The sequence below is a fragment of the Manis javanica genome, chromosome 16 (assembly GCF_040802235.1).
Source record: "Manis javanica isolate MJ-LG chromosome 16, MJ_LKY, whole genome shotgun sequence".
Lineage (NCBI taxonomy): Eukaryota > Metazoa > Chordata > Mammalia > Pholidota > Manidae > Manis > Manis javanica.
Window position 1 is genome coordinate 6341443 of NC_133171.1, and position 144179 is coordinate 6485621.

The 144179-nt window shown below is 37.9% G+C and overlaps 2 protein-coding genes across 5 annotated transcripts; both read left to right on the forward strand.

Moving 5' to 3' along the window:
- The first annotated feature begins 33753 nt into the window (after positions 1-33753).
- EEF1E1 (eukaryotic translation elongation factor 1 epsilon 1) lies at positions 33754-55686 on the forward strand. 4 transcript variants are annotated; one of them, XR_005055980.2, is made up of 6 exons: positions 33754-33913; positions 41551-41751; positions 46694-46789; positions 51890-52105; positions 54870-55108; positions 55451-55686. XR_005055980.2 is itself a non-coding variant. In XM_017671837.3 (4 exons), exons 1-4 carry the CDS (start codon positions 33827-33829, stop codon positions 52028-52030), a joined length of 525 nt encoding a protein of 174 aa, XP_017527326.2. In that variant the 5' UTR covers positions 33754-33826; the 3' UTR covers positions 52031-53010. The 4 variants fall into 4 exon arrangements, 1 of the variants encoding a protein (XP_017527326.2); XR_012126004.1 differs by having other exon boundaries at positions 54870-54974; XR_001854904.3 differs by lacking the exon at positions 54870-55108.
- Positions 55687-64797: 9111 nt separating this feature from the next.
- On the forward strand, positions 64798-111722 carry BLOC1S5 (biogenesis of lysosomal organelles complex 1 subunit 5). The gene is made up of 5 exons (XM_073224448.1): positions 64798-64977; positions 71417-71499; positions 82637-82766; positions 94745-94803; positions 107445-111722. The coding sequence occupies exons 1-5, from the start codon at positions 64863-64865 to the stop codon at positions 107622-107624; spliced, it is 567 nt and encodes a 188-aa protein (XP_073080549.1). The 5' UTR covers positions 64798-64862; the 3' UTR covers positions 107625-111722.
- The last annotated feature ends 32457 nt before the right edge of the window (positions 111723-144179 follow it).

Sequence of the window (144179 nt, forward strand, 5' to 3'; positions counted from 1 at the left end):
CTCCGCTGCCTGTGTCGGTTACCTGCACTCCTGGAGCAGCCAACAGTTAGTCCCCTAAGCTGCTGTGGGCGGGGTGTCCGTCAGAGCAGTGTGGAGCCCTGCAGGGAGTGGCAGGCACACCAGGTGCGCTCCTCCACGATAGTGGAGCCCCTGCCAGGCAGCTGTGTGCCAGCAGCAGCCTTTGGGTCTGGCCCAGGCAGCTGTGCGTCAGGCTGGGATTCCGGTTGGTTGCTGGGAGTGCGGCTGCTCCCTCTGGCACCGCTGCAGGTGTGCGCAGGCCTCTCCCACGCAGACCTCTTTCGGGTACCTCTGGCGCCGCTGCCACCAGCGTGTGCAAGCTGCACCTGGGCTGTTCGGTTGCCACTGCTGCAGGCTCACGTGAGCCTCTCCTGGTCCCCCGTGGTGCTGCCAGTGCACGTGATCTGCTCCCGGTCCCTTCCGGCACCGCCGCCACCGGTGCGCGCTGCCACTCATCCACTACTGGGCCAGTGTGTTGGGGTCCGCGCCAGTTGGAGGAATGACTGGCAGGCTGCTTAGTGCCATCAGGGGCTTCAGAGCTGCACTGCCTCCCCAGGGTTTAGGGCACCTAAAGTTCCCCGGGATTCCCATCTGCTGGCTAAGTGTGCCGGGACGACTTCGTCCAGCTGTGGGGTCCCTGTCTCTTTAAGACTTGCAGAAAGCACTCGCTTTTCTTTTGTCTCAGAGGCGCCAGTTGCGGTGACCGGCTCACAGGTTTTGCTTTTCCATTTCTCTAATATCCAGCACCCCATGCACCTTGTGTCTGCACTCCGGGCGCAGATTTCTAGAGCTGGTTGTTTAGCAGTCCTGGGCTTTCACTGCCTCCCCGTTCCAACTCCTTTCTTCCCACTGGGTTCTGGGATGGGGGAGCTTTCGGTCCCACCTGGCTGCAGCTTCTATCTTACCCCCTTCGTGTGATGTTGTTCTCGCAGATGTAAATGTATCCTGACTGTTGTACTGCATCCACTGGTGTCTCTTTTAGGAATAGTTGTATTTATTGTATTTTCATAAATATATACGTTTTGGGGAGGAGATTTCCACTGAACTACTTACGCCACCATCTTCCCATGATCTCCGTTTGTGTAATTTAGATTACATCTATCAGCACCCTGGAAAAACAACAGTGGTCTATGTTTACAGGTAGCAGGTCAACAGTCTTACCTTTATGTACTAAATAAAATGAATTTCAGTGCACTTAAAATGGATGGGTGGAGGTCCTTTTAAGGTAGGGCTGTATTGGCATTTGGTTGGTCTCAGCCTGGCCTATGCAGACTGAGCCTAGCATCTGGCCTGGTCAGCAGTGACAATTCCTATGTATCATTATAAAAGACTCCTTTATAAGCAGCCGGACAGATCAAGCTCAGAAGTTACCCCATGATTACATAGTTTGGATGTTTGAATTTTTGAAATAAGGTCAATTTCAGCCCACCTGTTGGAGGGGCAAAACTAAGTGGCGAAGGATTGTGGGAGAGGGGACACCAAGTTGCCTGGGTATATTTGCAGTGTCTAATGTTTAACCCAGAACATTTCTCTCCAGGGAATTTCTGACGGCAGCCTAGGTGGCTTTTTGTTTTCCTCTCACCTTCTAGCAGTAAATGAGAACTTTCTGAGTTTCAGAGATTTATGAGCCTCCTTGTCCATCTTTGCTATTTCAAATATATACCCTAATGTAACTGAGCTGCCAACTCTTAGAAATTTTTATAAAACAAGCCATTAATATTTTCCAAGTTGCACTTTATAAACTTAATGTTAATTGATAAAATTCTGTATTCACAGAGTTTTCCTAGAAGTGAAAAAATTAACTCCATTTCCAGCACTACAAGTTTTGCATTAGCTAATATGGAATCTTCCACAGCTGGTTTTTAAAAGCTGGATTTTAAAAAGCGGTTTGAAATATCAATCTTTAAGTCATAGATGTAGCAAAAAGATTCTTTTAGTATGTCTTTTGCAAATATATGCAAATATATAGCTTATTTCTCACAAATGCTCAGTTGGCTAATATTTAATTTAGTCAAATAGTGTACAGAAATTGGATTAAATTACCTTTCTTCTAGCTGGCACTTCTACTAATCAGATTGCTATTCCCTTGTGTTATTCCTGTTTCAATTATTTTATCAATTATATTGATTAACTTGGTTCTTCTCACCTATCAGTCCATCTAAACGCATTTGCATAGGTGTATATGTATGTGATGACGTATGGGCAATATGATCTGCCCTTCAGGATTTTCAGCATTATTACTTAGTGACTCTTACTTATTTCTAAACTCCCTTCCCTTCTTCCAGTCCACTAATTCAAATGCTTATATACAACCATGTTCAAATTGTGGTTCCCCATCAGTTTGGGAATTCCCTGTGCTCTGTGTCACGCGAGTCAAGTCAGCGGAGTGGTGTGCACTGGACTGGGTGTCAGGAGTTCCTGTCCAGTGGTTATTGTAAATATGTTCATTCCTGGAAATAACAGCCTTCATTAGAGTATAGCTTGTGTGTCCTAGGCACCATGTGATTACTCTGAGCATATGGACAGAATTAGAAATCACAATGGCATTCTCTCTCTACCATTTAGGTGCTCCTAAAGGATTACAGTAGATGGCTTTGTTTGCGGTATCTGGGAAAGGGGAGTCTGGAGGTGAATTGTTCTGTCTCTGCTCTTATTTTAGGCATATTTTCATGTGGGAGGGTTTGGAGCTCAGGAAATGTTACTAATCACAAATTTATGGCTCTTTTTGGTAAGAAAATATTAATATCACGCATTTTTTCATCAAAAAAAGTTTTGAGCTCGAATTTATGTGCCAGGCTTCACCCTAATTGGGTTTACAGTGGTGAGGAAGCCAGACAAGGTCACAGCCTTTGTGAAGCTTGTGGTCTAGTGGGAAGGCAGGTGAACAAACAAGCCATCATAATGAAGCACACTGTATAGGGGCAGTACAGTAGCACAGGTGCCCAAGGGGCAGCTCCCACAGCCTAGGGGAATCCCCAGAAGCTTCCTGGAAGAAGTGGCATTTGAGTGGAGACCTAGCGGGGATGAGTAGATTTCAGCCAGGCAGATGGGGAGGAAGAGGGTTCCAGGCAAAGGCAGCAGCATGTGTGCATGTCTGCAGATGAGGGAGCGCATGGCACATTCACAGCCTTGCACAGATCCTGTTTGGCTGAAGCGTGGGAAAGCATTGGGATGCAAGGGTGGGGATGGAGGCATCAGAAAGGGACCAAGGCTTTTAGGCGTTTTGACTTTCTCTGAAACCGATTGGAAGTTATGGAAGGGGTTTCAGCAGGGAATTGATATTATCACTCTTGCTGCTGCAGCAAGTTTGGTGGCCAGAAGACCACGCGATGCGCATGAATGTGGTACTTGTGATGGGAGAGGCTGTGGAAATGGTAGAAGGATCAGCTTTGAGAGGCAGGACTTAGTGACCAGTGGATGTGGGAATAATAATGAAGTGAGATTCACTGGACGATTCTTGAATTTCTGTCTTGGGCAGCTGGATTCACTGAGACAGGGAAAATGTTTGTTCTTAGGTAACAGCGGCAGAAAAATTTGAAGTTTTAACTGAACATCGAGTCAATCCAAATACTGGAAGATGTCTGAAACCAAACCTCACCGTGAATGTGTGACTGTGAGTGTGTGAGTGTGCATGAGTGTGTATTTCTTTACTGTGTGCTTAGTAGGGTTTAGGCACTTTACAAATACTACCTGATTTAATCTTCCCAACAACCTTATGAAGTAGGGATTGTTTTTATCCCATTTTACAGAAGAGGAAATTGGTGACTAAGTCATGGTCTTGCAAACCTCAGTCAGAAGGGACTGTGTGTTAGTATATTGTGAGTTAGTGCAGAGAGAAGCAGTTTCTACTGAGCTGACAGAATTAAATGGAGATGATCATTGGATGTCTTCTTGTTCTTAAAAGGGCATTTTGAGGGTGAAGGGTTTTATTTATTTATGCTTTGATTTAATGATGATAGGAAGGAGAAGATATATAAACAAAGACTAAAATTAGGAATTGAATCCAAAAAAGGGGCACAGTTTTCTTTCATTTTTCTTAATGTTCTTCTTTAACAAGCCGTCCTTGTCTACAGTTATTTTAGTTGTATTTTCTATTGACCTTCTTTTTGCCTTTGCTAATATTCCCCATAGGACAGGCTGTTTCTGTTGAATGTTTCCAATACAGGACTTGAAGTGGCTTTTACATGTCTGTTTATAAAAGGACTCTCACAGGAAACTAAAGATATTTTTACATGGAAATTTACTACAGAGTGCAAAGAGATTAAAGAAATAGATATTGAGCCAAGAATCATGAATTATTTATTTTTGTTTTCATGATGTTTACTGTCAAAAGGCCATTTTGTTTCTTTAGCATTTCTGACCAGATGGCTTGAGTAACATCTACCAAGCTACTAGGCAAACAAAGCAACTTTGTAGGATTGGAGGAAGGGAAGAGGGCATGCACCGTGTGTTGGAGACCAACTGCAAACTGCATTGCCCCTCCCACCCCCCCAGTATCTCAGGGTATAAGTCACTTGATCTCTATGGACTTCACATTCTTCATCTGCAATATGAAAATAATAATACCTTCTTAGAAGAACTGTTGTGAAGATTAAAGACATGTAGATGTATACTAAGTTCCTGGCACTGTGCCACTTATATTGGTGGAACTCAATGAATGGAAGTTGTACCACATTGCTTCTGTTGGTAATAAGGCTCATATGAATCGAGTAGCTGGTAAATGGATTAAGACATCATACTGGCTGCTTTTGCAGACTGTGGCCGAAAGGAGAGGATGCACACATTTAAGTGCCCGATTACTGTAAAGCCCTCTGCAGACGCTAGGTGATACTTATCAATCCTTCCTGCTGGAGTGACCGTAGAGTAGGTGTTTTATAAATGGTTGAGATCATCATTACATAAATACATGGAAAAGGAAATATATCAGTAAGTAAAATAGCATAACATGAACTTTTTTGTGTTATTAAATCTTTGAGTTGTTCTTCAAATATTAAGGTTTTAAAATCTTCAGTGACTTCCTATTTTTCTTGACATAGAGATAAATGCCTTAACATAGCCCATAATGCCATAGGTTGGTGTTTTCCAAACATCAGGTCATGATGCTTTAATTTAGTATGCTGAAAGTCAATTTAGTTGTGACAAATATATACAAAAATAAAATAGACAATATTAGATTGCCATTTGGTAGCAAGGGCTATGTCCTGTTTTGTGAAATGGTGATTTTGAATAAGTGTGTGTGTGTATGTGTGCATGAATCAGGTTGCAGCGTAAGATGTAGTCCTTGCTTTGGTGGTGGTCAGTAAAATCTGAATGGTGCCATCCTGTGCCTCATACCCTTCCACACCCACTCTTCCACCGCCTCCTTTGCTTTATGTTCTCTGCCATTACCGCTCCCGCAGTAAGAGGTGGAGTCTGTTTTTCTCTCACCTGAACCTGGAGAAGACTTTGGATTGCCTGGAAGAAAAGAATGCAGCGGACGCGGTGCTGTGGGACTGCCGGCCTTTGGCTCACGGTGCACCTCTTGGAGCTCTTATCTTGGGGCTTTTGCCTTTGGCTGTTCACTGCATTTGGCCCATCCTTCCCCATTCCTCCCTCTGCCTCTTTCGCTCACACTTACCCCAGCCAAACGCCACTTCCGCAGGCACGCCCTCTCTGACCGTCCTGACTGGACCTCGTCCCCAACTGTTGGTGCACATGGGGCCTTTCTCTTTTTTAGCACTTGTTATGAATGAACTCACCTTTGTGAGGTGAAGCAGTGGATTGAAATGTATCTCTCCCCTTAGACTGTGAACTCTAGGATGTCAGGTGTCGTGCCTGCTTATACTCCTCTGGGAACCACGCCAGGCATCAAACACAGTGCCTGGCACACAGAATTATTTATTTAGTGAATAGTAATCATGCTACTTTCTTGGTATATGAAAATGGCTGTAGTCAGTTTTTGCTTTAAATACTTCTGTTTCCTTCATGTTTAACTTCTTATGATTGTTTTTTAAACAAGGCATTCCAGTTATTCAGGGTGCACAATAAATTACCCCAAATCTAGTAGCATAAGGCAATGATTTATTTTGCTTATGGACGCTGTGTGTCAGGAATTCAGGGAGGGCGTAGCAGGGATGGTTTTTCTCTGCTCCGTGATGCCTGGAGCCCGAGATGCAGCTTTGAGAGCTGTAGGCTGGGATCTCTTGAGGGCTTGTTCGCTCATGTGGGTGCTGGTGGCTGACGCGTGCTGTCAGCTGTGCCTCAGTTCCTCCTCCGCTTCCCTGTCCCGTGGGGTCTCTCCCTGTGGGGAGCCAGATTTGGCTTCTTCACAGAATGGTGGTGGCTCCCCAGGATGAGTGCTGAGTGAGTGAAAGAGAGGGTGTGAGAGGAGGAAGGGGGGCAGGTGGCAAGACTCGGGAGAAGGAAGTGGGTCAGAAATACTGCTGTGGCCATTTTTAGGAAATGCAGTCTTCTACACCAAGAATTTGTTTCACTTCCAGCGTTTAGACACGGTTTTGCACAACTTCAGGTGTGGGTGTGTTTGATGATGACTTTTTGGTTTAGCACAGAGGCTCTCCTTCTTTCCGTATCTTATCCTGTAGCATCCCAAAATGAAGAATGGATTTTTCACTTAATTGCTTTCAAATTTAACTACACTATATAATTAATTGGTTCATTCTAATTCATAAACACTTTCTCATTCTTGGTTTTCTGGTTGCTAAGAAAGCACCACTCTGCTCTGGGAAGTTTTTTCTGCCCTGTAGAATATTGCCAATACAAGGAAAAGAACAAGAAGGGGCCATTTAATTGATATTCTGCAATATAATTTGTTGCTTGGACTCAATAAACGCATTACTAACATGTAACACTTAGTCTTGATAAAATTGAACATTCAAGATGCATATAATCTAAAAGAAACACTTCATATAATTATGACAAAAATACTGAAAAGCATTTAAATATGTCCAGATATGGCTAAAAATTTTACAATTAGATATTTCTAGATATGTCTAAATATTATGTACAAATATATGTATTTAGATTTAATATAGAAGTTAATTCTAAATACAATTGTTTAATAACTTACATGCTTAATTTTTTTGTATCATAATATACAATTACATGAGCAGCATTATTGTTACTAGACTCCCCCCATTATCAAGTCCCCACCACATACCCCATTACAGTCACTGTCCATCAGCGCAGTAAGATGCTATAGAATCACCACTTGTCTTCTCTGTGCTATACTGCCTTCCCCATGCCCCCCCCACCAACATTATGTGCACTAATCATAATGCCCCTTTTCCCCCCCTTACCCCTCCCTTCCCACTCATCCTCCCCAATCTCTTTCCCTTTGGTAACTGTTAGTCCCTTCTTGGGTACTGTGATTCTGCTGCTATTTTGTCCCTTCAGTTTTTACTTTGTTCTTATACTCCACAGATGAGTGAAATCATTTGATACTTGTCTTCCTCCGCCTTGCTTATTTCACTGAGCATAATACCCTCTAGCTCCATCCATGTTGTGGCAAATGGCCGGATTTGTTTTCTTCTTATGGCTGAATAATATTCCATTGTGTATACGTACCACATCTTCTTTATCCATTCACCTACTGATGGACACTTATGTTGCTTCCATTTCTTGGCTATTGTAAATAGTGCAGCAATAAACATAGGGGTGCATATGTCTCTTTCAAACTGGGCTCCTGCATTTAGGGTAAATTACTAGGAGTGGAATTCCTGGGTCAAATGGTATTTCTATTTTGAGTTTTTTGAGGAACCTCCATACTGCTTTCCACAATAGTTGAATTTACATTCCCACCAACAGTGTAGGAGGGTTCCCCTTTCTCCACACCCTGGCTGACATTTGTTGTTGTTTGTCTTTTGAATATTGGCCATCCTAACTGGTATGAGGTGGTATCTCATTGTGCTTTTAATTTGCATTTCGCTGATGATTAGCAATGTAGAGCATCTTTTCATGTGCCTATTGGCCATCTGAATTTCTTCTTTGGAAAACTGTTCAGATCCTCTGCCCACTTTTTAATTGGATTATTTGCTTTTTGTTTGTTGAGGTGCATGAGCTCTTCATATATTTTGGATGTCAACCCCTTATCAGATATGTCATTTATGAATATATTCTCCCATACTGAAGGATGACTTTTTGTTCTACTGATGCTGTCCTTTGCTGTACAGAAGCTTTTTAGCTTGATACAGTCCCACTTGTTCATTTTTGCTTTTGTTTCCCTTGTCCTGGGAGATACGTTCATGAAGAAGTTGCTCGTGTATATGTCCAAGAAAGTTTTGCCTATGTTTTCTTCTAAGAGTTTTATGGTTTCATGACTTACATTCAGATCTTTGATCCACTCTGAGTTTATTTTTGTGTATGGGATTAGACAATAATCCAGTTTCATTCTCTTACATGTAGTTGTCCAGTTTTGCCAACACCACTTGTTGAAGAGGCTGTCATTCCCCCATTGTATATCCATGGCTCCTTTATCATATATCAATTGACCATATATTCTTGGGTTAATGTCTAGACTCTCTGTTCTGTTCCACTGGTCTGTGGCTCTGTTCTTATGCCAGCACCAAACTGTCTTGATTACAGTGGCTTTGTAGTAGAGCTTGAAGTTGGGAAGCAAGATCCCCCTGCTTTACTCTTCCTTCTCAGGATTGCTTTGGCTATTCAGGGTCTTTTGTGGTTCCATATGAATTTTAGAACTATTTGTTCCAGTTCATTGAAGAATGCTGTTGGTATTTTGATAGGGATTACACTGAACCTACAGATTGCTTTAAACAGGATGGCCATTTTTCCAATATTAATTCTTCCTACCCAAGAGCATGGGATATATTTCCATTTATTAGTGTCCTCTTTAATTTCTCTTAAGAGTGTCTTGTAGTTTTCAGGGTATAGGACTTTCACTTTCTTGGTTAGGTTTATTCCTAGGTGTTTTATTCTTTTTGATGCAGTTGTGAATGGAATTGTTTTCCTGATTTCTCTTTCTGCTAGTTCATCATAAGTGTATAAGAATGCAACAGATTTCTGTGTATTAATTTCGTATCCCGCAACTTTGCTGAATTCAGATATTTGTTCTAGCAGTTTTGGAGTGGATTCTTTAGGGTTTGTTATGTACAATATCATGTCATCTGCAAACAGTGACAGTTTGACTGCTTCCTTACTCATCTTGATGCCTTTAATTTCTTTGTGTTGTCCAACTGCAGTGGCTAAGACTATGTTTAATAAAAGCGTGGAGAGTGGGCATCCTTGTCTTGTTCCCGATCTTAACGGAAAAGCTTTCAGCTTCTCCGTGTTAGGTATAATGTTGGCTGTGGGTTTGTCATATATGGCCATTATTATGTTGAGGCCTTTGCCCTCTATGCCCATTTTGTTGAGAGTTTTTATCATGAATGGATGTTGAATTTTATCAAAAGCTTTTTCAGCATCTATGGAGATGATCACGTGATTTTTGTCCTTCTTTTGTTGATGTCGTGGATGATGTTGATGGATTTTCGAATGTTGTACCATCCTTGCATCCCTGAGATGAATCCCACTTGATCATGGATAAAACTCTTGATGTATTTTTGAATTTGGTTTGCTAACATTTTGTTGAGTATTTTTGCATCTATGTTCATCAGGGATATTGGTCTGGAATTTTCTTATTTGGTGGTGTCTTTACCTGGCTTTGGTATTAGAGTGATGCTGGCTTCATAAAATGAGTTTGGGAGTATTCCCTCCTCTTCTATTTTTTGGAAAACTTTTAGGAGAATGGGTATTATGTCTTCTCAAAATATCTGATAAAACTCAGTAGTGAATCCTTCTGGTCCAGGGGTTTTCTTCTTGGGTAGTTTTTTGATTATTGATTCAATTTCATTGCTGGTAATTGGTCTGTTTAGATTTTCCTTTTATTGCTTGGTCAGCCTTGGGAGGTTGTATTTTTCTAGAAAATTTTCCATTTCTTCTAGGCTATCCAGTTTACTAGCACATAGATTTTCATAGTATTCTCTAATAATTCTTTGTATTTCTGTGGTGTCCGTAGTGATTTTTCCTTTCTCATTTCTGATTCTGTTTATGTATGTAGATTCACTTTTTCTCTTAATAATTCTGGCTAGAGGTTTTTTCAAATCCCAATTGTTTATTACTGATAGGAAAGCAATTGACTTTTGTATAATAATCTTGTATAATGTGGCTTTGCTATTATTGCTTATTCTAATAGTTTTGTTGATCCTTTAGGATTTTCTGCATACACAGTCACGTCATCTTCAAACAAGGTGAATTTTGTTTCTTCCTTCCCAATCTGTATACACTTTTTCTTTTTCTTGTACTATTCACTAGCTAGGATTTCTAATACAATGTTGAATATAAAAGGTGCAAGGGGGATACCCATGCCTTGTTCCTGATCTTTGTAGGGAAGTCTACAGCTTCTCACCATTACATATGATGTTAGCGGCAGGGTTTTTGTAGATATACTTTTTCAAAGTTAGGAAGTTCCCCTCTGTTCCTAATCTGATGAGAGTTTTTATCATGAATGGGTGCTGGATACTTTTTCTGAATCTATTAATATCATATGATTTTTATTCTTTAGTTTGTTGAGGTGATTGATTAGGTTAATTGATTTTCAAATGGTTAATAAGACTTGTATGTCTGGAATAACTCCCACTGGATTGTGATGCATACACACACAAACTTTGATACATGTCTGAATTTGATTTGCTAATATTTTCGGGAAGACTCTTGCATCTATGTTCATGAGAGATACTGGTCTGTAGTTTTCTTTTCTTGTAATTTCTTTGTTTGGTTTAAATATTAGTATCATCCTGGCCTCACAGAATGAATTAGGAAGTATTTATTCTGCTTCTAATTCCCAGAAGAGATTGCAGAGAACCAGCATAATTTCTTCCTTAAGTGTTTGTTAGAATTCACTGTGGACCCATCTCAGTCTGGTATTTTCTGTTTTGGAAGGTTATTGATTACTGTTTCAATATCTTTAATAAATACTGGCCTGGACAGATTATCTATCTCTTGTATAATTTTGGTAGATTTTGTCTTTCAAGGAGTTGGCCCATTTCATCTGGGTTATCAAATGTGTGGGCACAGAGTTGCTCATAATGTTCCTTTGTTAATCATTTTTTATTAAGGCTTTTTTTTTTATCATAGTTCTAGGTTCACAGCCTCCCCTACTATCAACATCCCTCCACCAGAGTAGTACATTTGTTGCAATACATGAACCTACATTAACAAATCATAATCACCGAAGTCCCTAGTTTATATAGCATTCATCTGTGTCGTATATTCTGTAGGTTTGGACAAATGGTATGATGATGTGTGCCCATCATTATTGTATCATATGATGTGTTTTTACTGCCCTAAAAATCCACTATGTACCACCTATTCATCTTCCTCCCTACACCCGCCCCTGTCAACCACTGATCTTTTTATTGTCCATAGTTTCTCCTTTCAGAGAATGTCATGCAGTTGGCGCCATAGCCCTTAGGATGCAGCCCTTTCAGATCAGCTCTTTTCAATAATATATATTTAAAGTTCCCCCATGTTTTTTCAAGCTTGGTACTTCATTTATTTTTAGCACTGAACAATATTCCATTGTCTGGATGTATCAGTTTATTTATCCATTCGCCTACTGAAGGATATCTTTGTTGGTTGCAAGTTTAGTCAATTAAGAATAAAGCTGCTGTAAGCATTCATGCATAGGCTTCTGTGTGGACATAAGTTTTCAACTCCTTTGGTAAACCATTGCGGGATCATATGGTAAAAGTATGTTTAGTTTTGTTAGAAAATGTCAAACTGTCTTCCAAAGTGGCAATACCATTTTACATTCTCATCAGCAATGAGTAAGAGTTTCTGTTGCTCCACATCTCACCAGAACTTGGTGTCAGTGTTTTGGACTTGGGCTATTCTAATAGCTCTGTAGTGGTATCTCTCTGTTGTTTTCATTTGCACTTCTCTGATGGCATATAACTTGAACCATCTTTTCATGTGCTCATTGGCCATTTGTAAATTTCATTGGTGAGGATTCTGCCAAGATCTTTGGCCTATTTTTTAACTGGGTTATTTTTCTTATATTGTTGAAGTTTAAGAGTTCTTTGTATATTTTGGGTAATAGTCATTCTTAGATGTGTTGTTTGCAAGTTTCTTTTCCAAGTCTGTAACTTGTCTTCTTATTCCCTTGACATTGTCTTTTGCAGAATGGAAATTTTTTATTTTAATGAAACCCAGGGTCTCAATTATTTTTTTCATGAATCATGCATTTGGTGCTATTTCTAAAGTCATCACCATACCCAAAGTAATCTAATTGAATAATACTATATTATCTTGTAGGAGTTGCATCGTTTTGTATTTTATTTATGTGTATGATCAATTTTTAATTTTGAAGGGGTTATAAGGTCAGTATCTAGATTCATTTCTTTGCATGTGTATGCTCAGTTGTACAAGCAATATTTGTTGAAAAGACTGTCTTTGCTTCATTATATTTCCTTTGTTCCTTGTGAAAGATCACATGACTATATTTATGTATCTCCCGCTTTGGGCTCTCTGTTGTGTTCCATTGATCTATATCTATATTCTTTCACTATCACACTGTCTTGATTACTGTAGCTTTATATTAAGTCTTCAGATTGGGTACTGTTAGTCCTCCTATTTTCTTCTCCTTCAGTGTTGTGTTGGCTTTATTATCCTTTTAATGTCCATGGGATCAGTAATGATTGGCCCATCTTTTATTTCTGATACTAGTATTTGTGTCTTCTTTTTTCTTAGTTATCCTGGCTAGAGGTTAATAAATTTCACTGATATTTTCAAAGAAGCAGCAGGTTTGGTTGATTTCCTCTATTGCCCTTTATATTTTCAATTTCATTGATTTATGCTCTAGTTTTTATTTTTTGTATGTTTAGTTTAGATTTAACTTTTTCTTCTTTATCTAGTTTCCTTCAGTATATTTTAGATTATTGGTTTTAGATTCTTTTTCTTTTCTAACATATGCATTAAGTGCTATGAGCTGTCCTCCAAGCACTGCTTTCACAGTATCCCACAAATTTTAAGCTGTTGTATTTTCATTTCCATTTAGTTCAAAATTTTTGACTTTGCCTTATATCTCTTCTTTGACCCATGTATTATTTTTCAAGTATGATTTTTAATCTCCATATTTTCAGATATCCTAGCAATCTTTCTGTTTTTTCTTTCTACTATATTTCCATTGTGATATAAGCAAACATTGTATGACTTCTATTATTTTAACTTAAGATATGTTTTATAGCCCAGGATGTGGAATATCTTTTTTAATCCTTTTTGTCAGTTTAAGTAGAACAGGTACTAAAGAAAACAAGGTCACTGATTCAAACAGACATATGCACCCCTGTGATTATCACTGCACTATTTATGATAGCAAAGATATGGAAGCAACCTAAGTGTGCATCAATAGATGAATAGATAAAAAAGATGTGGTACATATAGACAGTGGAGTATTATTCAGCTATAAAAAGAAAAGAAATCCTACCATTTGCAACATGGATGGATCTAGAGGGTATTATGCTCAGTGACAGAAGCCAGGCAGAGAAAGACAAATATCAAATGCCTTCACTCATTTGTGGAGTATAAAAATAAAGCAAAGCTGAAGGAACAAAACAGCAGCATACTCACAGACTCCAAGAAGGGACTAGTTGGGGGAGAGGTTGGGGAGGGTGAGTGAGGAGGGAGAAGGGGATTAAGAGGCACTATAATTCACAATCACCATATAGGTAGGTCACAGGGAAGGCAGGTCACACAGCACAAGTAGTGACTCTATAGCATCTTACTACGCTGATAGATAATGACTGTAATTAAGTGGGTGAGGACTTGAAAATATGGGTGAATGATGAAACCACAGTGTTGTTTATATGAAACCATCTTAAGATTGTGTATCAATGATACTTAAATTAAAAAAATTTTTAAAGAAGAATGGATACTCTGCTGTTGTTAGATGAATTATTTTATAATATCAGTGAGATCCAGTTGGTTACTCATGCTGTTCAGTACAACTACATCCTTACTAATATTTGTCCTTCTGGATTTGTCAATTACTGATAGAGGGTTGTTGACAAGGATTCCAAATATAATAGTGGATTCATCTGTTTCTCCATGCAGTTCTGTTATTTTTTGCATCACATATTTTAATGCTTTGTTGTCAGGGGCATATACATTAAGGATTGTGTGTCTTCTTGGAGAACTGACTCCTTTATTACTTTATGAGATCACCTGTAAGCCAGCTTGAGAAACATTGCTTCTTTTCTGGACACATAACATTAAGCCAAATGGGGCTGCCAATGAAGTGGCATAAGATACATCTCCCATCCTCATGTGACTTGAAAGGTATTTCAAGACATGAAACTAAAAAACAAACTTAATGGAGGAAGGAAGTACCTAATCAAGAAGGTCCCAGAGACATTCAAAGAAAGGAAATCACAAAAGGAAAGGGAGATCTTTCGTGGACCGTAGAGAACATAATAACACATCAACCATGACAGGGCAATAAGCAAAGTCTGCTTAGAGACATTAGTGAATTCATTCTGGTTTCACTAACATTCATAATTTTAAAACATAACTTTAATCTTGAGAGAAACTGAATTTCTGTGTCCCTTTATCCCCCTCACCCTCCCCACCCACCCATCCCAACACCTCCCCCATGGTAACCACCAATCACTTCTCAGTGTCTATGAGTCTATTGGAATACAAAGGGAAAATCTTAAATAGCAATTACCCAAAAAACTCCCAGGAGAAAACCTGCAGTCTTCCTCTGTCCCTTGAGGGTGTAAATCTTTCATGTCTTTGAAATGTAAACACCCCAGGAGATGCCCAAAACACTGCCCACAGAGATTGAAGGAAAAAAAAGAGGGAGGGAAAGTTTGAAATTCCAATTTCTGTAGACAACTCTAGCCTTTTTCAGATACTATTCAGGTTGTATAGGAAACAGGAGGGAAGGGAGTGTGGCTCGGTGACAGGGAGGCAGGGCAGGAGTTTGTAAACCAATCCCAAAAGCGGGATCCAATGCGACGTCATTTCCAGTGATCCCCCACCACACCCCGAGGGGAGACGTGTTCAAAATTCCAGATGTGAGACTTCAGGCTCCTACATGTTTGTGGGATCTTGCAGCACCTGGAGATAGTTCCTTTTGCATAATTGTTAGAGTTTTACGTTAATTCTATTTTCTTTTAGTTTCAAAACTTCAGAAGAACAGACTGGAAGAAAATTGTTAGAAAATGCTTCATGTAAATGTCAAGCTTTGACAGGTGTTACTGGGTTTCTGAGGTAAGCTTCCAAAAGAGGACACAAGAGTTGTACTCATCTATGAAACACATTATTGTTAACACTCATGTTAATTCCAAGGAATTATTGGCTAAGCATGACTCATAACAATCGCCGGGTATCTAAATAAATTGCTTCACAACTTCTCCTTCAAAGAAAACCACAAAACTAACAAATCCCAAATGCAGGAAAGCACACACAAGTGCAGGCAGTTGCAAGATCTTTCCCAGGAACTGCTGCAGAAGTGAGCAGTGCACCTCACTGATGCAATTTGAAGATCAACAACAGGCATATTAAACTGACCACTAGAGTCCTGGAATATATTCTGAGAAAATGCAAAATTTTTCAGCACTAAACTAGAAGAAAATGGATAAGATTTGTCAAAATGAAAAGAAATGAAAAGAGCAGTTATTCTATAGCTCTTGAAATGTTGAAATGTAAACACCCCAGGAGATGCCCAAAACACTGCCCACAGAGATTGAAGGAAAAAAAAGAGGAAGGGAAAGTTTGAAATTCCAATTTCTGTAGACAACTCTAGCCTTTTTCAGATACTATTCAGGTTGTATGGGAAACAGGAGGGAAGGGAGTGTGGCTCGGTGACAGGGAGGCAGTTCTATAAACTAGAACACAAATAGGGCTAAAAAGTTAGTCGGACCCTCCCCATGGCCTAACGAGCTCCCTAATGAGCATGCCAGGCATTTAAGGATACAGAGGGAAGCAAAAGCATCTCGCAGCCTAGGGACCAGGCCAGTGGTGAACTGTCTGCTCTTAGCATCTATCTGTGAAGACAAAGTAGAAATAAAGGAGAAAATGGTAAAAATTACTTGTAAAGTGCTGCGTGAACAACACAGTGGCAATCTATGTCGTACCTTAAGCAAACTCTTTTTCCAGATTACGTGGACTACTTTTTGCTTTTGTACCCTGCATTTCTAAAACCTACAGTGGTTAGTTAAGAATAAGTTAATATCTGTAAACCCCCAACCTTCATCTGTTGAATCAGAATAGTGAGCAAAAGGCATTATAAATGGTAATTGCCTTAAGAATCCCCATTCTTTTGGAGGTTTGAACTTCTTATATTGGATTTTGCCGCCTTCTCCCGTGTGTCCCCTCTACATGTCTGAAAGTAACACACAGCAGCACATGTCCAACTTTAGTGTGTATCATCACCTGGGGATCTTGTCTGATTCTGATCAATAGCTCTGGTCTGTTTCTAACAAGTTCCCCTGAGCGAGGATTCCAGCCAAGGGGACAATCCAGCTCTGAAACTGGCTCAGCTCTTCTTCTCAGACCTGAGCCCTGTCTTCCAGGAAGGGGAGCCCTCCAGGGCAGGGATATATCTTCTCACAGAAGGGTCATGTTTCTTTAATTTACACAAAGGCACAGTGTGGGTTATTTGTGGCTATTATGGCAATTTCACTTTAGAGAGAAGAAAGTAAAAATTTATCTCTTTTGAAAAGAAAAACTTGACCTTTTTAAGAATGAAATTATTTGTATTTATTTAAACCTTAATTTATGATTTGCATTTTTGAACAATAAACATATTTTAATTTACTTCTATTTTACTCCTCTAGCTTTTGCAAAGTTTTCAAAGAACAGCATTAGTAAACTCAAACTCTCAGGGGAGTAGAAAAACAAAAAGTTGTACCTTTCTAACTACCAGCATATTAGATTGTATTTTCATCCCCCAAAAGCAGCTTATTTGCCTAAACATAAATGATATCTTAAAACATTTCTATATTTCACTGTGTTCCTTGATAAGAAATTTAATTAGAAACAGGCTCAATTTGTTTTCTCACCCTGTAACTATATGTGTGTGTGTAGGTTAATGGGGTTTGGGGCACACTACACCAAAGTATGGCATGTTAGAATATTGAGTATTTTAAGCGGGTAGGTCACACTGACCTCTACCACCTTACTGTTTTCCTTGAAACAGGTCATAAAATCCTCGTGTGAGAGTGACCTTCCTATACCCAGAGGAAAGGAGCATTGTTATGCCTGTGGACAAAGATTCCTAACAAACAGGCCTTGCTAAGTTTCCCCCAGTTTACTATAATTACCTCATACTCTTTAACCTATCACATTCCTCCACAACTGTCCACTCTTCATCAAGTCCAGTATAAGAATACAGGTCTCTTTCTTTAGGTCTTCATTTCCTCATTAAGGCTCCCATGTTGTGTAAAACTTACACTAAATGCGTACACATTTCTCCTGTTAATCTGTTCTTGTCAGTTTGATTTTCAAACCCAGCCAAGAACTCCAGCAGGGTCAAAGAAAAAATTTTTTCCTTCCCTATAATGTATATATTCTTCTATTTCAAAAATAATTTAGTATCCATTACAATAAAAGGTAACCACAATAGAATCATAAACTATTAACCTACAAGAGATGAAAACAAAGTAATCAATGAAAAAGAGGTGATTGTTCTATACACCTTGGCTAAAACCAGAACCGGTTTTGAGTAGACCGAGCACATATTCCAGCTCTCCTCCCATCAAACACTACAAATCCTTGGAAAGACTATCTATGTGTGTGCATGGATGTCCATCAGCATGAGCTAGAGAGTCCCTGTGAAGCCTGGGAATTGCCAGGGGTTACAGAGTGTTCTAGACAAGGAGGGGAAGCCCATTTTTAGGTAAGCATTTCTGGTAAACTTTCTAAGGGATCTCAGAAGAAAAGAACATGAAGCTCCAAGTCTCCTGTAATGTGTTATGATTTATTTTCTCATTCAAGCCACTTTGGCTTATTTTCTTTTTTTTAATTGAAGCATAGTTGATGTAATATTATATTAGTTTCAGTCATACAACATAGTGATTTAATAGTTATATGCATCACAAAATGCTTACCAAGATAAGTGTAGTTACTGTCATTATATAAAGATTATTGACTATATTCCCCATGCTGTACCTATTTATTTTATAGTTGGAAGTTTGTCCCTCTTTATCCCCTTCACTTATTTCACTGTAGTCTTTTTCTTAAAGGGGCCACTCCAATTTGTAGAAGCTTCAGGACCCACAAGATTTAGACAACCCTGTATCAGAGACATGAGGAGTGCTACATCCATGGTGCAAGAACGGGTCATTATGAAAAACTACAGAGGTCTTGAAAGTGAAAATTATAATTGTTGTAATTTAAAAATAAGTGAATAGATGGCTTGAAAAGGAAAATGGTTACAGCTGAAGGGTGAATGAGAGAGCAAGAAGGTCCATGAAGGAATTCTTCCATAGCCCATACTGATCAAAATTTATGAGAAAAGTTAAGAGACATGGAAGACAGATCCATCTTATGGCTTTACAGAAGCAAAGAATGGAGTGAATGGAAGTCAGCAACATGTGAAGGAATGATGACTGAGAATTGTCCAGGAACAAGGAAGCACAAATCCTTAGGCAGAAAGGGCCCACTGAATATGAGAGGATAAGTAAAAACAACAACAAAAAAAACACCAGGCATGTAGTAGTGAGACTTCAGTGTACCAAGCCTAAAGTTCCAAAAGTGACTGGTGAAAAAGGAGATTACCCAAAAAGAACCAGAGCCAAATTGACACTTGCCATCTCCTCAATAGCACTGGAGCCAAGAAGATAATGGAACACTATCTTCCAGAAGAGGAGGAAAAACAATGGAATCTAAAATTCTATATCCAGAGAAAATATAGGTCATATGTAAGGGCAAAACAAAGACATTTTTAAGCATCCAAAAGCTCATGAAGTTCACTACCTACATACTTTCTCTAAAAGATGTGTTCCAGCATGAAGAACAATTATTCCAGGAGACAAGATGACATACAAGAAGCAATGGTGAGTTAAAAAACTTAATAGCATGTGTTGCATAAATAAATATTGATGTACTTTTAAAATTAAAATTAATATTCCCAAAGATATCAAAAGAAGAAAGGTTTTGGGGAAGTTCCATGGAATGGTAATAGAACAAAAGTGTGCTTGGGATCCTGTTTTGATAAAGAGACGTAGATACTAACTCCATATGTTCGAAAAAAACAACTTGAAGCACATGCATGGTAACTTTAAGGATAAATTTTAGAAATAGAATGTGTAATTTTTAAATCAGTGAAAGTGGAACAATTGAACAAAGAAAATTAAAACAATCCAATGGGAATCAAGAAATCAGGAAAAGGGAGAAAAATTAAAGGGAAAGTACTGTAAAAAATCCCACACACACACGGAGGCTTCACAACATGCTCCTAAATAACCAATGTATCAATGACCAAATAAAAACAGAGATCAAGTAATATATAGAGACAAATGACAACAATAATTCAACACCACAAAATGTGTGGGACACAGCCAAGGCCGTGCTAAGAGGAAAGTATATTGCAATAAAGGCCACCTCAAGAAAGAAGAACAATCCCATATAAGCAGTCTAAACTCACAATTAATGAAACTAGAAAAAGAACAACAAATGAGGTCCAAAGTCAGTAGAAGGAGGAACATAATAAAGATTAGAGCAGAAATAAATAAAATTGAGAAGAATAAAACAATAGAAAGAATCAATGAAAGCAAGAGCTGGTTCTTCGAGAAAATAAACAAAATAGATAAACCCCAAGCCAGACTTATCAAGAAAAAAAGAGAGTCTACACACATTAACAGAATCAGAAATGAGAGGAAAAATCACTACGGACACCATAGAAATACAAAGAATTATTAGAGAATACTATGAAATATTATATGCTAACAAACTGGATAACCTAGAAGAAATAGACAACTTTCTAGAAAAATACAACCTTCCAAGGCTGACCAAGGAAAAAACAGAAAATCTGAACAGACCAATTACCAGCAATGAAATTGAACTGGTAATCAAAAACCTACCTAAGAACAAAACTCCTGGACCAGATGGTTTCACCACTGAATTTTATCAAATATTTAGTGAAGACCTAATACCCATTCTCCTTAAAGTTTTCCAAAAAATAGAAGAGAAGGGGATACTTCCAAACTCATTCTATGAGGCTAGCACCACTCTAATACCAAAACCAGGCAAAGACACCACAAAAAAAAGAAAATCACAGATCATTATCCCTGGTGAACATAGATGCAAAAATACTCAACAAAATATTAGCAAACTGAATTCAAAAATATATCAAAAAGAATCATCCATCATGATCAAGTAGGATTTATTCCAGGAATGCAAGGGTGCCACACATTTAAAAATTCATCAACATCATCCACCACATCAACAAAAAGGACAAAAACCACATGATCATCTCCATAGATGCTGAAAGAACATTTGACAAAATTCAACATCCATTCATGATAAAAACTCTCAACACAATGGGTATAGAGGGCAAGTACCTCAACATAATAAAGGCCTTATATGACAAACCCACAGCCAACATTATGCTTAACAGAAAGAAGCTGAAAACTTTTCCTTTAAGATCAGGAACAAGACCAGTTTGCCCACTCTCCCCACTTCTATTCAACCTAGTACTGGAGGTCCTAGCCACAGCAATTGGACAACACAAAGAAATAAAAGGCATCCAGATTGGCGAGGAAGAAGTTAAACTGTCCCTGTTTGCAGATGACATCATATTGTACATAAAAATCCCTAAAGAATCCACTCTAAAACTACTAGATCTAATATCTGAATTCAGCAAAATTGCAGGATACAAAATTAATACACAGAAATCTGTGGCATTCCTATACACTAACAATGAACTAGCAGAAAGAGAAATCAGGAGAACAATTTCATTCACAATTGCATCAGTAAGAATAAAATACATAGGAATAAACCTAACCAAGGAAGTGAAAGACCTATACTCTGAAAACTACAAGACACTCATGAGAGAAATTAAAGAAGATACCAATAAATGGAAACACATCCCGTGCTCATGGATAGGAAGAATTAATGTTGTCAAAATGGCCATCCTGCTTAAAACAATCTATAGATTCAATGCAATTCCTATCAAAATACCAACAGCCTTCTTCAATGAACCAGAGAAAATTGTGCTAAAATTCATACAGAACCACAAAAGACCTCAAATAGTCAAAGGAATCCTGAGAAGGAAGAATAAAGCAGGGGGAAATACGCTCCCCAACTTCAAGCTCTACTACAAAGCCACAGTAATCAAGACAATTTGGTACTGGCACAAGAACAGACCCATAGACAAATGGAACAGACCAGAGAGCCCAGATATAAACCCAACCATATATGGTCAGTTAATATATGATAAAGGAGCCATGGACATACAATGGGGAAATGACAGCCTCTTCAACAGCTGGTGTTGACCAAACTGGACAGCTACATGCAAGAGAGTGAAACTGGATTATTGTTTAACCCCATACACAGAAGTAAACTCAAAATGGATTAAAGACTTGAATGTAAGTCATGAAAGTATAAAACTGTTAGAAGACAACATAGGCAAACATCTCCTGAATTTAAGTATGAGCAACTTCTTCCTGAACCCATCTCCTCGAGAAAGGGAAACAAAAGCAAAAATGAACTCAAGGGACTACATCAAACTAAAAGTTTTGTATGGCAAAGGACATCATCAACAAAACAAAAAGGCATCCTACACTATGGGACAATATATTTGTAAATGACATTTCCGACAAGGGGTTAACATCCAAAATATGTAAAGAACTTACACACCTCAACACCCAAAAAGCAAATAACCTGATTAACAAATGGTCAGAGGATATGAAGAGACAGTTCTCCAAAGAAGAAATTCAGATGGCCAACAGACACATGAGAAGATGTTCCACATCACTAATCATCACGGAAGTGCAAATTAAAACCACAATGAGATATCACCTTACACCAGTAAGGATGGCCAGCATCAAAAAGACTAAGAACAACAAATGCTAGCAAGGATGCGGAGAAACAGGAACCCTCCTACACTGCTGGTGGGAATATATGCTAGTTCAACCATTGTGGAAAGCAATGTGGAGGTTCCTCAAAAACTAAAAATAGAAATACCATTTGACCTTGGAATCCCACCCCTTGGAATATACACAAAGAATACAACTTCTCAGATTAAAAAAGACATATGCACCCCTATGTTTATCGTAGCTCTTTTTGCAATAGCCAAGCTATGGAAGCAACCTAAGTGTCCATCTGTAGATGAATGGAGAAAGAAGAGGTGGTACATATATACAATGGAATACTATTCAGCCATAAGAAAGAAACAAATCCTACCATTTGCAACAACATGAATGGAGCTGGAGGACATTATGCTCAGTGAAATAAGCCAGGCGGAGAAAGACAAATGCCAAATGATTTCCCTCATTTGTGTAGTATAACAATGAAGCATGACTGAAGGAACAAAATGCAGCAGACTTATAGACTCCAGGAATGAACTAGTGGTTACCAAAGGGGAGGGGTGTGGGAGGACGGGTGGGGAGGGAGGGAAAAGGGGACTGAGGGGTATTATGTTTAGTACACATGGTGTGGGGGATCACAAGGAGAACAGTGTACCACAGAGAAGGGACATAGTGGATCTGTGGCAACTTGCTGCACTGATGGGCAGTGACTGCATTGGGGTATGGGTGGGGACTTTATAATATGGGTAAATGTAGTAGCCACATTGTTTTTTCATGTGAAACCTCCGTAAGACTGTATATCAATCATACCTTAATAAAAAAATTTTTAAAATAAAGGGAAAGTACTGTAAATAAAAAGACTAAAATGAGATGGCAAGATAGGTCTTAACTTGAGTAGTCACAATAATTTTAAACAGGGTACATTGTAAATATAATGTAAATTATAAATGTAAACATGGAATAGAGCGGATGCTGAATGTTAAGTATATGAAAATATTTAAGTATTTAAATACATTTTTGAAACTGCACAGAAAACAGTTATATATAGATATAGGTAAGCATTAAATCTTCAATATAGGAACATTCACTAAACTCTTGAAATGACATATTTGCAGAGAGGAGTAATTGGGACTGATGATGGTAATAACTAAAAGATATTATCAATCTGAGATTTATTTCTTATATAATATTAAATTAGACTAGAAACAAACATGACTGAATGTTAACAGTTGCTAATTCTGAATGGTGTTGAGTATGGGCATTTGTCAAAATTAATCCTTTACTCTTGTGTTTTCTTTCTAGTTCTCCAAAATATTATTTTATGAAAATAGGGAAAGAAATATCAGAGGAAAGGGCAAGCAAGTGGCTTACTACCACAGCTGACTTGGTTTTGACAGCCAAGAAGAAGTCGCATCCTCTCATGAGTGGCAGAAGGGAGAGAAAACAGACAGACGCGTCGGAAGTATAGAGCGCTGGCGGGCATGACAAGCGTGGACACAGCAGCTCGGTGAGGCTGCGGATGTGTGCTTCCATCAGAGGCCACTCCCCAGTGCCCTACAGTGGAAATCATCACTTACCACCCCTAACAAAATATATTCCCAACTTTTCAAAAGAAAGTCAATATTCAAAACTTTTCCTCTAGATTTAATAAGTAGAAATCAATATTAGCTGAAGAACAAGGAAATCTTTCCTATAAGTAATAGCTTCTTATTGACTCTTTTCATTTCATGTCCTGGTGGTGCAATTCCTTGCTGACTTTTCTCTGACTCTTGGTGGTTTACTTGCTACTTTTCAAAAGCAGTGGCCCCTTTGGTGCTTGCAGAAAGAAAACTAAACTGGAGCTTGAGCACCAAGCTGCAGTCTGGGAGCTGAAACACTGATTGAAATCTTTTTTAGCAGAAGTTCAGTAGTGCCTACTCCACTCCTTAAGTGCTAAGAATTGCTATTAAATTTATTTTTTCTTCTCAATCTTAGAATTGATCATAGAGTATAACATATTTTACATTACTGTATGAGTTTACATATGGGCTCATAGATCAGAAGGTAAAATTTATCCTGTGCACAGTTCTGTAGATTTTCTTTTGTTGACTTTTGAAGAGTTGAAGAAAGTACCTAAATGATAAAAAGTTGAACAAAAATCACTGGGGAAAATATGGTTCAGCATTGGAAGGGAACCATCCCTCCATACTTCTGGGTCATAAAACTCAGAAAACCATAGTAAAAATGTTTATTATACTAAGAATACAATTTAGCAAGCTGAGTGACAAAATTTATTGAATAGTGTTCTAATGCTCAGGGTTTGTGCATCTTCTATCAGCAACATAATCCAATGCCCAGTGCAATGTCTGACACACAGGTAGCTAATAACTATTTTTTAATAAATAAACAAGTGAATGAATGAATGAATATAAGATAAAAGGAAAAAGGAAAAAAGATAACTGACCCACACAGCAATGGTGATGGCTGTATCTGCCCTCAATAGCTATAATCACTTTCAAGAATAGGTCTGCACCAGGGAAATAATCAAGAACTGCCCAGCTGTTCTATGGTCAGTAGAAACAACAACAAAAAACCTAAAATAACTCTAAGTTTTTACACTGAAATATTGATCTAGTAAACCACTATTCTTAGAAGTTCAGTCTTAGGTGATCTGTGTCTCCCCAAAACAGATATGCTGAAGTCCTAACCCTTAGGAGCTCAGAATGTAATAACCCTGTATGAAAGTACGATCAAGTTAAAACTGCTTACAGAAGTAGTCAAGTTAAAATGAGGTCTTTTGGTGGGCCCTAGTCCAAAACGGCTGGTGTTCTTATAAAAAGGGGTAATTTAGAAACAAAGATAGACATGAACAGAAGGTAGAATTGATCTGAGGAAAAATGGATTCAAAGTAGGCAGCACAGACTAGAAGTGGCTGGGGGCACTCCACTGAAAGGAGCTGCTGGAAAGACTTTTATAGAGGAGGCAGAAAGAAATCAAGGAAATTCTTTGGTTATAACTTAAGTGGTTGTGTTATTTGGGAAAGCCCACTTGGATGTTTGTGATTGGTTATCCTTAGAATTTCATTTCTTAATCTTGAAGCTTGGGTTGTGGTTTGCTTACATGAGCTACTAATACTTTAAAGCCACTTCAGTCTAATGATCTTGTTTAATTAATTTAACAAGGGTTTTCCATCCAAGTTTTTCAGTAGAGATTAGGAAAAGTTGTTTTGGAACCATCATTTATCAAACATGTATTATATATGATTTTGAAACTGTTTAATGTCTCAATATATAAAGCTACTTTTTAAAATTATGGAACATGTCGAGTCCTGGGATGTTTTAACTCTGAGAATGTACAGGAATTTTGGAATGTTATTTCTTTACTTTATCCAACAAAAACCGGGGTATTCTAGTGAATGCTTGGATATAATGATGAATACAAACAGACCTGATAAACAGCCAGCCTCTGAAGTTTATAGTCATGTAGATATTTAAAAGCAAAACTTTAATAAATGTTCCCTAAATAGGTACACAGGAATAAATAACAGGAAGGTGTGACCCGAATATGGATCTCAGGGAACTGTTTTTCTTAAATATGACTGATTTGAGGTCTGAGAGTAGAAGCTCACTTCACTGAAGAGGAGAAATATTTTGCAGGTAGAAGACGCAATACAGGGAGGCCCAGCAGAGAGTGTGAGGGGCAGAGGGGCAGAGGGGCTGAGAGGAGCCTGCGGCAAGCTCGGGCGGAGGAGGAGAGCAGCTGGCTCAGGCAGCAGCTTCAGGCCTATGCCAACAACTTTGTGTTGTCTTCAGAGTATCTGTAAATCATTAAATAGTTTGATACAAAGGGGGTTAATGCTATCAGATGTTATTTTGAAAAAATCGTTCTGCCTTTTAACTGCTTCCTGGGGCTTTTTGTTGGCCTGGTTGTGCACCAGCCCCTCCTCAGCTGCTTCATTAAAAGAAGTAGATGATGTGCAACAAATGACCCCAGTGAGCACCGGGCGGCAGCAGGGGGCGGTAGCGGAGGAAGGTGAACTGCTTTTCATTTCCCAGAACTTGTGTTATTTCTTTCTAATGAACACAAACGGCCTTTTGAATCTTTTTAAAGATACCATTATGCTCATTTTTGAGGCTTTCCTGCTTGCTCTGTTAACTGCTTCCGTAAGTGTTAGCTCTTTTTATTACATTTCTTTCTTCTTTCATGGTGTGTTTCCTCAAATGTGTAGTGATTTTCTGTTTTGTCTCTGTGCTTTTGAGGATCTTTGTTTGTTTATGGATACAAGCCTGCTGATCAGGACTATGGGGGAGCAGGTGACACTATCCAATAGTATTAGAGAAACTATTTTGGTAGTTTACAGGTAAGTTCATTAGCTTTGGGGGAACTTCCCTGTATCTTGATCCCCAGAACCGACAGTGTTTGCTTTCTCCTTCCTTACAGCAAAGGTCACTGTTGTCTGTTGCTCGATCCAAGCAGAAACTGGTCCATCTGCTCCAAGCATCCTTGCTCCTGAATCACCTGATTGTCCCCGGGGCCTCTCCTTGTAACTTTATTCCTCCAGGACGTGCCCTACACTTTCATAGAAGTTCTCTCTTGCCCCTGTTTTGGAGAAGGTTCCCTCTAGACTTGTTTCTCTACAAATGTGACCCTGTCTGTTTTCCCTCTTTCAAGAATTTCTCAGTTTTAGCTTACTGATGATGGCACTCTTTCTCATTTTCTAATGCATTAATAGGTTACCCAAGTATACTTTTTAAAAGCCTTTCCAAGAAATTTTGATTGATAGTGGAGGTAGAAATCATAACAAACATAATTTAAGTTTTCCTTGATGCTGTAGAAAAAAAATTTAGAGTGTGGATCCTTACGATCGCCATTACAAAGATCAGTGATAGAGGTGGTATGCTCTGCAGGAAGTCAGGTGACTCCAACAAGAAAAAGTTCTGCTGAAAATAACAAGTTCTGTGGAACTATACTGGCATTCCTTTATAATCAAGGTTTCTTTATAACATTGACTTTTCTTTTTATCTCTAGGCTTATATGGTTTATTTAGTGTCTGACTGGAGTTCTAGCAGCACTGGACATTCCATTTCCTGTAGCTATGACATTAACAAATAAAGCCAGTGTTAAAACGCCACAAATGAGTTTTTAAAAATCTTCCTCTGCCCATTATTAGCTCAGAGTTAAAGTCCCTTTTTTTTTAATTGGAGTATTGTTGATATAGAATATTATATTGGTTTCAAGTGTATAATATAGTGATTTGACAGGTATCTACAGTATTAAATGCTCACCCCAAAAGTGTAGTTACCATCTGTCCTCACACAAAGATATTACAATATTATTGACTATACCCTGTGACTAATTTATATTATAATCAGAATTTCGTATCTCTTTATCACCTTCACCTATTTCACCCATCCCTCCCTCACCCCATGGCAACCACCAGTCACTTCCCTGTATCTGTGAGTTACAACATTTAATTAACAATTTCCGTCATAAAACTGTTTATTCCCTGTCGAGATGCTGCAGGATACAGGATCACAATGAAGAACTTGTGTAACTGAGCAGATGCACATTATCGACTGAGAGAGAGGAAAAAAACCTCATTCTAACTGATCAGCCACATACATAATAAAGTCTTTCATGTCATCAAGAATATAATTAATTAATCCTCTTAAAATACATATACTGTACCAGACTGACTCTCTTCCTATATAGCATCTAAAGCATTTTGTCTTGTATTTTTAGCATAAATTAATACCTGCACTCTAGGGAACTATGGTCAGGGTAACCATATAACTTATCATCCAAATAAATACTTTGAGAACAAAAATAGGTGCTGTTAACAATTATTCCCAGAAAACAGCCATAAACTGGGACTGTTTCAGACAAACCAGGATGCATGGTTGCCCTAAACATGACCTACCAGCTTTCAAACATCTTATAACAAGAATATAACATGTTTATTACGTGTTCATTTTTCAGTCCCCTTTCCACCAGCGTAATTAGGTAGATTAATGGAGAGTAAACATTTTTTTGTGCAGGGCCAAATCAGGAAACATGAAAATTTCCTTTCACTTATACTCCTATTGAAACACATGGGGGAATATTTTTGAAATTGGAGTTATCTACTTAAATAAAAGAATGTCTGTCAAATGCGAAAATTAGCCAGAGCTGAGGGCTGCAACATGAAGGCAGCCTTCTTATCTTTCATTCCTTTGTAGTCTTACTAGAGTTTAGAGTTCTTATGCATTATCTCATTGCATCCTTGAAATAAATTCATCACAGTGTTTTTGCATTTCCAATTTACTCAACAAGGAAAACAATATGCAGAGAAGTAAGGATTGTACCCTAGAAAGAAAATATGTATTATCATTGTGCATATTTTCATTAGCTGATTTTTTTTTAGTGGAAATAAGCATTTTTTCATGTCCATTGGTCCTTTGAATACCATTTATTAAAAAGTCCATCTTCTCCCCCATTTATTTGATATGTTGTCTTTATTACATATTAACAAATGCAATTATGCCTGTACCTGGATGTTCTGTTCTGTTCCATTGATCTGCCCATCAATATGTCAATACCAGCCTGTTTTGATTCTAGGGAATTTATACTAATGTTTTAATTTCTTACAGAGCTGTCCCAGCCCCCATCCTCCATCACTTTTTTTAATCCACAGAGTATTTATGGCTTTTCTTACTTGTCCGCTCTTCCAAATGAACTTTTTACCATATCCAGCTCTAGATTAAAAACAAAAACAATAACAAAATGCTACCAGCTTTTTTAATTGGCATTTACTAATCTATAAATTAATTTAGAGGGGATTGACATCCATATGCATGTCTGTCCATTTGTTCAAATATACTTTTGTAGCCTTAAGCTTTTTTTTAAGCTCTTTATTTTGAAATAATTTAAAACTCACAGAAAAGGGGCAAAAATTCTAAAAATAATTTCAGGATGTTTTTCTCTTAGATTCACCAATAACATCATTTGACCACATTGCTTTATCATTACTTCTCTAAATGCACATTTTTTTCTGAATGATTTGAGAGCTAATCGCACACAAGGTATCCCCTTACGTGTAATGCATCAGTGTGAATTTCTTAGGAGCAAGAACATTCTTGTACATAACCACAGTGCAATGATCAATATCAAGAAACTTAGACTGATATATTGTTAGTTAATCTATGGTCCCTATACAAAATTTTCCAATTGTCCCCATAATGTTCTTTATAATGATTTTTTTGTCTTGGTCCAGGATCTAATCCAGGATCACGCATTGTATTTAGTTGTCATGTCTTTTCAGTTTCCTTTAATATGGAGACAGTTCCTTAGACTTACCTTGTCTTTCATTACATTGGCATTTTTTAAGAACACAGCTCAGTTATCTTGTAGATTGTCCCTGAACTTAGGTGTGCCTGATGTCTCTTCAGTTGCTGCATTTTTGGCCAGGAATAGCACAGAAGTACTAGTGTGTCCTTCTCAATTCATGATGCCAGGAGACACAGGGGTCAACACATTTCTTAATGGTTTAGTGGAACCATTTAGTTCCACTGTTTGGTGAACCCTAGTTCACTGAAACCAATTTCCTATTGAAAAGCATTTAGGTGGGTCTCAGTCTTTAAAACTTTATTAAACCATGCCACAATAAATATTCTAGAACATACATATTTGCATGATTGTCTAATTATTTCCTTAGGCTAAATTCCTAGAAGTGAAATCACAGAGTCAAGGGTCAAGGGTGGACTTATTTTTAAAGCCTTCGGAACCAGTGTTGCCAAGTCACTCTCCAGATAGCAGAGCAGGGCCTTACACTCCTGGCAGTGGAGTTTGTGTGTTCCTTTCATCTCACGACCCTGGGAATTAGAATCCTCACCACTTTGATAGGTGAAACGGTATCTCATTGCTTTAAATTGCACTTTGTTGTAGGGTTATTATTTTCTTGTGTGTGGTAGCTATCCATGTTTCTTCTTCATGAATTTTCTGTCCACAATCCTGTCCCATTGTCCTATGCGTGTCATGGCCCTTTTCCCATCACCTTTCTTGGTGGAGGAGGCAGCTGTGGGTATACAGACTGGAGCGGAAGCAGCCCAGTGTGACAAACCCGTCGCTGTGCTGTCTGGTTTGCTGACTGTGGCAGGGGTTTAGGGGGAACTTGGTGCTCACGAGAAGTGAAAGGAAAACAGGTGGAGACACCAGGCTTCCCGTGGAACCACAAAGGCCTGAGTGGAAGGAACTAAACTCTCCATTTCTGCCCTGCTCCTGACCTCACACTTTTTGTGGAAAGGGAGGCTGGGACACTAGGCTGGAGCTTGAGAGAAAGAAGAGGAAATGGTAACAGACACACAGAAGGAGGGTTTGGGTAGATGGGGAACCAGGAGTGCAGTGCGGCAGAAGCTGAGCTTAGAGGCAGTGTCAGGAAGTGCACAGCACACTCCTTGCCCCAGCCCTGCCTCAGGGAAGGCAGTATGCATCTGCTCTGGTGCTGGGAGCTGTGTTTGGGACCCAGGCACTCTCCCTGGTCTCTAGCACCTTACAGCCCAAAAGAGCATTAATGCTTCCCTAAGAACTTGTTTGTTCTTCTCAGGGGCTTCCCTGTGGTCGCTGCTGATCAGGTTGGTACCATCATCATTCTAGTGAGCTACAGCATGCCAGGGACACAGAAAGTTCTCTGGTATAAAGTGACCTCTCTCCTTACAACAACCCCTTAAATAAAGGTTCGTTTTACTCAACTCACTTTTCTGTCAGTTTATCTCCTGGGAAGAATAAGCCTGTCAATCACTCACACTTAAGCCAGCATTGAGACCATTCGATCTTTAAGTTTGACAGATGTCCTCTGAGAAAACATCCTTTTTGTGACGGGGGCTCTTTTACTACCTCCTCTATTTCTTCTATAGTAATTAGTTAATTTAGAATTTCTGTCCCTCATGGCAGGCAGAGGGATTTTTGACTATATTTGGCCCCCACTGGAACTACTGTGGCAGGGAGGCGTGATTTTTACTATACTAATGATGGAGGGGTGTGATTTTTACTATGGTGATGAATTTTGGGGTGAATTTTGGGTCAGTTTCTCCCCTATGTTCGAACTAGCCGGTTTTGGCCGGTCTGTTATCTATAGTCTCACTCTATATCTCATAAGAACAGCTTACATGAAATTTGCAGAATATAAGCAAGCATCTAGCTGAGTATTCCCACTGGGTGAAGTCGTCCTCCTCCTCCCCTGCTCCCATCTGGCTATTTGCCTGCCATAACAGGTCTGGAATCCTAGCTTTGAGATCGTGTCTCCAGCCTTCCTAAAATCTGAGAGACTGCGCATCTCCCATTATTGTTGTGAAGACTGAATGATAAAACTTATATTAAAGCACTTACTACATAATAGTGCTTAGCAAGTATTAGTTTCCTTCTGGGTTCCCTGAGGAAGCAAATGAGTACAGGGGCAGCCATGCTAGATTATGTTGAAGTTTCTGAAATAGATCTGCTTCATTAAAGATATATTCCATTCCTTTTGTCTGGGCATTTAATTTTAAAACCTCAAATGCTTCTTGGAATCTTTTTAGTTATTAAACTCAGAGAGCAAAGGTAATAAGCTTAATGTACAGGACTGGCTATATAAGTCATGGGACCTAATGCAAAAGGAAAATGCAGGGCCCCTTAAAAAAACATCTGCTAAGAATTTCAAGGTGGCAAAAGCAGAGCATTAAGCCATGCATCGGGCCCTTCTAAGTATGCCCATGAAGCCAGCCCTGTCTACACAGAGTACCTCTGATCCTCCTTCTCATCTGTTGGTATGAAGAGTAGACTACAACAGGGCTACCTTGATTCCTCTCTCCATGCCACCCCTAAAAACAAGACACTGGTCAAAAAAACAAGCCACTATACTTATATACCACAGTTGGCCACAACAAAAGGTCCTTTCAGCCAGCAATACAAAATTGCATTAGTAGTGCAGCTACATTACAAATTTATAATTACAAAATTACATTAGCAGTAGAAAAATACATGTTCACTTTAAGGCAAGAATATAGAAAAATGCATGTTCACTTTAAATATTGAAAGACAGAATGTCAATGCCAAAAGGAACCAGACAGAATATCTAATCCAATCCCATTAGGTTTTACTTGGGAAAACTGAGTGCAAGTGGGGTTAACCACCTGCCTAGGGCCATACAGCTGGTTAGTGCTGACAAAAAGACTAGAACCTCTGGTTCCTGAAATCCAGTTTAAATATGCCTTTTAAAAATGTGGCACCACCGTCTTTCCTTTTCATCTCAGAAGAGCTGCAGCAGTCAATCAATTTTCTTCCCCAGTCAGGAACATCCATGACAAAATAAGAATACCAGAAAGGAAATTCAGGAATTGAAGGGAAGAAAGAGGCTTATAACTACATTAAAACAAACTTTCTTTTTAATTATAAAATCTATATGTAATTCAAATCAAAGTGAATGAATTAAAAAGTGACATACCACTCATTTATCCAATCTTACTCCCCAAAAGTTATCACTTTTATCATTTGGGTGGTTATCTATTCTGGTATTTTATACTGGAACACAAATCTCAGTTTAAGTAATCTAGGTAAAGCCTTCTTTTAACTATTACACCCACTGATTAGATAACTGAGTTTTTAAAACATTTTATTACAAGCAAAAAGTGTACCTAAACACTGAAACTAGAGATATGAATTTTCTCAGAGGACTAGCCTTTTTATAAGTAGTGAGATAGTCATTCAATTCTCCATATATGGAAAATAAAACAGATAATCAATACACAACAATATACTTACACTGGAATTTCCTTTGTATTTTGTTTATGTTGATTTGGCCAAATTCTCTTTTCCTTACATTTACTTCTGCTGCAATGTTAACTCATAATGTACTTTGGGGTAAAGAAGGTGTCACACCCTGACATCATTTCTCCCAAAACTTACGTATTTCTGATTTAGTGATTAACTACCTGGTAGTATTTCTTTTCTCAGGCTAATACATATTTTGTTCATTCATTCTTCAATATGGAATTTTTTTTCTTCAGGAATCATTTGGAAATATTCAAGGCTTCAACATATTCTACCCATGTTCTACTTTGAAAATGTAAGACTGTAACAACTTGGGGGAAAAATATTTTGTGCAGTGTTGATTTACACACTAAAAGCTTCATAAATTATATTAATATTTTAACTTTCTGGTGTTGCAAACAAAGATCATTAAAACTATTAAAGCCTTATTTTCTTGGGTTATAGGAGTTACTCGATACTATCTAACATACTGCTCTATAATCTTTACATTTATAATTCTACTGCTAAAATGAGTTATACCTTGACAGAAGAAAATCATTTTTTTCAACTCACCATTACAACACAATTAAAATACTCATGAATAACGCTGTTAGAAACTCCTAATAGATTTCGAACTCTGCTATTCGATTCGATTGCCCAAATTCACAGATTCATTTGGCAAAAACTAAGGTAAATTTTGGTTCCAGTTATGTATCAAGTTTCTCAGCATGCCAAATAAATTAGCCGGGCCAACAGCTTGCTGTTTAAAAGTTAAAACATGCAATCCGCTGCAGCAACCAAGCCTACCTCCTGCCAGTACTTCCAGAGCATCAAGCCAGTGGACCGCTGGGTTGTGCCCTCCTCTCCACCTGTACCAAGCCTCTCCTCCGCCCCGCCCCTTACCTTGGCCCCGCCTCCTGCACGCTGGCGCGCCTTCCGTTCAGCCAATAACCGGAGACGTTTGTGGGAGTTGGCGTTCCCCCGCGGCCAATGCAGGAGATTCTTGCAGTTCCCGTCTCTCCGCCTGGAGCTCGGGCAGGAAGATGGCGGGGACCGCAGAGTTGATGCTGCTGGAGAAGTCCCTAGGGCTGAGTAAAGGGAACAAATACAGCGCTCAGGGCGAGCGCCAGGTGAGGAGCCGAGGCGGCGCGGAGGGGAAGAGGTGGACGGGCGCGGGGCCTGCTCAGCCCAGGCAGGACGGCTGGCCGGCAGAGGCGGGCGGAGGGAGGATGCGGCTCCTCTCCTGCCCACGTGTCCGCCCCGCCGCGTGGGGAGGCCCCTCGGTCTCCCCCTCGGTCTCCCCCTGCGGCCCTAGTTCGCGGGTGGAGGAGGGGACCCTGCTGCGGTTGGGCTCGGCCTAACCCTTTCCTCTTGGGAAACTGTCATTAGCCCATTCTGGGAAAGCGAGGAGGGCCCTCAGAGAGCCCCTAGACCGACCTGGAGGCCCCGCCTTTGCGTTCAGTGACAGCAGTTACTGCAACAGTACCTTTCACGCGGTATTGTACGAGGACTACAAGAAACTGCCAGGCCGCCAGGTAGCACTGTGCTGGGACTGAGGAATACAGCTGTGGGTACGAAGGACGCGCTCCCTCCCCTCAGGAAGCGTGATGTTTTTCGTTGATGGACAAACATTGCTGCTGTTTTAATTACAATAGTGAAAATTGCTACGTGGCAGTGTAGATGGCTGAGAGCACATAATGGATCTTGGCCCAAACTGGGAGACTCAGGGAATGCTTTTCTGAGGTCTTGTTAAAGTTAAGTGTGCAACGTGCAGAGAAGGGGAAATTAGGCGGTATGAGAATTGGTGAGATACGAGAACCCAGATTTCTCAGAACACTTGTTTCATAAGGATCGTTGTATGACGTTGCCGTATACATTTTTTTTTACCCTTTGAGATTTATTTTTCCAGATGACGTTAATTTTTTGTTCTTACTTTTTATGTTACTGATCTGGTCCATGTTAAAATACTGTCTCAAACGCAGTCCTGTTGGTTTTTTTTCCACAGGAAAGTTAAACTGAAGCCCAGGGATAGCAACTTGCCTAAGATGAGTCCACTGATTGGTGGCAGAATACGAATAGGCATTGGAGCCAGAGGCCTGTTGTTGCTTTTTTGTCTGGCTTCATGTTGATTCCTTACCGTCAGCCCCTACTCCCTGTTTTTTAGGGAACATTGCCAAGACATGAGTCTTGTCTTCAGGAAGCTTATCTAGTATGAGAAACAGTCATTGGCATTTAATTTAAAGCAGAACAGAAAAAGTAATTAACGGAGGAAAACATTGTTAAGGAGTGTGGAGGAGAAAGGTAATTCTGAGAATAAGAATGGGTTTGTAAACTTCACAGAAAAGCTAGTATTGAAAGTGTATAAAACCAATAAATTGTGAAAGATTAAGTTTAGGGGAACAAGAAACCAATATGAGGAGTGATGCAGTGCAAAGTAAACCCAAAATTACAGTTTGAGAGCAATTGTGAGGGCTTTAGGGCTCAGAGTGTGGTTTTTATTTTAATTAATTTTTCTTAGTGGAGAGCAGCTATTGAAAATTTCTATTTATGTGTTTGGTAAAAGGGGTGGAGACATAATGAAAAGACAGCCATTTTTTGGCAAACAGCTGACAGCCGTAAGCCAGCAACAAGGTATTTTGTGTCACATTACCAATAATACAGTGGTTCCCCCTTATCAGCAGTTTCACTTTCTAAAGTTATCTGCCATTAACTAATGGGGAAGCAGATCATCCTCCTTCTGACATGTTATTAAAAGGTCAATAGTAGTCTAGGACGACTGTCACAGTGCCTACATCATTCACCTCACTTCATCTCATGCAGGTATTTTATCATTACATTGTCACAAAAAGAAGGATCAGCATAGTACAAAAGATTTTTTTAGAGCAATACCACATTTTCATATATTTTACTGTAAGATGTTGTAGTTCTCTTTTGTATTTGTTATGTTAATCTCTTACTATGCTAATTTATAAGTTAAACTTATCATAGTTATGTATGTATAGGAAAAATTATAGTTTATGTGGGGTTTGGTGCCACTTACAGTTTCAGGCATCCACTGGGAGGGTCTTGGAATGTTACCCCAAGAGTAAGTAGGAGCTACTCTAATTTAAAATGGAAAATATTCCAGAGGTCCAGCAGTAGGAGAAGGGTGCATTAAATTATGGAGCATCAGCACATTGGAAATGTTGAAAGTGATCCCTTTGAAGACCATGGAACCCTAAAACGAATGTGAAAATAGTATGTGTTCCATAACTACAACTGTATGAGATCTGTGTACTTCAGGCTATACAATGGAAAGAGAATGGACATTCAAGCCAGTTGTACTTTATTTAAACCCTGATTTTGTCATTACAAACTGGGTGACCTTGGTTCTTTATAATATATGATGAGATTACTTATCTATTTTATCAGATGTAATGGTTAAATGAGAAGGTAACTGGAAATTTTTTGAGCGGGCATGGTGAGGTTGTGCATAATTTATCTTACAAATCTCTCTAGAATTAAATGTCATCCTTCCACCCCCGCTCAAAGATTGCAAGTTCTTTTCTGTTTTTGTCTTTGTTTTTTTTTTAAGTGTGATACACATCATAAAAGTGTAAAAATATCAGTGAATTGACCCAAAGTGAACATACCCAGGTGTAGAGTCCAACTCTGCAATCCCGTTGAACCTGAGAAGGGTGGGTGGGAGATGCAAGGAAAACACAGAAGTCAAAGTTAGGACGACAGGAGGTCCACTGATCACTGATGGTGGACCAGTGGCGCAGTTTTATTTCAAAGCACAGATTATATACATAGGCTCACTTCTGTGAGCCACCCACAGTGATCTCACTTCCGGGGATCTCACTTCTCCCTCCACATCTCCCCCTTTTTTCTTTACTAAAAACCTCAGGTGGATAGATAAATACAGTAAAGATTATAACAAGCAGAAGGTCTCCCAACACAGCCCATCCCTTCAGCTGCCCTTACTGGGTGGTACAAGTTAGAAACAGGAGAATGAGGGGGCAGCTGCTGTTGGTCAGGTCTCTGTCCACTACCTGAGTCCCAATCTGAGCTGGGCATGGGCAGCGAAGCAGCCATGTGGGCAAGAGACCTCCTCAGAAGTGATGAAGATTCAGGCCTCTGCAAGGTTGGTCAGGGGGTGTAAGGAACTGTGCCCCACCTCTATTGGCCCCCAAGTCCTCTCCTGATGGCCCTCTGCAACTGTGCCTGTCTTAGGTTGTTCCTCCCTTGAGAAATCTTACCCGTCGCTGGCTAACCAACCATTCTCCAGGGCAAAACAGGATGATGTGAGGCATGTGCGTCAGAGAGGAGTAGCATCCCCCAAGAAGGACAGTTCTCTGTCTCCTAGGTTGTTTTATGTCCTCATGGCTTCCACACCCAGTACCTGCCTTGAGGTCCCCTCACCAGCTGGCAGGGCCTTGGCTCTGGTCACATGTCTTGGGGAACCCAGGTGTCTTTTTTAGGGAGGGCCTTTGGCACAAGGCAACTCCATGTATGGGGATTCTAGAAAGGGCTGTGTTTAGAAAGGGAGAAGAAAGGTAACAAAACCAGCAAACAGGAAGAAAGGTGAGAAGATTGGAAAGATCTCAGGGCAAAGCTGGAGATGGAAACTCTTCCCCCTCTTTAATTGAAGCCATAGGTGATGTAGGTTCTGCATGGCATCTTTTCTTGAGGGCTCACCAGCCAACTAATATTGAGCAAAACAAAATGATTATTGCAAACAGCAAAGCAAGCAGATACCAGAAGGGTGTGTTTCAGCATATTGAATGGTTTAAAGCCCTTAAGATGTTCCAGGACTTGTTTTGCCAGGTCTCGGGGGTCAATCATATCTAATCGTGCATTTTGGATGTCTATTATCTCTTGATGAAAGTTATGTAGATTGAAACTAAGGTTTGTGTGTTGCCACACTTCTAGGAGACGGCTGCAAATTTTGTTCCATTCCCATTGGAAACTGTCACGAGGTGCATTGTTAACACAGACGTTTTTATATGCAGCATGACATCGGAGCTGTAACTGCCATTGGAGGGTTTCCACCTCATCGTCTGTGGCTATCACTGTACTTTCCAGGCCGGCAAGTCGGCTGTCTTTACATCAATGGTCTCGAGTTTTTAGAGCTTGAGAGGTGTTATAGGCCAATTGATTGACATATTGGGCAGTGTGTATGGATTGTGAAAGGGCCATAGATGCAGTAACAGCGGTGATGAGACTTGAAATAGCAGCCACTAATCCAGCAATTATGAGTCCAGTAGTTCTCTGGCTCCTGGAGAGCTCATTTTTCATTTCTATAATGGTTTGTGTCCCACGGTTCAGATAGATTGGAGGCCAGAATAATATATGGTGGTTGGGAAAGAACTAAAACGTTTTTTCTTTTGTTCCAGGTGGACACACGTGGTTAGGTTGCAGTCTTTTGGGGCACATGGGTTTTGTGTAGGCCTGAATGCTTTTTGTAGTGCGGCCGCTAAGACTGCACCCTGCATGTAGGAAGATCCCACCCACATCTGTGTAGAGTTTGATAAAGTCAGAAGGAGTTCCCTTCTTTTTATAAGGCTGAATGAGGCCCTGACATGTACTGTTTGCATTTTCATAGGCCAACTGTCCAGCGAGAATATTCCTAGCCTCAGAATCAGGAACTACTCTGGATATTGCCTGCAGTAAATGAGACAAAAATTCCTGAAATGGCTCATCTGGGCCTTGCTGAATGCTACTGAGCTCCTCCTCAGTTTTAGCTCCTGCGGTGGGCAGGCTCCTCCAAGCCTTGCTTCCTCAAATGTTAATTTGCTGATATGCTTGCAAAGTGAACTGAAGCTGATCTATCAAAGCAGAATACTGCCCTTCTTCGTTAGCATATCCAAGCTCATGGGAATGTTATACATTCAATTTCTATCTGCCTGTTGTACACACAAGTCTACAAATTCACTGTTCCATAGCAAATAATCACCTCCAGTGAGACATGCCTTAGCAAGCATCTTCCAGTCATTAGGAGCCAGAGCATAGTACAAAAGTTAAGTGTGCAACGTGCCTAACCTTTTCCTCTTGGAGAGGAAGGGTAAAAGGAGCAGCAGTTGGGCCATATTGAGAGCAGGAATTTTTGAGCTCTTTCAGAGTTTTGAATGGCATAGGATTATGTTGTCTGATAGGATTTCCATCCCCTTGCCGCCTTTCACTGACTGGTAGGCAGAGGGAGTGGAAACCAGATGTGTCCTCACTCCACCTTTGGGCTTCCTGGAAGCTGCGCTGCAAGGCTGAGCAGCAAGCGGGACCGGTAGGTACTTTGGTGGTAACAGAAATGGAATGTCCCTGGTTAGACTGACTGCTGGGGGGCGCGGAGCCGCGGAGAGGTTCCCTGCTTGCAGTCCACGGCTCTGAGGCCTATCAGGACAGAGTGGTAACTGCAGGGGTTTAGGAAACAACACTTTCAATTTTTGAAAAGCGGTCAAAACAGGCCCAGTTTTGGTAGGAGGTTTCAAGGTATTTTAGAGAGCCCTGTGTCACCCTCTTCCTCCATCTCAGAGTCCGAGGAGGTAGATTCCTCCTGCTCACAATATGCATTTTCCTGGTCGCTGTATTGGACGCCATGTTGGACACCATAGGTGCCATGTTGCCCATTTCCAAGGAGCTCATTTTCACATTGCTGTTCCTCTTCTATCAGCTCTTGCTCATACTTGGGAGGCAATAATAGCTCATTGTCTTGGTGATACTCGGGAGGTAATGGCTCACAGTTCACAAGGGCTTGTGGCATTAGCCAAAGCCTCATAAGCAGTGACTGTTTGCTTTGATTGTTCGACTACGCAGCCTTCCTTGGGAAGTCTCAGGCAAACAGGTAACCTTGGGAGATGGGTCCAAACTTCCATTCACTAAATTCCATAAAGCAAATACTTCTATGGGAAAGTTCCAAGGCCCATGAAAGGTGAAACGCTGTTTAAGCTGCAGCCCCACCTTTTGCCAAGTCTGCTCATTTATGGTTACTTCTTCAGGGAACCAGGGGCAGCTATGCTGCACAAAAGTGAGAAAAGATTCTAGCTGCTGACTGACTGCTCACAGTACTGCCGCAGGTGTGTAGCAAGCATATGTACAAAGATTTCTCGGTCCTTAGACCCTGATTGTCCCATGTTTTTTACTCCTGACTTTTATTGCTCCCATACCTCACTCTGGACTCTATTGCCATACCTCAGGGAGTCTCCCCACTTAAGTTTTCTTCACCCCCTTCTCAGGTCCCTGTTTGGGTGCCACCTGCAGAGACCAGCTCCACAAACCAGCTGCACCTGAGAGGGGTGGATGGGAGATGCAAGAAAAACGCAGAAATAGCAAGAAAGACACAGAAACCAAAGTTGGGGTCAGAAGGTCCACTGGCTGCTGGTGGTGGACAAGTGACAAGTTTTATTTCAAAGCACAGCTTATATACAAAGGCTCACTTCCGTGAGCTGCCCACAATGATCTCACTACCGGTGATCTCACATCCGTTGCTCTTACTTCCAGTGATCTCACTTCTGGCCATCTAAACCCAGGTAAACAGGCAGTCAAGGAACGGAACATTGTCAGCACCCCAGAGGACTGCATACTGTTTGCTTTTAATGTATTTTTTAAATGAAGTTATTGGTGATTTTACAGTGGCTTCAGTTGAGTTTGAAGGCAAAAGTGAGAATTCAAGGTGCCAAGCTAATGTGAATGGAAAGTAGGCGAGGAAATAGACAGTGGGAGAGTACCATTCATTAAGCTTAACTTTTTAGAGGTAACCTTTGAATCTATCTGTAAAATGTTCAACTCCCTATATACGTCACAGAGTTCTGTTGATCTAGATGTGAGTATGAAAGTGCCTGCAAAATAAAAATCACTTTACATGTACAAGATACTATTTCATGGCTGAAAAGAACAGCTTTCTTCCCCAAAGAAAATAATCTTTGCATTGGTTTGGTTAGATCTTTTAGGTTGTATACTGGTTATGTCTAACTGGTTAGTCTCCCCAGTGGATGATATTTTCCATTTCCTTTTAAATTTCTCACAGTGCTTCACTTAGTTGTGCATCAAGGACTTTTTAAATTAATTGGCATTTTCTTACAAGTAGTTTCTATAATCTTGCCCTTTGTACTGCTGTTGTAATAGGGGGACATAAAAAGCAATACTTTTCAGATGATTATCTGAAGCCCACGCTTTATTATCAGTGACCCCAATTATATTCTGGAATGTTTTTTAAAATGCGGAATATTGGCCAACAGTGACATCACTCTAAATGACTCCAAAATTGGTGGATATGCAACCTAGGGCAACCAAATCACCATTACAGGCCCGGTCTAGTTAGTACGGCAGCTTATTATGTTAGGGCACAGCACTGAAACCAGCCTGCATCTCATTTTGTAGTTCTGACTATGTAACATTTTTCAGTGTTACTATAATTTTTTCTTATTTTTGTCATTCCAGAAGTCAGGTTTAAGTCTATTCATCTTGCTGAAGTAGGATATGGAGAAATTTGGTTAAAATTAAGGCAGTGTTATTAAGATTTCCTTTTTTCGTCTTGTACATGAACAGTTATAAATTATGTAGAAACACTGATTCTTGTGATGTTATTTCCAGTTTCATGTCATCTGTTACCAAATTGTATATTATGTAACTGCTATTTTCCTGACTTCCATTTGTATGTAATTTAGTGTCTTAGAGTAAAATCCTAGAGTATCTGAAAAACTGTTGAGGGATTTAGCAATTACTTAGAACTTGAAGTCCTGATGCTATTCATTTTTTAAATGTATCTGAAGAACTTTTTTTTCTTTTTAAGATTCCCGTTCTTCAAACAAACAATGGTCCAAGTCTAATAGGATTAACTACTATAGCCACTCATCTAGTCAAGCAAGCCAACAAAGAGTATTTGCTTGGGAGCACCGCAGAAGAAAAAGCAATAGTTCAACAATGGCTAGAATACAGGGTAACTCGGGTAGACGGACAGGCCAGTAAAGATGATGTCCGCACTCTGTTGAAGGTATGGTGACTTCTGTTTGGAGGCTGAAATGCTTAAACTATTAATAGCTGGAATCTGACTCCCCTAAGATCCGGTGGCTGAGGCTATAGGCCTTCTTCACTGTTTCCTTTCGCTGCAGGGTAGTTTATACCTGTTATTACCATCTGTGCCTGGAACAGACTGACCTCTCTGTCAGCTCTCCCCCTTCAGATCTCAGCTCAGATAGCCGTTCTCAGAAACGTCCTTGACTGCCTCTCCCTCAAACAGATGTGGGTCCCTGTTCTATATGCTTTTCCTTCACGCCAAAGCACCTTCTGCTTTTCCTTCATAATACTTCTCATAGCCAATAATTATAACTTTCTTTAAATTTTCTCTTTTTTTAATGCAGTGGCTTAATATTTATTTTCCCAATTTTGCAGTCCTGATTCCCTAAGCAATAAAGTATTTTGTCAAAGGCAGGGGGAATCAGAATCTTTGGGAGTTGTAATTTGAAAAAACTGTCAGATTCACCTGAGAAAGTCTACATTTCCCTCCCTTGAGACATAATGCTTTAAGATTTGTATTTTCTTTCCAAAGAAGTCAAATTAGAATAAAATAATCTACTGATGTAAAATATAAGCCGACTGTGGCTCTAGAGTCACCAAGAATGAAAAACATTTCAAATGAAATTACTTTTGTTAATTATTTATATTTTTAAAAGCAGATTTTTTTCATATTTTTAGAAAAGCTTATAATTTGAGGGAACCTTAGAGATCTTCCAGACAACCACATATCATTGAAAGAATCCCTTCTGTTTCCTAATTTTATTCCCATTATCAGTTAAATTGAGAGTATAAGATGTACAAGAAGATACAGTACTTGAAAGTTGTTCATCTGTCACTCTGGGGAAAATCATTTAAACCATATTCTTGATACCATCAAGAGAACTGATAGAACATAAATTTCAGGTCTTACTCCTTTATAGGTCTGTCATGATCAACTATTCATTTTTAATATCCTTACTGACCCAAACCTCTGGCCCCTGCCATGCTCAGCAGCATGTCCAGAGGGAAGCAAGTATGTCTTCCCACTAAGTAAATGAGATTTCAGACAAATAAGAAGTAAATATAGCTATCTCATAGTTTCCAAAAAAAAGATAAAGTACTTAATTCTGAAATAAACGAACAGGATATCAATGAATTGGATTTGTGAAGTTCAAAAGTTGCATTCATAGATTGGGTATTTGGAACATAGAAGTAATTCCACCAAAACATTGTATCTGGGATATATAAATGTTATCTGAAATTCCAGTTGGGAGAATCTGACTGGAGATAGTACCATTTTATATTTAATGGACAAGGAGCTGGATGATTTGAGTTGCCTTCCTTGCTCTGACATGGTGTGCTCATCTGCATCTATAGTGATGTTCCTGGTACAGTTCTAGGGGCTAGTGAGACAGCTGACCCAGCAGACACAGGCCCTGCACTTACAGAGCTCAGACCAGTGCGGGAGACAGATGTATGGACAGTGGACTGCGGAGTGGTTTTTGGCTATATGAGCAGATGAATAGGGTTGTTTTCTGTTTTGCTTTGCTTTTTACTATTTCATGATAGAATTTTTAATTTAACAGAAGTAAATATTATGGAAATTTAAGAAATGCAAATAAGCAAATAAAAAATTTCAAACATTTGTAGTCCCACTATAAAGAGAGAACTATTAATAACACTTATGTTCAGTCATGAAATAGTAATTGAACCCCTTCTTTTCATATGTACATGTGTGATCTCTTAAAACTGGGCAGGTATTGGGCACTGTAATTTTTGTTGTTTACTGGCAATGTGTTATGAACATTTTTCATGTCCATAAATACACTTATACTATCTTTTTGATAAACTTAATATTCCATCATATAGTTGTACCAGAGTTTAAATTATTTTTTAAAAATTAAATACTTATATATATTCTTTGCCATTTTTTTACTAGGCTATTTATCTTTGTTTTACTTCTTTTTAAAATCCTTGCATTGTATGTTATGAAAAAGTTTAATTCTTACTCTCTAAAGTTCCCTTTCAATACTAAAACCATAATTGTAAATGGCTCATAATTAAGGTAATAATTAATTTCAAAAACACATTCTAAAACATTAATATTCTTTTAGTCTATATGGAAAATATTGTTTATTATATTGCATCTTCAATATTGTTAGAAAGTTTAATAGGAAGAAAAAAGAAAAATCAAATGGAACTCTGTAGGGGGAATATTTTTTGAAGCTTGACAATGGCATCAGAAAGATTTGTAAAAAACATAAAGAATGAATATTAGATCTTAGTTCTATGAATATTTTGAGTGTGTGAAATTCTGTGTTTTGGTAGGAAAAATTTTGACTTATATCACTAATCAAAGAAATATGACCTAACCATAGATTTTTAATCACTTTTTAAATCCTTAGTTATGAAGATTAAAACTTTAAGAGTCTTTTTAACTGAAACTTAGGTATGGATTCCATTTTAAGAATATATACACTGTACAAAGCAATGTTACTGTTTCACACACTCTTATATAAGATATATTTATATTACTATTAAATATTTCAAAGTTGTTTCATTTGAAGACCTTTGGAGAGAAACCATCTCCAACAGATTACTATAGAATTTAAGTGGTAACTCCTAATATAGCAATATATTTTACCCTTCCTACCCAAATTTTATTTTGATTCTTTTGCATTTATCTGTTTACATATGACCACATTCCTTTATGCCATCATCTGTACCACCCCAGAAGCCCCATGCTCATAAACCATTTTGAAAATTACTGTCTTTAAGTGAAGATGTACACAAACTCAAAGAGATTAAATTCAGTTCAGCAGACATTTACTGATTACTGAACCACTATGTGCCAGACATTTGGGATGTGATTTGAGAAAATAAAATGCTGTCTCTACAGTTTAAAGAATTTTACCAGAATAAATGCTTTTGACCACTGGGCAGTGTTTTATAATTAGTCTTAAGGGAAGCCTGTGAGAATATCTGATAGTAGTTCACATAACCTACTTAAAAACTTCTCTCTAAAGGTTATGTGAATCTTTTGTCTCATTTAATTTGAATGTAATTTAACATAAATTTCTGTGCTTTTAAAGTAAAGTACATGCTGATTTTGAGAGGGACCAAAAGTACTCATATAAATATTTTTTTATCTGGATTTTTTTAATCTGGAAACTAATTGGTATTCCTGCTGGTCTAACAGACAATACTTATAATTTATATTTGGACCTCTTAAGATTTTTATTTCAGTTCTTAACATGTACTTAAATTTTTTTTTTTCTTCAAAAGTGCCTATTGGCTATTTGGGGGACTTGGTGCTATTCTTTTTTTTTTTTTTAATGATTTTAAATGAATTCTTTCTTTGTATTAACTTAAATTAATATAACCTTTTAAAAATTGATGGTCATTGTCTGGAGAACAAATGACGGAGAACTTTCTGTAGCTTTAAATGGTGTTTAACACTGGATTCTTTAAGGTGTTGGGAAAACTAGATATCCAATTGCAGAAGAATGAAGTTGGGCCCTTACCGTACATGATATGTAAAAAATTAGCTCAGAATGGATAGAAGTCCTAAATGTAAGACCTAAAACTATGCAACTCTTAGAAGCAAACAGGGAAAAAGAATCGTCATTTGATTTGGCAGTGATTTCTTGGACATGACACCAACGAAAACACAGGCAACAGAAGTAAAATGCATAAATTGGGCTACATCAAAATTTGAAACTTCTGTGCATCAAGGGACATAATACAGTGAACAGGCAACCCTAAATCACTATCAGTTAGTGAAATGTAAATCAAAACCACAAGATACCACCTCACATCCACTAAGTTGGTTACTACCAAAAGGCTACTGTTGGCAAGGATGTGCAGAAATCGGAAACCTTCTGCACTGTTTGTGGGAATGTAAAATGGTACCGTTGCTATGGAGTGCCCTATCGTGATTCCTCAAAAGATTAAAAATAGAATTACCAAATTATCCATTAACTCCATTTAGGGGTACATTGCCAAAAGGATTCAAACTGGTTCTCAAAGAGATATTTGTATACCCAGGTTCATAACTGTACTATTCACAATAGCAAAGAGGTATGAACAACCCGGGTGTCCACTGCTGGATGAATACATAAACAAAATATGGTATATATACAAACAATGGAATATTATTCAGCCTTTAAAAAGAAGAAAATTCTGATACATATTTACAGCCTGGATGAACCTTCAGGGTTTTATGCTAAGTGAAATAAGTTAGTCACAAAAGACAAATACTCTCTGATTTCACTTGTAAATATAGTATCTAAAGTTGTCAAGTTCATAGAAAGAGAAAGCACAGTGGTGGTTACCAGGGCCTGTGGTGAGGGGCAATAGGGAGTTATTTAATAGGTTATGGAGTTTTGGTTTTACATGATGAAAAACTTCTCAAGTTTGGTTACACAATAATGTTACTATTCTTGACACTCACTGAATTATACACTTAAAAATTATTAAGATGGTATATTTTATGTTACATGTATTCTATCACAACTAAGCTTTTTAAATATGTAAGAAATGCAACAATCCAATAAATTACAATTATTTTAAAAGATAGAAATTGTTAAGGGGCTTTTTACATTTTAATGGACAAGGTAAATCTAACGTAAGCATGATTTACAAAATGTTTTCCTCAAAAAACATAAAAATTGGAGTCTTTGAAAAGATCAGAGATGGCATTCTGGTATCATTTTTTAGTATTCTCTTACTTAAAATAATAATGTTTACCCTATTTTTAAAATAAGGTGATTGATATATAATGTGATTTTGAGTAAATCTAAATGTCCAAGATTAAATTTCATAAATGTCAGTATTTTGTTTTCTAATAGCCTTCCAAATGTTTTAATTAAGTCAAATGATATGGCAGTTAACTGTATTATTACTGTTTTTTAAATTAGTATTTTATTTGTTTTTTCTAGGATCTTAATTCATATCTTGAAGATAAAGTCTACCTTACAGGATATAACTTCACCTTGGCAGATATCCTATTATACTATGGACTTCATCGCTTTATAGTAAGTATTTGAGTAGTTATTGGCTATTTTTTTCTATAATGTTCAGAATGATTTTTTGTTGTTTTCTTGAATTTAAATCAAATATGCATTTTCAACTTAATAAATCAAGATGAAAAGAATGTATTTTTTAATGGAAGGTATGGGTATGTTATGCAAATACTCCGTCCATGTATCCATCAAACATAATAGTTTCCTGTTCTTTGATCTACTTAATTCCTGTTCTTGTTTCTGTTCTTTGCAACTACTTCTCTTGCCACTGTTTGGACATCATCATCATCACCTGAACCCCGTCATCACCCACCTTTCCTCTCTACATCTTAATTCCAGTACCCATCTTGTGTGCTTCCTCTTATCCTTAGCTCTCAATCTTTCTCCCTAATCCCATCATTATCTAAAGTAACTGGGTTCCTTCCCTTTTTTTAAATCTTCCCCATATAACCTAGATCCCCTTTTGTGTAACTTCAATTACGTCCTCCTATTAGCATCTTCAGCTTCTTTGCTCCACTCTACATTCACCACCCTTTCCCTGTCAGTCCTCAGCTCTTGGTCTATCCAAAAAATGCTTTCAGTCCTATATCCAGGCAAAGGTTTGTTGGAAAAATCACAAGGCTACAGATTGGTACCACCATAAATTTAACCACTTTCAGCTGAACTCTCATACTTTTGAGCTTTCTTTCCTCCCGGGCATACTTCCAGACCTTTACCGATTTGCTCAAGCCCCACCACTTTTTCCTCCGTTTTTATCTTCAGTCATTATTACAGAGCCTTCCTCCTTCATTCAGCTAGAAAATGGAGCTGAATCCCCTCCTCTTCCAGCCCTACCTACATACACATCCTCATTCATCTTGTCTCCTTTTTCTGGCCTCAGAAAGCATGTCTTGCTTTTTTCCTCAGAGAAATCCTGTCTTGGTTTTTCCCTTGGCTAATCCTTTCATCTGACCTCTTACTTCAACTTCGTCTGTACCTCCTGCCCCCTTTCTGGATCTTGATCCCAGTTTATATTCTTTCACTTTGTCTGGTCAGTCTCTGCTTTAAGTTGTTTCCCATCTTAAATATGTTTACAGTTCTCTGGCACTCACATGCTCTGTGGGTACTGTAAATGTATTATACATATTAACTCATTGAATGCTTAACAGCCCTGTGAGGTAGGTACTATTATCCACATTTTACAGATTAAAGTCACTGAAGTATAGAGAGGTCAAATTACATTGCTTAGGCTACCCAAGAGAATTTTCATTATTTTAGAAAGCTTATGGTAAGTTTGATTATAAATTTTGCTTTTAAGAAGAATGATGATTTGATTTCTCATCCAAACACTTCTGACAATGAAAAGAAGGCTACTAATAATTACATGCTACAACAGAAATAAAATGTGACTAATGTTCCCCATAATTAGAGGGAGCAAGTCAATTTTAAGCAACATGGAAATTGAGGAGCATCATGTCATATTTCTCTTTGTAACTCTTCCAGCTTTTAGCACAGTGCCTTGCTTAGCTAGCTGCTCATTGAGATTGAGAATATTTAGCACTCTCCATCTCTTTATATTTCCATTCTTGGGTTGTGTATCTTTATAGTGAAAGTACAATCTTCAGTTACACACTTCAATATCAGAAAATCTAAAGTAATCATACTTAAATGTGAAGACAGTTTAAGTAGAGCTGAAGTACTATGATCACAGCAGCCTCATTTCATTCCATTCTAGGTTCAAATATTTTAGTAGCTTTTTGAATTGAGAATGGTAACATGGCACAGATTAACTCATTTTAAAATGCAAAAAGCCTCCAAGGTAAAGAGCATTCACTATTAAGATCTCTAAGTATCTTTTTTCTGGTGGCAAACCTGCAGTCGTCCAACCCGGAAGAATCCGGCATTTGGTTTGAGTAAGACTGCTGCTAAGAAGAGCAGGGCTGCCTTATAAAGAGGAGCCAGAGCAATTCATATCTAAAACAACAGCACACTTGCTGATGTCTTTAAAGTATTTAAGTGTGACACTGCTTAATTTTAAAGCTTCGTATTAAGAGAAATATCATCTCTCATCCTACATAAACATATGTGATCCTGTACATGTGATGCCTGTCTTCAGACCAGTGAAGGCCTGTCAGGACCTCCCGGCTTGGTGTAGCATTGAGCTGTCATTAGGAAGGAGAACATTTCTGCCATCTAACTTAAAAAAAAGAAAGATGGCAACAATGAAGTGTATTTACATTTTTCTGTTTTCTGATTTAGGAGGTCATGTGGTAGGGAGAGGAAATATTCTGAGAAAGTGGGAGCTTGTGTGGAATTTCTTTGCCAGCAGAGTAAAGAAGGTCCTAATTCCATAATGAAAAATAGTCACAGCACTGGCTGCAATTATTTAATTACGAGGCTAGGTGCCCTCAAGGGCCTTTGGTTTTTAGGCAGGTTAGAAATGTTTCGCTCAGTGCTGCATGTTAAAACTAGGGTTATGTTAACGTATTTAATGATCTATACCTACTTACAGTTCAGTGGAATGTAGATCCACTTCATATGCAGCCTTTATGATTATGAAGCCTGCTTATTAAGGATATTATGCTTATCTTTTTCAAAACAGAATTGAGTGGAATAATATGTAAATCATTCTGTTAAGCATTGCTTTGGGTTCATAAAATGATTCCATAACCAAAGCATCTCTCCTCCCATGTCCAAGTGTAGGCAAAGTACTTTGGAGAAATAAACATATCCTCAAAGAACAGTCTTCACAGACTAAAACTTATACTGTGACAGAATTGCACTGGGCATCAAATGACATCCCTCTGAGTAAAGTGTAAATACACCCCATTGAGAAAAGAATAATTACTAGGTATTAAATTCAAGCAGAGTTCATATCAGTTACCTGCTCATATTCATCAGACAAGTTCTTACATTTTGTTTGCTTTGGCTGGATATATTTTTTTGCCCTCATGCACTCATTTGTTTGTTCATGTTATTAAATACATAATATATAATCAGTGCAGTGTATGCGATGGCAGTTGGGAACCTTCAAGTCATCAAATAATCCAACTGTATTTTGTTCAGTGTGAGCTCAAGTTTAATTGTGGCTGAGTTATTCTAAGATCTGGTCTATCTTAATTCCCTTTGAGGAATATTACGTTGTTCTTCCTTTGTTAAACTGCCAGCTAGTGTGGCTGTTTTATTAACACACCAGTGACTCATTGCTTTCTTAATGTGATTTCACTAGTAGATATCAGTCCCTATGAACAGACTGTTACCCAAGATTATTAAAATCCTTTGTAGCATCATGTGCTGCTTGACTATAAGATTGCTATCAGTTGAAATGTATTTGTTTTGAAGTTCGGGACACCAGTAAAAGTATGCCGTTTTTTACAGAGGAAAAATAAAAGAAATAGCTACAGAGCAGTTCAGGAGCGTTAGCCATAAAGCATGTCCTCAAGGCAGAGTGGTGCCACTTGGAAAGGGAGCAAACCCGCATTCCACCCTTCTCTGGAATGGGTGGCTTAGAGTGTTTCTCATGTGTCTTCATGGGAAATTAGTGACTGAGAATATTATGTGTTTGGCTTTAAAGTTCAAACTAGGTATAGAGTGCCAGTATAAATGAAAAGGAATGACTAGGCAGAAAGAGCCCAGCATCACTGTAGGCACACTGGCATGTAGGCCAGTAAGAAGCAGGAAACGGTAACTAGAGCAGTTGCATTGTGTTTCCTTTTGTACAAAAAGAAAAAAATTTGGCAACTAGAAAGGGGTGATGGAAGTACAATGTTGTAAGTGAAATAGCTCAGGGGGTCCCATCTGAAAAGTTCTAAAACACTAAGTTTGATGGGGAGGAAATCTGTTTTTTATTTGTACAGTAAGTTCAGAAATAAGATTCTACAAAAAATGTAGCAGAGAGTAAATTAAGGTCAGTCATAATTTTCTCACAGTCAAGGGACAAGTTCCAAAGTTTAAACTGAAGGAGATTAAGTGGTAACCTGATTGTTTTGTAAAAGTTCTGTGTATTTCTGGCAAAATATTCTGAAGGTAAATGAACATTCTCTAAATTTTCTGAGGGAAAATTTACATTATCTAAAATGGAGCATCTAGTTAAAAATTATGGAATAAATTAGGAAGTGTTTGAAGAAGCTTGGGAAGCTCTTGGAATAAAAATTATTTGGTATTCTGGGTCTGCTCAATAACCCTTAAAGACTCTAAATGAAATTTTTAAGTTGGAGAATATTGATTTTCTGTGTGTTGCATTTTTTTGTTGTTGTTACTGTTTTAAATAATAGTCCTGATAGCAGCATATCCTGGTCCTGTATGATAGCAAATGCTGTTCTGAAATATGAACAGTAAACATAATTGCCCTGTTTACCCTGTTTCAAAATTTTGGAGTGAACAACTTAAACATAGATCAAATAAGTATTAGTACTTTATTGTTTGGAAATGCTTTCTTCTCCGTGTATTTTAACTATTCTGAAAAATACCTCACAAAATTCTGTGAACTGCCGCATCCACTGAAGATAGTTTGGCTTTACTGCAAACAGAATTTAGGTCTCTTGTTCATCTGAGCTATACGCCACTGGAAATAGCCCTTCCTCCTTATATTAAGCAATAATCACTTGAAATTAAATGAGTCATAGTTTTTTTGAGTGAAGTTTTTCCCCAGTTTAGTAGAAAGGAAGCAGTAGCCTACATGTATATATATGCCAGCTCTCTATAAATACATATATATTTGAGTTTACAAAGGTAAATAGATGCCAATAAACTGTTTTTTAATGTGTGCTAAAAAAATATTGGACAAAGAGCCATATCTTAGCCTTTTGGAATCTATTCTCTTCTTTCCTCTATCTTCCAATAAAGTAAAAAACTCTTTGAGCCCACAGATCCTGGATTAATGTAAATTTTGCATTTGTTGAAAACTTGAGACTTCCTTAGAAAGCACATCTTGTTTTGAACTGTACAGAAAAGGCATTAGACAAACAGCTCTTCCAAGTGGCTCAGACTTCTACTCCTATCTGAATATGTTGGCTTTTGAGAACTGGGTGGTAGTGGTTCTTGTTTTTTCTTCCAGTTTCTATCTCCTGTTCAGATGATATTAATAGCTGTACTTATGTATTGTCTGTGTTGTGTGTGTGTTTTAATCTCTAGGTTGACCTGACATTTCAAGAAAAGGAGAAATATCTTAATGTGTCTCGCTGGTTTTGTCACATTCAGCATTATCCAGGCATCAGGCAACATTTGTCCAGCGTTGTCTTCATCAAGAACAGACTATATACTAATTCCCACTAGAAGATACCCGTGCTGTACAGAAGAGTGATTAAAAATATTCTAAATGGGAAGTGTATTCAGGACCAGAGGACTAACGTAAATTTATATTCATTCTTTATTTGTTGAAGTGGATAGAATTTTTAAAGTATAAACTTATGTCTGAATGTTTATAATTTGTTCTGTAGTTGAAGTTCTGCAATTTTTTTTTTGGTATCATTAATCTACAATTACAGAAAGAACATTATGTTTACTAGGTTCCCCCCTTCACCAAGTCCCCTCCATATACTCCTTCATAGTCACTGTCCATCTGCGTAGTAAGATGCTGTAAAATCACTACTTGTCTTCTCTGTGTTGCACAGCCCTCCCCATGCCCCCCCATGCACTGTACATGCTAATCGTAATGCCCTCTTTCTTTTACCCCGCCCTTATCCCACCCTTCCCACCCATCGTCCCCAGTCCCTTTCCCTTTGGTAACTATTAGTCCATTCTTGGTTTCTGTGATTCTGCTGCTGTTTTGTTCCTTAAGTTTTCCTTTGTTCTTATCCTCCACATATGAGTGAAATCATTTGGTACTTGTCCTCCGCTTGGCTTATTTCACTGAGCATAATAACCGTCTAGCTCCATCCATGTTGTTGCAAATGGTAGGATCTGTTTTTTTCTTATGGCTGAAGTTTTGCAGTTTTTTATGTAAAAATTCAACAGCAGTCAAAACTTGAGGTGAGATCAAGTTATAAATTACTTTGTTTAGATAAGAAATTTATTTTAATAGAAGTTGCAAATCAGTTGCTTGATCATAAAAATATAGCCCTTTCAGTCGTTGATCTATTTGGCTATTTATTTGATGTTTTTCATATTTTAAAATCCATTTCCACTTATGGATATTTACAGTAGTTTGTTTATTAAGAACTACATAATAAATTGTGCCAAGGATCCAGAAAGGGAAGACAGGTGGGTTTGTTTTCAAATATTTATGTGAGCCAGTAAATGTGGTTGAAAAACTCCTTTGTTTTCTTTCTTTCCTTGTAGTCAGTGTTCACTGAGGTCAAATTAACTGCCGAGCTGCCCCAGCGGCAGGTGGGATAAGATATATTCACTTGGGTTAATGGTTCTGCTGCTGTCGTACTCATGGGAATATGCAGTGGCTAACAAAAAAATGGAAAATCCTGGTAATTTGGGACTTGATGACTACTAGGATTTTGCTAAACTAAAAGCCAACTCATAAAAGGTTGCTATTAAGCACTACATGAAGACACTATTAAAAAATTTATACATTTTCTAACACTTACTGGCTGAGTTAAGTAAGTAATCAACTATTGAGAGCCGAAGAGCTTGTATTTCCAAATAACAAGAAAATTAGAGTCCTTGAGCACGTTACTGTTTCATGGTGTTGACTCTTGGTGCTGATGTGAGTCGAGTGGAAAGAGCAGGCTCAGAACATATATTCAGCCCTTTGGTTGAGTCCTGCTTTTATCACTTAATAGCTGCATGGCCTTAAGCAAATCAGTTAACTGTATTTTCTAAATTTGTAAAAGTAAAAATAAAGTTAACTCTTAAGTTATGAGGGTAAACTGAGGCACTCTCTGTGGAAAAGCCTGTGGCTTTCAGTAAAGGTTTCTCTTTTTGTTTGTAGGAGCCCCTGCCCATTTTTGCCCTTCATTTCCAATTCAAGAGATTTAATAGCCAAGTGTGTGAGTATATCATATCAAGACAGTTCTCACAGGTTTAGATTTCACAATTCATTTTTAATTATATAAAATGGCCTTTTAGTAGAAACTGTAGATTTGTATTTGCATGTTCATGGACTGGCCGGCTCAGGTAACCTTGGGAGTCAGTGTGTGTGCCATAGAGGCAGGTCCAGTCTGTGACTTTCAATACACACTGTCCCCACTAGATGTGCTGCGCATGTTCCGCATCATGTCTCACTGCTGCAGATTACTCCCCCTGATGCTCTTCCCTTCTCCCCTCAACTGCAGAGGGAGGTGAGCAGGACAGACAGGACAGACTTCCCAGCCTTCCCATCCCAATCATTTCATTCCTTCCCTTCAGTGTAGGTTGGCTGTAAGTAAAGGAGGTCACCTGTTTACCTCTTTGACAAATATCACCCTTCCCACTTCTGCCTTGTGAGTCTTAACACTCTGAATCCCCCTATCTGCTAGTCAGTTTACAGAAGTGCACAACGCTGCTTCAACAGACAGTACCTCCTACTGCAGTGTGCCTGGACTTTGTGCTGCTAACTTAGATCTTAAAGGGTAAAGAGATGGCAGAAATACAAAGACCTGGCTCCTGTAGGCAAAGGTTAGGTAATGTTCTCATAATTAAATCAACACATTCCATTTCCTTATACAAATGCTGCTGTTCATCATGGGTCATTTATGTCTGGCACTTACTTCTCTGCCTGAAATGCCCTTTCCTTCTCACTTGATAACCTCTTCAGTATTCAACTTTGTGATGTCCTTCTGAAAGTCAAGTCTGTCACGAGCAACCCCTCTTCCCCATTCCCCTGAACTGACACAGACATCATTGTACTATTTTTGATTATTTGTCTCTTCCACCAGACTGTTAATTCTTTGAGACAGAGACTGTCTTTTCCCTTGCATATCCAACCCTCAAAACAAAGTAGGGCACACAGCAGCAGATACATTGTTGAAAAAATGTAGAATTTTTTAAAGTCTGTTTTGTGTTGACTAAGAAGAATGTGTGAACTACAGTTAAGTATAACTGTATCTAGCAGAAAAAACAAATAACATTAAAGTGAGTTGTTTTTCTCTTGTGTAAAGATAGACAGCCCACAATCGGTATTGGGCATCTAGCTCACATCTTTCTGCTTCTCTATACTGAACAAATTGTTTCCTTTTTCAAGTTCAATTTATGGTGCAAGACAGCTATGGGAGTTACAGATATCAAGTTTGTGATCAAGGCCCAGAATCAAGGAAAAGAGGAAGGACAAAAAGAATCTTCCAACTGAGTCAGTCCACTTGAAGAACCTTTCCCGGAATCCCTATTCAGCGTTATCTATTTACATCTCTTTGGCCATCCCACTGGGAGGGAGGCCAAAATCTGTGCTCTTTCAATGAGGAAGAAGGAAAAAAGGGAGACTAGGTCAGCAGCTAGGTATCTTGTCATATTAAATAGTATTTAACTGAGAAAATACCTTTTGAATGCCACATAATCAACTTGTAAAAAAAAAATTAGTGAATTGTTGGCATTCCATGGATCATCGATTTGCACAGAATTCAAATACAATAGAAGAAATACTTTTCACTGACCTCAATTTTCATGATTCAAGTTATTTTAGGATCCTGCATTATTCAGAGTTACCAGGAAGATCTGTTAATGTACTTCTAACAACAAAAATAGCTGACATTTACTGGGCATGTAGTATGTATCTGGTTACATTCTAAGTGCTCCAAGTGAATTCACTCCTTTATTCTCTTCTTGCAGGTAAGGAAACAGGCACAGATTGGTTAAGGAACTTGCACAAGGTCACACAACCAGTATCAAGAGGCTGGGATTCAGACAAGTGTCTGGCTCAAACTTAACTTGTAACCACTTTACCAGTGTGCCAGTAAAGCTCTGCTTAATCAACTTGAGAAATTAATTTTTACCTAGAGAAAAGCTGCCCTAGGCAGTGGATAAATGTATAGATAACTTCAAGAATAAATGAAATGGTTACACTATGTATACACTAAAACTCCTGACTTGAACTCTAAACAGATAAATTCTGTGATAAGTGAATCATAGCTCAATTAAGCACTTAAAAAAAGTGGAGTCAAATACATCAATCTCACCATAAATTTGTTATGACGCTTTGGATAAGTCACTGCTCATGAAATTGCTTTTATGAAATAGAGGTAAAGATTACTGAGCTCATTGATTTGTTTTCAATGTATAAAACTTACTGGCGTAGTGCTAAATACACAGAATGTGATCAGCGAAGGACAAACCACTGCAGAGGATCGTAAAATCATAACCTGTGATTTTATAAGGTAAATTCTTAAACTAATTGTCTTTTCCCACCTGCTGTCCCTGCACCTGCACAACATGAGCCCATCTGAGAGAAGACAACTTGGCAGAGCATTCTGTGATTTTGGTAAATCACGAATTCATCTTATTACCAGTTTGGTCCTCATTTTTTCAAGCTATGTACTTCTAAAAGATCAGTGAGACTTCTGTAAAAGAAAGTGGGGCCATCTTTGTTCATGCTATTCCTTCTGAAGAGTGAATTCCCCTTCCAACCCATTTTCTTTCTGCAATTCCCAGAAGCACTGATCATTTAACAATCCCTCAAATACGTACTTAGCACCTACTGTGTATCAGAATCTGTGCTGAGCCCCAGAGATAACACAATTACATCCTTGCTCTTATAGTGTACAGTGAACTAATTCCTGAAACTGTGTAAAACATTCTTTGGGAGGCTGCCAGCTATTCAGCACTCTTAGAAAGTAAATAGAAGTAATCAATAACCATTTACCAAGCATCTACTATGTTCCAGACTATACCAGACACTTTACAACATTCACATGAACTCACGTTAATTTAGGAGCTGGGAGAGGCAGATACCCACATGCTCATTAGACCATGGCCAGAGTGATTGGGAGTTGTACAATTTCAGAGTTAGAGGACATAATCTGTCACCATATTATGCAGTGGGGTTGATTAGATTGTCATGGCTAGATACAGGGCTCTGTCTCCATATTCCACATGCAACTTTTGAAAACAAAAAATGTCAAATAGAGAAGGATCATTCTTTAGTCAAGGATCCATGAATTTTCACTAATTGAACACTGGTTTTAAAACAGGAATAATGAAATTGGAGACAATATTAAAAAGCCAGTTGTCTTTAGGCACAGTTATAGCCAAAGCATCCAAGATGTGATGAAGCTTGTGGAGTTTTGTGGTTGTAATCTCTAGCAACAGCTGTTACATTCGGTAAAAAAATAAATAAATAAATAAAAGCTTACCTTCAGGAATGACATAATCATCTCTCCATGACCCAGCTTACTGGTTAAACTCCACCCCGTCCCCATCCAGAGTTACAATAAGATTATTGCCCTAAGGTTTTTAACAAGTATGTGGGTATTCTCATTTTTACTCCCTGTTAAACATAGGTCCTCTGTTGGCTCCACCCACTTGAGCATGAAGCCACAGTTAACCAGCCAGTAATAGGCACATTTGGTGTCCTGCAGGAATGAAGGCAGGAAGGGGAAGATGCCCACTGCAGGTGCACCATATGAGTGATGCTGAAAGTTCTTCCAGAAAAGCTTCAAGATGTGTTGATAAAAATTTAAGCAGACATTGTTAGGAAGAATATAACTATTATAATCAGGTACATGTACATCACAATGAAAGATAAAATATACAATTATTTGACAAGTAGATTAGAATTCTTGTGAAGTATAGTGTTTTCATTTCTAACATTTAACTTCATTCCTTCAAAAAAAAATGCTACATGAAGTTTAATAATCTAGCTTTGGCAGAGATGTGGTGGTTTGATGGATTAGAGCATTTAGCTTTTTACCCCTGAGAGCAATATTTCTTTCTTTATGTAATTATATAATCTGCTCCCACCCATTACCAGGGCACTAAATTTCAAATTCTCCATACACCTAATCAGGCTGCTACATATCTGGCCACCTTAATTTTAGTCGTGATTTATTGAAGCTGAATTACATTCCTAACTTCCTCGGTGAATTTTATTGCAAAAGCATTGGGGAGGAAGTTACCATCATATATCTCTCTTTCTGGGCAGAGCTTTTAGGTACACAAGGGGCTCTATATCCCACTGCTTCATGTCTTGTATGCTGGGTTTATTAACACTGTGAAGCCCAGCTCTAGGGTTGCATACAGGCATATCAGAGATAAGATGGGGAATTTGATTTTGCAATAATGACCATTTGCTGGAGTTCCCATTCCTGCAGGCTCTGCCTTTATTCCCAATACTGCTGGTGAATAAAACTAATTCCAACTGCTCCCTAATCTAGCAAAACTCGTCTTTCACTTACAAGAGAGGCCAAAAGAAGGAAGTCAGGAGAATCTCAGATGTTGGCCATTTTTGCTATTATGTCTCAAGGATTTCTCTTCCCATTATCTTAATTCTTTTAGAAATGTTTACATCTTTTAAACTTTCATTTCTTTGTGGGGAGAGTGAGAGCTTTTGCATCATTTCCAGCCAGATGAGTTACTCTGGTGGCTCATTCGTGCTGTCTCTTCCACTTCAGGGGCTGGGTCCCTCGGGCTAGCCAGCCATATTATGGATCCTGCAGATCCTCACAGATTTGGCTTGCCATTTCTGCTGAGTGTCATCTGTCCTTGCAGTCTTGCAGTGGATGATTTTTGTCCTACCTAACATCATCTGCTTGAAGAATTTGTGCCTCGCAGATCTGTCTATCCAAGTTAAGCTTGAAATACACTAGCCACACAATTAATTTGACAAGGCATAGTGCCAAACAATAAGGCCACACGCTTGCTTTGACCAAGACCACAAACTTCCAGCCATTTGATTACCAATTCCAAAGTTCCTGCGGTGCAGTCCATGAGTTAGTCTATTCATGTAGTGCAGGTTATCCTTCCTCCACTGCCCGACCTTTCCCTGACCTTCTGCAACACACACACACACGCAAGCACACACATCCTTATCTTAAAAGCCCTTAAGATAGTTTTAACCTTCATAGCTTTGCAGTTCCTTACTGTTTCCAGCATTTGCCTTAAACCGTGTCACTTGGATAAAAGAACTCTAGAGGTGGATACATTGTCAGAATTTTGGGGAATGGGTCACAGACACTTCACTCAAACGGTGGTTGTCAGGAGTTAGCATGCATGAGAATCCCCTGAGGCTTCTCAAACCACAGACTGCTGGGCCCCCATTTGAGTTTCTGACTCCAGAGGTCTGATGTGCCCACATGATGAGGGCCACTATACTACATCCGTCTGGAGCTTGGATGACAGCCAAGTATAGAGCAGCTGAATTCATCCAAACACTCATGCTTTTCGTTTTTGCATAGCTGAGTCAAACTTCCAGGTGTGGCCAGTGCGGTGATATGGACCTCCGCATTCCGATCAGTTGGCCCTACCATAGCAGCCTTCAGAAAAGTGCTGAGTGATCTCCAAGTGACATAGCTACACTAGAAGCCTGTCTGGGGGAATAAGCAGGATTTGGTACAAGAAGGTTCGGTACAGGGCTAGAAAGTTGCTGCCATCCAGAAGACGGCTGATGCCACTGCACAGCCTGCTACTCGGCACCTTCACTGTCAGGCCTAGTTGGCCAGATGCAGCTCCAAGTCTTCATGAGATGAATGTGCAATAATATTTACTATCTTACCCCAAAACACCCCCTTAAGCTTGTCCCCTCCTCAGTTTCTTCCATTTAATTTTCTTAACCTTCAAAAATAGTTAGACAAAAGGAGATAAACAGTAATGCCAACAGAAAATGTTTCAGAATAAATTTCATAAACTGGATTGATAAAAAGCAAAATAAATTTAGTAGTCCCCCCTCCCCAGTATGCCTGTCCTTGATGGGCTTACACTAAGGAATGAATTTCAATTTTGTTCTCAAAGTACATGTAATTAAAAACATGTTTTTATTTTCTAATTTTCATAAGATTGAATATGGAGGTAGCAGATTATTTACCCCAAATCAGAACTTTACTTCTACTAAATTAACATTATTTCCATGATTTAGATATCTTAACTCTCAAAAAAAAAATAATTGGAAAAATCCCTTTATAATTCCATGGCTTCAAGTGCCTGATTTTTTTGTTCAAGTGTCTGATATTGAGTCTCTGAAAAATGGTCTTATACAAAGTGCTATGCAGGTAAAAAAAAAGAGCTATTCTTAAAAACACAAGAGAAGCACTTAGGGTGTGATTGCATTTATGTAATATTTTTGAAATGACAACATTTTAGAAATGGAGGATACATTATTTATAGGTTGGGGTTGGGGGCCAGGGCAGGGACTGAGAGCAAGGTAGGTGTGGTTACACTGGGGAATCCTTATGACTTTGGAACTGTTTCATACCCTGACTGTGATGATGGCTGCATGCACTTACACATGATAAAATTGTAGAGATCAAAACACACAAGTAAAAGGGAATATCTGAATAAGATTGGTGGATTGTATCAATATCAATATCCTGGTGGTGGTATTCATATTTGCAAAATGTTACCATTGGAAGGAAATGGTAAAGCCTACAAGGAATTGCTCTGTATTTCTTATAAGTGTATGAGAATCCACAATTATCTCAATAAAAGTTTCACTTTTAAAAAATGTCTCATCAATTCAAAGACAACAAGAGCTAACAAGACCATCAGGGAGATGACACGGAGTCCTCTTTAGCCTCAAAACTGAGATTCCACAGGCCACAGACCAAGGACACAGCAGCTGAAGGTGCAGGGCAGAACAAAGCAACCAACACAGCTCCTGTCTGATTCTCTCCTCATTGTCTGAGCTGTAGTTTAAAGATTTCTGGAAAAGGGGAGAAAAACAGAGTCATGCACTGGCCCTGCCCACCCCAGAGAACATGAGTGGGCAGAATAACGAACAGCTAGAACACCTATCTACAGGCTAAAAGCAACAGAACTGCAGGAAGGTAATTGTATAGTGATGTAATATTGCGCCCTCTGGTAGACACTACCTTCAGTGAGGGAAGGAAAAGGCTGGGCAGTCTAGCTCACTGCTACATCTCAGCCCCTAGCCCCACACTTAGCACACAAAGTGCTCAGTACATACTTGTAAGGTGCATTTGAATGAAAAAATGAAGAGCCTTGCCGAGTTAGTATGGCTTCTCTGTTCCTCCAAATCTCCCTTCCCTGATCTGTCCTCACCCACCACCTGCACTGACATATACACAGGGACCAAGGCTGTTTCTGCCACATCCAAGTTGGGCAGCCATTTAAGCTCTCTATGCCTGAGCCTTCTGTTTTGTAAAATGAGGTAATAACAACTTCAAAGGGCTGCCGTGAGGATTAAATGAGTTAATACATGTAGAGCACCTGCAACATTATGTGGCTTGTCTTAAGTGTGTGTTCAGTTGCAACACAATTCTGACACTGATTACCAGAGTTAGCTAAGACCTCACAGGTGAGGGCACCATACTTCACACAACCCCTCATTTCAGACACCAACCATGAGGCCACCTGCACTTCTGACCAGCTGTCCCCAAATTTGGGGGGCTCAACACTTTACCTCTTTGTGTTTGGTAATTCGCTAGAATGACTCACAAAGTCCAGGAACTGCTGTATTTAGGATTATAGTTTTCTTGTAAAGGATACAAATCAGGACCAGCCAAATAAACAGATTCATGGGGTGAGGTTAGGGAGGGTCCCAAACTAGAAGTTCATGTGCACTCAGTATGCCTCACCCTCTGGGTACATTGATATATGATTACCAACCAGGAACTCACTGGAGCATTGGTGTTCAGTAGGTTCTTGTTGGGGTTCATTACATAGGCAAAGACGATCGTCCGTGTGACTGAACTCTGTCCAACCCCTCTCCTCCCCAGAGGGCGGGCTCATGTTACATGGCTCAAAGCCCCAACTCTCAATCACATGGAGGTTTTCAGGCATGGCCAGTCCCCATCTTGAAACCATCTAGGGGCCCATATAGTCATCCTGTTAGCATCAACTCAGGCCACCATGAATAACAAAGACACCTATCATTTAGGAAATTCCAAGGATTTAGAGGTTATCTTTCAGGAACCAGGGACAAAGTTAGTCAAATTCTTTATTACACAACATAAATAAAGCTTACTGAATTGAACAGGCAGAGAAGGTAAAGAAAGCATTCCAGGAAAGGGATGTCTAAAAATAAAGAGGCAGAAATATATCTGGCACAGTCATAGCACAGTAGAAAGCCCCCTAGCTGATCGGGCTTTGCCATTTTAGAATGCACCAGCCTTGACATTGAAAGACCAGGGCTCTGACCATGGTTCTGCTATCTGGTAACAGTGGTGCTGCCTAGTGGTTGTGTCAGGATCACTGTAAGCCTCTTAAATCCTTTATGTGAAAGTTGGGCATAATATAAACACACAATAAATACACAACTTAGTGGTTTAAAAGAACAAAAATTTATTACGTTTCACAAATTGTGGGTTGACTGGATCCAGGTGTTGGTATGGGCTCCACTGCAGTCCATGGGAATGCATGCAGCTTGCTGATAGCCGGATCAGATCTAAGGAGGCCTCCCTCACACAGCTGGACCTGGTGCCAAACTGCTAGGGTGGCTCAGTACTCACCCACACAGCCTCTCTAATAATGCTTCACACAGCATTTTTCATTGGTCAAAGCAAGTCATAGGGCCAGTCAAGGGGATGGGAAACAAACTCCATCTCTTGATGGGAGGAGCAGCATGTTACATGTGCGTACAAGGAGGGGAGGAACCACTGCAGCCATCTCTGGAGACTACCATATTCCCTGACCCTCAGTTTATTCACCTGAGAATGGGTGTTTTAATGTCTACATCAACTATATTAATGAGAACATTAAGAGACATATGCTATATGGTATATGATAGCATTTTATAAGTTGTAAAGTGCCAAAAGTACAAAATATTACAGTGGTGGGTGATGAAAGCAGATTAGAAAAATGAGAGCAGATTGTACAGGGCTTTAAAAGGAGATACAGGAGGTTATTGTAATAATAATAATAATACAGTTTATTGAGCATTTCCTCTGTACCAGGCACTGTACTAAGTGCTTTACAGGTATCTTCTGTAAATTTTTTATCACAACTTATAAAATGGATATTTTATTGCCATTTTACAGAAAAGGAATTGCAGGAAAATTGGCAGAGCCAGGATTAAACCCAGTTTTGTCTGGTTCCATACTGCACCGAGTTCTTTTATCACTTACCATCAATTGGAAGTTGGGTAGGAGAGAAAGCAGCTACCCCAGAACTCCTAAAACATAATGTTTGGAGGTGGAACCTAGAATCTACATGTTTAATAAACACAATGTGGGAGAAGCATTCACCCTCACTGAACTATAATGAGCCTTCCCAGGATTTTTAGTAAGTCAAAGACACTAAGAAGACAATATTAGAGGAAATTTTGGCTTGCAGGTGCAGAAGAAAACTTGAATAACAAAACTGCCTAGAAGTGGGGAGAATAATAAAGGACTTCAAAAATAATTTAAAATAATTAAATTTTCTAGGGGTTGATTCTAAAGCTACAGAAATCAAAGTAAGACTAGAAAGGTTAGAAGCCAGACTCAACAACTTGCCAAGTTACATTTTATTTATTCCCTGCTAGAAAACCCCAAGTCCATGTTCACCTCACCCAGCTGGCTACCATCATTTCAGGTCTGAGGAGAAATACGTGCCCCCTCTGAGAAATCTTTCCTGGCCTCTTCCCATCCCCAAGTGTTTGAAATGTGTGCGACACTTTTCTCCATCCTATCATTTATAGACGCTGTTATTGTAAATGCTGGTTTATGTTCCTACTTTAGCACTAGACTGCCGGTCCCTTGAGGGTAAGGACTGTGCAGAAACAGAGGAGGGAGAAAGGGAAAGATTGAGATATTCTTAGACTCACTGGATGAACGCAGGAAGTGAAGGGGCCACTGCAAAATCATTGTCTGGACTTTTTAACAGGTATGAAGACTCGTTGATAATACAAAGATGAACTTCATGTCGTTTGCCAATGATGAACTTTATGGATTTTACCAAACAGCAGCAGTTAGATACATGCCAACCCCGTAGCTGCCTCTTCATGAATACAGCAATTCAAAACAGTCTAGCAAACCTGTCCCTTCCATATTTAGGTCTATCTTATCTTAGTCCATATAACAACTTATTGAAATTTTGTAAAAATGCTAAGAACAGATACATTTTTTTCCTCACATGGGAACGAATGACTGAAAGGTGATATGGTCAAGTTCCTTAAACTCTCAGTTTCTTCACTTGTTAGAAATGGTAAAACCGTTCCCGGAGTGGCCATGATGACGAAATGCGGCAATGCACGTCAAAATGCTTTATAGAACATTTATGGCCGGTAATGTAGAGAATAGTTAATATAGATAATATGTTAGCATGTAAGAATAGAAATAGGTTAGCATAAGCATAGCCATCTTAAAGGCCTAGAAGCCATTTTCTGAGTATGTGACTTAGAAAGAAAAACTGGAACTGGGTAAGGCCTTGAAAAACAAGCTAATCATGAGCACCGGGTGGTGGGCAGCTGTGGCCTTTAGTCAGCTAACCTTGGTCAGCTAATCCTACATACCAAGCTTATCGTGCAGAACCTCCCTGACAATTGAGGAGTGGTCTTATCTTGCTCCTGCCTAACCCCAGGATGTATGTCTTGCAAGAATAATGTGCAGCTGTGGAAAATCACTATGAGTTAAGTGTTTTGAAAATGCTATATAAACCCTTGGCTTTGAGTGCTTTGGGTCCTTGTTGAGACCCTGCGTCAGGCTGACTTGGACCCCAGCTAGCTGGCTGAATAAAGACTTTGCTTGAATTTACATCTCTATGCCTGTGTAGTTTGTTCTCTGGAGAGGCCTCGGAAGCCCGGACCCTAACAAGCATTACCAGTATTATTCCAGGACTGTACCCCCTCTAGCCCAGCGTCTCTAAAGCACAATAAATTCCAGCTGGTTTAGGGAGGAATAACAGAGTTCAACTCCAATTTCCAAGCACCTTACTGTTCTGGCAGCATTTGCCCTAATCCAGCATGGCGGTATCGGCTTCTGCAAGTTTACATTCCTGGCTGCGCTACAGGGACCATACCAGAACCGCCCGCTGGGTAGGCTCAACTTCCAGGACACCTTTTGATGACGCCAAACGCGCGCCTGGAAACTGGTCAGAGCCGGTTTGCGCAGGCGCAACCTGCGCGACGCAGCCGCGGTGGGCGAAGTTGGTCGGGATGAATGGTGGAGGGACAGAGACCCCTGTGAGTTATGAGACCTCCCCGAGCGGCGGCGACAAGAAAAGGGACTCGGTTGGGACTGCGGGCTCGCCAGCGCACCTCATTATCAAGGGTACGGAGTGGTAGGGCTCTCCCTCAGGTGGAACCCAGCGTAGCCCCACCTCCCAGACGGCGCCCTCTGACCCGACGCCGCACTCCAGGTCGCCCCGCAGCTGCCTGGCGACCTCACGTTTGCGGGGGTGCAGGAATCGCGGCCGGTTCCCGTCCGTTTCTCTGCGCTAGATGCTTCCCAATAGCAAGCCAACCCTGTCCCTCTACTTCCTCGAAAAATCCGAAGAAGGGAGCCCTGGGGCTCGCCTCCTCTCCTCCTCATGCCCGGGACCCGGGGCCCACAGCTGCTTTGGACTCCCCGCCCTACCGACCTGTCACGCAGAGAGCACCGAGCTTGGGAGTCAGGAAGAGCCTGCTTCCACGTTTAGGTCACTCATGAGTTGCGCGACGTTGGCTCCATTGCTTTACCCACTCTGGGTCTGCAAGGAGTAAACGAGATATGAAAGCGTTTGAAAACACTAAAACGCCATACACCCGTACAGATGTCCATTTGTCCTGTCTGCTTTGTGCTGGGAGAAGGGTGCAACCTGCTTACAACCTGGATTCTCACAGAACCAGAATTAAGTTTGATTACCAAAGCTCACAACAACCCTGTTTCCCGCAGATCGTTGACAGATACTGCACTTTCTCATTGCCATCCACAGTAACCCAGTGCTTACGCTTGTCAGCCCCACAATGCTGTCTGTAGTGTTGAAGCCCTTGTAGGATTCTCGAGTCCTTCAGAACTACCCGGAAAATGGCATTTTTGGGTTGCCGCGTATTTCATTTTATCCTTGTCTGTCAGGATTCTGGGCTGCCCTAACACAGCAGGCTGTGGCAATTTATTTCTAGACTTCAGATTGTCTTTTAAATAAATTAGGAGTGCAGGAGTGTTACATGGGTGTTAGGACTAAATTATAATTGGGTATACATGGAATCTTAGTGAACTAACATTTTTTTTAATTGTAAGAATACATGTAACAAAATTCACCATCTTAACCAGTCTTTAGAGTGACTTTTTGAAGTATATTTGATATGTAATATTGGTTTCAAGTATATAACATAGTGATTCGACATTATTAAATGCTGTAGTTTAATATAAATTATGTAAATAATGTATTCTATTAAATGCCCACCCCAATTTGTGTAGTTACTATCTGTCAACATAGAAAGATGTTATAGAATCCATTAATCTATTGACCTACACTTGGCTGCTTCCATATCTTGGCTACTGTAAATAATGTGGCAATAAACATAGGGGCCCATATATCTTTTCGAATCAGTGATTTTGTTTTTTTCGGGTAAATTCCTAGAAGTGAAATAACCCAGTTATTGTTGTTCCTATTTTTATTTTTTGAGGACCCCCATACTACATTGCATAGTGGCTGGACCAATTTACATTCCACCAACAGTGCAAGAAGGTTCTTAACCATTTTTTAAGGTACAGTTCAGGGGCATGAAGTACATTCACATTGTACACCATTACCACCACCCATTTCTAGAACTTTCTTAGCTTCCCAAACTGAAACTCTACCCTAATTTACCTTCCTTCCCTTTTCCCAGCCCCTAGAAATCTCCATTCTACTTTGTCTCTGACTATAACTACTCTAGGTTCTTCATGTGAGTGAAATCATGCAGTCAGTTTGACCTTTTGTGACTTGCTTGTGTCACTTGGCATAGTGTCCTCAATATGCATCCATGTTGTAGCATGTGTTAGGATTTCCTTCCTCATTAAAGCTAAATAACATTCTGTTGTATATATATACACCACATTGTGTGTATCTTTTCATCTCTGGATGGTCACTGAGGTTGCTTGCACTTTTTGGATATTGTGAGTAATGCTGTCATGAATATGGGTATCCAAATAGGTTTGAGTCCCCGCTTTCCATTCTTTTGGGTATATATCCAGAACTGGAATTGCTGTTCTAATAATAATTATATTTTTAAGTTTTTGAGCATCACCGTACTGTTTTCCATAGTGGCTGCACTATTTTATATTCTTACAGTGTATGAAGGTTCTGACTTCGCCACATCCTCTCCAACAGTTCTTTTTCTCTGTTTTTTTTGGTGGTGGCCCTTCTAATGGGTATGAGGTAGTATTTTGTAGTTTTGATTTGCATTTCCTTCTTGATTATTGATGTCAAACATCTTTTTATGTGCTTATTGGCCATTTGAAAATCTTTGGAGAAATGTTTATTCAAGTCCTTTGTCCTCTTTTAAATCAGGTAATTTGCTCTTTGTTGTTGAGTTGTAGTAGTTCTTTACCCCTTTTCAGATTTCATGATTTGCATGTACTTTCTTCCATTACATTGGAGATATATGTATTTTCACTCTGTTGAGAAGTTTTTGATTTTGATGTATTACTTTTTAAAAAAAAAGATAATTCAGGGGAGTTCTTGAAGTTAATCCAGATTTGAGTCGTAATTGAAAATATGTCTAGAACTTACTTGGATTTTTTTATGAAGCCATTCACTCTTCGTTCTGAAAACCTATTATTTGTTCATCTTGATGACCATCATTTGTGAATAGATACTTGTTGAATTTTATTGCCAGAGTCTCATGAGAAGGAAACACAAATAAATGACTTCATTACTTCTGCCCTGTGTCTTTCAGGGTTTCTGGTCTATGGGTAGGTGTCAGGAGGTGAGGACTCAGAAACAGGAAGGGCTTCCCAGAGATTGGAGTGTCCGATCTGAGTCTTGAAGAATAAAGTGTTAGCAGTTAAGGAAGAGGGCAAAGGTATTTTGACTGTTTGGCACAGCATGAGCAAAGGTATGGAGACCTGAAAGGGCATGGCATGTTGGGGAAAGTACACATACATGGCTCTGAGAGGGGGAGTTTGGTGGAAATCTGACCATAGAGGACTTCTTGGATTCTTAAGGAGATTGGACTTTTTTCTTAAATGGCAGGAAACGATCCAGCAACAACCAGTCTGAGGTCAGGTGGTTAGATTTGTATTTTAAATGGAGAACTCATGTAGCTAACAGTCCATCCTCATCTTGCAGATCATGTAATTTTGAATTTTGAATTTGCCTACTTCCTAAAGGGAGTTTGTAACTCCAAAATCATATTCCCCAAGCAAAGCAGAGAAAATTTTGAGTCTCTCTCTACACTCATATTAGACAAGGCAACACTCTTTTTTGTTACAGATCTCATACTGTAAACAAGTGTCAATCTTGTTTTATATTTAGTGCCATATTTTTTGCATTTTGTATTTTTTTTGTAGGTGATTTTGCCGTTTAAAATGGTCCCCAGGTATAGTACTGAAGTGTCCCCAAGTCCAAGAAGGCTGTGGTATGCCTTACAGAGAAAATATCTGTATTAGAGAAGTTTCTTTCAGGGAAGAGTCAAGTGCTGTTTGCTGTGAGTTTAATGGTAATCAATCAGCAGTCCAGAAAAAGAAGGGAAGTTTAGTCATCTGTATGTGAGGTTGCTCCAGAAAGTGCCCAGGTAACATGTATAGTGTGTGATGAAGTGATGGAAAAGCACTTACGTTTGTGTTTCTTGAGGTGACAACTAATAAAGGAAGTTCAGTGGACAGCATTGTTGTGAAGCCGAAAGCCAAAGAAAATTTTTTTAGAAAGTTCAGTTGTCCAAGGTCAGGAAAATATTAACCCTTCTGGGGCAGTGCTGGCTGGTGCTTTCAAAGATGGTGCAGTGTAAAAAATGTTCAGTTTGCAGGCAAAATAGGTTATGCAAATAAGAAGTCTGTGGAAGAACTTTAAAAATACCTGCTAAGTGTTGTACAAGAAAAAGTGTTATTGGAAGAGCAGATTTTCTACACTAAGACTGGCTTATTTTACAAGGATGTGGGTATGCAACCCTGGTGTTTTGGTTGACAAAAATGTGACCAGATGCTTGCAGGAACCTAACCTTGTATTTCTTGTAGGAACAATAGTTCAGTATTTTCTAATTTAGTGTTCTAAGCAACTTTATAAACTTAAGTACTGCAAATAACAAGAGTTGACTCTGGAGTGCATTACAAAGAGGTGTGACTCAGTCTGTTGAGGTAGTGCAAGTGAGTCAGGAGGGGATGGATTTGAGAAGCAGTGAGGAAGAGTAACATCTGTATGGGGACGCTCATCTGTATGGGGACGCTCATCTGTATGGGGACGCTCATCTGTATGGGGACGCTCATCTGTATGGGGACGCTCATCTGTATGGGGACGCTCTAGGTATTACCAGGAAAAATTTCCGTGCAGTATGCTGTACCTTATGATATAACATTAAAGGCCTTCAAATTCAGGACCAGAGAAAAAAACTTCTTTTACTAGATCATGAGAGATCTGCAGTTTACTGTGTTTGTCCTTATTCTGTAGTCACATAGAGTATTGATCTTGCATTAAAGTGCTTATCTCTGTCTTTTATGTGACTGGATATTTGTCTGACTCTCACTTTAGAGTATGAATTTTCAGAGAACACAGATTACATTTTTGTCTTGTATATCAAACAACAAAAGAATGCTTTGCATCTAGCAGGGTGAGGGTTTGACTTATGTGAAATTCTGTCACTTACATTCACATTATTAAACTTAGAGACTTTGTGATCCCTGGGACTCTTACTAAAAGCTCTGAACCATGATAGTGTGCTTGGTTTGTTAAAATGTTATAACAAAACTAGTTAGGAGCTTAATTTCTAGGATAATGTGTATTTTTTTTCTCCCAAATCTTCACTATCTTAAATTTTGGAGCACAGTTGGGATTTTAGAAGTGATCACTATCCATTTCTAAACAGAGTTGAATTCTCTCTGCAAAAGCTAAGTAAATTCCCATGATATCAGACCACAGAAGCAGGAAAGCTTAATGGTTTCTCAGAGAAAAAAAAATACATGTTAACCCATATAGCCTCTGTGGATAATATAAATAATAGTAATTTGGCCTCTGAGATACTTACTGGAAGAGAGAGATAATTTCAAGATAACATAGTAAGGGCTATGATAGAAGTATATGCCTAGATGCTTTGGGAGCAGAAAGTAGGGGCACTCTCAAACTAGGAGGACGCTGGAGAGAATGAATGAAAATTTCAAGGTGTGATATCTGAGCAATTTTGAAGGAAGAGCAGGGATTAGGTATTTGGGGGAGGGTACCAGGTGGTGACAATAGCAGGAACTATGGCAAGGATGCATGAGGCAGCATGATGTGTTTGGAAAACTGCTGAGATGGTGAGAGGAGGCTGGAGCCAGACCACGGAGGACTTTATGCTGCTTCTAGGAGGCTTGGACGTTAGCCTGTTACAGAGTTGTGTTTCAGAGACACTGCTGTTTGTTGAGATGTGAAAGGAGACTCTTTGCAAAGTAGGTTTTCTTGTCAAATAGGTCCATACATTTCTGCATACTGTAGCTGGCCATCACTTGGGCATCCATGATTCATGTGAATATACTGCAGGCTCCTGGAAGTCTGCGGTAACAAAACCTGTGTAATAGGATTTTAGCCAATGTTTCTCAAGTTTAAGCATAGAGCTTTTTTTTTTTAATGAACTATTATTTTCTTATAGAAATGTTCTGGGTAATGAACCATTGAAGGATTTAAGCTTCTACTTATATTTTTTTACTTAACATACTTCCAAGATGCATCCTAATAAAACTCATTAAAATAGAGAATTGAAATTTGCCCCATTTTATGTATGTCTACAAAAGTAAAAAATTTCAGGAACAGATCATACCAATAAATGAACATGAATAGTAATGTGCTTATGTGGGGATTTAATTCCTCCAGGAATTTATAATTGTTTCTAAGTAAATAAATAGAATGACTCTACAAAAATGATTAAAATTAAGAACTATTTCCCTTAACTGTGACTTTCCCTGACCTATCAAAAGTATAGAGACTTATAATGAACACTCACCATCCACATTAATAAATATTAAAAGCCTGCTGTGTACCCTGCTCTAATTGTATTGTTCTCCCTCATCTCCAAAGTTAACCGCTGTCTTAAATTTGTTATCCATGCATTTCTTTATAGTGTTATTGCTCCTGTATGTGTCCCCAAAACAAGTGTTTTTTAACATATTTTCTAAGTTTGTATAAGTGGCTTTATACTTCTGAAACTTGCTTTTTTGTAGGATTTATCCATGTTAGTAAATGGAACTCTAGTGTGTTTATTTTTACTTGCAGATTTATAGTAGTCCATGACATATGTTCAGTTTGTTTTCTTTTGACATCACACTCACGCTGTAGTAAACATTTATAAATGACTCTCTTACCTGTGTTAAAGTTTTTCTAGGGCTCTTACCTAAGCATCAAGTTGCTAGGTATACATGTCTTCACCTTTATTAGACATTGCCAAATTACTTTCAAAAGTATTTGTACTAATTTACTAGCAGTGGATGAGATTTCCTGTTAACCTGTAGTCTAAAATAGGTTTTAACCTTCATATGTTCATGGGAAACAGGAAGAGTACAGTAAGCTAGAGATTGTACCACTTAGTGTGGATTAACCTTGAATTTCATTTTGTCTTTATAGACCTTGGAGAAATTCATTCAAGGCTTTTAGATCACAGACCAGTTATTCAAGGTGAAACGCGTTATTTTGTGAAAGAATTTGAAGTGAGTATTTAAAACTTACTTTGTAAAAACTCTGCCCTAATTGTTAGTGTTAATATATGGGAGGGAAAATCTGTAGTTTTAAAATTTCTGATTTCCATTGGTGTGGAATACACAAATTAAAACTTATTAAGAGGCATTGCCATTAATGGAAGGAGGACAAGACAAGGCCGTGGGAGACTTGGGCTCAACTGCAGGTGCCTACTCTGGGCTGTTCAGTGTCTGTCGATCTCAGTTTTTTGTTTTTTGCTTTCATTTTTAAAATGAGATATGGTAAAAAAAAGATTTTAAAGAGTGATGGGCCTATTTTCTGTATCTTTTTTTCTCAGCTGGGGCATCAGCACCCACCCAAAACAGTCAAAGTGAAACATGAGAATCATCCTTGGCTATTTTCTCCCCTTTAGGTTCCACATTCCATGAGCAGTTCTTCTAGATGTTACTCAGAAATCTCTTCCCTTCTGGTTTGTGTGCCTGCTTTATCAACCCAGTCAAACCTGCTGCCAGAGTGCTCTGGCATTATTTCACTTTCAAAACCCTGTGATAATATTTGCTGTCTACAGATGAAGTCTAAGCAGCCTTCACAGTCTGGCCCTTACCTTTCTAACTTTACCATCTACCACCCCACTTTGTATGCTGTGTTCCAGCAATGCTCATGCACCAGCCTGCATCCTCTTGCGTATCACTGTTGTTCTGCAGATGCTTATTGGTTCATTGTGCATTAAACAGTAACTTTCTAAGCTATTGTTGGATAGGTGGCAAATGGTGTTGGACAATTTTGTGATTCTCTGTAAGTTGGGGTCCTATTATGAACTGAGACTCCAACCATTCAGGGAGTGTAAACTTGCCGAAAGGAGAGAATCATTTCATAAGCCTTTTAAAACTACAGAAAGTCTGTGTCATAGAGTACTCAAAACAGGGACAGAGCTGCAGCATTAGATACCATTTCTGGTTTCAACAGACTCAAAAATCTGCATAATGCCTACTTCACAGAGTTGTAAAGGTTAAAGGTGTGTGTGCATGCACAAACATGCATTTATCTGTATGTGTGTGTCTTAGCATGTTATCTGGTCCCTAGGAATAACTAACTGTTAACTGTCTTCATCATTGTAATTGTTGTGGAGTAAGAATAATGTCGGACACACAGAAGTTATCCAGGGACTCTTCCCAATTCCTCAGTGAGAATAGTCTGGGCATGGCATAGCTCGATTCTCTGTTCAGTCTCTCAAGGCTAAAATCACGGTGTTGGCCAGATTTTGTTCTGATTTGGGGCTTGGAGTCCTTTTCCTAATTCACCATGTGGTGGGGCGCGGTTCCTTGCTGCGGTAGAAAGAGGTACCTGTTCCTTGTCTGCTGCGGCCGGGGCTCCTCTCAGCTCCTCCAGGCCGCTTGCATGTCTTGCCTGGTGGCCCCTTCCTTCTCAGAGCCTTGCATGGAGTCTCCCTCCTGCGGAATCTCTCCCGTGCTTGCCAAGAAGCGCACACTCCCTGTTCAGGACTCACTTGATTATCAAGTCAGGCCCACTCAGGATAGTCTCCCTTTCTTAAAGTCAACTGATGGGACCTTAATATATTTACACCTAGGTTAGAGTTTGAGTAGCTGAGAGAAGGTGTGTGTACACTAGGGGTAGGGGTGCCAAGGACCATCTGAGAATTCTGTCTACCAAAAGCTCTTAAAACTACCTGGTATTTTTCGTGTTATTTACCTGCTTATTGCCTTTCTTCCGTCATTAGAATATAGGCAACATGAGAGTAGGGACTTATCTTTCTTACTCTCTGTTGTATTAAAAATGCCTAGACCGATGTCTCATGCATTGTAGATGCTTACTATGATTCAAAAGAACATGTCGCAGAGCTTAACTAAACCTTGGGTTTTCTGACACCCAGTGATGTCATCTTTTTCATAAGTCATCTTTTTTGCCAGTATGCTTAGTCTGAATTACTAACTAGTTTTTATTTTTAAAAACTGTAAATACTTCTTTAAAGACCTACTTTATATTAAAAGAAGCATAAATTTATGGAATTAAGATGGATTCTCTAATATAATCTCCTAACTTTGTGGAAACTAAGCCCAGAAATGGAAAGCAATGTGTGAAAAGTTGTACTGCTAATTAGTGTCTGAATTATCTTTAGAACACAAGTGTCATCATACTTACCTCAGTATTCTTTAAGTAATGTAGGTGATTGCTGTGAAAGTGCCATCCAAGGGAAACTGAGTCTTGAATGGAAGATGAAAGAGTTACATTAATGCTATTGAGTGTGTTCCGTTCAGGATCTGACTTTCTGTTGGAGCCAGCACAGCTTTTAACTGGGGTACATTTGCCTGGACAAGATGTGCATATAGTTAAGGGGAGAGGAATTGCCTGCAGTCCACATTGTTAGAGCTTCCACAATCCTTGTGGAGAGGAGGCTTGTGTTGAAGACTAAAAAGAAGAGAAACCTTGGACATGTCTGGGATCAAACTCTGGTTACTAGCTATGATTACTTGTTTTACTAAGGCTTAGTTTCTTCATTTTAAAAATGAGAGCAGTAATACATACTGTAGACTTTTTGTGAGGAATAAATGATAACATCATTTAAAAAATCCCGAGTGTTTAGGTGTCAGACAAATATTGCTAACTGTTATTCACAGGAAGGTAGTAGCACTACAATCAAATGAAAATGTATTAATTCAGAATTTGCAATATTTTGAATAAGTTTGGGTTTCAATTTTTAATATCTTTAGGGAAAATAAGGATTTGCTCAGCAAGTTATATAAGTGTCAGGAAAATATTTACTAAAGAATAAAATTTTCACACTGAGTATGACAGGTAAGGCTTATTTTGTATATGTCTTGAGCATTTACTTTCTGTGAGACATAATGTCAGGAACTAATGGAATATTGGTGAATAAAACAGAATAAGACAGACACAGACCCACTCTTCGTGAAGCAAGCCTTCCCATATCATCATTGAAGAATGGTCTCTGAAGGGCTCAAAAATATTTTGTCAGCTAAGTTAAGTTGTTACCTTTGACTAAATGTAATATTACTCCTTTTCCTGGAAAGTGCTTGATCCAGTCTTTGCACAGTAACCTCCCCAGCTGCGTTTCCTGAGGGTTTAGTGGAACGCAGAAACTTTCATGTGCATCACGTTCACCTCCTTTTTATATATTATATTCTAACATTCACCCTCCAATTAGAAGAGAAAAGCTGAAAGCATTTTAGAGACTTTAGATTTGGATAGATATCCGCATTATTTACAATTCTTTTCTCTCTTGGTCCAAACAGTAACATCCTGTTAATAGCAAAGGTAGTCTTTGCCCAAAATTGCTGCTTGGACCTAGAGGAATGGCGAAGCAGAGTTAGCAGTACTTCCGAGACGTTTCCGCTTCTCTACACAGTTCAGATGTAGTTCACTTGAAGAAAAACTGGCTGGTATTTAAAATTAAAGTTGTTAATAACTTACATATCTAAAAAAGTTAATGCACATGGCAGTGATCATTCTTTCCTTTTACAGTTTTATTTCTAGGAGAAGGGAATAAGTGCCACATGGTGGCAGCGTTACTTAAATTATTGAAGTTCTATTTTATGCTCTCCTATTGTGTTTGTTAGTATTTCCAGACAGTTGACTATCTTTCTCCCAATTTTATGCAAGTCTTTTACTTCCTTGATTCCACTGAGTATTATTCACAGAGATCCCAGTGGAGCCCTCTCAGTGAGCATCAGTCTGGTCGTGTCGGTGGGTAGAGGCGTTGTCTTCTGCACCAGTATCTTTCTAGCCAGACAGCAGGTGTCAGGCCTCTCTCGTGTGGAACAGAGGAGAGACCCATGCATGCAGCAGTTATGAAGTGCTGATGGGGTATGGGGTCCTGTACCAATTGCTTATTTCATTTTTAGCAGATTTTATTCTTTGAGTGCTTTAGTAAGTAGTTATTGAGTATCTAGGTATGTCAGTAAAGAATGTGTTTAGTTACTAGTAACACATAACTTAAAAATAGTGGCTTTAGCAAATGCTTATTTTTCTCTTACAATACCCAGAGCCTGCCTAGCTGCTGATATGATGGCTCTATGATGTCAGCTTTTTCTTCCAACATTTCCTTTCACCACCCTGATGTGTTGCTCATGTCCTTATACTTACAAGGTGGCTTTGGGAACTCCCACCAGAACATCTGCATTTCATGTAGTAAAAAGGAAGGCAGGTAGGAAACTGCAGCACTCTTACAGGCACATTTACCACTCCAAATAATATTTGGGTGTTGGTAGGAAGAAAGAAGAGGAGAACAGATCCAGACCTATCACACTGGGTATGTAAGATAAGTAAGGAGCAGTCCTGCCTCCAGAAATTTAGTAAGGAGAAGAAAGACATATAAACAAATAACTTTAATAACAGAATTATATGATAAAGTAAGCACAAAGTACTTGAGATCTCAAGAAGAAACAACTCTCTAACAGAGATTGGAAGAACATGTTCATAGAGGGAATGAAGTTTGATCTGAGAAATAAAAATAGATGTTAGCCAGAAGGAAAAAAATTGAAGAAATGATGATTAAAATTAGAGGTTAAAGAAAATGTATTCAAGTAAGTATATAGTAACTATAGGAGTTGGGAGGGGTTGTGTTGATTAGTTTGAATGTGGATTGAATTGATTAAGACAAAAATCCTGTAAAATATAGGAGAGACTAGAATGTCACTTGGTATCCTGCTCCCAAATTTTTACTTAGGTTATTAGAGTAACTGTCAGATTATTAAATGTCAGGATAAAGTCTCCATATATATATATATATATACAATATGGTTTTAAATTTTGTGAGACTCCAGTTTTGTGATTGAAAGAAAATTTTAAGTTATTATATCAGTCTCTTGTTCCCTTTCTAATGTATCAGATTACATCTCTAATGTAAAATTATAGAAACTGTTCTAATATTATTAATGTTAACATTTTAAAGTGTTTATTGCCAGCCACTGTTTTAAGGATGTTACTTGAGCACTTGCTATAATTTCAACCTAAGAAAAATTAACTGCACATGCAATTTTATGGGGTGTTACACATCAGAAACCAAGCCTCTGTAGTGTTGAGCTGTGTTCTGAGAATTTTCACTCCAGAAATACTATACAAATGAACATGTTAGTTTATAGTCTTCCTTTTGTATTGTGTTAACAGTATGCCTTAGTCAAAAATACCAGTATTAAAACAAGCACATGCCAGATGGTACATTTAAGGGCAGAGACTGTTTTTAACACTCTGTCTTGTGTAACATGCTCACTGGGCCTGTTTGTTGTTTAAGTTAATTATTGTTAGTAATAAGCTCCTAGAGAGGTGGGGCTACAAATTCACTTACTGCAACCTGTGACTACCAATTAATTGCCTGCTAAAAGAAGTAATCCTTTAAATAAATGGTTTTTTAACTTTAGTAGGTCATGGACTCGTTAGAGAATTCCCCCCCAACCCCAGAAAAATGCATAGAGGACATGTATATTCAATTTGAGTACAAATTCAAAGGGTATTCTGGAACCCCAAAGCCTACCCGTGGACCCCAGAGTAAGACCTGTACTCCGAGTGGAGCTGCAGGACCCCTCCTCTGTTCTTCCTTGTCTTTGTATTTGAATTGAGAGACCATTCTTTTGCATCTTAAAGAAGTTAATCTACCATAAAAAATGAAATAATCTCCCCTAGTCTTGATTCTTCCAAATTCTAATGTCATCTGGGAAAGATGGCGGCAGCTGTGACACAATTTTTTTGTTTTTTGTTTTTCTTCCTAAATTTGTCTATTAAACCAGAGCAACTAGGAAAGCAAAACCAAGCAACATATATAATAAAATTAGAGGAGAAGGTATACTCCAGTACCAAATAACCACATCATCAACAGCTGAAAGGCTTTTGTGGCATCAGAAACTGCAGGGAGAAGTGGGGGAAAGAAGAGGGTCTTGTGAAGCCTTAAGAGCTTGAAAAATCTCAAATTACCATCAAGTGTTTTTGGAAAGCTTGAAGGACCCTTCTGAGAGCAGCAGCAGGACGCAGGGAGGGGTCTTCACAGGCTCCAGTTCATGAGTGAGTGCTAGCAGGTAACAGGAAAGGCTAACGGTGCTGAAGCAGTATGTGAGTTTGAAACCTACACACAAACTCCCCCTCTGGAATAAGGCCCTGCACAGTGGAGAAACTGTAGGAAATTGAACACTTTGTGAACAGCAAAAAAAAGAGAGTTCTAGAACTTTGAAATTAGAAAGACTGGCCCGACCACTCCTCCCTTCTAAAAACAGGAAACCCCATTATAATTCAGCAGGAGTCAAACCCACACAAATTAGAGGATAAAGAGCAAAATAATGTCCTTTAATGTAGTGAGTGTAAGAAAGTGTGACCACAAAAAAGGTAAAAACTATAACCTGATTTGAAATGACTTAAGGAATGTAAGAATTATAGAAGAATGGTAAAATCAGAATTACAAAAACTCAGAAATGATTGTATAAAATAGAAATAGTAAAAAAAATCTTAAATTACTTCAGAAATGAAACTAGAAATAACTTGATAGTGATTAAACACAGTGGAAAGTCATTCAGTGAAATTGCAAATAGGAATGTTTAAAATTTTAAGGATGGCTAAAGAGAGAGAAAGAATTCAAAAGCAAGTACTGATAATTACAGAAGATCCAGTGTGTGATAATGAGTCCTCAGAGATGAAAACCAAGGCAGTGCAACGGACAAATGTAAGAACTTGAACTCAAGAAAACTTCCCTGAAATAAAAATAATGCTCAGACAAAATGACTAAGTCCTTTCTTAGGGGGAGAAAACCCACTTGTTAATAGATTTATCTGTTTTATGCCAGAAGACAGTGGAGTAACAAGGATTTTCTGTCTAGCCAAACTGACTGCCAGGTATAGGGAGCACAAATACACTGTTAGGGTCATGCGAGACTGGGAATATTGTTCAAATGATCATGCCTGAGGCATCTGTTACATAATAAACAATGAATTTTAGACAACCAAAATGATTGGACAGACTGCTGCCTGACAACAGTTTGCAAATATTAGGTAAGACTAAATGATGCTTATAAGGGAGACAGTATCACATGCAGTAGCTCTGCTTTGACAGTGTAGGTACAGTCTTGTCAGAAAATGGAAGGAGAGGAGGGTGTGTGAAAAGTAGAATATCCTCACTGGTTGCCTTATGAATGTTAACTGGGAATAAAAGCATACTATTTCAAATTGGATCCTGAGGGAGAGGGAAAGCCTAGAGAAAGAAGAGACGAGCACCTGCTATTAATATTGCTTATTGTAAGGAACCAATAGACAAGCAAAAAAGAGGAGACCAAGGGTGTTAGTATAAAAACCATGAGAGCTAAAATGCCAACTTTTCTAAATACTGATATACCAAACAGAACAGATGGACAACATGAGCACATAAAGATTGTATGTATATTGTGTGTGTCTATGAATTTGGCTCATAAAGCACATTGAGAGCAGTCTGTAATATTTCACATGAAGACAGTAATGACTATAGCATTTTACTCTACTGATAGACAGTGACTGCTGTAGGGGTGGTGAGGACTTGATAATGTGGGTCAATGTTGAAACCACAATGGTCATGTGAAACCTTCATAATGTTGTATATCAGTGATACTTCCAATAAAAAAACAAGTTTGTATTTCATGTTTCTGTTTAAGAAGGAAAGAATTGGAAAAAATATATGTATACTTATACATGTGTATATACACACATATATACATTTATATATGCATGTGTGTATAGATACACATATATGGATGTATATCTTTAAACTTAAAACAATGGCAAGATAAAAATTTTTAAATAATTACCTAAAGAAAGAGTGGTGAGGGAATAGGATGTAAAGAATAGAAGCTGGACTAGTTTGAGTATATATATTCTTATAGACATAGTTTTGGAGCCATGTAAATGAGTATATATATTCTTATAGATATAGTTTTGGAGCCATGTAAATATTTTACATAATTGAAAAGAAAATTTAATTTTAAGGAGCAATCCCTAAAATCCAAGTGAAAATTCAAAAATTTTCTAGGTGGTGGCATCACCATACTGAGAAATTGTTCTAAGTAACTTTAAAACACAGTAATTTGATTGTACATTCCTAGTGAAATATCCCTTCAAAACAAAAAGTTAAAAAAAAACTTCAGTTATTTTCAGTAATCATTTTGTTGAAGCTAGTATTGTTATTATTTGATTGAATTGTTGATAAAGCAAATGAGTAAATATGTTGGCATTTTGAGAACTGGAAAGAAACAAATAGGAGGGTATTTAAAAACACTGTAGTCTGAATTTAAGTTTTTTTTTTTAATTTAAATTGACTGAGTTACTAATTTAAAATGTATCTTTTCTTTTAAAAACAATGCCCATTTCCTAGCCTTGTCCGCTGAAAGCTCTAGAAATAATGGCCAACTCAGTAGCATTGAGCACTAAAAACCATTTCTAAATATCGGCAGTACTTAGGGATCTGCTGATTCCAAGTCTGGGGCGGGAAATGTCCAAGACAAGCCTGGGGCATCAGGTCATATCAGAAAGCAAAGATGACACTAAAGAACACTGGAGCTTTGTCTAAAGCATTCCAGAGCTGACTTGAATACGCTCTTACTGGACAAAGATAGTACAATTTGAGCACCAATAAAGAGAAATACTATTATGGATTAAAGTCTTCAAATATGTTTCAATCTATGAATCATATGAATGCATAAAAACAAACAATAGCCTTTAGAGGATACTAGGGAACCAAATCATAATTTTTAAAATTAGTAAATATGGGGAAATAGTCGTGTTTTATTTTGCCTTTCATATATGAACATACTCCTCAGAGTAACTAAAGAGTTGATTAGGGGAAATTTCTCTTTGTAGAGGTATTTCTGCTAACAAATGAAGCTGGAATGCTACCAACATCCCATTGAAAGTACACTACCAATCTCTGAAATGAAATATTCTTGCAAACAAAAAACAACAAAATCCTACATCTGATCATACCTCTAGTTCTAACTAAATCACAGGAAAATGAAGAGACCATGTTACACCATGGGAATTCAATGAAAACAGACTGTGGGAAAATATGCAGAACAAAAGAATCACTTTTTTTTTGATACATTGCAAGAGAAAAAAAGTGATGGAGGGGAAATCTATAGATTAAAAAAGATTTAAGAAACTGATTAGCCAATTGCAATTTGTTAATCTTACTTAGATTTTAGTTAAACAAACTAGGGAATAAAAACATTTATGGGACATTTGAGGGAACATGAATATTTACCATGATATTAAAGAATTATTGTTGAGTGTATATGTGTGTGTGTGAGAGAAAGGAGGGGGCAGAGAGGTGGTCTTGTATCTTTCTGAAGAGGAGTCTTTATCTTTTAAAGATAGATGTTGAAATATTTACAGTTGAAATTACTGGGACTTGCTTCAAAAGAATCTGGGATTGTGGGCAGGGGAATGTTCGGAGGATTGCAGAGGGAACACAGTCAGCTGTGAGTTGAGATTATTGAAGCCTGGTGATGAGTACATGAAGATTCATTATTTATTCTTTCTCAACCATTATATAAGTTGTACATTTTTTATTATGGAAAAATTAGAGTAAAAATATGACCACAGAGGCTTCATAAGAATGGCTCAAAACAAAACAAAATCCTGGTAACATAGCTTATTACTTCCTTATATTCAAGTCTACCACCATTCTTTATTTAGTGAACTCTTTGTTTTGTATTAATTTTAGATTTACAGTAAAGTTGCTCTAACAGTACAGAGAGTTTGCATCACTTAGTTCTATTAATGTCTTACATTAAAGTGCTACATTGGTAGGAACTAAGAAACTGACATTGGTACATTACTATTAATGAAACACCAGACTTGAATTTCAGCAGTTTTCCATTACAGCCCTCTTTCTATTCCAGGATCTAATCTAAATGCAGCCATGTTGCAGTTAATTGTCATGTTTCTAGACTTCTTTGGTCTGTGACAGTTTCTCTGTCTTTACTGGTGTTTCATGATCTTGACAGTCTTGAGTACTGGCCAGTGTCCTACAGAATGTCCTCCAGTCTGGTTTTGTCTGATGTTTTTCTTGAGAATAACCTGAGGTTATGGTTTTTGGGAAGAGTACCCCAGAGTTAAAGTACCCTTCTCATCACACTACATCAGGGGGTGCATGCTGTCACCATGACATCAGTGATGATGTCAGTCTTCACTTGTTTCCACTGTGAAGTTAATATTTGTCCCTTTCCCTACTCTGTTCTTTCCAAGCAAGTCGCTATAAGTCTAGATGACCCTCAGGGTGGGGGATGTGTTGGGGGTCCTCAAGACCATGCCCAGTGATTCACTAACAGGACTCAGCATATGGTCATACCGGTGGCTAGGCTTTATTATGGCAAAAGGATGAAGCACAAAATGAGCAAAGGGAACTGGTGCATGGAGAGAAATCTGTGTCATGTCACACAGAGTGAGCTTCATTCACCCAGCAACACATAGGAAATATCTACCTGGGTAGCTCAAGTGAGCCTAGGAGTCCAGAATTTTTATTGGGGTCTGGTTAAGTAGGCTATCTTTGCTTATCAAGCATCAAAATTCCAGATTCCCAGACAGGAAGATCTTATTATCTACAGAGAGTTTGACACCAGTGTAGGGAACTGCTTACTGTTAAGTTTCTAGCGCCCAGTCAAGGGCCCACCTTGCAAGCAGGCCTTTCTAAGTATAGCAGTCAATGTTAACTCCTTTCTGAGGAGCAAAGTATCTCTCTATTACTACCTTTTTCACACACCTTTATTAGAGAAAAATGGAATCAGAAAAAAAATACATATAATAATAGAAACTATGTGATGTCAGCACAACAAAATTTAAATCAGATCAAGGATACCTACTTTCTTTGCTGTACAGAATGAATATGTGACAATGTAAGCTTCTTTTTCCTTTAGAATTTCTCATGCCCATTTTAAAGCATTGCTATAAAAATGTTACTCAAATTGCAACTTTTAGAGCACTTCATAATAATTTTAAAAAATGCCTCCAGGTTGTGACCTCATTTCCTCCCAAATAATTGGAAGAAAGAAGGCTATGTCAAATTCAGTAGGAAGTAATAACATAACCAAAATCTGGGTGGAACCCCTAGGTAGTAAATAAAGACTTAAGACGCAATATGCACTAGTAATTTACTTTCTTTTAATAGGAAAAACGTGGTCTTCGAGAAATGCGAGTTATTGAAAATTTGAAGAATATGATCCATGAAGCAAATGAGCACACTCTTCCCAAATGTAGAGAAACAATGCAGGACAACTTAAGCCAAGTTCTTCGGAGACGTAAGCCAGTGATTTTATTTTACACTGCTTTATTTCAGATGAATGCTATGCCAAAGTGTATTTCCTTAATTATGTTGGTAGAGGTGGTGAGAGAATTCTTAAGTGAAACATAGGAGATGCAGGCGCTGTCACAGAGAAAGTGGTTATATAATGATTAATGTGTGTTGCCAATGATGTTGAGAGAATTAATCTCCAAAGTGAGACGTGTGCACCTGAGGTGCACAAGACAGTCCTTTTAGGATGTGAGAAAATGGAAACATTTTTTACCTTTCTTGAAAAAACTTACCCATATGAAAACGTTTGATGACCAGAAATTCATATAGGAAATGAAACTTCTTTTTCTTTCTTAACTTTGTTTAAAAAAGAATCCTGTTTTGAATGTTTGTATTTTAGCACTTTTTTTCATTAAGCAATATATTTTTTAACATGGAGAGATAGTTAATCAAAATATTTATTAAACAAATCAAATCATAACAGAATAAAAACTGTTTTGTTAATAACTGATTTTAAAATTAGAAGTATATCAGAAACTCAAGACTTCTCCTTGGATTTATATTGACACTATTCAACTTAGGATAGATAATGCTGGTAAATAAGGATGAATTACTGAAGTACACAATGAAAAAATACCTTTCTGAGGAGGGGGGAAAAATTACTGGCCGGTAATATAGTGCCCTGGAAAGGAAAACATTAGAGAGACTTGGTTAATAATTGAGCTGACTTTCACGTCCCAGTTAGTCTTGTGTACCTTAATGCTAAAGAGTTTGAAGAGGAAAAATCTCCCATGATTGGTTTCTTTGAGTGGAACAGCAAAAAGTCTAAAATTGATTTCAGGTTTTTGCATTTTACTGTACACATGCACTTGCTTGTTCATACTGTCACTTCTTTAACCTTGATAAACATTCAAGGTTTGACATACATAGAACAAATAACATTATATATTATGCTTAAAGTAAAACTCAATACTAATAGGAATGCTTATCTATGTATTTGAGATTTGCCTATAACTTTGCTTTTCTACACTTTGAGTATATAAAAATAAGTTGGGTAAAACTTGGTATAAATCTATGGATGGTTATTTTAACTTCATTCTTGGGCTAAATTTATTTCTGATGGGAGTACTAGTCTCTTAAAAGTAGAGTCTCCACAATGAAACTAAAAAGGGTTACTGGTAATATGAAATCCAGACTAGATGTATTCCCCGGAAAGGAAGACTTAGAACACCAGCAATGCGAAGTTAAAATTAAGATTCTGTGGACTACTTTGGGTATTGTTAGCTTTAAAAACCAAGCAATGGCTTTGGGAGATATTCTCCTGCTAGAAGCAGGAAAGGATTCTTCAGTGAACTCCAACGTAAGTATTTTCTTGTAGTTATCACAAGCATCAGTAGAATGGAGATAACTTTATCTGCTTTTAAAGCTGATATAGTTTTAAAAATTCACCTGGGCCTAGCTGTTGTTCTTGGGGAATTTTATATGTAAAAACTTGGTATTTTAAGTCATAGCACTGGCTTATTTATTCTCATTGCTAATTGACCAGGTTGTTGTGCAAAATCGTGCAAGCTAGTTTATATATGGAATATATTCTGATCTAAGTAATAATTTACAAGACAAGTAACAAGTTGAATTTTGTTTTATGCCTATTAGTTGAACTGCCACATTTCTTTCTTTTTCTTATTTAATTTTTTTATTTTGGTATCATTAATTTACAATTACGTGAGCAACATTATAGTTACTAGACTCTCCCCATCAAGTCCCCACCCCATACCCCATTACAGTCACGGTCCATCAGCATAGTAAGATGCTATAGAATCACTACTTGTCTTCTCTGTGTGGTACAGCCCTCCCCGTGCCGCCCCTGCTACATTATGTCTGCTAATTGTAATGCCCCTTTTCCCCCTTGTCCCTCCCTTCCCACCCATCCTCCCCAGTCCCTTTCCCTTTGGTAACTGTTAGTCTGTTCTTGGGTTCTGTGAGTCTGCTGCTGTTTTGTTCCTTCAGTTTTTTTTCTTTGTTCTTATACTCTAAATATAAGTGAAATCATTTGATACTTGTCTTTTTTCTCCTGGCTCATTTCACTGAGCATAATACCCTCTAGCTCCATCAATGTTGATACAAATGGTAGAATTTGTTTTCTTTTTATGGCTGAATAATATTCCATTGTGTATATTTACCACATCTTCTTTATCCATTCATCTACTGATGGACACTTAGGTTACTTCAATTTCTTGGCTATTGTAAATAGTGCTACAATAAACATAGGGGTACATCTGTCTTTTTCAAACTGGAGTGCTGCATTCTTAGGGTAAATTCCTAGGAGTGAAATTCCTGGGTCAAATGATATTTCTATTTTGAGTTTTTTGAGGAACTTCCATACTGCTTTCCACAATGATTGAACTAATTTACATTCCCACCAACAGTGTAGAAGGGTTCCCCTTTCTCCACATCCTCGCCAACATTCCTTGTTGTTTGTCTTTTGAATAGTGGCAATCCTTACTGGTGTGAGGTGATATCTCATTGTGGTTTTAATATGCATTTCTCTGATGATTAGCGATGTGGAGCATCTTTTCGTGTGCCTGTTGGCCATCTGGATTTCTTCTTTGGAGAAGTGTCTGTGAGGATCCTCTGCCCATTTTTTAATTGGATTATTTGCTTTTTGTTTGTTGAGGTGTGTGAGCTCTTTATATATAATTTTGGATGTCAATCCTTTACCTGCTATGTCATTTATGAATATATTCTCCCATACTGTAGGATGTCTTTTTGTTCTATTGATGATGTTCTTTGCTGTACAGAAGCTTTTCAGCTTGATATAGTCCCACTTGTTCATTTTTGCTTTTGTTTCCCTTGCCTGGGGAGATATGTTCATGAAGAAGTTGCTCATGTTTATGTCCAAGATATTTTTGCCTATGTTTTTTTCTAGGAGTTTTATGGTTTCATGACTTAACATTCAGATCTTTGATCCATTTTGAATTACTTTTGTGTGTGGGGGTTAGACAATGATCCAGTTTCATTCTCTTACATGTAGCTGTCCAGTTTTGCCAACACCAGCTGTTGAAGAGGCTGTCATTCCCCATTGTATACCCATGGCTCCTTTACCATATATTAATTGACCATATATATTTGGGTTAATATCTGGACTCTCTATTCTGTTTCACTGGTCTGTGGGTCTGTTCCTGTGCCAGTACCAAATTGTCTTGATTACTGTGGCTTTGTAGTAGAGCTTGAAGTTGGGAAGTGAGATCCCCCTGCCTTATTTTCCTTCTCAGGATTGCTTTGGCTATTTGGGGTCTTTTCTGGTTCCATATGAATTTTAGAACTATTTGTTCCAGTTCATTGAAGAATGCTGTTGGTATTTTGATAGGGGTTGCATTGAATCTGTACATTGCTATAGGCAGGATGGCCATTTTGACAATGTTAATTCTTCCTAGCCAAGAGGATGGGATGAATTTCCATTTGTTAGTGTCCTCTTTAATTTCTCTTAAGAGTGTCTTGTAGTTTTCAGGGTATAGGTCTTGCACTTCCTTGGTTAGGTTTTGATGCAATTGTGAATAGAATTGTTTTCCTGATTTCTCTTTCTGTTAGCTCATCATTAGTGTATAAGAAAGCGACAGAGTTCTGTGTATTAATTTTGTATTCTGCAGCTTTGCTGAATTCAGATATTAGTTCTAGTAGTTTCGGAGTGGAGTCTTCAGGGTTTTTTATGTACACTATTATGTCATCTGCAAATAGTGACAGTTTGACCTCTTCATTACCAATCTGGATGCCTTGTATTTCTTTGTTTTGTCTTATTGCTGTGGCTAGGACCTCCAGTACTATGTTGAATAACAGTGGGGAGAGTGGGTATGGGTATCCCTGTCTTGTTCCTGATCTTAGGTGAAAAGCTTTCAGATTCTCACTGTGAAGTATGATGTTGGCTGTGGGTTTGTCATATATGGCCTTTATTATGTTGAGGGAGGTACTTGCCCTCTATACCCATTTTGTTGAGAGTTTTTATCATGAATGGATGTTGAAATTTTTTGACTGCTTTTTCAGCATCTATGGAGATGATCATGTGGTTTTTTGTCCTTCTTTTTGTTGATGTGGTGGATGGTGTTGATGGATTTTCAAATGTTGTACCATCCTTGCATCCCTGAGATTAATCCCACTTGATCATTGTGTATGATCCTCTTGATGTATTTTTGAATTTGGTTTGCTAATATTTTGTTCAGTATTTTTGCATCTATGTTCATCAGGTATATTGGTCTGTAATTTTCTTTTTTGGTGCGGTCTTTGCCTGGTTTTGGTATTAGGGTGATGCTGGCTTCATAGAATGAGTTTGGGAGTATTCCTTCCTCTTCTATTTTTTGAAAAACTTTAAGGAGAATGGGCATTATGTCTTCTCTATATGTCTGATAAAATTTAGCAGTGAATCCATCTGGTCCGGGAATTTTGCTCTTGGGTAGTTTTTTGATTACCAATTCAATTTCTTTGCTGGTATTTGGTCTGTTTAGATTTTCTGTCTCCTCCTTGGTCAGTCTTGGAAGGTTGTATTTTTCTAGGAAATTGTCCATTTCTTCTAGGTTTGCCAGCTTGTTAGCATATAGATTCTCATAGTATTCTCTAATAATTCTTTGTATTTCTGTGGAGTCCATCGTGATTTCTTCTTTCTCATTTCTGATTCTGTTTATGTGTGTAGATTCTCTTTTTTCTCTTAATAAGTCTGGCTAGGGGTTTATGTATTTTGTTCATTTCTCAAAAAACCAGCTCTTGGTTTCATTGATTTATTCTTCTCAATTTTATTTATTTTTTCTCTCATCTTTATTATGTCCCTCCTTCTGCTGACGTTGGGGCTCATTTGTTCTTCTTTAATAATTGTGACTTTAGGCTATTTGGGATTGTTCTTCCTTCTTTAAGTAGGCCTGGATTGCTATATACTTTCCTCTTAGAGCTGCCTCGCTGCATCCAACAAAAGTTGGGGTTTGTTGTTGTCATTTGTCTCCATATATTACTTGATCTCTGTTTTTATTGGGTCATTGATCCATTGATTATTTAGGAGCATGTTGTTAAGCCTCCATTATGTTTGTGAGCCTTTTTGTTTTCTTTGTACAATTTATTTCTAGTTTTATACCTTTGTGATCTGAGAAGCTGGTTCATACAATTTTAATCTTTTTGAATTACTGAGGTTCTTTTTGTGGCCTAGTATGTGGTTCTATTCTGCAAAATATTCCATGTGCACTTGAGAAGAATGTGTATCCTGCTGCTTTTGGGTGTAGAGTTCTGTAGAAGTCTGTTAGGTCCGTGACTCTATGTCCTTACTTATTTTCTGTCTGGTTTATCTGTCCTTTGGAGTGAGTGGTGTGTTGAAGTCTCCTAACATGAACGCATTGCATTCCGTTTCCTCCTTTAATTCTGTTAGTATTTGTTTCACATATATTGGTGCTCCTGTATTGGGTGCATATATGTTTATAATGGTTATATCCTCTTGTTGGACTGCCCCCTTTATCATGTAATGTCCTTCTTTATCTCTTGTTACTTTCTTTGTTTTGAAGTCTTATTTTGCCTGATACAAGTACTGCAACACCTGCTTTTTTCTCCCTATTGTTTGCATGAAATATCTTTCCATCCCTTCACTTTTAGTCTGTCTAAATCTTTGGGTTTGAGCTGAGTCCCTTGTAAGCAGCATATAGATGGATCTTGCTTTTTTATCCATTCTATTACTCTGTGTCTTTTGATTGGTACATTCAATCCATTTACATTTAGGGTGATTATTGATAGATACGTACTTATTGCCACTGCAGGCTTTGGGTCTGTGGTTACCAAAGGTTCAAGGGTAGCTTCTTTACTATCTAACCATCTGACTTAACTCTCTTATTAAGCTCTTATAAACACAGTCTAATGATTCTTTATTTCTCTCCCTTCTTATTCTTCTTCCTCCATTCTTTATATGTTAGATGTTTTTTTCTGTGCTCTTTTGTGTTTCCTTTGACTGTTATTGTGGATAGTTGATTTTCTTTTTTGCCTTTAGTTAGTATTTGGTTGGTCTGCTTTCTTTGCTGTGGTTTTATTTTTTCTGGTGACATCTATTTAGCCTTAGAAGTGCTTCCCATCTAGAGCAGTCCTTTAAAAATATCCTGTAGAGGTGGTTTGTGGGAGGCAACTTCCCTCAACTTTTGCTTGTCTGGGAATTGTTTAATCCCTCCTTCATATTTAAATGATAGTCATGCTGGATACAGTATTCTTGGTTCAAGGCCCTTCTGTTTCATTGCATTAAGTATATCATGCCATTGTCTTCTGGCTTGTAAGGTTTCTGTTGAGAAGTCTGATGATAGCCTGATCGGTTTTCCTTTGTAGGTGAACTTTATTCTATACTCTTTGGCTGCCTTTAATACTCTGTCCTTGTCTTTGATCTTTGCCATTTTTATTATTATATATCAGTGTTGTCCTCCTTGGGTCCCTTTTGTTGGGAGATCTGTGGGCTTCCGTGGTCTGAGCAACTACTTCCTCCGCCAGTTTGGGGAAGTTTTCAGCAATTAATTCTCCAAAGACACTTTCTATCCCTTTTTCTCTCTCTTTTTCTTCTGGTACCCCTATAATACAAATATTGTTCTGTTTGGATTGGTTACACAGTTCTCAATATTCTTTCATTCCTGGAGATCCTTTCATCTCTCTCTGCCTCAGCTTCTCTGTGTTCCTGTTTTCTGATTTCTATTCCGTTAACAGTCTCTTGCACCTCATCCAGTCTGCTCTTAAGTCCTTCCAGAGATTGTTTCATTTCTGTTATCTCTCTCCTGACTTCATCCCTTAGCTCTTGCATATTTCTCTTCAAGTCCATCAGCATGGTTATGACCTTTATTTTGAGTTCTTTTTCAGGAAGATTTGTTATATCTATCTCTCCAGGCCCTCTCTCTGGGGTTGTCTGAGTGATTCTTGACTGGACCAGATTCTTCTGCCTTTTCATGGCGATAAAGGTGGTTCTAGGCAGGTGGCTCATGTGTCAGCTGAGAGAATGAAGTCCCTTCCTGCTTGCTGGTTGCCTTGCCCTTCTCCGCTGCCTGTGTCGGTTACCTGCACACAGGGAGCAGTCTCTGGGTTAATTTCCTGAGCTGCTGTGGGTGGGACAGCCCTTGGGATAGCCAAGAGTCCTGCAGGGAGTGGCAGATGCATAGGGTGTGTTCTCCTATGAGAACAGTGCCCCTTCATGCCTTCCAGACCTTGCTCCGGCTTCCTCTGTCTGTGCTGGGCAGCCGCACGCTGGGAGGAGACTCTGTGGTTGCTGTGGGTGGGGTCGCTCTCCAGCTGCTCCACTGCTGTGGCAGGTCAGCTGGTTTCCTTGCAGCGCCGGCCTGGGGGAACAAATGGCAGGCTTCTTATCGCCATCAGGGGCTTTGGGGCTGGGTTACCTCCCAGGGGGTTGGGGCACCTGAAGTTCCTTAGGATTCCCAGGCGGCTGGGTTGAGTGTGCCAGGACTATTCCATCCAGCTGTTAAGCCCCTGTCCCTTTAAGACTTTCAAAAAGCGCTGCTTTTCTTTGGTCCCAGGGGAGCCAGCTGTGGGGACCCACTCGCAGTCTCCGTCTCGGATTTTACTTTTCCGTTTCTCTAATATCCAGTACACCATGCCATGTGTGTCCGTGCTCCCAGTGCAGATGACTAGGGCTGGTTATTAGCAGTCCTGTGCTTCTGCTCCCTCCCCACTCTGACTCCTCTCCTCCTGCCGGTGAGCTGGGGTGGGGGAAGCGCTCCGGTCCCACCGGGTCACGGCTTTGTATCTTACCCTTTTTGTGAGGTTTTGAGTTCTTGCAGATGGAGATGTAGCCTGGCTGTTGTACTGTATCTTGTGGTCTCTCTTTTAGGGATAGTTGTATTTGCTCTATTTTAAAAAATATATATGGTTTTGGGAGGAGATTTCTGCTGCCTTACTCACGCCTCCATCTTGTGCCTCCCTCCATGATGCACTCTTTTATTCCCTACCTTTTTCCTTTTCCTTTGCTTCCTTCTAGCTACAGTTATCTCCTTATTCTTCCTGTAATGTGCCAGGCACACTCCCACTTAGGGCCTTTGCACTCGCTGCCCCCTCTGAAATACTCTTTACTTAGATTTCTGTACAGTTCCCATTTCCTATAGGTCTCTCCTCACATGTTAACAGTGAGACTTCCCTTGGCTGCTCTGTAACATTCACGCCCCATCCTGGCATTTTCTAGTGCCCCTACCATGCTTTGTTTTTCTCCAGAGCATCTATCACCACCTGATATATTAAATATTTGTATGTTGTCTGTCTCCTTAACTGAAATATAAATTCCATGAGCTCAGGGACTCTGCTCTCTGCAGTATCCTTGGCCCTAGAACAGCGCCTGGCACATTGTATCCACTAGATAATTATGTGTTAATTAAAATGATTGAGTGAGAGTTCAGCCAACATCTGCTCCTAATACTAACCAAAATTATTTTCTTATGTATGTATTTGAGGTTTACAGATACATACCATAGCAGAATGAATTTGTTTCTCTTATGTGAGGACAGTTGGGACAATAACTGCTGTCTGTGGCACAGTTACTCCTCCATGTGGAACTAATATCCTCAAATAGAGAAAGTAATCTGTTAAATTCTTAACTTCTTAAAGTCAGTGTGATCTCCTAAAGCACTGAGATAACAGAAAAATAGCTTCTACTGAGTTAGGGATAATGTGATGTGGAAGTGATTGGAAAGTTTGGATAAATGGGACTTCTCTTGGAGTCTAATTGTGAGGAAAGGGAATTTCGGTATAGTCAGGTGATTTTCTAAATTTTAGAAAAGCAGATTTAAATTCAAAAAGTAAACTTTTTATTGTTTGGCTAAAGAATTTCAAAAGTAAATTTTCTCAAAGGGACTGACATTTCTACAAATGGATACTCTAACAACAAAGACAATCCTGAAAAAGAACAAAAGTGTGCTTTTTTGTCACATGTATTCCAATTAAATTTTTAAAGGATATAACAAATGACAAAATGAATGTCATAGTCCTGTAACTTTTTTTAGATTAAACCTAGAATGATCAGAAAATGATGAAGTTCCCAAAGACCACAAAATTTTTTTTTTTTTAAGTTATGTTCAGAGCCAGGAAAAAAAAAAAACAGGAAATGATAGAACTACTGCTTGGGAAAGATGATGTAATGTTAATATGCCACAGAAAGAAGGCAGATCTAATCAACTCCTATTTTGTTTAGTTTTCATCTTTTATGTTAGAACAAATAATGAGGAAACCTACTTTCAGTACTAAAATATTCAGATAAAACTAAAATGCATGGTTCCTTATAAAAGCATGACTCTTTAAAAGCAGAATGCTCCTCTTTACCATATTCTCACAGGGAGAGGCTTAACATTTTTCTGAAAGAGAAATTGCAGTCCCTGCCCTGTTATGGGACTTGTGACCTAGTTGGGACTAGGGTGGGGTGGGATAGGAAGACCGTAATTGTAAAACAGTTAGGGGAATCTCTTTACACAAACACAAGATCAAATTGGAGGATACACACAGATTTGATAAAGTAGTTTCAAATAAGAGAAAATCCTTGTAGGGAAAGGTTTAATCTGGGAAGGCTTTATGAAGGCAGTAAACCCTGACCTGAGCTTTTGGAACAACCTTTCAATTACAGGAAAGGGATAGGGAAGCACTTGAATTAGGGATAGTATAGTAAATAAGATAATAGCAACAATAACATTTCTTGATTGCTTGACTGTTGGGAAGATGTGCTCTAAATGGCTTTTATTATAAATTTGTAAATTACTTTTAAGCAGATTGTCTATATAATGTGTTACCCATTTAATTCTCAGTGTCCATTCTGAAGTCCTCTTAACAATTAGTTGTTGTGTTCATTTTACAAATGAGAACCTAAGGTGCTGAGAAAGTGGGAGTACCAGCAATAACAATACCCGTGAAGGAAATGTTCAGGGAATTTGACAATTGAAGGAACGAGCAGGCAAACTTAGCTAGGATTAGTTATACAGTAGTAAGTGCTCCACTCTAGATTTGGCCAAGGCTGACTCTTAGCCTGCACACTAAACAGTGAAGTGAAAACAATTGTGTATAGAAATAAAATGGATCTAGTAAATGAAGAGGTTTGAATAATTGATGGATTAAAACTAGTTTCATGGATGAAATCATAAGAGGAGTAGAGTGTTGAGGGTAAAAGTTAAGTCTTTATAGAGTCAGAGATCTGATTTAAAACCTTGCTTTCCATACCTATTAGTTGTATTATCTCCTTGAGTGACAGATATTTCATCTCTTTATGCCTGTTTTTTTATTAAGGTATCATTGATATAAACTCTTATGAAGATTTCTCAAGAAAAACAATGTGGTTATTAGATTCACCCTTATTATTGAGTCCCCCTCATACCCCATTGCAGTCACTGTCCATCAGTGTAGTAAGATGCGAGAGTCCCTATTTGTCTTCTCTGAGCTACCCTGTCTTCCCCGTGACACCATGTGCAACAGTCATGATACCCCACAATCCCCTCTCCCTCCCTCCCCACCCACCCTTCCCCACCACTCCCCTTTGGTAACCACTATTCCCTTCTTATAGTCTGTGAGTCTGCTCCTGTTTTGTTCCTTCAGTTTTGCTTCATTGTTATACTCCACAAATGAGGGAAATCATTTGGTATTTGTCTTTCTCTGCCTGACTTATTTCACTGAGCATAATAACCTCTACCTCCATATGTTGTTGCAAATGATAGGATTTGTTTTCTTCTTATGGCTGAATAATATTCCATTGTGTATATATATACACCACCTCTTTATTCATTCATCTACTGATGGATACTTAGGTTGCTTCCATGTCTTGGCTATTTGTAAATAGTGCTGCAATAAACATAGGGGTGCATCTGTCATTTTGAATCTGAGAAGTTGTATTCTTTGGGTAAATTCATAGGAGCGGAGTTTCCGGGTCAAATGGTATTTCTATTTTGAGTTTTTTGAGGAACCTCCATATTGCTTTCCACAATGGTTGAACTAATATACATTCCCACCAGCAGTGTACAAGGGTTCCCCTTTCTCCACATCCTCGCCAGCATATGTTGTTCCTAGTCTTTTCTTTGTTGGCCATCCTAACTGGTGTGAGATACCTCATTGTGGTTTTAGTTTGCATTTCCCTGACAATTAGAGATATGGAGCGTCTTTTCATGTGCCTGTTGGCCATCTGAATTTCTTCTTTGGAGAACTATCTGTTCATATCCTCTGCCCATTTTTTAATAGGGTTGTTTGCTTTTTGGGTGTTGAGGCATGTGAGTTCTTTATGTTTTGGAAGTTAACCCCTTGTCGTTTTATGCCTGGTTTTTACACATGCCAAAAATCTGTGAAATGGAATAGTGGTTCTCTCCTAATAGGAAAGTGGGATTAGTAGGAGTAGTACATAGAGAGTACTTAGCAAAGGTCTTGGCATATAGTAATACTCAAAATAACTATAATAATTACTAGCAGTTTTGATTCATTAGTAAGGAAAATGACTCAGTGAAAACAGTCCAGAGAAATTTGAATCTGACAGTGGCAGCCAAATTAGAATTAGAGAAGAGAGACAAGAAGAAAATGGAAAGTTAATGAAAAGTTCTAGGCATCAAGTACTACCTGCAGGAGAGTAGTATGACTGAGAAGGGAGAGGGAGCCAGTGAATCAGAGGGAGCCTGGAGAGTGATTCTGTAATCAGTCAGAATATAATGATAAATTTATCAGGTGTTTTATATCTTTTTAGAGAATTCTAAGGCCATTGTTGACAACTTGTCATTGGAATTTATATGTAAAAACCTGTTGCTTGCAACTCAGAGCTTGAGAATGATGGTGGTTCTAATTATGACATCCTGAATACATTAGCAAAGTTTCTTTTTTTCCTTCCAGCCACCATACCATGACCAAATAATATCAGCTTTTTGCATAGTCTCTTAAGATCTAGAATGATCCAAGTACTTTTTTTTCTAGGTGAGTCTCTCCTTGAGCAAGGGCTGCTGATTGAAAACCCGTTGTCTGTTTTTATTTCAGTGCAAGCAGCTACTGACTCAGTCTGTAGTCTCCAGCAGAGGGAGCAGGAACGAAAAAAGGTAAAAGTAAATAATTTAGATAATGGGCCCTTAACTGCAGACCTTCTATTATCATATTATCAGCAGTTGTTTTTGATAAAAGAAATTCTCCAAATGTTTCCTTTTATGCAGTGATTTAAAAAGATTTAAAAGTGGCTAATTTACTGAATATGTGTTGAGGGGGTATAAGCACATGGTTGTACCAATTGTTATAATTCAAATTGCAGATCTTTTTTTCCTTTTCAGTATTTTCATCTTTTCCCTGAAAAGTGGTATTTATCTCATGGAGGAGACAGAATAAGACTTTTACATGGAACAAAAAATACCCACTAGATTGGAAATACAAATCTTTCCTTTGAGCCTGCAGCGTTTAGTATATGGTGTATATTCAAGGAAAGGAAGCATTCATGCCTGTGGATGGGTTATTTAATAAGTAGTTGTAAGAGTGTGTTACTCATTTGCTGGGTAATAGTTTATTTGAATTATATCTTAACTAAATTTAGATGTGGGAAAATATAAGCATTTAAGTTCCTTTGATAATTTGGTGTTTCCACTTACAATTTTCAGGAAGTATTTTATAATTTATTGTTGCTCTAAACTAATAAGGACATGCTTATTAAGCAATGTTAACAATACTAAGTCATTCTGAATATAATGTCTTTTTGCGTGGATGTGTATCAGTAAGTGGTACTCTTTCCATTTCTCTGGAGTGTAATGATCCGTAATAATAGTTCAGATCTGCACAGTATAAGAATATAATGGAATGAGCCTTGCTAGAGTTTAAGCTTCTACACCCTTTGCTCAACCCTTAATGTCAGTATGAAGTTTAAATATTCAACAGTTTGATGAATCAAGCCTTAATGAAAGGACTTGACATTTAAGCCAGGTGGGAAGGCTGCCCAAGAGACGTAGGACCCCAGCAGGCTGGGACAGGAAGCAGGGCCATTGAGCTCATGGATAAAACATCCAGGCAAAGCCATAGGCAGGGACATTCTGTGTCAGTGTGGCGCTTGCCGTGTCCAGAGAACACTGCAAAGGCAGATGAACAGCATTATATGATTCATGTGAAGCAGCTTCGCAAACTATCACTCCAGACGGGAGGCAGCGTTTTTTCCCTGCCAGCTCCAGCACTGCTGTAGCGTGAGTCGGTCGCGCTGTGGGGAAGAGCTCCGCTGTGCTCTCTGGGAGCTGGTGAGTACTGGAGAATCTTGCCCATTTATGATTTTCTGAATTAGAAAATAACTGTCACATTGTTTAAAACAAAAAAGGCATCGAGAAATAATAAAGCCTTTAGAATATTTTAGTCTTAAATACATGCCTTATAGGTAACATGTCAGAAAATGTTACTAAACTATTTTTTTGTGAAATACTCATTAAAAATTAGTATTTTAGAATACTGAAATGTGTTTCACTAAGAATTGGTATGGGGGTCTATGCAACCTATGTTCATAAGCAGCCACCCTGATTTTCTTTTTTCAAAATAATTTAATAAAATTAACCAGCTTAGAGTCACACAAAGATACATTTTTCATACAGAACTCAGAAAAGTAAAAATTCTTCATATTCTTTCAGGAGATTAACCTTCAGTCTTTCTCTTTTAGTGCTGCTCTAGTTAGCAGATATTTGAAATATGTATCTTTAATGACTTTTTTAACTGCTGTGTCTGGCTTTTGCCAGAACTTCAACGTCTTAGAGATTTCAGACTACATATATATATGTGTGTGTATATATATGAGATATAGAGATTAAGTCTAATTTCTCATCTAGCAAATATTTACAAAGCAAAATTGACCTCTAGCTGCATGTTATAGTCTAACATTAATTGTTGCCCTTGGGCATACTATTGGCTACATTTTTTAATGGCTCTAAGAACAAAGAAGGATGGGAGTAGTAATGGAATAAAACAGACTATTGTCATTAATCATTACTTCTTTTATGTTAAGACAATTTGTGGAATTCTGTGGGAAGTAAATTATGATAAACGTCATTCATCCAAATCACATTTCCCACAATTGATATCTAAAAGTACATTCACAAGAACAATAAATGCACATTCCCCAGTTATTTGACATATGTCTTAAAAACTGCCCACTAGTACAAAGGTACATTTTGGGAGTTAGCATAGTGAAATGAAAGTACAACTAGCTTATAAAATTCACTGACTCTTAAAAATATGCCATCAAGGGTGATGAGCTGGTTAATATCTGTCAGTAGTTTAAACTTAGGTCCATATATAAAAGCTCATCAACTTCTGAAGCCATATTCAACCAGACTAGAGATAATGATAAGTAAACATGTCCTTGGATTCATCTTGTCTACAGATATTTATTAGATTTAGTTACGCCCCATATGATTTTTTTCATGAGGTCAGTGAGGTAGCGTGGCTTACACTTTGTTCTTGATTGAGTTGGAAAATAGGTCACTATTTAAAATCATTACCGACAGTTGTTACTCTGACACTTCTTATGGAAGTTAATACTTTCTAATTTGTCCAGTGAGGTGTATGCAAAAATTAATGGCATGTGTATTACTAACAGATGTTCCAAAGGGCCTTTTAAACCATTGTTGGCTTATTCAGAGTTTTCCCGTAGACCAAGATTTCTCGACCTCTGTAGTATTGACATTTTGGACCCCAGGTAGTTCTTCGCTGTGTGCTTTGTAGGACGTTAGTAGCATTGTTGGCCTCTGCCCACCAGATGCCAGTAGCATCTCTCCCCTGTGCTATGACAAATTTCTAGGGGACAAGAGCATCAAAATTGCCTCCCAGTTGAGAATCACGGACATATACTAGTACATGCAAAAATGTGTTTTTATTATGCATCCAGAGTTCATTTATAGACCTGGTTGTAGACATAGTTTGGCTTCAGGATTAACTGCTCTTTATTTACATTTATCTGTGATGGGATATATGTGAATCAGTTTATTATTATTTCTCTGTTGTGGAAAGAGACAAAATTAGTTATAACTAATTATTTTTGGTACACAGTTGTAGCTCAGCAAGAAATTTTCTCTTCATTTTTTATTCAAGTTCATGTTTTCTGATCTTAGCAAAACAAATGTATCCACTTAAGAATGCAATTGATTTCATTTAGAAACCTCTGAAATTTTTTTTAATCATGGTAAAATACACATAAAAGCTACCATTTTAATCATTCCTAAGTGTGCAATTCTGTGGCATTAAGTTCACATTGTTCTGCAGCAATGTGTTCTGCAATCTCCACCATCCATTTCTAGAACTTTTTCATCTTCTCCAACTGAAACTCTGTACCCAATAAATACTAACACCCCAATCGCCCCTCCCTTCACCCCAGCAGCCACCATTCTGCTTTCTGTCTTTAGAATTTGACTACTCTAGGTACATATTCTAAATGGAATCATATAATATTTATCTTTTTGTGATTAGTTTATTTCTTTAATGTGCTGTCTGTAAGGTTCATCTGTGTTGTAATATTTATCAGAATTTCATTCCTTTTTAAGGTTGACTAATACTCCATTGTATGTATACTCTGCATCTGGTATGTCCCTTCATCTCTGGGTGGATACTTGGGTTGCTTCCATCTTTTGGCTGTTGTGAGTAACACTGCTATTAACTTGAGTGTACAAAATCAGTTTTTTTGGGGTATACACTCAGAAGTGGAACTACTGATTCATACTGTAATTCTTCTGTCAATTTTGTGAGGAAGAGCCATACTGTTTTCCACAGTAGTTGTACCATTTTATATTCCCACCAGCAGTGCACAAGGGTTCTATTTTCTCCACTTCTTGCTAACATTGTTATGTTCTGTTTCTTTGATAGTAGCCATCCTAATAAGGTGTGAGATGGTATCTCATTTTTTTTTTTTTTTTGAGAGGGCATCTCTCATATTTATTGATCAAATGGTTGTTAACAACAATAAAATTCAGTATAGGGGGGTCAATGCTCAATGTACAATCATTAATCCATCTCAAGCCTAATTCTCGTCACTCTCCAATCTTCTGAAGCATAACGAACAAGTTCTTACATGGTGAACGAATTCTTACAGAGTGAATAAATTCTTACATGGTGAACAGTACAAGGGCAGTCATCACAGAAACTTTCGGTTTTGATCATGCAATATGACCTATAAACCATCAGGTCAAATATGAATATTCATTTGATTTTTGTACTTGATTTATATGTTGATCCCACATTTCTCCTATTATTATTATTATTTTTATTTTTAATAAAATGCTGAAGTGGTAGGTAGATGCAAGATAAAGGTAGAAAACATAGTTTAGTGCTGTAAGAAGGCAAATGTAGATGATCAGATGATCAGGTGTGTGCCTATGGACTAAGTATTAATCCAGGCTAGACAAGGGCAGCAAGACATCCACGGATGCAGAAGATTTCTCTCAAAGCAGGGGGGGTGAGGTTCTGAGCCTCACCTCTGTTGATCCCCAAATTCTCACCTGATGGCCCCCCTGCGACTGTGCCTGTCTTAGGTTGTTCCTCCCTTGAGGAATCTTACCCGTCTCTGGCTAACCAGTCATCTTCCGGGGCCATACAGGGAAATGTAAAGTTGGTAAGTGAGAGAGAAGCCATATTGTTTGCAAAGGTTAGCTTTTTACTTCTTTGCAGATTTATGCCCTGTGGCTTCTATGCCCAGCACTTGTCTCGAGGTATCTTTACCACCTGGAGGAATTATGATACTCGGTAAATTCGATATGAGGCACGAATTCTATTTAAAGTTTGTAATTAGGAAGGAAGAAGAAATCATTTTGTTTTTAATGTGCATTTCCTTAATGGTTAGTGATGTTGAGCATCTTTTCACATGCATATTGGCCTTACATATATCTTCTTTGCAGAAATGTTTGTTTAAGCCCTTTGCCCACTTTTTTAATCAAGTTGGGGTTTTTTTTGTTACTGTTGAGTTGTAGGAGTTCTTTATTTATTTTAGATATTAACCCCTTACCATATACATGATTTGCAAATATTTTCTCCCATTCTGTGGATTGCCTTTTCGTTATTGATAGTGTCCTTTGATACACAGACATTTTTAATTTTGATGAAGACCAATTGATGTAATTCACTTTTGTTGCCTGTGCTTTTGGTGTCATATCCAAGAAATCCTTGCCAAATCCAATGTCATAAAGCTTCTCTCCTGTTTTCATCAAAGAATTTTATAGTTTTAGGTTTTATGTTTAGGTCTTTGATCTATTTTGAGTTAGTTTTGTATATGATGCAAGGTGAGGATCCAATTTCATTTTTTTGCATATGGATACCCAGTTTTTCCAGCATTATTTGTTGGAAAGATTGTCATTTCACTTTTGAATGGTCACACCCTTATCAAATATCATTTGACCATATATACAAAGGTTTACTTCTGAGTTCTCTGTTCCATGCTGTTGGTCTATATATCTGTCTATATGCTAGCACTACAGAGTTTTGATTACAATAGCTTGTGGTAAGTTATCAAATCAGATAATGGGTTTTTTTCAATGTGGGTTTTTTATTATTCAGATAGGGTGAGGGCAGCAGATCAGGGAATGATTCATGGAAAGATAGTTTGTTCCTCACAGTTCCCAAGAGGAGGGGGCATGCCATTCCACTCAGGACCATATGGGGGAGCATCAGGGTTAGTCGGGAGGCAGAGTCAGAGGGGAAAACATGGACAGGAATTTTTGTTGTAGTTGCCTCAGGAAGGAACATGCGAGGCAGGGTAATAAGCAGGCTCAGGATGGGCTAGTTGGAATAATTTCAGCAGGCTCTGGGGCCTCGCGGCTGTCTCTAGTTGTCTGGTACCTGGCCCGGGGTAATTAAGGCAGGTGGACAGTAGCCCATAATATGAGAGACCAATGAAGAAAGTTGATTGGCATTTGGGCTCTGGATTGTTTATAAAAGGTACACTCACAGGAGGGTCATTTACTGTGTCTAGGAATAAGCCAGCCCTGGGAAGGACAATCTCTTCAGAGTCAGCAAGGCCCCAGATTTCAAAGCATCAGAAACACATGGTTATAGAGTGTGAGCCCCCCAACTTTGTTCTTTTTCAAGGTTGGTTTTGGCTGTTTGGTGTCACTTGAGATTTCATATGGATTTTAGGATGGATTCTCCTAATTCTGCAAAAAGCATCATTGGGATTTTAAGAGATTCCATAGAATATGTAGATCACTTTGGATAGTACTGACATATTAATATTAAGTGTTCTAACCCATGAACATGCAATGTCTTTCCTTTGATTTGTATCTTTAATTTCTTTCATCATTGTTTTTTAATTTTCAGTTTACAAGTTTTTTGCCAACTTGGTTAAATTTATTACTAAGTATTTTATTCTTTTTGATGTTATTGCAAATGTAATTGTTGTCTTAATTTCTTTTTTGGATTGTTCATTTCTAGTGTATAGAAACATAACTGGTTTTTGCGTGTTCATTTTGTATCCTGCAAATTTACTGAATTTATTAGCTCTAGACTTTTTTGTGTGGAGTCTTAGGGTTTCTGCTTGTAAGATCATTTGTCTGTGACCATAGATCATTTTGTTTCTTCATTTTCAATTTGGATGCCTTTTATTTTCTTGCCTAATCGCCCTGGCTGGATTTCCAATATTATGTTGAGTAGAAGTGACAAAGGCATGATCTTTGTCTTGTTCCTATTGTAGGGAAAGCTCTCTCAGTTTTTCATCATTGGGTATGATATTAGATGTGAGTTTTCACATATAGTCTTTATTATGTTGAGGTAGTTTCCTTCTATTACTAGTTTGTGGAGTGTTTTTATCATGTAAGGGTGTTGAATTTTGTCAAATGTGTTTTCTCTACCAATTGCGATGATAATGTGTTTTTTCCCTTCATTCTGTTGATGTGGTGTATTTAATTTTCATGTTTTTGAATTATCCTTATATTCCAGGAACAAATTCCACTTGATTATGGCAAATGATCCTTTTAATATGCTGTTGAACTCAGTTTGCTAGTATTTGGTTGAAGATTTTTTTATCAGTATTCATCATGTATATTAGTCTGCATTTCTCATCTTATAGTCTCTTTGGCTTTGGTATCAGCACAGTGCCAGCCTCATAGAGTGAGTTGGGATGTCTTCCCTCCTCTTCAATTTTTTGGGAGAGTTGAGAAGGATTAGTGTTAATTCTTTTCTAAATGTTTGGTAGAATTCACCAGTAAAGTCACCTGGTCCTTTTGTGATTTTTAATACTACATGTTTTCATATGATGTCTTAGTAGGAAAAACAAAAACTAGCCCTAAGTTAATTATACTTTTGTTTTTAAAGTTAATATGAGACCCACATACAAATTCCTAAGTAACCACAATGTGTGCTTCTAGACTTTTTTCTGCATATACAAGCATATTCAGTCAGTTTTCCTAAGGCTCCTATTACTTTTGAAATTGGAATGTAAAATTCTTGTTTTGTCATCTTTTAAAACATTGCCAATCCTGAGAGATGATAATGTAACATATTTGGCTTAAACAACATTATATAGTAGAAATGAACAGAAAACTGGGTTTTTACTCAATTCTTGCTGTGTGACCTTGGAAGGGTGTGGATTGGGGTAGTGTACTTACCATATTTGACACCTAGAATAGATCAGTTTTTAACACTACCCTAGAATCATTTTTAATAATAATTCTGATGTTAAGGAGTAATGATGAAGGGGAAAAAATAGTGTTTTTCTTTAACCTCATGTACATAATCATAAAATTAAAAACTTTAAGAAAAGTACTGTAACCAAAGAGGAAAAAAAGATTAATAATTTGAAGTACTTTTTTTAAAAAAAAGAAAAACCTTATATCTACATATTGGTCTTTCATACTAACAATAATAATATGGTTTGCTTTTGATCCTTATGCACATTTGTTAATGACATCATCAAATTTGATCTTTGCCTATTAAAATTAAATAAATAGTATAGACAGATTTATCAATTTATCTTGACTCATAGTTGACTAAATATAATTTTTATTATAATTTTGAGAAATTTATCTCACATGAAGCAACAAATACAGTTTGGTGAAATTTCAAACATAAGCATAAATTTAGAAGAGATTCATAAAAATCAAATTTAACAATAAATCCCAGAAATTGAAATGCTCTTATCTTTGGAAACTATTCTAGTGGCTCACAATGCCTTAAAGTATAAAAATTTTAAGTACAAATAAAAACATATACAAATTTAAGTACCAAAAATTCTAATGTACACTGATAGATTTGAACTAATTCAGGTTGTATTTCTGCAGTTGCTCTACCATCATTGTTTAAATGCAAGGATATTTAATTACCCAATGGTTGGAAGGGCTAAACTTCAAAAGAAAGCTACAGTGATTCTGAACTATTAGGAATTTGCTTTTGAAATGAACACTTGCAGCTGATCACCTTTATAACTGGGAGTCCTCTAAACTAACTTAAATCTAGAATAGTTTACTGAAAGATACAATAATAAAAATGTGTTAATTTGAAACATGTAATTAAAGTTCAGTAGTAACTTCAGCAGTTGTTTAGAACTTAGACTAAAGAAGGATTTTGGTTTAAGAGTACCTGGTCACAGACAGTGCTCTATATGGCCAGTTCCTGGTGATGAAAACAGTCTTTGAGTTGTTAGCTCTTTCAATTGTTACTACTGATTTAAATTCTGTGCAGTTAGTTTGCCCCTTTATTGTTTGCACCAGGTTATGTCACTGGTACATATTGTATCATTATTAAAAAAAAGAAATCTGCAGACCATCATATGTAATATGACTTCATTTGTTGTTATTAAAGAAATATGTTTGTATAAACATAGAAAAAAAATACGTGAAGGAACCCATTCAAACTATTAATAATACTAGGTAAAAGAATACCAGGGAAACTATTTGATATGTATGTGGGGGAAACTATAACTTCCTCTTATACTTGTATGAATGGTTTGAATATAACTATAGTGAGCTATATCATTGTTTTACAAATATATTTTAATTAGAGGAACCCTTATTTCAGACTAAATCTTACACAGAACCCCATTTATTGAACATGAAAGCAGAATTACTGAGTTGGAAGTAGTGATATGCATGGGTGATGATGGTTAGCTCAGTATTTATATTTTTCCTTATTTAGTTGTAAACAGGTTCATTAATATGTTAGGCTAAATCTTTGCATTTTGTAACTTCCTCATATATGAACTAGGATGCCTGCTAATGTGAGAAAGACTTCAGTGGAATTGAAGTATTGTGGCCCTCCATTCAGAGGTGGTATCTTTGCTGCTTCAGATTAAGCAACAGTTCAGCTCCTTGGCATTCTATTCTAGTGAAAGTTGTAGCTGGCTAAACTCTATTTCCTTACATTTTTAATATACCCTAAGATACAGATACCCTAAGATACAGATACACCCTAAGATAACCTTTACTCCCTTTGGCTTAGAATACTTTTCAACTTCCTCCTAAGTGATATGTAAGATATGGTTAATTTGGGATTTTTCTGACATACACAATAAAACCTCATCTAGTCATCTTAGAAAATGAATTGTTCCAGCTAGCCAGCTAGGTTTACCACAAAGCCAAAGTTGTTATCTTATCTATCTCAGTACTTTTATAACTTAAAAAATTTTGAATGGAAATCTTTAAAAACATATTCCAGACTTCTCTGGCTTTTTCAAAAATTTATGAAGTATTACAGGATGATTTTCTTCATGTGTTAGGAATTACTGAGAATATTTAATTTTACATTATGGTGAATATGGTGATGTCTTTAGAGAATTAGAAAGAAGGCGTGTTTCTCTATTCCAAGTGCCTTCACATACTGGTTTTCAGTTTTTGTATCTGTCTTCTCCTTTACTTGAGGGCTGGTGCCTATCATTTTTTACTATCTCATCTTTTTTTTTCTAATTTGTAATTTTTAATGTGATACAGCTTTGGAAACCAGTTAACCAATAACGTGATTAGAATTATGTGTAAAGTAAGATAGATTCAAAGTCAGAAGGGCTTTTCATGAATACTGCAATATTTGTAAATGGATTTTATGATATCTTTTTTTCTTCTAATAGTTTACATGTCTTACCATATAGTTCTCAACTAAGTTTTAGGTAGATGTTATCTCCAGGTAGCTGAGTTTATTTTTATCATTGTCAATACATGAATGTATAAGCTGACCCTCCTTTCTTCCTTTATTAATTGTCGTGAAGAATGCAAGATTGCATAGCACTTACTGTTATTAAAAGAGGGAGACAAAGAAAGGATAGATAAGGTAGAGTGACTTCAAGAACTTCATGATAAGAAAGCAAGGGTATGTTTTTAGTTGGGTCAAGGAGTAGCCAGCATTCAAATTTTCACCTGGACTATGAGGCCAAGAAGTGATGTGTCTTATGTAAAAAATCTACTTGGTTGTATGTATCTTCAGCCATAATATTCCAAAACTACAGATTTGAGATACTATGTCTGGCAACATCTTAAGGTCTTTTCTCATAGCGGAGGGGTAATTGGTGGAATTATCAAGGAGGATTGAATTGAATATGGGAAAGGGAAGGGAAGCTGTTACTTTTATTTGAATTTCCTGTATTGTTCCAAGAATCTATTATTAAAAATATTAAAATAAATGAACAGAAAACAAATTGGGGAGGATATAAAGTGGTTTGGTCTGCCTTCTAGAAACATTGCTTATGATTTGTATAGTAGTAAATATTATTATTGTATTTTATTAAGCACCACAGGCACTGAGCTAAGAACTTGACATGTATTATCTCTGGTCCTCTTAAATATTATTTATGAATGTCAAGTATTATTTTCCTCATTTTAAAGTTAAAGAAACTTTAACGCACTCAGGGTCACACATCTGCTAACAAGTGAATCGGAATTTGAAGTGAGGTTCATATGCCTCCCAGATCTTCATTTTCCTCCACTGAGCTGCCCCGCACAGAGGCGGGCTGCGGAACTGGGGCTGCTGCCTTGTGGGGTATGTTTTAAAAGAATACAAAGAATAATCTGTTAAACAGCATCTGAGCGTGCATGTTTAGTGTTCTCTGTACTTAATAAAAAGTAATTACATCTAAAGCAAGATACCATCTTGAGAAAATTTATTTGCATTTTTTTCTCTTTTTAATCTGACTATGGCTTTTCTCCTAGACTGTAATAGTTTTTGTAAAAGTTCCATGGAAAGAGTTTAATGAACTCTTAATGTTTTATTCATCTTTTGGAGAATTAAAACCTATAAGGCTGCAAAATTGGAAAGTAATGTTTTTTGAGTTTGTTTAACCTGTTTCCCAAATTTATTGGACCAGCAAACCCTCCCTGTCCCTCTCTGCCTGCCACTGTAATGCCTATTCAGATCTCGAGGGTCTGTGGGACATTCTTGAAGGAATGTTTGACTATAACTGAAACTTCAGACTCACGTCAGCCTCTTTTGAAAAGCCTGGTGCTGAGGAGCTTCAGATCAGACTGGAAGCAAGAGTTCTTGAAGTAGTTTTTTTTTTTTTTTGTCTCATGAAAGAGACTTTGAGCTACCTGTGGAAAACTTCCTCTGGGAAGATCTGATTTGCACTTCATGACAGAAAAGTCATAGATTGAGTCAGAAAGACCTACATTTGAATCTGCAACTTAATACCTGAATACTCTGGAGAAGTAAATTTAGTGTCCTTAAGCATTAATCTCTTATCTGTAAAATGAGAATACTATAGTCTTATAATAGGGAATTTTAGAAGTAGATAATGTGCATAACAGGCAGCACAAATATGCATTTCATAGATACTTAGACTTCTCATCATGACCCAGATGGGAGAGAAAATAGAGCAGCCAGGACACCAAGGGCGGCACAAAAACAGTTTGTGTCTGCTTCCTATTGAGCTGTCTTTCTCCTGGCCGGCATCTGGGTTACCAGTGTTTGAGAACACCAGGTGTCCTGTTTTCATTAGAGCACTGGAATTAGTGATGACTTCAAGTGCTTTGTAGGTTTTCATGGTTTTTATCTGCCACAGTTTTTAACAGGACTTAGTCTGTATCAAAACTTAACTTCTAAAGACGTGTGTAGAGTATTTGAGGCAGGGATGTCAAGTTATTTTTCATACTCTTTTTCTATTCAGCTTTTTGTACATACTCAAAGATAATTGAAATCATACTAAATTTATGCTTTTTATTTATACATTGTTTCATCTTTATTGTTGAGGTACTCAAAAACAACTTTTTCATCCTCATAGAAATATTAAGAAGCATTTAAAGAAGAACTTAGATATTCGGCACAGATACTTTTGGTGTCTATTTGCTTTAAGGAATGGAACTGAACCGAAGAGACTTATGGAGCCTCTCTTCCAGTAATAAATATCTATGATTCTTTTTAATGTATCTAAAAAATATTTTCTACAAGTCATGGTTTTAGTTTCTTATCATAATGGTTTTTTGACATATGTTCTTTAAACTTGATTTAAAATTTTTATAAAGTTAAATGGAATTTGAAGAGAAATAGAGATAAGAAAATTTACCAGATTGCATTTGATTTTGTCATTTAAAGATAGTAGATGTTTTTGAAGTTTCAGAAACATGATCACCTATCTTCAGTCACAGTAAGAGAAGCTTTGATGTTTCTCATAGGTCATGTTCATTAAAACTAGAATGTAGTTTGTCATTGTGCTGTCAGTTGATTGCTATCAGAACCAAATACAAGAGGTAAAGGTATGTTTGTCTTTTCTGCATAAAAAGTACTTGTCTGAAAAATATCACATAACTTTCAAATTTTCTTTTCTCAGATTCATAATGACCATTTAATAGCTAGTGAAAAGCAGCATAAACTCCAGTGGGAGGATTTCATGAAAGAACAACACAACAAACAGGCTGAAGTGGATGAAGAACACAGAAAAGCCATGGAGAGGCTTAAAGAACAATATGCTGAGATGGAGAAGGACCTAGCAAAATTTTCAACCTTTTAAGAACTTGATCCACAGTAATGATAAAATAATAAGAAAACGTTGACTTCCCTCCAGAAAAACTTCCCACCAAACCATTTAACCTCTGGTTCACACTTAGCAATATATTCAGTGGCACCCTTACATCAGAAGAAAGACACTTGTACTGGAGTCTAACTTAAATGTTTAATAGAAGAGTGCTACATCTTTCCAGTTTTAAGTGCCTATATGTGATTATTTGAATAGGAAGGAGTAAGAGGAAAAGTGGGATAAATTTACTCTTTGTTAATCCAAATTACTCATCTTTTTTATTGATAATCTCAGCTGTAAGCATAGACTTAGAAAAATAATTTTATTCATTCTTATACAGGGTTAGTATTAGTTTGTTATTGTGGCTGAGAAGGCAGACACAATGGCTGCCTGTCATTACCTCCTTGGCTATTGGAAGAATATAGAAAGTATGATTCCACGAGTGATGTAGACAAAAAACAACTGACCTGGAGCAGCGATCGCATTTAAGAGGGCAAAAGTTGCAGAACTTCATCTCCACAGCAGCAAAGATGGCCGTGTTGGTCTCTGGGCTGCGTGTTGGGAGAGGTTGCAGTGTTTTCAGTGCAGCATAATGCCATGTGTTCCACTGAATGACAAGACACACTTGTTAAGTTTTGTGGCCTTCCAGCACTTAGTATTTTCAGCTTTTAAAACATGTTTAGGAGGAAAAGCTCACCAAAAATATATTTGACATTTAACCTTTCTAAGAACCATAATCTTATCCATAACATTTACCTCATTTTTGTGTCTGTTTTGCTGTGGGTAAACTTTGTAAGATAAATGATGTCTATACATGTTTCAACCTGTTCAATGAGTAATCAGCAAAATCTGCCATATAAAGATTTTGTCTCTGAATAAACCAGAAGTGTTTGCCCACATGCCAAATCATCCATGTTAAATGTAAATCCTTTTTAGTGTTTAATGTCTGTTCTCATAAGCAGGTGTATTATGATGAAATATGTACCAATTCTGTCATCACTGTGATCTTTAAAAATCTGTGTTTAACAGTATTATTGAGGAACTAAGTTGATTTTTTATTTGCCATAAACCAAGCAAAATTAAATGCAGTAATTTCAAGAGATTTATGGCAAATGAATTTGAGGTATGGATAAATCTTTCAAATATTTTTATTGCTCTTCAATAAAGAAGGGCTCAAGGAAGAAAATTCCCAACTCCCTCGTGTTATCTCAGTGTTGCTACTGCAGACAAGCAACAATGCTTGCTTGTGCAAATTTATGGCTTACTGTCAAAGCTGCATTCTTGGCTGCATGTTGAAAATGTGATTAAAGTTAATAGAGGAGATGAAATAAGTATTTGAGATTTCTTTCAATAACACTGAACTTCTGCCAACTTTCTCTGTCTGCTACTGTAGGCTTGACAGGTTCATCAATCATCCCCTGGTACCTGGCTAAAAAGAGCACTTGCTGACACTAAAGCATGTTGGAATTTTCTTAATTCTCTTTCAGTGGATGGAAAAAAAAAATACTTCCAAAAATAGCCCACACATGAGAAGGGAGGAGAACCGTAAATGAAAATTCCCTTTGTACTGTAGGCAGTTTTTGGAATGCTATTAATTGCCAATGCACCATTGAACAGATGCAGTCGCCAAGAAATCAGGACTGAGTCTTTGAGAGAGAACGTACTTTCAAGCGTGGTTACTCAGCTTGTGCAGCAAAGGTTTCCGATAGTGTTTGTTCATCTCGTATGAATAATATGTTACCATATAAATTTGTATATATTATATAAGGATCTAAGAGGCTTCTTAAGCCAAAATGAATTGATGTGCTTTTGGGCTTTAAACATTAAGATACTAAATTTTCTTTATAACTTTGTTAATCTTTCCTCTTAGTATTTTTAGTGCACTTTAGAACACTGTCACTTAGGTTTCTCAGTTTACAAATCAGTTTTGTAAATTTTAAATTTTATTTAAAATTTACATATAAAAATTAACTTTAGTGATTACATAATTTACAAATTTTTTGCTGTTTATGTTGTTGAGCAGAGATAATATGGGTTCTGTGTGGCTCATAGGATTATTTTTTAATGGCCAAATTAAATGACATTCTGTCATATAAAAGCATGGTAGCACAATATTTTCAAGTTCTGAGTATTTTCTATTTTTATGATTTCTTTTACGACTTTTTTTTCATTTCTTAACGTAATTTTCAAATTCTGTTCTTACTGTTAACTTCTGCTTTAATTGGATTGTGGTCAGAGAATAGGTTATATAAGACTGATAAGGTGAAATTTGTTGAGATTGCTTTATGAACTAAAGTGTCTGTTTTTTTAAGTATTTCATTAGTACTTGAAAGTATGCGTATTTTCCAGTTGTTGGCTGTCCATTAGGACAAACTTGTTCACTTGTGTTGTTCAAATTGTCAATTTTAATGTTGTTTTCCTTCTACTTGATATCTCAGATTCTGAGATGTGTTGAAATTTCCTACACTGGTGGATTTTCTAATTCTCCCTGTAGTTCTGTCAATTTTGTTCTATACATTTTGAACCTTTGTTATTAGTTACATCTAAGTTTAGGCATTTTAATCTTCCAAATTTAGAATTTAATCTTTTATTTATAGTCATAGTCTCTATTTCTAATAAATGCTTTTATGTCATTTTGATTTAAAATGTAGTTTTGTGGGGTTTTTTTTTTAATTTACAGTTTTAAAAATTACATAGGCTGCCCTAGCTGGCTAGTGTTGAAGGTATATATTTATCCTTCTTTTGTACTTTTCTGGTATATTTTAGATATACCTCTTGAAAGAAAATTGCAACTAGGTAATTCCATTATTCACTTTTTCTTTTCTGTAAATGTATTAAATGTGCTTATTTTATGCTCTGAATATGGTAATTGCAATTTTTTTTTTTTACGGATCTGAACCTACAGTTTGTTGTTTTGTCAGAATAAGTTTATGGTGACTTGTTTTCTATATGATCAGTGATTTTTTAATTGTGAGTTCATACTCCTCTAAACTTTACTTTGGGGAATTTTTTTTGTGTGTGTGTGTGTGAAAATATATACCTGCAGAGAAATAGGGTTTTTCTTTTTCTAGCACACTGGTCTATTTCTTGTGTCATTACTGGCCCTGTACCACTTGAAAGTCAGTTTCACCTTGGGCTTCCTGCCCCTCCTTCCCCTGTCCTCCAGGGCATGCATGCACATGTGCCCACACATTTATGCACACATAGTGTGAATTTCATCCTTAAACATGTGAGTGTTGGACTGTGAAAAGGCATTCCCAGGGGAGATCTGCCACCTTCACAGCTCTCCTCAGAGTTTAGAAGAAAGGAAGATGTACATGTTCTCTAGTTCACTTGCTAAGAGTGCTTCCCTCTGGGGGTGCAACAACCCTATTTTTCATCCAGCTCAGCCCCTATTACGAACTGAATTGTGTTCCCCCGCAAATTCATATGTTGAAACCCTAACCCCCAGTGTGCCTGTATTTGGAGATGGAGCCTTTAGGAAGGTAATTAAAGTTAAATGAGAGCATAAGGGTGGGGCCCTAATCCCACAGTAGTGTCCTTATAGGAAGAGGAAGAGAAGACTGAGCTCTCTCTCCACCTGTGCACAGGAAAAGGTCATATGAGGACAGAACAAAAAGGCAGTGATCTGTAAGCCAGGAGGAGAGGCCCCATCAGAAATGGAATTCTCTAGCACCTTGATCTTTGGACTGCTTTTAGTTTTCTAGAACTGTGAGAAAATAAGTTTCTTTTGCTTAAGCTACCCCGTCTGTGGTATTTTGTTATGGCAGCCAAAGCAAATTAATATAGCCCCAGACCACGTGATTCCTGTCCCTCATGTCGTCATAGCTATTTAATACTGAGACCCTTCTAGGACAAAGGGATGAGGAGATGCCTTTAGGGCAAATTACCAGTGTAATACCTAAATGTCACTTCCTAATCTACCTTCAGTTATTTTCATTAATTTGCCATGAACCCAGCCATAAGTGAAATATATGGTTAAATTTTTTCTAGCATTTTTGTTGTCCAGTACCTGAGATTTTTCTATACAGAAATGGCATGTTAGACAAGTATATGTTTATTTTATTATATTAAAATTTCCCCCAAAAAGAACATGTCTGTATTCTGATATAAAAGATGGTGCCTTTTCTTTTGACTGTTGTGTCAAATACTTTCTATTTGATTACCTTTTACTATCAGAACTAATTTGATTGTTTCTATTGAATTCTTTATTTTTACTATTCATGAGCTAATGAAAGCAAATAAGAGAACTGTAGTCTGTTTTGAACCTGTGTAGCTTTTATCTGAATACTTCATTTTGGATTACCTTTTTTTGACACTACTGTGGTTTGTGAAAAGGTCCCTATTATGGATATGTGGATAGAGGTACTAGATGTGTGGTATTAAACCCAAAGTGCCATGAAAATCCGGAGGAGTCACAAATGCCTCCAAGATACATTGTGAATTCTCTTCTCTGTCCCTATAACACACAGGCTTTCTATTTGAACAGTGCCGCTTACTTACTGAACTGTTTTCTAATGTACATGTATTTTGATGTATTGGGTTCTGGTTGCCATTGCAAATTAAAAGATAGAGGGTTTTATTATTTTGTATTTAGCATAATGACGGCATTTCCTGAAACTATACCCTAGAGGCTCTTTTTTTTTCTCCATTTGGGGCTATGAGTCCCTAATCTCAAGATGAAAAATAACAGGAAAATATTTTAAATATTAATTCAGTCAAAATATTTGAAGCTACCATTATATAAAATATGTTTTCAGGTGTATGTTTATAGTCCTTCAGGAAAGTTTTGTAATTACATCATTAGTTTTCAACTCCAATAAGCATGAATATTAACATTTTACTGACTTTGTGAAACTCAAGGTCATACAGTGAATGGAGGGTTGAAATCACTCCTATCACTTACTGCTCTTCAATCTTTTCAGTTTAAAATTTTGACTACTAAAAGGTGCATTCTTGTGACTGGTCTGGGAACATAAAAGTAGTGTTTCCTCTTGATATTTTCATATTTATGTTCCATAAATGAGAAAATAAACAGATTTTCAAATGTGATGTACTACACAGCAATAAATTAAAAAGTACACAAACATTTGGTCCTCACAAAAATTCAAGATTCAGATTATTTCTGAAGAAATAGTCAAAACTTATTTTAAGGTAAGTAAACATAATGCTTACATTTGTATAATGCAGCTTATAGTTTACAGTTTATATTGTACTTTTAAGTGCCTTATATGTAATTTTATCTTGCTTCATCCTTATAACCAAGATGTACTCTGTTCTTTTAGAGAAAGAGTAAACAGTAGAAATTCAGGGACTGCAATGTTTACTTACCTAATGTGTCAGCCATGGTGAGATAGATAAACAATACTTTTACTTTTTTTTAAGTCCTTAAATAATACCATGAAAATCCTTACTAAGGATATATCTCCAAGTTTTTCTTTACCATTAGAGAGTCTTTTGAAAAGAACACTTCATTTACTACAACCATTAATACAGGACTCTGTGAGATTTCAGTCTTCTAAAATATTCTGAATTCTTAAAAGTATTTAGTACTGTGTCACAATTCACTGAGTGGTCAGGCTGTACCGTAGGATAGAATATGACATGAGTGCAGCCAAGGTTAAAAGGTAGATTAAGTGCCACCCACAAAGAGACCAATGCATGATTTGAGGTTGCTGAGAACAGTCAACATGTGTACCCGGCTCAAGGGGGAAAGAGGGGCACAAGATCCAGTCCCTTGCAGTGCATCTGTCCTCATGGCCAGTGGACCCACTCCAGCCAACATAGTCAGTACTATACCTAAAAATTGAACTAAATGCAGGATATGTGATTTCCATTATTTCTTAGAAGTAATTGTTTCCCCTCCTTAAACTTAAAAAAGAAAATCAAGTTTGGTTGAGTCCAGGTGGGCATGGAAAAGTTAACCTTCACAGCAGATATCACCATTTCTGAGTGAAAAACATGACCATAAGAGAAGTCAATGTCATCTGCAAATAGAGACAGTTTCATTTCTATGATACAAAATCAATATACTGATACAAAATCAATATACAAAAATCAGTTCTTATACACTAATAACAAAAGTTAAGGAAGAAATTAAGAAACAATCCCATTTGGAAATGCATCAAAAGGAATGAAATGGCTAGGAATAAGTTTAACCAAAAAGGTGAAAGATTTCTGCGCTGAAAACCATGTGATATTGGTGAAAGAAGTTGAAGACACAAATAAACGGAAGATATTCCATGTTCGAGGTTTGGAAGAATTACTATTTTTTGTATCCATACTATCCAAAGTGATTCACAGATTCAGTGCAATATCTATCAAAATTACAATGGCCATTTTCACAGAAATGGAACAATCCTAAAATTAGTATGAAACCACAACAGATCCCAAATAACCACAGCAATCTTCATGAAGAACAAGGCTAGAGGCATCACACTTCCTGATTTCAAAGTATATTACAAAGCTATAGTAATGAAAAACAGTATGGTATTGGTGTAAAACACACATACAGCAAGGGAACAGAGAGTCCAGAAATAAATACACACATACATTGTCAATTTATATCCGGGTGCCACCAATATACAGTGGGGAAATTACAGTCTCTTTAATTGGTAGTGCTGGGAAAATGACAGTTGCATGCAAGAGAATGAAACTGGAGTACTGTCTTACACCATACACAAAAATTAACTCAAAATGAGCTAAAGAATGTAAGACCTGAAACCACAAAGCTCCTAGGAGAAAACATAGTAAGCTCCTTGACATTGGTTTTGGTGATGATTTTTTGGATTTGACACCAAAAGCAAAGGCAACAAAAGCTAAAGTGGGACTATATCAAATGCAAAAGCTTCTTCAAATCAACAAAATGAAGGGAAATCTATGGAATGGGAGAAAGCAAATCATATATCAGAAAAGAATTTAATATCCAACGAATGTGAAGAGCTCATACGACTCAATAGCATAAAAACAAGATCTATTAAAAAATGCAGAGAACTTGAATAGACATTTTTCTAAAGAAGTTGTACAGATGTCCAGCAGGTACATGAAAAGATACATTACTAATCATCAAGGAAATTGCAAATCAAAACCACAAAGAGGTATCACCTCACACCTGTTAGAAAGGCTACCATTAAAGAAAGACAAGAAATATTGGCAAGGAATGTGGAGGAAAAGGAACCCTTGTACGCTGTTGGGAATGTAAACTGGTGCAGCCACTATGGAAAACAGTATGGAGGTTCCTCAAAAAATTAAAAACAAAGCTACCATATGATTCAGCAATTCTGCTTTTGGGTATATATCCAAAGGAACTGATAGCGCTATCTGGAAGAGGTATCTCCACCCCCATGTTCATCACACCGTCACTTACAAAAGCCAACCTATGGAAACAAGTTTGCATCAACAATTGAATAAATAAAATGTAAAAAAAAAATATATATATATATATATACACACACACACACAGAGTGCATATATAAATGTACAATGTAGTATTAGTCATGAGAACGAAATCATTTGGGACATGGATGAATCTAGGGGTATTATAAGTGACAAATTAGAGAAAGACAAAATACTGTATGATCGCACATGTAGAATCTACAAAAAAAACTAAACTCACAGAAAAAGAGAACACTGGTGGCCAGAGGTAGGGGGTGGAGAGCGGGGGAAATGGGTGACGGTGGTCAGAAGGTACAAACTTCCAGTTATAAGATTAATAAGTTCTGGGGATGTAATGGACAGCATGGACTGTAAGAAGACAAAAAAATGTATACCTTAAACTAATACAACATTATATGCCAATCATACCTCAAAACTGGGAGAAAAAGATATTCGAAAATTGATAAGAGAGTATGAGGTTAGCTAGATTGTATTCAAAAGTTGAACACATAAATGTAAAACTTAGTTCTTTTATGAATTACCCAGATTTCTGAAATTTCAGTTCTTCAAAGAAGATATTCTGTAGATGTTTTTAAGGTTTAATATAATGCTGCTTTCCCTTAAAATAGAATTTGTAGATAATCTGAAAAGAAAGCCTCAGTTAAATCACTTTTTAAAAACTTTATGCACAGTTGGCCCTTGTACAACATGGGGATTAGGGAAACCAATCCCCCGACCCCTAAGGGAGAAACTCTGTGTTTAGCTTTTCACTCACTAAAAACTTAACTCCTAAATAGCCTACTCTTGACCGGAAGTCTCACCAATAATATAAACAGTCAATTAGCTCATATTTGTATGTTATATGTACTATGTACTGTATTCTGACAGTAAAGGAAGCTAGAGAAAATAAAATGTTTTTTCAAATTGTCACAAATCTCCCAAAACTTTTCCAGTATACTTACTGCAAAAAGTCTGTGCATAAGTGACCCTGTGCGGTTCCAACCTGTGTTGTTCAAGGGTTGTGCTTTGAAATGCTTAAGCAGGTTTTTTGGAAATGTATCATCTTTTTAAAGGAAACAATTCATAAAATTACAGTGAGATCATTGTCCCAAAATAAAGAAAAATCCTATGTGGTCAGTTGTATAATACATAAATTTGTTTTAAAAATTAACTATACATCTATTTAAATGTAAGCAATACTTAATTTTACTAAGAATAATTTCGATGCTGAAGAAATCTTTTACTTGGAATCTAAAATTTGTAGGTAATACCAGCAGGTGTCACTGTGATAACAGATTTTTTTTTCCCCCTCTTTCTAAGCAGATATGTGTAGACAGGTACATGCCATGTATGAACAAAGATGTGTAAGAGATGATGAATTTAAGTTATATCGCTGAACAAAAATACCAAAATGTAGAAAAGTATGTCCAACATCCCTGAAGGGTTGTTAGTATTTTGAGAATTGTATTTCTTCCTAACTTTTTTCATGTCTCAAACATATTCTTTCATTATATATTTGATGTGAGGGTTTTATTAGCAGTAAAATCTGGTGATGGTTTGGACTTTATATTGAAGTATAGAATAGTGTACAAATCATTAGGTTGCAGCTTGTGTCCCCAAAATCAGATCAAGAAACTGAGCAATCTTAGTAATGTTTTTAAATGAATTTTTAAAGTTTTGATCCTTTTCTCCAAATTAAAGCGGTTATAATTTCTAAATTTCTAGAGACAAAAACATGGTAATTGGTGGAAAATAATAGGACTTAAAGAGCTCATTGTCAGGGTTTTTTTTTTTTCACTTAGAATGGAAACCAAAGTAGAATTTAATAAGCATTTATTCATTAGAGTATCATGCTGTGTCTAGATTCTGTTCCGAGATGAATACAGTTAGTTAAATCTGTTTTAAAGGAATTTATAATCAAGTCGTGCACATGTTAATAATAAAATAGGAAAACTAAGACCATATTATGTAATATGATATCAAAGACCATTACATACCAGGCAAGCAGTTTATGATTAAAATAAAATTCCACGTTGGAACTATCTTTGTGACTTGTAATCAGAATTGTTCTTAATAAACATAACATTTCAGTGGGATTTAGAGAATGAAAAGGATGACAAAATTATTTCTGGTTCATTTTACTTCAAGTAAGCATTTATGGAGCACGTGTGTTCTGGCCATTTGTATTCCTAGATAATATTAGAGATAATAAGTGAATAAAACTTGGTTTCTGCCCTTTTTTATCAAGAACACAATTCAGACGATTATTTGTGGACCCCCTGATGTTTAGAACAGTAGTAGATAACACAAAGTTGAAAAATGCACCAGTTTGAGAGTTGAAAGACCTAGATTTTAGTCTTGCTTCTGTCACTGAATTTATACAGGAACTTAATCACTTCACTTAGAAAATTTTCACATCATTTGCAACTTTAATAATTTGTGCTTATCCTGTAGGTAATGAAACTATTAGAGTAAGTGGCATGATGAAAGTTATAGGAAGGTTATTCTGTGGATGCAGATATATGACTGATAGAGGAAATTACTATCCTGTCCATGGCTTTTTGAGAATGTAGCTGAAAATAGCAATTCCTAGTCTAGACAGGGCAGGGGTAAAGATGAAGATCATCGTTTGGAATTTCAGATAGTGGTAGTTAATAGCCATATATAGATATGTCTTATGTACTGTTTATATTACTGAGGACAACTGCTAGCATAGCTTCAGATTTAGATAGCCCAAGTTAATGAAGCGTTTGCTTTGAGAACACCATCACTACAAATTAGGGGAGTAAAATACATTAAGCGTTCTTCTCTTCACCTTTTAGAACTAATGCTTTTATGCAATTTACTGAGAAAATACTCTTGGGTTTTATTATGCAGTTTTCTTTTCCAGAAGACTAAATGGTTCAGGACAAAGAATGTGTTTTATACTATTTTATATCCCATGCTTGGAACATGTGCTATATATTAAAAAAGGAAAATTCTCCCCATCTTGTAGGGCTAGTCATGAGTTTGGTTAAGGAAGACTTTTAATTCTTGCTATTTACTTTGCATTTGTGTTTTACAAGGACTGAATATGAAGAAATACATAAGGACACCTAATGATATGTTTTTTAGTCTATCATCACCTAACATATTTGCTGTTTCCCTCAGGAAAGCTTTTTAAGAATAACTACATACTGCATAAGTAGAAACCTGAATCTTAACCATGTTGAAAAAACACACACATACACAATTACTCCCAACTAACATATTTTTTTTTTTCCTAAAACTTGAGGTCATCTGTTTGGAACTTGGAATGAGTCTCCAAATAGGAACAATGATGTAAATAGTAAGTGGTCTCTTAGGTAACCCACACAGACTCATATGTCTGAAAATATTACAGGACTGTGGTAATATTTTGTATTGCTGTTAAGCTAGTCATCAGCCACTATATTTAATCCTTTGTTTGTTTGTTTGTTTGTTTGTTTTGAGAAATGTATCCAGAGTTTCAATTAGTGAGACATGGCATGTCGCCTTCTTGCTGTGACTCTGAGAGTAACGTTGGTGCCTGGTAGGAACAGGGCAGCGCATCCCTCAGTCCTAAAGGGAGGCGTCTACAGTTGAGGCCAAATCCTTCTTTGTCCCCAGGCCCGCCTCCTGGTCTACTTCCTTTTCTGTTGTTACACTGTCTCAAAGCAGAAAATTCTCCATCTCACTTCTAAGTTTCATAGTTTCTCTTGTCTGGTGAAGAAGAGATCTTGAAGTTTTTAATGACTTGTTGAGAATAAGAAGTAGATGAGAGAAGAAAAGCACCTTTCCCCCACCCCACCTCTCACATTTTAGAACATAGTTAGGCGACCATGGTAGTTCTTTAAACCCACCTCTGGATAAAGATGACTCCATTTGCACATTTGGTGAGCTTCCATACATTTTGTCCTTGCTTCTCCAAGTGTGGGCTGTTCTGTGAGGTTGCTGCCTGCAGGCTTCTGCTGGGGAAATGACAAGTGGCTATAGAGAGCAGCCCCCAGGGGTTTATTTTCGGCCTTTCTTTCCCAAACTAGTGCTGCCATGACCGACCTGGGTTACCATGAGGTGAGTTTCAGGGTGTGGAGGTCCCATGGTGTCTACAATAATTATTTAAAATAATAAACACAAAACACTTATCCTCTCTTCTGTATATATACGTGCATATCTCCTGTATCAATCTCGGGTTAATTGTTTTACAATCTCATGTAGGTGTCTTATCAAGGACATAATAAAACTACTTGAGTTCTGGGATGCATGGGCATTACCAATGTTAATCACCTGAGAAAGTGGTGATTCGGTTACACGTGAAATCCTCTCGTCTCCCTTATTCCCCTCCCATCACAGCTGGGCTTTCAGAAGTCTAGGCGCACTTGACAGCACTCCTAGTTGGAATGGGTCACAGATAACTTCTGCCACAAGGAGGCAGTCAGAGAGTAATCTTTGTAGAGTGTCAGAGCCAGGAGTGAATGAGTTACATTTTGTAACCAGATTATCTAGTTATATTTTACTTTGTGGCTGTTTGCATTTTGTGACTCCCAAATCCTTCGTGAAATCTTGTTGAAATATTCCAGCATGACCTTGGCTGTGTGAGGGAATTAGGGAAGGAGCTGTTGTCCGTTGCATCCAGTATGTAGTGGTGATAGGGAGTGATCTCCCAGGAAAATGTGTGAATTGTGCCTGTGATGTCTTATTACTTCTATCCAGGAGGAGTTTTCATCTTAAATATCCCCCTAGGAGCTTGTAGATTTGATTTCAGTAAAGAATAAGGCAAGTTCCCTTTTAGGTGTTTGTTGGTGAAAGGAAATCTCAGGACTGTGGCAGAAGTCAGAGGCAATGCTGTAGTTGCTGTAGCCAACAGACTGGCCGAGCCGAGTCTGAATGCCCATTTGTATGCCCCTTCATGACCTAAACAAACAAAGCCAACGTTAATTACATGTGTCCTGAAGAGAAATGCATGTTTCAAATGCATGATTATATACTTATATAATCAGTTAATTTCTTTTTCCAGTTTTACAGAAGATGAAATAAAAATTCAGAGATTATGCAAAAGAATTAATTTAATGTATTTCAGATGTGTTGTGACTGTCACCTAAACCCAAGACTCCCTCTTTGGGCTTCACTTTTACCCTTTAGCTACTGCTCCGTTCATCTGCTCACGTTTGTAGCAAAATGTCTGGAAAGAGCGGCAGATGTTTGCCGCTGCTCTACTTGCCTTACCTTGTTATTCTGCTTTGAGCCCTTTCCAGCCTGACTTTCAGTAACACTCCTCCCCAGAAACCCATTGTGTCAAGGCTCCAGCAGCCTCCCCCAAGCCAAACCCAGTGACTGGTCCTGAGTTCATATTTTTCTACGTCAGCAGTTGACACAGATGATGACTCCCTTCTCCTAGAAATGCTTTCCTCACTTGGCTTTCCGATGGTCCTATATCCTGGTTTGCTTTCTGTCTTTCTGGGTATTCCTCTGCTTTCCAGCCACCAATTGTTGATAATGTGTCAGAGTCAGACTTGCAACCTGTTACCTTCCCTACAGCCAGTCCCATGACTTTACCCTCACACACCCGAGAATTTGTCAGATGAGCATCTCCACTTAGATATCTAAAAGGTATCAAACTTCAGTGTCTAAACAGAACCCTTGGCGCCCCTTCCTCCCAAATCTGCAGCCCCCAGGAGGTTTTCCCCATCTCAGTATACAGCATCGCTGTTTATCCAACTGTTTGGAACAAGAGCTAGACATTGGGCTTGATCCTTCCCTCACACCTCACATCAATCCTTCAGTTAGCCAGGTTGGCTCTCCCTTCGTAAACATCCCAGATCTGACTGCCAGTTCTTACCAGCTCTGCTGCTGTAGCACTAGCCTGACACTGTCCTCTCCCACTCAGTAAAATCCACCCTCTTTGGCATAGCCCAAGAGGTCCTGTCTATGTCACATTTCATCGCCCACCCCTCTGTAACTCGCTTAATTTTATCTAACCATGCTGGCTGGCCTGCTGATCTTCAGACACACCTGAGCTCATTTCCACTCGGGAGTCCTGCCTGACATGCTATTCCCCTAGAGCCTGTTGGCTCTCTCACTTTCTCTAGCTCTCTGTTCAAAGCTTACATTCTCAGAAAGGCCTTTGCTGACCACTCAGTCTAAAACAGCACCCTCACATTTATATTTAATGTCTCCCCTACTGTAATATACACTCCATGAGGGCAGGAACCTTGTCCATCTTATCCATCTGTATTCCTAATGCCTGGCATATGGACTTGTTGATTGGATGGACGGGTGGGTGAGTGGGTGGACGGATGGATGGATGGATGGATGGATGGATGGACGGATGGGTGGATGAATGGATATGCTGTAGTATAGCACTCTTTTCACCCATATTACTTTACATTGATGTTTTTGAATTTAATATGAAAGAACAGGTACTTCTTAATATCTTAATTCTTTACTCATATGGATTTTTTAAAAGCAACTAAAGATAATAAATACATCCTTAAACTTTTGAATGACAGTGCTAAGCATAGCTATTTCATAGTAACAGTTTCTTCTTTACTGGAGTATCCTATCATATAGCAATATGACATACTGTTCAAGGGAAAAATTAATCCTCTCTACAGCAACTATTGGTAAGTAATATTTGAATCACAAAAGATCTAACAAAAAATCTTCAGTACTTCTCAGTTCATTACCAAACACCCAAAAATAAAGAGGGATATGACCGTTGTCATAACTGATCATAAATGAATCAGACAGAAGTGCCTGAGAACCATGAGAGATGGGAGAGCTGAGGGATTAAGAGTTCACTATGAGTTCAAGTTCACCTCTGCTGCTTATTAACTGAGTGATCATGGGCAGGTTGCCTAACCCCTCTGTGCCTGGGTTTCCTCATCTCTAAAATAGGGGTGGTAAAAGTACCAAAACTTACCTCGTAACTTTGTTTTGAGGATTAATTTAGTTAACTTAAGTAATATATTTAAAACTTAGCCTGACATATAAGTGCTATATTAAGATTTGCTTTTATAACAATTTTATCATCATCATCATTGATTCTAGATGTCCATTTGGGAATTGGCTCTTTGTAATCCATCCATAAAAAGGTTGATAGGTTAGGATCATAAGTAGTTTAAGTTCCCCTTGGAGCACTTAACTGGATTAGGCTACTTTCTATGATCTTAAAGTACATATTAAAGCCAAAGAAATACTACTTTTGTAAGTCCTTAGATGGCACACCCATACAGCTGGTACCACAAATGATGTCACATTTCAGGAAGATCAGCTAATATATTCCATGGAATCAAAGGTACTTCTCAGGATGAAACGTGTTTTACTTCTAGTACTCAGGCTGGTCTTTGATTCAGCCCCAAATTGGAGAAAAATCTAGCCTTTCAGATAGGTCTCTGCTGAATCCATTTTGACAGTACTTAATTTACTGAAGTTGTGTATTACCACATTTAGTAATTTTGGTGAAATTTCTCATTTCTCAAAACAAGTTTTGCTTACATCCTTTCAAAAGAATTTTATTGGTATGTGGTAGGTTGTCTGGGGCCAGCCTCTTATCTAGAGACCAGATTCAGAACGTCTGAGTTCAGCGAAGTGACTTAGACTGCATGCTTTTGTTTTGTTTCATAAGCATGTACAAGTCTTGCTGAAACAGTGCTACCCCCATCTAGGAACAATGCCGCACACATCATTTCCTGAAATAATAGAGTTGGAAGGCAATTATCTACTCACAAAACAGGCTGAAACAACAGTTCCTGATATTCTTCTCAAATACTTTAACTTCCCAAGGAATCCGGAAAAAATAATTCCATGAGATGGCGTTGTGAATGAAGGTGTGACATTCCAGCTTCCTTCACTGGAATCCAGTGACCAGCAATAATAATGAATTTCTACCCAGGGAGGCTCTGGCTGGGTGAGCTGTTTGTTTTGGGAACACTGTACTGCCTTATAGCTTCCTGTGAGACGATAGCCTCGGGTTCCTTTCTGTTTGCTTTTGGGAACCATCCCAGAGATTACCTGCAGCTTCTGGAGCTATACTTATTATGGCATTGTTTTCTTTTTACTCCTGAAGAGAATTTGGGACTTCTGTTTCAGACTTTCCAGATAAGGAATGTAGGCTTTCTAGAAAGAATGAATATCCATTTTCATCAAAACATGTTTTTGAGTAGTATGAGAGTCTTAACCCCTGGCTCCTTTAACTTGAGTGTGGGTTGGTATTCATAATAAGAGCTGTCTTCTCTGTGATCCTTAATAAATTGGACATCACCAAGGTAGTTTAGTAATGATATTGGCAAAAAATATAAATTAGGAAGATTTCTAATATTTAGACATTGCCTTCTGGAATTCTCATCTGAAGGAGAAGTGGCACAATAAATTATCTCTTCAGAGATGCACACACAGGTTTTCTTCTTCATGTCCTAAGAAAAAACGGGACAGTCATCTGGATGTTGAGCCTGTACTATGCCAACTGTAGACCTATTTGGAAATTTCCAGAAGATTGTTTCATATTTCATCTGAGTATTTGACTTTGTGTTGACATATCTTCCCTACTAAATAAAAGTTATAAAATATTGTGTGTGTCACAAGGAGTGACATTTAGCAGAATGAAGAGAAACTTGAGATGCTGTAACATTACTTCGGGAGGTTGTATAAGCTGTCTCTGGACGTTTTTCACAGAAGGGTAGACTATTTCCAGTCTGACTTGTTTGGGTATTCATAAATCTTCTCCCTGTCTGGAAACTTAGGTACTGATTTAGTGTCTCTTCACTCTGGTGTAGCAGAATCAAATTGTTTGACATCTTCTGTGGTGAAATACATAACTTTCAGAAGTGTAATGTGAAATTTGTGTTTAAAATTGTTTAGTTCTGATTATATGGGAAATTGATGAATTTTTCAGAAATAGTGGAAATAGCTGTATTGAGATATTCTGCTTTTAAGATGTCTTTCCATTTCCCTGGGCCCTTACTTACTGGGCTGAACGGCAGGTGTGGATGGCAGCCTTCTTCCGGTGCCTGACGGCCATGTGAACACAATAAGGGATTCCTTACCACTTGGCATTGTCTCCTCTGATTCCCACTGACTCTTTTCAAGCCAAGACACCCAAATTGAAAACTGTAGATGGAAATGGGTCAGTTTGTTCCTTAAAAAGGTAAAATTAAGAACATCTAAAGATTCCATGACAAAAGCTAAAAGCAAAAGTAGGGCTTGTGCCACCATGAAGTTGTGAGTAGACAGTAGACCATGTGTGGTTCTGGAGGTTGTGGGTAAGGTGGTCTTTCTGGCTAGAAGAGGCCCAGGCATAGGTCTTGGCACTTTGTTCCTTCTGTGGAGTGTGCCGGGGCTGGGTGTCAGTGGTCTGAGGCATAGGTTAAGAACGTACAGAGAATGAACTGTCTGGGGCCTTAAATTACTTGTCTTTGTTGTTTTGGCTCTAGTTTATATCTGTGGAACCATTTTTGGCTTCTTATCTTGGCTCACTCCCAGAATTGGCTTAACACAATCACCAGCCAATTCTATAAATTCCAGTTACCTTAATAGTCTTTATAAGTACCTCAGAGGGAAATCACCAGCTATGAAAAATCAACACATCTATGAAGGGCTTGCATCCTAATGGCTGCCATCTATATTTAAAGATGCATTTTCTAGTGTCAACATTATTTCCCTGGTAATACAGCAGTTCAGTAAAAGAGTGTATAGCTTTTTAAATACCAGGAGTTTGTTAGCCTTCAACACTGGGTACATCACAGGTTGTAAACAAAGTAGGAAGGTTAAACTAGAGTTCTCTGTTTTCTGTTCATTGTTACCCATGCTGCATAAATGATAGATTATGATGCTGCATTTACCATAACTTTTAATGAGCATTTTAAATATAGAATGACATTTTTCTAAAGCAAGATCTATCTTAGATTGCAGCCATGTGTGCCTTACTAACCCAGTCAGCATTTATCTAGTTCTTCTGATGTACTTTGCAAAGTGCAGGGGAGGTAAATGAAGTTCCGTATATGGTTTTTGCCTATAAAAAGACTTTAGGTGAAGAAGCATTGGAAACAAATGAAAGAGCTGGAGCACAACTTGAAACTAAATTTTAGAGTTCTTGGACTATGCAGGAGGAAGAAATCACTGTAGGCTGAAATTGTTTGGTCTCCCAAGGAGGCTTCATGGAAGAGGCAGGATTCAAAAGACGAGGGGAATGTCATCGGACAGAAAAGAAAAGAAGCAGAACCATTTATGGAGCCTTTTTTTGGATGCCAGACTCTTTGCTGGTAGCTTCATATACATAATCTCATTAATCCAGTCGAGTAGACATTTATATCCCTGTTTATACGTGAGAATATTAAGGAGTGGAGAGATTAAGTTGCTTGCTCAAGCTTATACAAATAGTGAGTTACTAATAAGTGATGGTTAAGATTATTGGCTCTGAATTCCAGGCAGTTTTGGATCTGAATCCCACCTCCTCTACTGACTAGCTATGCTTAATTTGTGTTTCAGTTTTTTTCACTTATAAATTGGTGAAAATAATAATAGCTACCTCATAGGCTTAATATGATGGATAAACTATTTAATGAGACAAAGAATTTAACACTGTTCCTTATGTACTGGAACCAGTCAATAAATGTTTTAAAAATATAGTTTGACTGAGATTCATACCTACATCTTGTCTGACTCTGAAGTCTATACTATTTGTATTATATTACGCTGCAGGTAGAAAATTCCATACAAGAGAGTAAGAACAAACATTTTATCTGCTAAAAAAAAAAAAAAAATGGAGCCCCCTTCATGCCTAAAGAAGGGTTGGATTGATGAAATAATTAAAAAGTGAGCGTATAAATCAGATGGAAGCTAATTGAGTAGCCAGGCAGAGGGTCTGAGACTATACACCATAGGGTCCAGGATGCCAGCGGGATCCTGGACCGAGAACGGCACGATGAGCACGTTGCTGTAAGCGGTGCATGTGGACAGGGTCGGGGTGCTGGAAGTCTACTTGGGAAGCTGCCAAGTAAAGGGGGAGGTGATGTGGCCCTGCACTGGCGGGATAGCGGGAAGTCCACAGGAAGGACACGTGTGGGAGGATGCTCGTGCTGGCGGCGCCACCTCGCGGAGCCGACGGCACTACTGGCTCTCGGTTCGGCAGTGGCTCCCAGTAGACCCTGCCCTGTTACTGATCAACGCTGCCACAGTTTCTCCACCACACGCCCTAAGCTACCCAGGCTGCAGTCAGCTTTAAATTAACTAAAAATGATTCTGTCCTGATTAAAAGAAAAAGTCAATACTTTTTATTTTAGATAAATCACAAAGTAAATTGAATGAGAAAAACAGTGTATTGGAGATTCTCTTAAAGTCTAATTATTCAGTTCAGCAAGCCTCACGTGCTGTTTTAATGCCTACCTATAATCTATTAACAATTTAGTAAATTGACTACATGTCTCAAATCAGTTTCTCATTTCTAATTTATATCCTGTTTTATACATTTTCACTCAGTGACATATGTCCAGTTTGAAAACAGTAATGCCTCATCTGCTTTCTTAGCCATATAGACCAGGAGTTATGTCCCTAGGTCTTACAATTAGCTACACAGGCTAGTATCTGGAGATAAAACAAAAAAACAAAAAAACAAGTGACATGTATTAGCTGAATGGTTCCTGATCAAATCCTTTGTTTATTAAACTAAAAGCTCTCATCTACAGGTATTGCTACCCTATCAAAGAAGTCTGAGTCTAGCCAATTATTAATAATTATTGTATGTATAGCAAGTAGCTGGAATTAAAACATACAAGCATTGTAATAATCATAGTAATAATCATATCATTAATTAGGAGAGTATATCACAATGCTTAAGAACATGGAATTAGAGCCAGACAGGGGGGCAAGTCCTGACCATACTCTCACTAGCTGAGCAAACAGCATAATAAACTTACTCTCCTCTCACTGTCCTCAGCTTCCCTGTTTGGTTGCTGTGAAGGCCATATGGGATAATGTCTGTGCATAACAGTATCTGAACTTTTAAAATGCTCTGTAAATGTTAGTACCTAAGGTTGGTCATGTATTATAGTTTACCAAAAATAAAATCTTGCTCACATATTTATTTGAACATGTCAGTCCTATAAAATAGGTAGTATAGGTGTTATTCTCCTCACTGATGATAGAACTGAATTTCAAAGAGAGATTAAGTCACTCAACAGAAGATAATTAGTGGCAAATCCAGGTCTCGAAATCTGGTGCTCTTTCCTCTACATCTTACAGTTGCACATATCAGAAACAAAGGAGCCCTGATTTTCATGAATTTAAGAGTAGGTCCCTGACAGCAGTAGTTTCCAAGTGCCTGTCCAGACAGTGATAATACATGAGAGAGTTTTTCTGTCTCCTGTATTCAGATTCTCTAGCTGTATGGTGAAATGAGAAAATGAAGGTCAGTTTAGTGAGTTTTAAATAGAGTTAGATTTATTCAACTTAAAAGACTGCCTTTTCCTCTAAGGTTGTATCTTTCCTATTTTTTGATGTTTAGATATTCTTATGAAATGATGACAGAACATAGTAAGTTTTTTTTTTAAATTACATCTCTATTTGATGTAACTTTGGGCCACAAAATCACATTGGGCCACAAATTTTGTTTTAGGAAGTTTTCCAGTACAAAAATTGAGAATCGCTGCACTAGCATGATTTCATTATTTTATACATTAGTAGTTTAAGTTTACAGTGCTATTTAGTTTATCTACATTAAGCTGTAAAATCAGGCACTTGGATTTTTATACAATTTTAGTTTTATCTCTTTCCTTTTTTATTATCCATGTCACTGATTCTTAGCTTTTTTTTACAGAAGTCACAGATTATTTTGAGAATCTGATGAAAACTGCGATTCCTCTCACCGCCTCCACCCCTAAAAACTCAAATACTGGTACAAATTGAACAGTTCACAAACTTGGTGGCACTGAAGCCCAGGAACCTCTAGGTGGCGCTGGTTGGTTTGCTCATGTAACCCACTTTGGGTTTGTTTTTGTTTTCATCGTGTTGCTCTGTTAAGTAAGGCTTATACAGGTGAGATTGGTTTTACAAGAGACTGTATGGACTCAGTGTCAGGATTCAATGTTTATTGGGAGGTCCCTCCACCTTGTGTGATTTTTCAGGTAAAACTGGCATTTAATGAAGATTGTGAAATATTAGAATATACGGTGTTGGCAAGGAAGTAGGAAACGAAGACTCATATATAACTGGTGAAAGTGTAAATTGATGTTGGAGGGCAATCAGGAAATATCTATCAACATTTAAAGGTACTTGTATTTGTATATTAAGACATGTACACAAAGATGTTTCTTGGAGCTTTTCATATATGAGCAAACTAATGGAAACAAATATAGGTCAGTATGGAACTGGCAGATAAATTATGGTGCATTTAAATTAGGATACTAGGTAGCCATGAAAAAGGATGAAGTAGCACTATTTATGACAAAATGAAATGACCTTCAATAGTATATAGCTGTATGAAAATGCATTTTTAAAGGAGGAAATACATGGTGGGTTTAGCTATTTCTGGAGTATACACCAGCAGCTGGTAATGATGGGTGCCTTAGAGGTGGGGACTGGGAGCCAAAGGCCTACAGGGGAGAGATACTTACTTTTTCTATTTATTATAGTCCCTAAATAATTTGAATCAGGTCCTTGTATTACTTAATTTTTTAAAAAGCTAGTTTAAAAAAAGAATTTTTAAATTACTATGCAATATGGTAAAAAGAGGTTAGAGGATATTTAGATTAAATTGCCTAAATGGAAGGGGATAATGCAAAATGAGATCTTTTCCTTTTGCCTTATTCTCTAAAGTGAGATCACAAGGGGACACCTGATGGAATTGAGAACTGGTAAATGAATAATTCAAAGGAAATAACTTTTCACCCAGCATGTGGCCAGTCTAAGGAATTTACCACCACAGGCAGTCATAGAGTCAAGTATTGTGGCTGGATTTTTTTATGTGGAAGTCTGGTCACTTACGTCCAGTCATAACATTTGTAGTTATGCAAGTTAAGATAAGGGTAATCAAATGTGATGGTGCAGGATGTAAGCTGATCATTACAAAGGAAGGAATTTCTCCCCAGCCTCCCTACTTTTTTGGCTTCTTCCCGTGCCTCAGAATAACATTACACAATTAGCCAGGTCCACTGTGAAAAATTGACGGGACTTCCTCTGAATCATTAGGTATTATCCACGGCCAAGGGAAGGATTCCAGACCAGCCAGGGCAGCAAAGCTCATAACTCTTTTTGCACCCAGAGCGATGGCCCCCTCAGTTCAGAGTTAAGCGCTTTGGCAGGACAGCCCTCCTGCTGCCACGCACTCCTGCCATTCTCAGAAAGAACAAGTTCAAAGGGAAATAATGGGTTTCAGTTCTTCTCCTGCAGAGCTGGCAATCTTGTATAAACAACAAACCCTAGATTATGGAGGGAGGGATGGAACAGATATTCAGGAAATAATTCAGGCTTTTTTCTCTTTCTCTTTCCTTCTTGGGCTCCACCTAGTAATGAATCCCTCCACAAGGGAGTAGACAGAAGACCTAAGCTGTTACGGGTTTGACCTTGTTACTGGTCTCATTTATCCACAGGACTAGAAATTGTGCACCTATTTACCGCTGTCTTGTGTTTTAAGATCAAGAGTAGAATGTATCGAATTGAGCAAGTAAATGAAGTGTAGAATAGCATACCATGTCAATGTGAGCAAGATAAGTTGCATTTATCAAAGTTTACCACAGAAGGACCGTTCTGTCTCATCCGTGTGATCGGGTCAAGGCAAACCTGTAAGTGCCTAATTACATGAATAAGAGGACCCTCTTTTTAAAAGGAATCTCTCCCATATTATGGGCTCCAGTAGCAGGCCGTCAGGGTATTGGTCATGTGTGCAGGATAAATGTGTTTTGCTTTGCGGGGCCTTTCCTCTCGGCAGAAAGCTGGATGACATGGAGACAGCAGTTAGTGATTCCTGCCCATTTGGTGGCTGGATGGAGGGGCACAACATCTTGCATATCCCACAGACAAGATTCAAAACAGTTTGGTCATCCAAACACCCAAAGCCAAGAGCAAGTTTGTTTCCATTGTTATTGATTTAATTACATGCTAGAAAATTCCAACTGAACTTCTAGAAAAGTCTCTCATTAAATTTGATTATATTTTCTTTTTTCGCTATCCAAACCTACTGGCACTATATGCAAACCTTCAACCTTTCTAGGGGACCCATTGCATTTCCAGCCTCATTCAATAGAACTTTCTGTGGCGACGGCGATGTTCTGTATCTGTGCTGTCCAGTCAGGGAACCACAGCCACATGTAACTACCGAGCACTTAGAATGTGGCCAGTGTGACTGAGGAACTAAATGTTTAATGTGATTTGAGGTTAACTAACTTGTAAACAGCAATGCCACCTGAGCTTTAGCACATTCTTTACATTCCCAGCCCATTAAACATTAGCATCCCAGCAATGATATAAAAGTGACATAGTCATTTTCTTCTTTCCTGGGTAGAGCACCGGCTCTCTTTTTTGTCATTAAGACTTAAAAGCAATTCTAAGATGCCATTTTGCTGTGTTCCCACAGTTTTGGGAAAGATCACGCAGTCCTGTCTCTGCAAAGGCTGCACTTTGCCACTCAGATCCTGTCACGGGACCTGCTCTCGTACCTGAATGGTGACTTCCATGAACAACAGTAGTGAGACCTCTTTTTCTAAATAGTAAAAATCTAATGTTTGCATAACCAAGAGCACCATGGGGTTCTGAGAGATTCTATCACTAAGTCGAGCAACTTCTTGGCAGCAGGGGCCATGTCTTTTCCGTTTCCTTAGTTTAGTTCCCAGAATATTTAGTGCTTCTCAAACGATGAGTTAGTGTGTGAGCGGACAAATTAATACGGCTCAGAAGTGATGCTAGCAACCTAACATCAAAGAGATCTTCTTTAAAGCACCAGCAGGTCTCTACTGGCAGATGTTACGGAAACGCACATGCAAGTAATAATGTTTTGGACTTAGGGAACAACTGATATAAAAACTCAAAATTGCAAACTCATCTATGACTAGTTTGAGTACTGTACAAAATAGATAGTATCCTACATTTATAAAATTTATGAGTCTAGAAACAAATTTCCATTTTCCACATTTTTACTTCTCTTTGAATTTGGTTTTTCTTACAATGTTTGTTTTCATCCTTTCCTGGCCTTTCCTTTTCACCTTCATCTGCTTCCCACTCTGTGTTGAGAGGCATGGCATGGGCAGCCGCCTCCCTTTCACTACTCCTGCCCAGTTTTACCATTATCATAGTCAAATAGATGAAATTACTTTGACACTAAAGCGCAGGCCCATTCCTTTTGCAGATAACAAAACAAGAGCCTCACTCTTCTGCTGGAAGATGCTTTCACAGGATAACCTCAGCTTTTCCTAGATCACCTGCTTTCTTCATTTTTCTCATTAAAGTGACCCATCAGTGTTTTTACCTGATCAGCCCATTCCTGCCTATAATCCTTTCTTGCAAGTTGTACCTAATGACTTGAGTGTCCGAGTATGTCAAGAGCTCTAACCTCATTTCCTCCTTAGTATCAAAACAGACTTGAAATCCCAACTCATATGTAGAAGCTTTTTCAAATAGCAAAACAGGTGTGTTGTCGAAGAAATAACTCAGTGGGCCAGAAGTGTGATAACTGATTTTAAAATTCTACTTGAGCCACTAGTTGGCTTTATGCCCTTGGATAAATTACTTGACTTGCCTGGGGTCGTTTACTGTTTCTGTAAGATGGGAAGGGACGAGTCTAGGGGGCCCAAACAATCCCTCCACACTAAAATGTGCAGGATTGAGGTATGCCATTTGCTCCCTACCGTAGTGTCAAAGCCCGTGATAATGATACATTCTTTGTCAAATAGTGCTGCACATATATTCTGTAATGGATTAGATATAATTTTATACTTAATTTATATGAACTGAATTATGTGCACTACTATGCTGTCAGCACACTACCAAGAATGGATGATTGTTTAATATGTGATGGTAATAAAAACATTTATAGTAGAAATTTGCTTCTGGAAATATAGTGTAGATGGCAGAGTAGTCAATTTAGATAAACTCTCCTGAACAAATTATTTTTAAAAAACATACAGTGGTAACAGGTTGTGAATAATTATAGTGCCATGATCTAGGAAAAGGAAGAATTACAGAGAAGTGAGTGTCTGGGCCCAGCATTTCCTTAAAGACCTCTCTCTGCCTGTTCCTTAAGTGGTAACTGAGAGACTGCAAAGCTGAGCAGAATTTGTGGCAAACTCAAAGGAAACCAAAGACTGAGTTTGGGGTCTGTCATGGCAGCAGGCTGATATACCACAAAAACTCAGGATTGGAATGGCTACCCCATAGCAGTAAGGGTGGACGGAAACAGACCAGTCCACGTAGACACTGCACCTCCCCTATGTACCACCTCAATCCCCGTTTGAATTAACGTAATTGAAGTTGCTAGTGTCCCTAAGTACCTGCTGAGAACAATCTTATATTCTTCTCTGGAGGACTGTAACATCATCCTAGAAACATAATATCACACTTAAATTCTCTCTATAATTTCTCATATATAATGTCCATAACTCAAAAACAATCATGCACATGGGAGTTAAGACAGTGTGATGAAATACCAAGAGAAACAATGAACAATAGAAATGGACTCATAGGGGATCTAGATAATTATCTTACATAGACTTTAAAATAACCAAGTAGTATGTTTAAGAAAATAAGATAGGATTTATAGCAGATTAGATACAGCTGAAGCAAGCAAGAACCAGGGGGGTGAAAGAAAAGTCTTAAGAAAATATCCAGGATGAAGTATGGAAAATAAAAGTTTAGAAAATACAGAAAAGAGCAAAAAAGGGGATATAATGAAAAATATAACATGTGTACTGGGAGCCCCAGAAGGAAAGGAGAGAGAAAAGGAGACAGAGGCAATATTTGAAGAGATGATGGCTGAGAATTTTTCAAAATTGAAGAAAGACATAAAGCCATAGATTACAAAATCATTATATGCACTTCAAACAAGATAAATATAAAGAAAACAATATAGTACAATCTTACTGAAAAGCAGAGACAAAGAAAAAAATCTTTAAGACAACCAAAAGGAAAGGAAACATTATTCTCAAAGCACCCACAATAAGATTGACAGCTAACTTATTTACAGAAATAATAAAAGACAGAAGAATAAAACCTTGGAGTTTGTAATTCTAAACCTCAAAAAACAACTTTCAAAAATGATAAGAGTATAAAAAAATTTCCAGGTGAAAAATAACTGAAAGAATTCATCACAAGCAGACCTGAAATAAAGAACACCAAGGAGCGTTTTTTAGGTGAAAGAAAAATGACCCTAATTGCTTAGGGAGGAAGAAGAGCAAAGAAATTGGTAATAAATGAGTAAATCCAAATACATGTTATTCTGTATAGAGTGATATTAATGCTATATTTGGGGATTTAAAAATATATAGGTTTTTTAAAATCTCTGCAACAGTCAGGAGGGGTATTAATGAAATTGTCCCAAGGTCCCTTGCATTTAGAAGTAAAAGTGCTAATGATATTGGTTTTTGATATTCAACAATACATGATATTCAAAGAATAATCTGTGCTACTAAAAGAATAGTAAAAGACTGGAAGCTGAAAAATGAATGGGAAAAAATTATTTTAAAATACTGAGTCTTTTTCAAAGAAGGCAAAAAAGATGAGGGGGAAAAAAGATCCAGAATACGCAAGAGAGCATAAAGCTGATATGAAGATGGTAGGTTTTCAAACAAATTAGATAAAGAAATACATTAAATGTATAGTAAAATTCTTTGACTCAAATATAAATATTGATAGCTGAGTTTATTTTAAAAGCCTTATGCTTTTATAAGAAATGCATTAGATTATGAGAGCACAGAGTGAAAGCAAATGAATGGAAAAGATATGTTGTAGAAACACCCACCAAAAGAAAACTGGTAACTAAACTAATACCACGGAGAGAACACACCTAGCAAAAGATATTCCAGGAGATAAAGAGAGATGATTCACAATGATAAAATATTTAATTTACCAATAAAGTATAGGAATTTAAATTTGCAATAAATAGCAGTGTCCTCAGTAATTGATAGAAAAAACACTAAAAATCAATAAAATTATAGAAGATTTAAACAAGACAATTAAACTTGATCAAATTGGCATAAATAGGACAGGGCACTAGTGTTACACAATATGCAGAATACATATTATTTTTAAGTACAGAGAAATATTTATGAAAAGTGACCACATGCTGGGCCATAAAGCAAGTTTCAACAAATTTCAATATATTAAGATCATACAGACTATGTTCTGACAACTTAGAATTAAGCTAAAAATTAATAACAAAAATATTCCTAGAAATAGCTCAAATATAGCAGCAAATTAAACCTAAAAAAAGTAGAAAGAATGAATAAGTAGATGAGAGGAACTAATAAAATAGAAAAATATAGATTAAGAGGGCCTTTAAGGCCAAAAGTTGTTTATTTGAAAAGGCTAATAAAATTTATAAATTAATAAACCCTTGGTGAGACTGATCAGGACAAAACACAATGTTCCTCCCGGGCTGTTGGCTGAGGGCCTTGGTTCCTCAGTGGCTGTTGGTCAGGGCCTCACTCTTCACCCCGTGGGCCTCTCCATAGGACATCACAGCATGGCGGCTGGCTTCCTTCAGAGTTAGCACCCAAGACTACAGCCATAGTCTTTCTGTTACCTAATCTGAGCAGTGACATCCCATCACCTCTGCTGTCTTCTGTTCTTAGGAGTTGTAAAATTTGGCCCACACTAAAGGGGAGGGAATCACGCAACAGCGGAGATGCCAGGACGCCAAGACCTTCGGGAACCATCTTAAAATCTAGGCTGCCTACCACAGTGATCTTGCACGAACTCTCCCAGAGGTCAAAAAAAGAGGGAACATATCCCAACGTATTTTAAGGACCAGCATAAGTCTGTCACCAAATTCTGACAAAGATTACTTGGAAGGAGAATTATAGGCATTCATTATAAACATAGATGCAAAATCTGACCAAAATATTGACAAATTGAATGGAGCAGTATATTAAGTGAATAATCACAATCAAGTTGGGTTTATCCTAGGAATTCAAGGTTGGATTAGCATTTGAAAATCAATTAGATCATTGTAACAGGGTAGAGATTGTAGAAATAGGCACATGTGTATATGGACAAGTGGTTATGACCAGGGTGATATCAAAGAGCTGTGGGAAAAGTAGTCTTTTAAGTTACTGGTTCTGTGTGTTGAATATCCACACAGAAAAAAAAATTTAACCCCTACCTCCATACCGTGGAAAAATTCCAGGTGGGCTGCAGATTTAAATATGAAAGGTGAAATTATAAACTTCCCAGAAGACAATTTAGCATATCTTCATGAGCTTGGAAAGGGAAGGATTGCTTGCTAAGGACACTAAAAAGCTTTAACTATCTTGGTCTTTGTTAAAGTTTGGAAGTATTTGTTATCAAACAGTGATAACATTAAGAAAGTGAAAAGCCAAGTCACAGAGTGCAAAACTGTATTTATAATATCTATAATAAAGGACTTGTAGTCAAACAAATTAGTAAGAGAAGTCATAAAGCCCAACAGAAAAGATGGGCAACAAATTTGAACTTATATGGAGAATATCTTATGAGAACTCGTAAAGGAGAATATCCAAATGGCCAGTAAATATATGAAAAGATGCTGAATCACATTATTCATGGGGAAATGCAGATTAAACCACAATGGATTACTATTACACACACCAGAATGGCTATAATTTAAAAGATTGACAACACTAAGTGTTAGTTAAGATGTGAAGCAATGGAAATCGGTACAGTGCAGTTGGCAGTATAAATTACACATTTTGAAAAAAACTGGTCATTCTCAACTAAAGCTGAACATAGGTTTCCTCAAAGATGTAGCAAGTCAATTCCCATCAGAAATGGGTGCCCATGTATACCCTAAGTCATATATATGACTATTTATAAGAGCATGATTTGTAAGAACCCCAAATTGGAAAGAACCCAAATACCCATCAGTAGCACAATGGATAAGTAAATTGTGGTATGTTCATACAATGGAATGCTACTTAGCCCTCCAAAATGAACTAACTCAGCTACACACAGTAATATGGATGAATCTCACAAATGCAATGTTGAATGAAACAAGCCAAATATAAAATTATATATACTATATGATTGCATTTATATAATGTTCAAAACAGTAAAACTAGTATTTGGAGGAGAAACAAGGGGAAGTCAGAGAATGTAGGATTGGGGAAGGGACTTAAGGTGGGGCTTCTGGTATGCTGGTAATTATTTAATTATTGATCAAGGTAATAGTTATATGTTCTCTCTGGATGATTCATTGAGTTGTACAGTTTTTTTTTCCATTTTCTATACTGTTATTTATTTATTAAAATTTTTTTATTAAGATATCATTGATATACAATCTTATAAAGGTTACACATGAACAACATTGCGGTTATTACATTCATCCATATTATCAAGTTCCTCTGCCACACTCCATTGCAGTCACTGTCAATCAGCATAGTAAGATGCTATAGAGTCACTACATGTCTTCTCTGTGCTATATACTGCTAGAACCACTAGTCCACTCTTGGGTTCTGTGAGTCTGTTGCTGTTTTGTTCCTTCCATTTTAGCTTTGTTGTTATACCCCACAAATGAGTGAAATTATTTGGTGCTTGTCTTTCTCCAGGTGCGTTATTTCCCTGAGCATAATACCCTCTAGCTCCATCCATGTTGTTGCAAATGATACTATTTGTTTTCTTCTTATGGCTGAACAATATTCCATTGCGTATATGTACCACATCTTCTTTATCCATCCATCTACTGATGGACACTTAGGTTACTTCCATATCTTGGCTATTGTAAATAGTGCTGTGATAAAGGGGTGCATATGTCTTTTTGAATCTGGAATCTTGTTTTCTTCAGTTTAATTCTTAGGAGTGGAATTCCTGGGTCAAATGGTATTTCTATTTTTAGTTTTTTGGGGAACCTCCATACTGCTTTCCACAATGGTTGAACTTTTTTACATTCCCACCAACAGTGTAGGAGGGTTACCCTTTCTCTGCATCCTCACCAGCATTTGTTGTTCCTTGTCTTTTGGATGTTGGCCATCCTAACTGAGGTGATATCTCATTGTGGTTTTAATTTGCATTTCCCTGATAATTAGTCATGTGGAGCATCTTTTCATGTGCCTGTTGGCCATCTGAGTTTCTTCTTTGGAGAAATATCTGTGAGGATCCTCTGCCCATTTTTTATTTGGGTTATTTGCTTTTTGGGTATTGAGGTGTGTGAGTTCTTTATATATTTTGGATGTTAACCCCTTATTGGATATGTCATTTACAAATATATTCTCCCATACTGTAGAATGCCTTTTTGTTCTACTGATGGTGTCCTTTGCTCTACAGAAGCTTTTTAGTTTGATGTGGTCCCATCTGATATAGTTTGTTCATTTTTGTGTTTGTTTCCCTTGCCCGAGGAGATGTGTTCAGGAATAAAGTGCTCATGTTTATATTCAAGAAATTTTTGCCTATGTTTTCTTCTAAGAGTTTTATGGTTTCATGACTTACATTCAGATCTTTGATCCATTTTGAGTTTACTTTTGTGTATGGAGTTAGACAATAATCCAGTTTCATTCTCATACATGTAGCTTTCCAGTTTTGTCAACACTAGTTATTGAAGAGGCTCTAATTTCCCCATTGTATATCCATGGCTTCTTTAATGTATATTAATTGACCATGTACGTGTGGGTTTATATCTGGGCTCTCTGTTCTGTTCCATTGATCTATGGGTCTGTTCTTGTGCCAGTATAAAATTATTTTGATTACTGTGGCTTTGTAGTAGAGCTTGAAGTTGGGGAGTGTAATCCCTCCAGTTTTATTTTTCCTTCTCAAGATTGCTTTGGCTATTTGGGGTCTTTTGTCATTCCATATGAATTTTAGAACTATTTGTTCTAATTCGTTGAAGAATGCTGTTGGTATCTTGATAGGGATTGCATTGAATCTGTAGATTGCTTTAGGCAAGACAACCATTTTGACAATATTAATTCTTCCTATGCATAAGCACGGGTTGTACATCCATTTATTAATGTCTTTAATTTCTCTCATGAGTGTCTTGTAGTTTTCAGGGTATAGGTCTTTCACCTCCTTGGTTAGGTTTATTCCTAGGTTTTTTTTCTTTTTGATTAAATGGAATTGTTTTCCTGATTTCTCTTTCTGCTAGTTCATCATTAGTATATAGGAATGCCACAGAATCTTGTGTCTTAATTTTGTGTCCTGAAACTTTGCTGAATTCACTTATTAGTTCTAGTAGTTTTGGGGTGGATTCTTTAGGGTTTTTTAATGTACAATATCATGTCATCTTCATACAGTGACAGTTTGACTTCCTCCTTACTAGTCTGGATGCTTTTATTTCTTTATGTTGTCTGATTGCCATGGCTAGGACCTCCAGTACTATGTTGAATAAAAGTAAGGAGAGTGGACATCCCTGTCTTGTTCCCAATCTCAGAGGAAAGTTTTCAGGTTTTTGCTGTTAAGAAAGATTTTGGCTGTGGGTTTGTCATATATGGCCTTGTATACCCATTTTGTTGAGGTACTTGCCCTGTATACCCATTTTGTTGAGAGTTTTTTCATGAATGGATGTGGTATTTTGTCAAACTCAACATCTATTGAGATGATTGTGTGATTTTTCTCCTTTTTGTTGATGTGGTGTGTGATGTTGATGGATTTTCAAATATTGTGCAATCTTTGCATCCCTGGAATAAATCCTACATGATCATGATGGATGATCTTTTTGATGTATATTTGAATTTGGTTTGCTAATATTTTGTTGAATATTTTTGCATCTATGTTCATCAGGAATTTTGGTCTTTAATTTTCTTTTTTAGTGGTGTCTTTGCCTGGTTTGGTATTAGAGTGATACTGGCCTCATAAAATAAGTTTGAAAGTATTCCCTCTTCTTTTTGGAAAACTTTAAGGAGGATGGGTATTAAGTCTTCTCTAAATGCTTGATATAATTCAGTGATGAAGGCATCTGGGCCAGTTCTTTTGTTCTTACATAGTTTTTTTGTTACCAATTTGATTTCATTGCTGGTAATTGGTCTGTCCAGATTTTCCGTTTCTTCCCGGGTCAGTCTTGGAAGGTTGTATTTTTCCAGAAAGTTGTCCATTTCTTCTAGGTTATCTATTTTGTTAGCATATGATTTTTCATAGTATTCTCTAATAATATTTTGTATTTCTGTGGTGTCCATCATGACTTTTCCTTTCTCATTTCTGATTCTGTTTATGTGCGTACATTCTTTTTTTCTTGATAAGTCTGGCTGGGGGTTTATCTATTTTGTTTATTTTCATGAAGAACCTGATTCTTTCTATTGTTTTATTCTTCTCAATTTTATTTATTTCTGTGCTGATCTTTATTATGTCCCTCCTTCTACTGACTTTAGGCCTCATTTGTTCTTCTGTTTCTAGTTTCATTAATTGTGAGTTTAGACTGTCATTTGGAATTGCTCTTCTTTCTTGAGATAAGCCTGTATTGCTATATAATTTCCTCTTTTAACTGCCTTCTCTACATCCCATAGATTTTGGGGTGTTGAGTTGTTGTTTACATTTGTCTCCATATCTTGCTTAATCTCTGTTTTTATTTGGCCATTGATCCATTGATTATTTAGGAGCATGTTATTAAGCCTCCATGTGTTTGTGGGCTTTTTCACATTCATTGCATAATTTATTTCTATTTTTATACCTTTTTGGTCTGAGAAGCTGGTTGGTACAATTTCAATCCTTCTGAATTTACTGAGGCTCTTTTTGTGGCCTAGTAGATGATCTATTCTTGAATGTTCCATGTGCACTTGAGAAAATGTGTTATCCTGCTGCTTTTGGGTGGAGTGTTCTGTAGGTGTCTCTTAGGTCCATCTGTTCTAATGTGGTGTTCAGTGACTCTGTTTCTTTACTTATTTTCTGTCTGGTTGATCTGTCCTTTGGAGTGAGTGGTGTGTTGAAGTTTCCTAAAATGAATTCATTGTATTCTATTTCCCCCTTTAATTCTGTTAGTATTTGTTTCACTTATATGGGTGGTCCTATGTTGTGTGCATAAATATTTATAATAGTTATATCCTCTTGTTGGACTGGTCCCTTTATTATTACATAGTCTCCTTCTTTGTCTTTTGTTATTTTCTTTGTTTTGAAGTCTATTTTATCTGATACAAGTACTGCAACTCTGGCTTTTTCTCCCTATTATTTGCATGAAATATCTTTTTCCATCTCTTTACTTTTTGTCTGTGTGTTTGGGTTTGAAGTGAGTCTCTTGTGGGGAACATATAGATAGTTCTTGCTTTTTTATCCATTCTGTAACTCTATGTCTTTTGAATGGTTCATTCAGTCCATTTACATTTAGGATGATTATCAATAGACATGTACTTATTGTCATTGCAGGCTACCAAAGGTTCAAGGGCAGCTTCTTTACTATCTAACAGTCTAACTTAACTTGCTTAGTATGCTATTCCAAATCTAAAGTCTTCTTTGTTTTTTTTTCTCCCTTCTTTTTCTTCCTCCTCCACTCTTTATATATTAGGTGTCTTATTCTGTGTTCTTTGTATATCCCTTGACTGACTTTGTGTGTAGCTGGTTTAATTTTGCATTTGTTTAGTAATTTAATGGTCTACTTCCTTTACTGTGGTTTTATTTTCTCTGGTGACAGCTATTTAGCCTTATGAGCACTTCTATCTGTAGCAGTGGATACACTGTAGCAATGGTTTGTGGGAGGTAAATTCCCTCAACTTCTGCTTATCTGGAAATTGTTTAATCCCTGCTTCAAATTTAAATGATAATCTTTCCAGGCAGATTATTCTTGGTTCAAGGCCCTTCTTTTTCATTGCACTAAATATATCATGCCACTCCCTTCTGGCCTGTAAGGTTTCTGTTGAGAAGTCTGATGATAGCTTGATGGGCTTTCCTTTGTATGTGATCTTTTTCCCTCTCTGGCTGCTTTTAATACTCTGTCCTTGTTCTTGATCTTTGCCATTTTCATTATTATATGCCTGGTGTTGTCTTCCTAGGGTCCCATGTGTTGAGAGATCTGTGCACTTCCGTTACCTGAGAGACTATTCCCCATATTGGGGAACTTTTCAGCAGCTATTTCCTCAAAGAGACTTTCTATCCCTTTTTCTCTCTGTTTTTCTTCTGGTACCTCTATAATAAGAATGCTTTTTCATTTGGATTGGGCAGACAGTTCTCTCAATATTCTTTCATTCCTAGAGATCCTTTTTTCTGTCTGCCTCAGCTTCTTTGTATTCCTGTTCTCTCATTTCTGTTTCATTTACCATCTCCCTTTACCTCATCTAATCTCCTTTTCAATCCCTGAATTGTATGTTTCATTTTAGATACTGTATTTTTCAAAGTTTCCATCTCCTTCTTGAATTCCTCCCTGAGGTCCTGAATATTTTTCTGTAGCTTTGTATGTTATGATTTTTATTTTGGAATATTTATCAGGAAGATTGGTGATTTTAGTTTCATTTAGCCCTCATTGTGGTGTTTGATATATTTTGGTTTGTACCAGGTTCTTTTGCCATTTCATATTTGTAATGATTACTATGGAATAATAACTTTGTGTAGGTGACACCCTCTAGTGCTGAGAAGCTCTACTCTCTGGAGCTGCCCAGGTCCTGCAGCGATGGTGGGATTCACAAGGATGCAGTACAAGTGCCTGGTAGGAGGAAAGTGCTCTTTCCTGCTTCCTGGCTGCAGTGCGTGCCACTGCTGCCAGGGCCAGTGGGCCGAGCATGCAGAATGGAGTCTCTGTGCTACACCCCTGTAGCTCTCATAGGTGGGGCTGCCCTCCAGCTGGACTGGCGCAATGGCAGGGGCAACAGGTTTGTAAACTGGTGCCATTGGGTGAAAGGAGTGGCAGGCTCCGTATTGCAGTGGGGGGCCTCAGCGCTGTGCCTCCAGACAGGGGGATGGAGCATCTGAAGGTCCTGGGAGTTCCCAACCTGCTGGGATGAGTGTGCTGGGATGATTTTGTCCACTTGTCCTTTCTCCTGAGCAGTGAGCTCTGTGTAATCCTTGTCCCTTTAGCAGCCCTCTCACTGTTGGGAAGTCTTTCAAAGTGTCCCCCTTTCTTTTGTCCTGGAGTGACCAGTTGTGGGACCTCTTCTCCACAAGCAGCTGGAATCTCAGTCTCTCCAACTATTCCACCTGTCTCTGCTTTCCAACCCCTGTAATCTCCAGAGCACCATGTAATGTGGAGTAGATCTCCATCGTGGATATTTATCAGTCCTGGGCTTCTACTCTTTCCCACTCCATTTCTCTTCCTCCCACTGGTGAGCTGGAGTTTGGGGAGGGCTTGCATCCCTACAGATTGCAGCTTTGCTCCTTTACCCTTTCCCTTGAAGTCTTCTCTCCCAAATGTAGGCCATCTACTGTAGTCTTCTTTCCATTTGCTCTTTCAGGATTAGTTATATATTCTGTAGTTTCGTGTTATATGTGTTTCAGGGAGGAGTTTTCTGCCTCACTTCTCATGCCACCATCTTGTTTAATCCTTCTGCAAGTTTTTTTTTTTAATCACTCACTGAACTCTGGGCTGAATGCTAGAATTGGAAAGGTGAATCAGACAGGGTCTGGCTTTCAAGAATTTGGAGCCTTGCTGTGGAAAGATGACCTAAACAGCAAATTGCTATGACATAATAATGTGCCAAGTGCTATCGAGGATCAATATACAGAGTAAGATTAGACTATTCATGCCTCATAGGATCAGTATTGGTTTTTCTTAAGGTATTGACATGTGAATCGGGTCAAAGTATGATCAGCCTTTCAACAAATGAAACAGACAGCTAAGAATGTTCCAGGTAGCAAGGTTTAAAAGTACAGTCATATTTGCCCCACCAGTAAAAACATAAAGAGAAAAACCAATACTTATTAAATTTTGCATTAGTGCTGAAGAGTGAGAATAAGACTTCCAGGAGAATGGTCTGTAGCCAGTAGGCATGAGTTAAAATAGAATTGGGGGAGTTGTCCTTGTCAGTCTTAAACTTTATGCCTGTATTTTAGCTTCTTTAGAGGGGATTTATTTTATATATTTGGTAGAAGCCAAGCACCAATAAAAGGAAATACTGACATTAAAAAGTGTGCATATCTTTGGGGAAAATGGGAGTGCTGCTGTGCTCCTGTTCACACTCTGCTCTCCAGATCCTGATAATGCTTCCTGAAGCACAGCAGGAAACACAGTCCTCGATTGGTTATGGTTTACTGCCTGGGCACACTGCTCATGCCACCGCTACTATCCCCACTTGCACGCCAGCGCTTACTGTAGGTGATTCTCCAACTGGGAAGGCTGCTCTTCACTAAACTGGCATTTTGAAGAAGCACTGAGGTCCTATTTTGTACATGCCTCTGCTGTTCTTTTAACACAGGGCACTATAGTCATCTGCTGAGGAGTCTGTCTTCCATACTCATGTTGTTGTCCACTCTGCCTAGCACAGTGCCTGGCACCCCCTGGGTGCTGAATAAATGTTTGCTGAAACCACACTAAATGAAAGTCCAAGTGGGAAATGGCCCTAATAATGGCATCAGGAGAGCTTATCTTTAGCCCCATTAGGGTGTGCACCGACAAGGAGACCATTTATCATCCAAATGAAACATGTTTGAGGGTGAAACGGTAATACATATGCCAGGGTAAACCTAGGATTTTCTGGGGGAAACAGAGATGCGGTCAACCTCTTAGGACTGTCACCAGAGGATGATTGCAAGTTGTCCCCAATCACCCTAGGAAGTCCCATGTGTCCTGTGGTCCCAATTCCACGTGATCTTGGAGAGTCTGGTCTACCCAACACCACTCTTGCCCCTCCTAGATCTGTGGGAGGACAAGGTCCTGGGACTAGATGAGGCTTCCTCCCCTGCATCTCCTTGAGAACCCCAGTTATGAAATGTAGGGACATTTTCAAGGTTGAGCTCTTGCCTTGTGGGCCCTCTGGGTTCCTGCTAACTCACTGAAACCTGGTGATGGCCCACATGTGACCCAGGCACATGCTGTGAGCTACCTGGTTCCTGTGGCCACTGTTGAGTTCCCAGCATCATGCTGTGTTTACAGGGAACACACGATGTGCAAGGTGCAGCATGCTCTTACTCTGTCCTGGGCTGCTGCCGCAGACCACCTTC

What these genes read in the sequence shown, in the direction of transcription:
- EEF1E1 (XM_017671837.3), top strand. Translation starts at nt 33,827, where the DNA reads ATGGCGGGGACCGCAGAGTTGATGCTGCTGGAGAAGTCCCTAGGGCTG. An exon ending in GCGCTCAGGGCGAGCGCCAG is followed by an intron (nt 33,914 to 41,550) that starts GTGAGGAGCCGA and finishes TTTCTTTTTAAG; the next exon opens with ATTCCCGTTCTTCAAACAAA. An exon ending in ATGGACTTCATCGCTTTATA is followed by an intron (nt 46,790 to 51,889) that starts GTAAGTATTTGA and finishes TTTAATCTCTAG; the next exon opens with GTTGACCTGACATTTCAAGA.
- BLOC1S5 (XM_073224448.1), top strand. Translation starts at nt 64,863, where the DNA reads ATGAATGGTGGAGGGACAGAGACCCCTGTGAGTTATGAGACCTCCCCG. An exon ending in AAGCCAAGTTCTTCGGAGAC is followed by an intron (nt 82,767 to 94,744) that starts GTAAGCCAGTGA and finishes TTTTTATTTCAG; the next exon opens with TGCAAGCAGCTACTGACTCA. An exon ending in GGGAGCAGGAACGAAAAAAG is followed by an intron (nt 94,804 to 107,444) that starts GTAAAAGTAAAT and finishes TTCTTTTCTCAG; the next exon opens with ATTCATAATGACCATTTAAT.